General features: G+C 39.7%; 4 protein-coding genes across 8 annotated transcripts; 2 read left to right on the forward strand and 2 right to left on the reverse strand.

Moving 5' to 3' along the window:
• Window positions 1-336: 336 nt before the first annotated feature.
• On the reverse strand, window positions 337-37,151 carry UBE2W (ubiquitin conjugating enzyme E2 W). 3 transcript variants are annotated; one of them, XM_039571520.1, is made up of 6 exons: window positions 37,110-37,151; window positions 18,838-18,929; window positions 15,705-15,807; window positions 13,078-13,233; window positions 11,865-11,940; window positions 337-7,634 (listed from the first exon to the last, which is right to left on the reverse strand). In XM_039571520.1, exons 1-6 carry the CDS (start codon window positions 37,122-37,124, stop codon window positions 7,621-7,623), a joined length of 456 nt encoding a protein of 151 aa, XP_039427454.1. In that variant the 5' UTR covers window positions 37,125-37,151; the 3' UTR covers window positions 337-7,620. The 3 variants fall into 3 exon arrangements, with proteins under 3 accessions (XP_039427454.1, XP_039427456.1, XP_039427450.1); XM_039571522.1 differs by lacking the exon at window positions 37,110-37,151 and adding an exon at window positions 36,850-36,944; XM_039571516.1 differs by lacking the exon at window positions 37,110-37,151 and adding an exon at window positions 21,778-21,822.
• An 8,523-nt stretch (window positions 37,152-45,674) lies between these two features.
• ELOC (elongin C) lies at window positions 45,675-59,859 on the reverse strand. Its single transcript, XM_039549425.1, has 4 exons — window positions 59,759-59,859; window positions 52,439-52,499; window positions 50,859-51,002; window positions 45,675-48,291 (listed from the first exon to the last, which is right to left on the reverse strand). Exons 2-4 carry the CDS (start codon window positions 52,440-52,442, stop codon window positions 48,101-48,103), a joined length of 339 nt encoding a protein of 112 aa, XP_039405359.1. The 5' UTR covers window positions 52,443-52,499; window positions 59,759-59,859; the 3' UTR covers window positions 45,675-48,100.
• An 880-nt stretch (window positions 59,860-60,739) lies between these two features.
• Window positions 60,740-65,210, forward strand: TMEM70 (transmembrane protein 70). Its single transcript, XM_039549777.1, has 3 exons — window positions 60,740-60,974; window positions 62,035-62,146; window positions 63,252-65,210. The coding sequence occupies exons 1-3, from the start codon at window positions 60,828-60,830 to the stop codon at window positions 63,707-63,709; spliced, it is 717 nt and encodes a 238-aa protein (XP_039405711.1). The 5' UTR covers window positions 60,740-60,827; the 3' UTR covers window positions 63,710-65,210.
• Window positions 65,211-67,711: 2,501 nt separating this feature from the next.
• LY96 (lymphocyte antigen 96) lies at window positions 67,712-77,896 on the forward strand. 3 transcript variants are annotated; one of them, XM_010405080.4, is made up of 6 exons: window positions 67,712-68,714; window positions 70,198-73,317; window positions 74,277-74,366; window positions 75,282-75,410; window positions 76,266-76,318; window positions 77,296-77,896. In XM_010405080.4, the coding sequence occupies exons 2-6, from the start codon at window positions 73,146-73,148 to the stop codon at window positions 77,395-77,397; spliced, it is 546 nt and encodes a 181-aa protein (XP_010403382.2). In that variant the 5' UTR covers window positions 67,712-68,714; window positions 70,198-73,145; the 3' UTR covers window positions 77,398-77,896. The 3 variants fall into 3 exon arrangements, with proteins under 3 accessions (XP_010403382.2, XP_019144569.2, XP_020439699.1); XM_019289024.3 differs by having other exon boundaries at window positions 70,528-73,317; XM_020584110.2 differs by lacking the exon at window positions 67,712-68,714 and having other exon boundaries at window positions 68,724-73,317.
• Window positions 77,897-140,330: the final 62,434 nt, after the last annotated feature.

Genomic DNA, 140,330 nt, shown 5'->3' on the forward strand with positions numbered 1-140,330 from the left:
ACTCCAAAGAAAACCCTGAGACATTAAATTTGGTGTACAGGGATGCTCCAGACCAAGCTAGCTGGCACAAGACAATTCTTGTTATACTTACCCAGGTACATCCAATACTGAATAAAAAGTTCAGAAGGATTTACATTTCAGAAATCATTCAGGAAGACCTAAGCCATACTATATTGCATGCTACAGTTACTAATGTAAGGAAACTTGCCTTCTGAATGAAATAACAATTTATACCAATATCCAAATGGTAAGCCTTTATAATGTTCACTTTCAAAGAGAGTTGCACAGAAATGAGTTAAAAAACCCTCAACATTACAAAGTAGCCAATGGGCAACATATAGAAATAGGTGATTTATTTAACTGAGTGTAACAATAATCCAGAGAAGCTTTTAGGGAAAAGAATTACAGGCTTTCCTATACAGCATTTCCCAATAGTACCTAAGATACCAGGAAGACATAAGTAGTGCTTACGTATGATTTAGTCTATTCCTACTGATTAAAGAAAAGAAGCTAACAGAAGAAATTTTCAGAATTACAAAACACATAGCAAACTACTGCATTCAGTCTATTTTCCACCTGCAAGGCTTCAAAATCTCGTCAGGCAGAGTATGAAATCTACTTTGCTCAGTTTATTACTGTTTCTGGAAAAACTATTGCAAAGACAAAAAGAAACCTATTACCCCAGTTCATGGAGAGGGCTACCCTTTCTCTTTTCCTTAATAGAGCACATCTCAACAAACTGCTACTGGTTTTCATACAGGAAGGACCTTGATCCTTCAGTTGCATCATGACCATAGTTGCATTGCACTTGCCCTTTCCCAGTTTCGTAACATAAGAATTATAGATTGGTGCAATTACTGATGTCCTCTTAAAACCAAAACAACAAAAAAACAAAACACAAAAAAACACCACAAAAAAACAAACCCCCACCCAAAATCCCAAAAACACAGAATCCCAAAACATCATGCTACCAGCCACTGATTTTTAGAGACTCTTCTGGATGCTATCAAACATAAAACTTCAAGAACTGGTTGTTTTCCCTCCCACCCTACTTTGTGAGCATAGCCTATCTCCATGTGGTATTCTCATTGTATTGGTCAACACAATGTGAAGGACATTTTGAAAAAATCAGTCCCAGTACAGGACTGTCTGGATTATTATTATTTAAGGAACATGAAGCCACCTGTTACTCCAGCACAATGCTTAAGACAGTAGTTTCTGCTTGGGGCAGATGACAACACACAGATACCTAAGAGATTAAAAGAGTTATATTCCAAGACCAAGTGTGAGACAGAAGATACCGGTGCAAGATGATGCCCCCAATTTCTCCCATCACCTCAAACCCCACAAATTTAAAACCTTATGCAAATCAAGACTTTAGGCTTGATATACTCTAAGTCATCTGGAGATTCAATGACTTCTCTTCGTCATTTGTTTAGTTACATATATATCCTATACTGCATTTTCCAGAGTTCTGATCTTCAATAAATTGTCTACACCAAGTAGATAAAGATGTACTTTATTCTGTGCGTGTGAAACATAGCTAACAATGTTTTCTGCAGACATATGGACAGTTTAGAGAATGAGACTCAAGAGCTATTCATACTTTATCACCAGTCAGAGTAACAGCTGTCACACATTCTTCATTGACTGAGCACAAATAAATACAGATCAAAGGCACCAAGTTTCATCCATTCTTTGAACAAGGCCTTCAGAGGAAGGGATGAGATGATGACCAGTGTGGTTTTGTCTTGAAAACCTCCTACCAGAGTGCACGAGTCCTGTTCTTGAAGTATACAATAGACAAATGAGATCTCTCAGACTTGGGACACAAGTGTTTTCTGTGTTAGATGACTGTAAACACATCTGGCTTTTTATCTAATCTCAAGAACAATTGATTTTTAACATTATTGCCTTCCTTCTGGAAAATACCTGGCATTTTATGAACAGTTTCACTGCATCTGTAACTATATTTAAGGTTTGACAACACTGATCTGATAAAAAGTTAACTGAAAATATCCTCACAGAACGTTGACTACAGACTTGATACTTAAAAAAAAAAAAACAAAACAAAAAAACCCCAGAACAGAACACAAAAAGCCAACCTGTTCCTGAGCACTAAAATTCAAGGCATCTAAATGGACAGGTAACAGATCACTTGAAGGTTTTGAACAACTTCAGATTTCTTTTACCAGAAGAGTCAAAAAAGGTAGGAGAGTCCCCTGCCATAGACTGTTATAAGCAGTCCAGACCTCCAGCTCTCAGGCTTTTCATAGCACATAACTCAGCTTCTGCATAACACAAGGCTGCTAATACATTAAATTATGCAGAAAATTCTAAAGATACAAATCATATTTTAGCCCCCACCTTCCAAACTCCAGCTACACAATGCTTTCCATTTCCTGCACTAGGCTCTGAAACTATTGATTATGCATCAAGTTGATCTAATTTGCTAATTGAGAAGACAGATTTTCACTTTTTGTTAAGTCAGTTTCCTACTGGTTTACCACGATAAATCATCTCAGTGTAGACTCAAGAATAAAGTTAGATGCAAGGTAGGAATGTAAATCATTAGACTGGAAAGGAAGGAGTACAAATTCCTCCTTCTCTGGTAATAGCAGGAACCATGCTTGATTTTATCTTTAAGGGTTAAATGCCCTGGAGAACTGCATTAGCAGCATCCAGATAATATTGCAGTCCTGGGAAGAGAAAGGGCCCAGAATGTTCATCGGAACAGGTTTAACCTGGACCTACTTGGCACAAACCACTTCAAAGGGCTTGAAGAAAACAGGTTCCCAGTTGCTGAAGGCAAGACAGAAGTTTTAAGGTCTTATCATGGAGATTTTAAATAACAAAAAACAGGCCAGCATGAGGGAAGAACTGAGGTCAGTGTTACAGGATTTCAGATTGTAACATCTTTCTTTGAGGCCATCATTATGGTTTTCAATTCTTCACTGGATTCCTATTCAGAAGAGTCTCTTGCAAGCAACCCCTTCAACAGCAGAGGTCAAGAGAAAAATGTCACTTAAAAGACTAAGTTACACTGCACAAAGCATGTATGTAAAGTAGAGGGAGTTAAATACAATCTAACCTACTCCTACTGACTCACACATTAAAGCTCCTATGAAGTATTATATTAGAGACTATGGACACAGGCTTATAAATCCAATCTCTGCATTGATATACACTGCACAGTCAATTGATTCTGCATTTCATTTTTGGTTTTTAAATACAAAATAATTATCTGAATGAAACCTACAAGCTTTTCCTACATATTTCAGGATAGAAATTACTTTGGAACTACAATGGTACTGAAATGCTCTTACTGTGTAATTTTTAAAAATTCACTTTAAGTAGCTCCAGAGAGAATTTGCTACATTGCATCAGCTGATCAAAACTCCCATGACACTATTTAAAAAGTACATAAAATCTGCAGGAAAAAGAAATGGCAAGGAACAGATTTTCCCGCACTGCTATTATCAGTAAAATGAAACAAAAACAGAGTCTAAGTATCTTCAAATTTGTATTTCTGAACTATATTTTATAGTAAAAGGTGGCTCATGATATTTCTACTCTTTCAATTTTATAAAGGTATTTTAAGGCCTGGAGGTTTGGAAATTTATTATTAGTCCTAGAAACAACAGGCCAACAAGTACATGGCACACAAACCAAATCCAAAGTCTCTCTTCCCATGCTGCTGTGTGACTGCAGCTGAAGATAGAATATCACTGAGACAGCTTAATTCCTCTTATTCAGTTCAACACCCAACTATTCAGGTACCGCTGTGTATTAGAGTGGATTGGTTTATTAGATTGGATTGGGTGATATTGATTAAAAGCAACTGGTTTCAAAAGAAACTTCATTCAAACCTGTTCTTTAGAATGATCAGGATTTGTGAGCATGCAAACACAACATAATGCTCAATTGCTCTACCAGAGGAGGCAAAAACCATACTGGCTTCCTCCAAACCTTGGAATTCTATAGCTGCACTTTTCCAAATCTTTTAATTTAATTAGGGCTTAATTAGGACTTTCCCCCCTTTCTTTTTAAAACATCATTAATTACTGACCTGGAAACTTTATGGTCTCCTTAAATCATACCTTTAAATATAGTTCACATCTTAGGCTTTTGTCAGACTTTCAAAAAAAAGTAGCAAATAAAAAATAAACATTCAGAATAATCCTCACAACACAAAATATATGAATTTTAAAAACTTAATTTTTCATAAAAATACATGTTTCAGGTATGCAGTGCCTTGCCTTTCACAAAGCAGCAGACATCATCTCTTGAACCAAAAAAAATGTACAAAACTGAAAGCAATTATTGGTATGAGGCAGAGATTTAATTAAACAGTCCTGATACATGCTGGCAAAATAATAGAAAACTCTTTTCCCACCACTGCAGGCAAACAAGAATCCTGCATCTGAAACTTCTCATTAAGTATTTTAAGTGCTTGTCAAATGGCAAAAAAAACCATGATTAAGAAGTATTTGATCATCTGTGAGAAATGAAAGCATTACATCTTAGTGATTTTTATTTTTTAAATCAGCTATTTCCTTCAGCTGTTACAACAGATACCCTCTGGAGAAAGAGGAAACACCTTGCTGTTACGCAACTTCCTCTCCGATATGCATCACAACACTTTAGAATTACTGGCAGCTTTGTCTCAAGAGTGGCTGAATTTAAGGAACTGTGCTTCTGCACTCCACCATGAAAAGGTCCACACATATTTCCATTCAAGGGTAGTAATCTATTTTAAAACAAGAATTTATTGTGTTATAGTATAAAGACACTAAACACAAAACAAAGTGTTTAACAACATGAATATTGACACAAAATAAAAGCAAGATAGTTTCAAGCCAATTCTGTAACCATTTCATGTGATAAATTCCAAGTGAAAGAAAGTTACATACACAGGGTCACCCTAGGGAAAGGATGGCACCACCTTCATCTAATTCAAGCCCTTTTTCAGGACATCATAGCACTGTCAGAATAGTTGCATTATTTTGAGGGCTTGAGTGGTATATAAGCTTTGTCTTGGCCCTCTCTATATAAGTGAACTTACCCACAGATCTACAAGAGAACCAATGAGGCATTTCTACTGTAAACTAAAAGACCTGAGGTACATTCTCTTCTAATCTACCTTGCATTTTCTTGATCTAAGTATATTATAGGTCATGGGAGTTTATTAAACAGCAGCATAAATTTGGTTATTTAACTTCACTATAGTCCATGTGATAGCACAGGTCAATAAATGTATAATGCTTTGCACTACAACACCCAACTTCAACAAAATACATATGGTATGTCCTAAAGCTTCTCTGAAACCATGTATTGTAGTTTCAGAAGCCACTATATGAAAAGATAACTGAATCTGAGATGTACTTAAGCCATTTCTTCAGACATTACCTGGTCACATTAAGGTCTCTTTCCTGTGGACTATTTTGATAGGATCCATTATGTGAACCATTCATACATTAACTTCTCAATTGTTTCAACTAATATAGAGCAATTAACAAGACTATACAGATTAAGTATCAGATCACTGCTCTTTCATATGAACCATTTCGAAAAATAACCGGTTTGATGAACTCACAACAGTAAGATTTTGCTAAACGAAAAGTTTAGAGCATAAGTATCTCTTTTGTTTAAAATGACTTTTTTTTTGTCTCTTAAAAGAAAATGAATTCTATGTTTCAAAGGCTCATTGTGAAAATATATACACTCATCAAATTCATATCCAAAGCTAGATTTAACCACTGAGTTTTAAAGGCCAAGAGATATTTTCAGTACAGTAGAAAAAAACAAGCAGTTCCTGAAGTATATTGCAGCCTCACTTCACTGCCAGTATCTACAGTTCTGATGCTGTACAAAATACTTCTCTGAAGCAAATCCATCTAAACTCTATCCACCCTGAGTTAAGCATCTATACTTTTTTTTTAACGTTTTAAACAATAGGTAACAGAGAAGTATGTACAAGGCTATAAAATATCAGTTATCATACAGCAGATTAAAAAAAAAGAAATCAGTCTTTTCAGCCAATTTTCTGTTTGTTATTGTAGTTACTCATTCTCGATTGGGTTTAGGGATTTTTTTTTTTGCTTTTGTTTGTTTTTACATCAAGCTGTTACTTGATTTAGACATTCATGCATTAACTGCTTGAATTTTTTTTTGAGTGCAACAATAAGGCAACAGTAAAAAAAAATTATAGAAATTTTGCATATGTGTAAAGGTATTAAGTTTATAAAAGTGCTTCCTAAAAAGACAACCTAATTGCAGTATAAAATATTACAGAGTGCTGAGAACAACTATCATTTCAATAAATGTTGCTCCACAGAAAAATGTCTGATTTTAGGCTTTTCCCCTGTTTTTTTGGTGAAGAAAAGTCTGGAAAAATTGGCATGGCTACGTGGGACAAGCAAGTTAAGAAAATATACTTTAGTCTAAACTTAAATAAGAAGGTCCACACTTTTTTGTGAAAACTTTAAGCCTCTGTCAAAAATGTATTTTTTTTCTTTTTATAATACAGGATTAAAAGACAAGATGATGCTTACAAGATAAAGAAATAATTTACATGAAAATATCTTCTGACAAAGCTTTTCAATCAAAATATTGTTTTGTAACATTCAAACATGACATACAACACAAAAGAAACAGTGAATGCAAACAAAAAAATGTTATATGGATTGCTTTCGAACATATAAATAAATGAAATATTGGTGTAGGCAGTAGGGCTCATGCTGATGGCTAGCAGGAAATAACAGTGTGCAATCTATTTGGAAAAAGCTCTAAAGTACAAATTACAAGCCCAATTACGGACTGCAGCAAGTTCAGTTGTATCACTGCCATCCTCTATCTCCAAAATAAATTCTTGTTTAAATCACTCATATCCTAAATTACTCATACCTTTGCTTCAGAGATATGAATAACTATATACAAAAAGTAGTTTTATTTCACCATAGGGATAACATTGTACCTCTCTGCCAATGTCACTTGAAAAACTGCCCATGTCAAAACAATTTGACAGCAGATAAACAATTTAATAAATACGTAATGATCTTATTACAGTCCTTCAGCTAGGCATGTTAACTCATGCTGCTAGTTTTGTGGTCACAGTGCATAGAATCCAAATATAAAAGAATGGGCTGGATTTAAGGTAATTGTCAATCCCTTGCTTATAATCCAAATATAGCCAAAACTTTCATAAACTCTGTCATGCGTCAATCTTTTTTTGTGGCAGGAGCAAAACCTTTCCCTGGTACAACGTCCATTGCCGGCAATGGATGCACCAAAACCGCCAAGGAGCTCAGTGTTATTGCACAATATATGAAGACCTGGAATTCTTCCAAAGCTTAAAATAAAAATAATGGAATTATTCTGACATTTCTGGACACCTGCATTAATACTGTATGACTAATAAAAGCATGTCAGTTGCATGGACTGAACCAGCGATCAACATGCGCCCAGAATGCACACTAGTAAAAATGCAGTCAAAGGAAGTAGTCTTCATTGCCTATAGGTCACTTCCAGTCAAAGGTTAAAGTTCAAAGACTGAATGATCAAAGTGCTCATTTTCTCAGTAGGACTATCTTCTGCTACGAGGATCACCAAATGGTGGCATCAACATGTGTCATCTTTAAAATAAAAGAAGAGCATTTATGGAAAATATATTAACATTCTAATTCCAAATTAGCAAGGTGCTATAGGCAGAAATAATTCCTAGCATAGACAGTAACATGCAGAGGAAATATCCTGACTGAATAATTCTGGGTTTTTGTTCAATTATGACTCAGGGAGAAAAGAGAGTATCAAAAATTAAACTTCCAAAATACACATACACCCCCAAAGATACTAGTATTAGCAAGTACTCCATTAAAACAATAGTAATTTCCATGCTTGATATTTAGAAAGCCAGGAAAATGAAAAATCAAATATGCTTAGCATTTTGCACCCTTGAAGTACAGCAGGTCCACAACAGTTATCGAATTAAGACATCCTTTTTATAAGGAATATATAGGGGTAAGACCTGGCAGAGTGGGCTGCTTCTGATGCATTCTCAGCCCTTTATACATTTATATGTGTGTATATATATATATGTATATACATATATTTATATTCATCTATTTCTCAAGATTCAACACAAAACTATAGGTGACAGAATTATGCAAAAATAATAGGTTACTACTATAATTCTAAAATCTTAAACCTGAAAGCAAATTACATATACTAAATTTTAGATACTGTGATTGGACAGAGCATACTACAAAGATGCATGTTCTATGTCTATCTTTTGGGCACTATGCTCCATATTAATGCTTTTTCTTTTAAACGTTCTCCTTCACACATCAACCTGCAGTATATTTGCACCTGCTGGCAGTAAACATTGAGTTGTTAACAGAAAGCAAACTTACTGTCTGCTTATTTTTACAGGACTTGTAACCTCCACACCTAAAAAATGTTGTCTCATAAACATTCTACATCCTCATGGGAAAACACTGTATCAATGCTATTACTTGTAAAAAAACTCTTCAATTTTATAGTAGGCTACTGTACAGATAAAAATAATGGACAAGGACGCAAGAGAAGGAGAGAGAAGGGATATTTAAATGGTGTACTAAAATTCAGGCCAAATATCAGAGAAAACACTTTCTTACTTTAGAAATAAAAAACAAAAGCAAACCAACCTCCAAATCCAAAAGCAACAAGGAAGTGCTGGTTGAAAACAAATACCATTGCCTTTCCCCTTCTCCCCATGTGTCACCCCCTCTCCCCCCAAAAAAAGAAATCTACCTCCTGAGAACAACAAAGGAAGACAACAGCTTTAGGAAACCAATTTCAGTCTGGATGCCCAAGTAAACTGTATCTGGAGGATCCTCCTCTGTCTTTAACACAACATGAGCAACTCTCATCTTGAAATTCAGCAGGAAAGTAAATGCACAGTTGAAACAGACATTGGATAAGGCAGACAATCTAGAAATATTTTCAGTTATCAAAGATCAGGAGCTTTAAAACAGGGCTTGTGAGGACATCATTTTGTAGTAAAGAAACCTCCATAACTCTGCTTGTGGAATAAACTGCTGTGTTGGGGCAGGGATGCAGGGATTATATGAGAGATTAAAAACTCTGTATTAAGTTAAATGCAGACACATGTCAGAATATGTCTCAAAGTGCCACTTTATAAATCTGTGCTCATATGGGTTTGCTTTACATCAGCTCCCAGCCATGGACTATTTTGCTCCCAGGCAAATAAATTCCAGGCACATACCGGAAAAAAATATTTTCCTTCAAATGCATGTATTATTACATATGACAGACTTCTTCCTATGTCTTCAAAACACAGAGCTCCAATGTCACATTAAAGCTAAATCACTCCAATGGGCAGCTGGCAGCAGAAGTGGCAGAACCACTCTGCATCTCCCTCCACAGGTTGTCATATTAGCACTGGCATTTAATTTCACACAGTAGTTACCCTTGGACAGCTGGTTTTCTTTCCTGGGTGGGATTGTTTTTTCTTCCCTCATTTACCCAGCCAAAAGTGGTTCAACCACAAGATTAGATATTTGACACTTCAGTTGAGGCATGAGCAGAAAATAAACATAACAGAAGCATTTTTTCCACACTTCCTTTTACTGTAATGTACCATTTCTTTAAACCTGTTTAGAAAACACTGACAATTTAAAAATCTTGCCTTGGCAATCTTGTTCTGCGTCCACAGAGGAGAAACAAAATTAACTGAGAAGAGAAGGAAATGACACACACACAAAACTGGAAAGGGAAAACACTCCATCGTTTATGCAATTTTTGTCCAGTGCACATAAGGTATGTTTTATTTTTTAATGTAAGAATTTAAAGCAGTGGGGAGCCCAATGAACTTTAAATCAAGAAGCAAGACAGTATGAGTTATTTAAATGAACTTTCTTTCTCTTGCCTCAGGTTGGTTTTTTTGGTTGCTCTGAATTTGAGGAGGGGTAAGGTTTTCTGACTTCCAGAAAAAAACCCCTTGCACAGTTACTTCATAGTAACTAAAATACTCATTCAGCGAACCGTAAGCACCTTGATGGTTTTGAGTCATAATAATACAGCAACCTTCAAAATCAGTAACTCAGATTTCTTTTCATACTAAGTTGCTGTTTTGCCTGTTTAACACAAATTGTATATCATGATTAAGAAATAAAAGTAGTATCTGCAGACTGTTCTCCATTTAGATTTCTGTTTTAAATCAAAATGAGACTAGTGCAAATTAAAACTAGACAGAACATATTTTAATCACAAGATAAAGCCAATAAATGGAACTTTACCGTTTATCTTTAAAAACAATTAGCAAGTGAAAATAGAAAGTTAACAAAAACTCTCCCAAAACTGCCATTTAAGAGAAACCAAAACTAGAAATGGAGAACCACCAAACACATTACAAGAGCATGAAAACAGAGAGAGAAGAGAAGGTGACTGCTGAATAATCTGGTGAGGATGAAAAATCCATCCTTGTATGCAATGTGATTATTATTCTTGGAGTCAATTTTAAAAGCAACCATGTGATGGTCCCAAGTCTCTTAAATGCATCTTAATCTTGTGACATACAGCACTTTTCTTACTGTACCTGAAGGCACCTTGTTTTGGAGATACTATTACTGTATTATGAGAAACAGAGTTTCATTCTGTTACATTACCATATGTCAGAATCCCATGGGCCTCAGCAAGTACTATGAAACTATCAAGTTTTTCTTGTTAAGCCATCCATGGGCTTTTAAGAACCTTAAGAATTTTATGGGTGAAGACTTTGGCATTTGCCTCTCCAGTCATGAACTCTCACTGCCTCAAAATACTTGCTCTCATTTCACTTCAAGGACAGAACATATCCTGAGTGGGGAAGCCATGAAAAATAGAGGATGTCTTATGGTGGAACCTTCACTGAGAGGCAGTGATGGAATCAACTCTCCTGCACTACACTAGCATACAGTATTACCTGCTCTAACATATCCCTTCCCAAAGTACTTGCGCTTCCAATAACTACTGTTTGTACAGAATTTTCCTAGGGAAAGCAAGGAAAGCAGTGCTAACAAGAAGAGAGAAACAAAGCACGGCCCATCTCTACCCCCTACTTCTCTCTTTCCTCACCAATGGAGTGGATAAGACAAGCACATATAGCCAACTGCAGCTCTGGGTAGAGGATGACAAATGCTGAGGCAGAAGGAAGAAACCACACAGTGTAAAGCAAGACAGAGAACACAAAGAAAAGAAAAAAGCACAAAAAAAAAGCAAAGCAAGCCTCAAACCAAAAGCAAACAAAGAAACAAGTACCCCAACACAACACTAGCACTGCAGACACTAGCAATTTCAATATGTTTTTTTTCTTTGTTATTGTGTCCATGGAGAATCTTATTACTGTATTATTGAGTATTAATTCTTAGTAGCCTTTAAAGTCAGTCAACTGTCCCATACTGGAAATTCTGATTAAGAGTAAGGAAATTATCAAAACACATAGCTGTTTACAAATACCATGAAAGTTTTAAGTGTTAATAACCATAACAAAAAAAAAATGGTTTAAAGCAAAACCTAGTTTCATAACGGACTTTCCCCGATCCCAAAATTTAAATTTGTCATGGATTGATACAGTTTACAAGAACTTCATTCAAAGTCAATCCTACAATTTAAAACATGTTTACATTTCCACCAAGAATTACTCAAATGTGATGTAGAAAAAAATGTCCCAGCAGAGTATCTCAGAAACAGGATTTAAATAACTTTTTGAATTAAAAAAAAAAAATAGCTTAATGCTTTGAACACATTTATCCTACTTCCCTATATTTTAATTGTCTTCATCCTGAAAAGAAGTTAAAAATTTCTGGTCCTAGTTAGATACTTACCATGATACCACCACTTTGTTTTCTTTGGATTCTTGTTACATGTTCTTACATAAAATGAGTTATCTGGAGGTCGCCTCTGCAACAGAAGAAAAGACCTACAAATAATCAAACAATCCTCATATTGTAAAACATGAGCTATTTAATAAGCTTATGAAAGGTTACCATGTGAATGCAGTGAAAATGAGGTAACAGGCATTTTTGTCAAGAAAAGTCTCTTAAAGATCCAGGTAACAAATTCTTACTAGAGATACTCCAAGAAAAAAATTAGTAAAAAATATCAGTTTGGTGATAAATAAGGGGAGGAAAAAAAATGAAAAAAAGGGAAAAAAACCCAACAAACGAACAAAAGAAACCAACCCACAAGGAACAGCTGTTGTTCAAAAAACCCCCCAAAATTAAATTCTTTTGCAGTTTGGAATCTAATTCTGACGTATTACATCCAATTCCCATTCTAAGGCTCAGCTTAGAGTGGGTGAACAAACGAATTTAAATATCTATATCTGATCAATACTTCACATTTTAGAGTTTTCTTCCTAATTGTCATCATTATACAAAACTCATAGGATAGAATACAATACAAAGCCATTTTTGGGGTGGTTTTTTGACTACATATATGACTAGGACTGATCAGGATGCAAAATAAATAGGCATGTTTGGATAGCACATATGGACAAGCTCTGAACACATCTAACTTCCACAGACATTTCTTCTGCAAAAGAAATGGTCAAAAGTGAAAGGGCAATCTCTTTACAAAAAGGTCTAAGGTATGAGTGCCACAAAAGCAGCTCAGCACCATTTACTTCCCCGAAATTAAAATTATCAAATTCACTGAAACTGTACAGATGCAAAGTCTTAGAAACATCTGCACTAAAGACATTTCACAAGTCATTCTGCACTGCCTTTAGAGGAAGGATAATTTTACAAAGAATAGTCCTAAAGCATGATTGAACTTCACAGTTAGTGCAGCTGGAAGGGTTCCATCCCCTACTTTTTTCCAATAATGATATATAAGCAGGTTACCATGAAAACAGTGGCAAAGTACTTACTGCACTGTTTATTTTGCAGTTCTAGCTTAGTATTTTCTCAGTAATAGAAATGTAGGTAGAGTAGTTTTGCCTATTTTAGAATTTGAGAAATGAAAATTTCACTTTGTAAAGTAGAAAATTACTAACTTTTACTTATTCTACTTCAACAGTGCTTAAAAAGCCCATACCTTTTCTTTGCAGCTGGAAAGCATGCTAATAATGCTAAGACAAACAGATTGCACTGAGAGGGCTGGAGACCAGTCTTCTGTTAGAATGGATAAACAGATATGACCATTGCTATAAACATGAGGATGAACAGGGATATTGTCTCCAGTAAACATGACCTAAAAAAAAGAACAAAAATAACTAATTTATAGTCCACGTTTTAAATAAAACTGTAGTGGTTTGGGGAAAAAAAATACAATCTTATTTAAGAAGCAGGTCTGCCATTTTTGCTTACACTAAGTAACACTTTACCACGTTGGGTTAATTCACTTTTGGAAACTATTAAGTGAAATGTAAAATAAACAATGGAAGCCTAAATAACTAGTGAGGTTTGGAGTTAAATAAATGGTTAAATATAGGGGATTTTCTATTAATATTTATACAGCATAGAAAAATGCAAAGGTAACAATGTAAAGACAGTTCAGTATCTTGCAGCCTCAGTGTTCCATGTCCTAAGGAATACAGTTGTCTAGCCAAAACACGGGATTTTAATCATTTTATAAGCCACAATACACCAAGAAGCACAAGATTCACAAATGAGTATTTCTATAATCCTGGACATAACAGAAATTATATTCTGGACAACTCATACAGGTTCCAGCATGAAGAAAAAAATTAAAATGCATCAATCTTATTAACTATAAATAAAGGACTTGTGAAACCAAAGTAAGGTACCAAATAGGAAATATTTTTAAAACATTACTCAAATGGAAAAACTTTTGACATAGGTGAATATGGAAGAAAAGCATTTAGAACCTTAACTCCTCTCTATTGAAAGATACTATCACTGTCGAAAAAAGGCTAGAAAAGCAATTTTGACAACTACTGCTCTTACATCAAGTTTTTGTCAAACATATCATTGGTTCAGGACCAACAGAAAGAGAGTAAAAGTGAAATCTTCATATCAGTATTATACTCCTGAAGTCCTTTTCCAACTCCTTTTATGCAATAAAAACATAAATCTCTACCACTCATAACTATAATAGCCAGCAGTTTCTTAAGTGTTTCTTAAGCTACCTAGGTATGCATATAAATATGTAAACATGTACGCAACACACCCACCTCATCACTGATGACAAGAAGCAACACCTTCATCATATAGGAAGCTGAAATTAGAGAGCTTAATTCATCTGCAAAATGGCAGACAGGTTTCTAAGGCATAAGAGAAACTGGATGCAGAATGATCTTTCATAGGTCTTTAAACTGGTATTGCTGAAGCATTGAAGGGTTTACCTTCATAATCCTGTAATGTATTTCACTTGTAACTAATATCCTATTTTTACATGAAAACCTGAACTAGGCAGACTAGGTAAGTAAAAGCATGCACACTATGACAGACAACATACATCTCAAGGCAGGAAACAACCACATGATTAAAGCAGCAGAAGTGAAAACTGTCAATTTGCAGTAAATAGATTGGCAGGAGACGTAATTATGACCAAGAAGTTTGTAGTACAGGATGACCCTACTGCACAGCAATGTTTGAAAAACTGAAATTCTAGCCATCTAAAACAATCAAGTATCCAGTACATAAATTTTCAATTGTTTTCTGTGATAAAAATCAGTGTAGATGAGTGGATCCAATTTGTTTCTTAACAATAAATTGCACAGAGCCACACATAGGTTGGGTAATGAAGACAAACAACTTGGAACCCAATTAAACTGGCTACTCTCTTGTGGACCTAGAAGTAGTACCTTGTAAACATGATGAGGTGCAAAGTACAGGTGGCCAGTTTGTTCTTTAAAAGACTGAAAGTCAGCATCCTAGTGTTTATCATGGTACCTAAAAATATGTTAATTTTTATGGCTTAAGTGTCTCTCACAGCTCTGTGCTTCAGTTTTAACACCAATGACTGAAGTTGCAGAGATCACTTCTAGAAGTCTATGCCGAAACAGACAGGACAAGAATTAAGGCACTCTTGCTTTTCTCCTTCCTTTTTCAGAAAAGCGCGGGTGACAGCTGACCACTACTCTTATATTTTGAAACATTTCCCTCAGGTAATGGAGGAGTGGATGTATACAGCACATTCTGCAGTCCCTAAGTGCTGCTGTCCCTTCAGCTCTCTAGGTTGTCATGAAACCAACACAGTACCTCATAGCTCAGTTACAACACTATTTGCAGGCCTCTCAAACATGTCATGTATCTATGAGAATCCCTACCAGAAGCACAGTTTTGCTTCAGCTGTATTAACAATGGCAGCAGAGAAGATGCAAGAGTCTTAAAAATCAAACAGGAAAAAAAAAAAATGTTGAAAGTAAGAAGGAATGAAGCAACAGTTTGTTATTTACTTGGCTCCTACATCCCAGTAAAGAGGATCTTCCTACTTTACCCTGTGTTTCATAGGACATGAATATTAAATCAAAGAAGCCTCCAGTTTACACTACTGTCATCAGTACAAGCAGACATCAGAGCCCCATACTTCATTGGAGAATCATTTTTAAAGAAAAGGCATCTGCACAATGTGTTTAGTACAAATTAAAGTAAGTGAAGCTCACATGTGGATCACTATGTGGATGACAAAATACTCAGCACATGTCATACAGCTGTCACCTGAGGGCACCAATAAGAGAGAAAGAAGGTAGCAGTTACCTGAGGTGAATCAAAAGGATACCGACTACTAAACTTAAATAAAAGCTGAAATTTCTCCCCTTCATAGAGTGTTCCTGGAGCACCTTCCATGTCTACAATCCACCTAAGGAATAGGGGAAAAAGCTGTTAGCATTGTGGACTGACAAATTAATACTTCTACTCCTGGAGCACAGGATTTATCAAATCAAGTATCAATCACAGCCAGACCATCTAACTTCTCTTCTAACACTGTAACAATCACCAACGTGGGCAATACATCAAGCCTGTATTTGAAAAAAAAAAAAAAAAAAGCTTGGTGTTTTGCATACAGGCACTGACACAGCGATGCAAACTATAAATGTAATTATGACTTGAACCACACACAGACCTGTCAGTTCCCAAGAAATGGCTGTTAATGTGAGACAACGAAGCTGAAATAAAAAACCTGCTTGAAAACTTAACAAGTTTGGAAGGAAACAAACTAGCACACATTCTCTTTTGTGTTGTTTTACTTTTCTGTCAAGGAAAACATCAATACAGTTTATTAAAATGAAATCTGTATCCAAGGGGAAAGGGCAAAGCTCATCTTGTACTTACATCTGGAAAAAACTCAGAAATCAAATGGTATCTGGCAGATAATGGAATCAAAACTAGAAAAGTTAATAGTGTAAAACTTTAAAAGTCCCAGCAAATACAAACAAAACAAAAAAAAGGATAATTTGAATTTGTAATGAAGATAACACCTCAACATATCAGTATTCTTTTTCCTCTGCTTCTTTGTTTTCCATCATAATAACATTAAAATAACTGACAGGTGGAGTTGTTGAGGAAAAGGGTGGTGGTATTGTATGTGGGCATGTTACTGTTGTTTGGTTTGTGTTGTGGTTTTTTTAATACACCTAAAATCAGATGCTTTGCTATTGTTCAACATGTATAGTAACACTCTGCTATCTAACTTCTATAATTTTGGAGTTCAACTGCTGACCACTTAATACCATCCTTTGCAGCATCACTCCCATTTTTGGTTTTTCACCTTTGATTGAGTTTTACAAATCTAAACAACACGATAAGGTAAAGAGACTACAGAAATATTCAGATAAGGTTTACATCAACTCAAGAAAGGCCACTGAGATTCTGCAGAACAGCAGGGTACTCAGAAAAGTCGCTATCTCCAGCTGGCAACTCTGATGATCCTATTCCCCACCACTCCATCCTCCTGTCATATATACTCTCCCTCTCTATTTAAGCCACACACATTTTTTATTCTCCCCTCCATCACTCTTTGGGGGTTTTTTAGCTGGTTCTGTTGGTTTTGTTTGTTTTGGTTTTTGGCTTTTTTGAGAAAAACTGCATGTTTAATGACCTGCTAGCTCTCACACCCTTCAAGAGGAATGCATCTTCAACACCAGCACAGTGATGGCTGTACAGTGAAGGCTGATAAAGTATGTTTCATATTTTAACTTTGTGAAGATGCCTTCAACTTAATCTATCTGCACTCCAGACCACTTATCTCTTCTTATGCCTTCTGCCTTTACATTTATACACGCAGTGCACCAATATTCTTTAGATTTATTGGTTCTTGTGATCCAGAACTTCCACTTCCAAGTTTTTAAAATAGTTTACTTTACTAAGTAGAAAGTAACTTTGCCTGGACATTGCTCCTTTTATGGTCACGGAATCACTAGAACCCATATTTCCTGTGTGCTTTACAGTTTAGCCTTCTCAAATTTCTAATCCTTGTACATTTAAAATAAAAGATTGCTCAACATTTTAAATGACCCAGTTACATCATGGGATCCAACTATTTTATTCAACATCTTTAAAACCCAAGCAAGTATTGCTACACAAATTTTTAATGCAACCAGTTCAAACTGTGAATTTGATTAATGATCTCAAAACATGCTACGTGACACCAAAAACCCTCAAAGAGAAAAAAATATCTTTTTACTTGTGACAGGAAGCTTCTAAAACAATGACAATTTCAAAGTCTAGCATGACAGTAAATAGGAAGTTTTTCTATGCAAGGTATTGAGTGGTATAAAAATTGTACAGGGCAGAAATTATAATGGGCTAGTAATCTGGAAACAGAGGTATCCTTTTCCATCTGCTCTAAACTTTGATTTAACAGTTTTTGTTGAAATAAGCGAATACTACTTGCAATATTAAATTAACCCATTTTTGCAGAAAACTGGAAACTGCTATTTCAATTTTAGTCATATTCATCTGCATGAAGTATCACAAAGGCCAGCATCATTTAAAAAGCAGTGAGTGTTTAACTCTGTATATATGAGGCTCAGAAAATCCTCACGTAACATGGTCTGAGTGCCACCACTCAAAATGCAGATGTGAAAATATCAGAATTCAGCTCCATGTTTAAGCTGAGTAATGAGTATTTTGAACCAAACCACTACATCCATCAACCAATAACATAGCCCAGAACAGACAGCCTGAGGTCATACTCTCATCGATGTTTACATGTGCTAAATTTTTAACATTTCTCTAAAATTAAATTAAGAAAATTATGAGACAAAAATGTCAACACAGTCTGAATCTTTTGAATTTCAGTCAATTAAAAAAAGGATTAATACCAAGAACAGCCCCTGTCCATTTCAACACATAGAATATTTTATCATGTTTCACTTCCTGTTTTATGAATCACAGAAAAAGCCAAGGCAAGGAAAGAAATGCCAACATGTGTACCTGGACAACTTTGCTTTTTAAGAAGGTTTCTCCACTTGCTTTAGAGAAAGATAATGGAAATTAACAGCTATAGCATATATTCTATTCAAATATCACAGAACCCTAAAACAGCTACTCCATTATTTCAATAAATCTAGAAGGGTGTCAGAGGTTAGTAGGTATGAAAGTCTGTTAAATTATTTTATTCTAAAACATGCAGAAGCTTTTACCAATTGACAGTTTGTTAGATAGTAAAATGCCTAATAAAAATTTAATAAATTCACTATCCTGCTGCTGAAAGTGTCCAACACATTACTGCAATATGCTCATTAAGCAGAACAATGTTTCATTGCCTGGACTAAAAGCCAAAATTCGCAATGTTACTTGAAGTAAGTGGTGGAAGTGTGAAGGTGATGCCTTCTTGTTACTTAGTCTTTTCAGCATGATAGCAGAAATAAATAATATATGTACTTACTGTGTAATTGAATTTTGTACACTCTTTTCATCTAGAGTCATTCCTGGAGGTGGATCATTTTGAAATGCCAATAGTTCTTTTTGTAATCGTTTCTATAAAGAAATTGTATGGAATATTTGAAATACTAAATAAAGTTCAACAATAAACATGCACACTTAAGTACATTTCATCAATTTTTGAAAGCTAAAAGGAGTTTTATCTGACAATTTAAAAACAAAGTGAAATTGAAAGGTGAAAGAAAATGATGACTCCCCTCCTAAAAATTTAACTGAAAAGACACAGGCAAAATAAATTACAGGCTTTAAACTTACTTTTTGGGTAAAATGCAATGGCACTTACATTTGCAACACTGCAAAGGGAAGAGCTGTTGCATTACAAGCTACATGGAGGCATAAATGATTTTGTCACATTACAAAGATACCTATGAGAGCTCTAGCCCTAGCAGCAAACATTTCATATTTACACAACAGCATCAGATTTACAATTATATCTACAAGACTTTAACAGCACAACTTCCTCCTCTTAGTAATCTAAGACATTTCCATTTGGCATCTGTGCAAGTCTTTGCCTTGTTCTAAGTCATCCCAGAGGACAGAACAGAAAACTAAAACAAGACTACGTGGATTGCACAACACAAACTAAAAACTTTACACTAACTGCATCTTAGAACCTACAGAGTCACAGCACTTATTAAAGTGTTATCCCAGCAGCTCAGGTAATTCTTGCCTATTTTGACAGAGATCAACTGGTAACTGCAACCAGCTGTTTATATAAGACCTACCAGAACTGTTTCTTACAATCTATCGGGCAAGGGAAATGCAACCTCTGTGAAGTGCTGTCATTGGCACTGCTCTCAGAGTCTATTTCCTCCATATAAACAGTTACACAATACGTTTTGTCATTTCCAAGCCATCTAGATGACAAAAAGTTCAAGGCTTTCTCATTTCTACTGTCCTTCTTCCTGCCAACAATTTTAAGGTTTACCAGCTACAAGTTCACTTCAACCACACTACTGGTCAAAATGATCTTATACTCCAAAGGAATAAAAATATATGGTTTGGGGATTTAGTATTTCATTTCCATTCAATATCCAATTTTTTAAAATACTGGTTTACCACACACTCGTAACTGTTTTCCAATGCTTAGTAGAACTTTAAAAAAATCCCCAAGGAAAAATAAAGTGTTGATTTGTCAACACAGGAATGATTCAGTATCTCATCAAATATCTTTGAAATCAAACAACAATAAATTCAACCACTCAGCTCAAAGAAAAGGCCCTTATACATTCACAGTTTACATTCTGAAAATAGTGAAATAACTTTCTGTCTCTATCAAGTAGCCCTGAAAACTTCCTTGGGCTTCTATATTCAAAGTCCCTACCTTGCACCGAGATATAATATAAACAAACTGAAAACCCAATTTTAGCATTTTCATAAGCTATATACATTGCTCACGCATTGAAAAACAGGTTAGAATCCTAGTGTTCACCTTTTTCTTTCTGCCCAGATTAAGAAAACACCAACAGTATTTCTAACACCACTATTATGAATTAGAATGCAAAGGAGAAAAGTTACAAAACCATTTTATAAATCCTTAATTTGAATGACAGAGATGTTTTGAAGTCAATTCTCTTTCTGGCACTCTCCCAGACCACCACCAAATAAACATCAATGGCAATCAACCTGCGTATGCTTTGTCATGCAGAGTAATATTTTAAAAGTTCAGAGATGAGAACCTTATATGACAGTGGAAATTCAAATTCCCCTGAAGAAGAGATTTGGAAACATTGGTTAAAAAATAGCAAAGAACATATGTATAAAAGAACAGCAAATAATTGAGTAGATCCATTTACTTATACATGTAGACCAACTATACAACTTTGTCTTTATAAAAAGGAGCCTAAAACCCATTTTAGAAGTTAATTACAATCAGCAACATTAAGCTATCAGTGTCTGTAATTTGAAGAGAGAAAATTTTGTCTGTTCTGTGTCCTAAAAAAAAATTTCAAATAACCAACACTTAAAATATTATCTAATTTCAAGTTTGCACCTTTGGCCCTTTCTCCAGGAACCATCTTTTCAGTCTAACACAGACTCAGTCATTCTTTTATCCATCTCACTAGTGCAAAAATATCCTCTGTTTCACAAGTTTTTGGTTCTCACATACTATGTTTATGGTCCTTTCTAAAAAAAAAAAGCCAGTACCAAAAGGAAAAAAAAATAAAATGTATACTTGAACAACAGAGTACCACTCAACAGAGTACCACCACAACAGTGCTCTGTTCCTCTGATCCTAAAACATTTGCTGACACTGGCATGAGGGCCTGTCCATTCAGCATAAATAACACATACAGGCAACATACTACTTCTCATCATTTGCAATTCAAAACAAAATTCAAAAAATGTATCCCAGAGAAATAGCAGGAGGTAATATTTACACTTTGGGTCAAAAGTGTCACATCAAACAAATCATATTTTTAAAGACAAAAAAGAAGTTATTACTTCCCTGTTAGCCAATTCAAACAAGTACCAACATAAGCCAGGAAACGAAAGCCAAAAAAGGTATAACCCCTCCCACCAATAAAAAATCCTGGACAACTGAAAAAAACTGATGAGGAGAAGGCTACAGTACTCAACAGCTTTTTTTTTTGCCTCAGTCTTCAACAGCAACCTCTCTTCCCACACCACTTAAGTGGAGGGACAGCAGGAGGGAACGAAGTCCCTCCCACTGTAAATAAAGGTCAGGTTCACGACCACCTGAGGAACTTGAATATAAAGAAGTCTCTGGGACCCAATGAGCTGCATTCCAGAGTCCTGAGGGGAATTGGTGGATTTAGTTGCCAAGCCACTCTTCATGTTTGAAAAGTCATGGCAGTCAGGTGAAGTCCCAGCTGACTGGAAAAAGGGTAAAAAGGAGGACACTGAGACCTGTCAGCCTTACCTCTGTGCCTGGGAAGTTCATGGGACACATCCTCCAAGAAGCTGTACCAAGGCACATGCAGGACAGAGAAGTGATTCAGGACAGCCATCATAGCTTCACCAAGGACAAGTCCTGCCTGACCAACCTAGTGACCTTCTACAATGGAGTGACTACATCAGTGGACAAGGGAAGGGCTACAGATGTCATTTATCTGGACTTCTGGTAAGTCTTTGGCTTGGTCCCCCACAACATCCTTCACTCTAAGTTGGAGAGAGACGGATTCAATGGCTCGACTGCTCAGTGGATAAAGAATTGGTTGGACAGTCACATCCAGGGGGGTTGGAATGAGATGATCTTTTCAAATCCAAACCATTCTATAATCAGTTCCATCTGACCTCTATTTGCAGCTCTCAGTGGAAATATCAATAATAATAAAAAAAAAATCTATGCCATTCCCTTATAAAGCTGAAAAGAGCATGTTCAGTAGAAAATGAATGTGTTATCTATTAAGTTACAGAAACTCAATAACCCAGAAAAGTAAGACTGTAACACTGTCAGTGTTATAATGAAAACAATTTACAGCAAATAAATGTATCACATTGAAATAAGGGAATCCACAAAAAACCCTGACTGTGATTATCTAGTAAGCATAGGGAACTCCAGCGCAATTCTGATTAATGGTAAGTTCCTAGACACAGCTCCACACTGGAAGGGATGCAGAGGTGAAGAAACACACACTTCTTCTGGATTTGTTCTTGATTCAGAGCACTGTCCCAAACAAAACCAAGTTTCAGCAAAAGGCATTATTTCCTTCTGCCTTACTGTAACCACTCTAATCCTATGTCTGCCTAAAGAACCTGTATTACATCATCTCCGTTACACTACACCTTGACAGATTTTATGTATCTCAGCTCCCTCCCAAATAAAGAGCCTCTCACCCTAGAACTGCAGACAATCAGGACAGAACAACTGCTATTAGAAATGGCAGAGAACGTCTTCATTTTTCTTAGCTCCAGCTATACTGACTATCTGGATAATTTGCCTTGATATTTAAGAACAAAAGAAGAATCTTGTAATAAATTCCTGGATTTCGCCACGCCTCAATGACAGGAATTCTGAAAGTGTTGAACAGTTCAAGTGGAAAAAATGCTCCTAAAGATTTTTTAAGTATTAGTCTTGCCACTACAGATAGAAGTAAGGCAGTCTATACATGAAGATAGTTACTTCTATTGGATTAACTAACACACATTTAAGATATGGTTTAAGTCCATTATTTGTTGGGGTTTTTTTCTCCCAGCTGGAATAATAAAACATACTCTGTATTTCAAAACATTCTACTATTCCATTAACCACACCATACAAGTTAATCGATCCTAATCTGACGAACATAGCTGGGTATCTTTAACAGGCTTTCACCAGACATTTTCAGAATTTGGGGTTTTTGTATCAAACATCAACTCAATTATTTCTGTACAGAATAACAAAGAGCTGCCTACAGACCTTTTCCAGAACATGAGAGTACTCAACAGCAACTGGAACAAAACTGTAGATGGCACAAATAGCCTACTAACCAGAATTCATTCAAACAGCAAAAAAAAACATTTTAAGAGAGAGACTAAGTAATATTTAGAAAATAATCTTTAAATCAACTTCTCTGGTCAATGCATTCCAGTGTTTCATTACCCACGGTATAAAATGTTTCTTTTGTATCTTATTGACATACCTTATGTTCCAATTTGTACCTATTGCCCTTTGTCTTCCCACGGTGGCTCTGTTTTCCCTTGATATCGTTCTATTATGTTGTTGTAGGCATCAGCAAGACCTCTCATTTGCCTTCTCTTCTTATAGCTGCAGAAACCCAGTCTCCTTGGAGGTCATGCAGTTGAGCCCCAGCCATCCTGCCTGTCATCTGCTGGATGCACCCCAGTACCCCAATGTCTGTCCTGGACTGCGTCTCCCTAAACACAGCACTCCAGATGTGGTCAAGTACCAGAGGGAGGGGAAGAACCACTTTCCTCCAGCTGCTGGCTCCACACTTGCACAGACAATGCAATATGTAGCTAGAGAGATTCAGAAAACTTGAAGATACTTTCCACAGATATTATGAAGGACTATTTTTTTCTTCCTCTCTTTCATACAATAATTTGTCTCCAGTTGTGTCTCATTAATACAGAAACTGGATTATCAGAAGACTGATCTAGTTTAAAAAAAAAGTTCTTAAACAAAGCCCTTAAAGACTAGATTCATATAGTTTAATTAGGAAGCCGAGTTCCTCGTTACCACAGTAATACAGAAAATATCTAAAGTTTAAATTTAAAAACTTGAAATTAATTTCTCTTCAGTGTTGAATAGGATTTGCTGACCAAAAAGGATACAAAGGACATTAATTTTCTTACAGTAACATAGTCTAAACACACATTCTTAGCTTCAAGATTTGAATGTACTTTAAAAAAAATGTGACTCTGGTATATCAAGTCCATACACAATAGCTACAAAAGGCACACTGCAACTGCACATTCCTCAAATTGAACATTTGAAAAGGAACGGTTTCAGCAGTGGAAAAGCCTTTCTTATATTTGACAGAATTATTGTTTTTGTTTTCATAAACATTCTAGAAAATTAGCAACTATACACATAGCAGGACAAAATGTAACAGAGTAACACTTTTCAGACAATTTTAACTCTCATTTGTAGAATGTTACAAATTTAGGACTTAAAGATACCTCTCCATCTTCCAAACATAAGGAAGTTATGTTAAAAGCCTTTACCATTTTTTCACATCACTTTATCTCTTGCTTCTATAACTGGAAGAGTTTTCTTTACAGTAAGAGATCTAGGTGGATTGAATAAATTATCGTCAACTTACTTCTCTTAGGCTTCATGAACACAAAAGAGTTCTTTAATTTATTTCAACTTGCATCTCACCTTTCCCAATCTCAACCAAACACTTTCAAGGCAATGCAGACTGCCCTCAAAATACCCTTCGGCAGGTTCACTCTGGCAGAACCAAACACCCCTTCTCAGTCGGACACCCAGTCTAAACAGCCAACCACAACTTTGATAACTTGTGGTCTTTATAGTTTCAGAAAAAATAGAGTCCACATGATTGATACCACATTTTTCTTGTGTGCTTATTCAAATGTCATACTAAAATATGTGGAAAAATTTTGCACAGTCAAAATACAGCTACTGCTCCTCTTTCACAACAGCTACAGCCCAGTAAGAGCAGGAAATCATGTTAATTGAATGTGATTTCTTTTCCTAAATCATCTGGCTAATTGTCTCTGCTAATTGTCTAATGTGTGCTATAGGTATCAGACACTATTTGGTCCAGTGATTTCCAAAAGTCAACCTTTCACATGATAGTAGAAAAACAAAAATAATATTTATCATCTGGAAACTCACTCAAAAGAATTGTCAAAAATCTCAGATTCAGTTGCTTAAACACTTTAAAAAAGCAATCCAACCTACATAGCTAAATAAAGATATTGAACCTGCCCTTTTTGTTTGGCATGATTTGTCATCAATTCAAGTATTTGTGTCACCTATTCTTTGCTTTGCTTTCCTTTCCTGTTTACAGGCTCATCCTTTCTCTCATCTTTCTAATGATTTATAAAAACATCTTTTAACGCTTTTCAAATATACCGATTTAAAACAATGAATCGTGAGTAGATTTCACTCGTATATGCTTGTCCCTTTAACAGTAATTACTTAGTTTCATTTTTCTGTCCTGTACAAAGCCTCCTCAATCTTTATGTCACTGAACAGGTCCTCATGTTGCCATATTGACTTTTACTATTACTCTTGTTGTTTTCCATATTGAGACAACTTGATACCATATATTAGTATTTTTTTTTCTAAAAACCAGTAGCCCTTCAACACTCCAGCTATATTAAGACATGCATAACTTAAGTCAATACCACAACTGATTTTGGCTTTTTCCTTACCATGGATCAGGAATACCATTTTTTAATCACACAGTCAAGTTGCTTTCAGCCCCTCAACCAGCTCCTTCAAGTCAACATACAAGCTAGTGCAGCTATTCATGCCTAGAATAACCCCCAAATGGATGTTTTCCATACATGATACGCTCCTGGGAGCTGTGCTTGCTTTACTGTCCTTCTCATAAGACACTTTTTCAATGCTTCTGCTAATCCATCAAAAGATTTCATATAGAAGCACCTTTCCTGCTTGTCCACTTTCTATTGAAAGGGACTGAAAGAAAACATGCTGCAAACTTATAGGGGAATACATGAGGGATGCACAGGCAATCTAACTTTGATCTTTTCCTTATTTTTGAGAGAGAATCTTATGCTTAAACATTTTTTAATACAACTTTAAAGCAAACCAGAACTAAAATGTATCAAATTGATAAAAACATTCACTATCTAGAGGGAAATAGAACAGCAGAGTAAGACTATCAGAAACCCAAGACTGGTTAACAGCACAATCTTTCAACTAAAGGAATAATCACCTGCAAAAGGCAAAGAGAAGTGATGTCACCAGTAGCTTATAGAAGTATTTTCAAAAAGGTGGAAGTCTTTCCTGAAACCAAGATTACTTATTCACCTATCTCAACAGGAAAGGGTGAATCAGGGATGAAATCAAGGAACACAGCTTAACACTGATCCAAGCATCACTTTCAAAAGAAGTTTATTCAAGTACTTGAGACATGACTGACATAGCAATGGTTTGTATTCTGTTGTTATTTCTGTCAAACAGGATTTGTGCAACTCCTTCAATTATCCTCCACAGATTTTCTAGGGTATCAAACTTTTAAGACTTCTTAAAGCATATGGAAAAAAGAACAGAAAATTAACTGGTGCCAGTGGAGTAAAATTCCTGACAGCTCCCCAGACAGCTCACAACCACCTCAATCATTTCTATCCTGACAGACAGCACTCACTGTCTGTCATGGTTCCAGTTAAATATATGTCTGAAGTCAATGGCTTCTAGCAAAAATACACACTCTTCTTTCTCCAAACTGGCACACATCTTACTTGGTCACCTCTGGAACTGGGGAGGTAACATCTCAAATGCCACAGCTGAATTCTCACTTGTGTTGATTCCTGGTGAATCACATAAAGAAGCAGGCAGGGCAAAAGCATGTAAAAGGTGCAACATGTGAAAAGGGAGAGAAGGCAGCAATATGGTACAGGAGTTTAGAGGTTTTCAGTTAGAGTATTTCAGAATCAACCCAAGAAACAGGTAGTTTGGTCACTGTGTACCACTGAGCTGGATGTTATAGCACATAAATGCTTATTAACAGATACAAAATTATTTCACTGGTCATGTCCCTGTTAGTTACCTCAAATGCCAATAACCTATATTCCTAAAGCATATATGGCATCATCACCATCACATTGCCAGGGATCTTTTTTCTGATTCTACCACAAACAAGGGACACCCATGGACAGAGAGGACAACAGACTTTAACCACAATCCCTCACAATGAAGTAATGCAAAGGTATTTCCCTTACCCACCATGGAAACTTACCTAGCTCTTGTAGGCATGTGAAAATTACCTTTCTCAATACCTTTCAAAAGGAGTATCACCGTATCAGGAGTCTATTTTCAGTTCTAAGCCCATTGTCAGAACTCTTCCAACAGCTTTGCCCCTCCCTTGGTAAAGTGGAGCACAGAGAGTTAAAGTTTAACAGAGCTATGGGCAAACAAAAATCCATGTACAGTCAAGTTAGGGGGGTCACTACCTAGTACTAATTATGTACATAGAGCTGAGAGCACCTAGGCCAACCAGTGAGTGTTGCTTCAGGTAATGTCTTAATCTTCATAACTGGAGCAGGCAAAGCATAGATACAGTGGTGTACTGGCTCTGTTGATTAGCAGTAAAATATTAACACCTTAACCCAATCAAGTTTGAATGTGTGCCCATACTCCTGGCTTATTATCTCCTATGAGTTGAAATTACAAACTCTGAAAAGGTAAATGATAAAAAGCAAATTAAATTGCAATTCTTGAATACTTCACTTTTTGGTGTTTCAAGAAATGCAGCATGAAATGTGCAATGTCTTCAATCAGCAATATCTTAAAAGAGTAAACTAAATGATGAGCTGTCATAGTCAAATACTTTACCTACAAACAACAGTGATTTTCCTTTTTACAGAGAAATAAAGTAAGAAGGAGAAAAGCTGAGCTGATTAAACCCAAAGCAGATTCTGCAAAAGACATGATATATTAAGGGAAGTGATAAGAATTTGGTAGCAAACAGCTAGGGAAAAAAGCAAAAATATCAGAGAGGCAGAAACCTACAAGCAGAGCAAAAAGTGGAAAATGGGCCAACAGCTTCCTTTCACTTCTGTTGGAGGATATGTTCCATTGCCACACCTTATTTCACCATTAAAACAAGATGTGATGGGCAATATAACTGAAATGTGGTGGCCTTTTCACCTGGATTGGTAGAAACTCAACTAGCCATGTCCAATAAGGCAGTATCATTATGATATGAAGAAACAAAGACAGAACACAACTTCACAGACTAGGAAGCATGCAGGACCAAAACATCTGCACTTGAATTGTGCTACAAACCTTCTATTCCTATGCATTCACATTCCCTTCTCTTTGTTGCAAGAAACTACAAATGTAAGAAAGGAATAGTCTTCCAAGGCTAAGCCTTCCTGGACACTGTAAACTCAAATCTTAATCTGACTCAGAGATCAAAGAGGAAGAAAATTAACTCATAAATAGTTAGAAGTTAAACATTAATCCCACAGGGGCTCCACTCTTCTATTTTATATTGGTAAAGCTGCTGCACCCTAAGGAGAACTAACATTTCTTCCATAACTACCAAAACTCTCTTCTACATCCAAAAACACCAAAACACTGCCAGTAATACGATAAAGTCCTGGCAAAGAATTTACATTTTGCTTATGAACCACAGCCTGCCACCTCCTCCCCCATTCAAGTTATAAAACGTTTCACAAAAAACATCCTTTCTGTTTTGGAGAAGTTTCTACATGCAGGAGACAGTCACTGTACAGAGACAAATAGCAATCTTGTCCCAGAACAGGAGCTGATAACAGGCTGTAATGACAGTGTTGTATAACACCACCATGTTGATTCATAAGCAAAGCTGTTGCTTGACTGCTAGTACAAGCTACTAGCCTGAGAGCATAAGACCACTAACAACTCTGTTTTCAGTATTTCGGTTTCTTCCATTCACAGGTTTCTTACTGAAAAGTGCCTCAAATACAGAATATGAAGTTCTAAACACTGGATAGATAGTTATGCTTTTCAAACTAAACTACTCTACAGAAAGAAAACCCCACCCAACATATTTTAAGCAGTTTAAGTATTCCTGGAACTCACTGCACATTACTCTCTAATTAGAAACCTAACTGAAAATATCAAAAAGCTCTCAAACAGAAGAGAAACAACATCAAGATTAACAATGGTGACATTTAAGAAAAAATAACCCGCTACACTCCATCTCTCTACTTTAGAAATCTAGAGAATGACAGTTCCTACAAATAAAAACCCCTTTATATCCCAGTCAACCAGGTCATTCAAGGAAGTCCCTGAAGATTATATCCCATAATTCAGGTGAAATAATTTGCTCCAGACTCTCAAACACACAACCCAGATACTTGATTATCACAATTCTGCATGAATTTTTCCTCTCAAAGTTCTTCTAGTAAGCTTTAATCAAGGCCCAGAGGAGGAAAGATAGATAATTATCTGGATGTGGTCAATTAAAGCTTCAGCAAGACGCATAACAAAACAGCTCCACAAAATACTCTGTCCATTAAAAAGTAATACTGGGATTTTAGCTCAAAGAATTGTTTTTCAGTTTTATCTATTTTTGGCTGAATAGCATGTTTTCAATCTATTCTGAGAATGCAGAAGCAGATTAGTCTCCTCCTCATTTCTAATAAAACATGTTAACATCTGGCGACCCAGTTCTAATGTTATTTCCTCAGACCAATCCAGACTTCAAGATCTGAATGTCAGGCATTTAGCACACTTCTCTCGTTTTAAAGGAACCAAATGGCAGTGCATGAATCTTTTATTGAGCTACTTAAAATAAGTTTCCACCACTCATTTTTTGTTATTCAGAGCATTTAAAATTTTCAGAAATCCAGTTATGGATTGAGGGTGGCGGGAGGAAGGATTGTTGATTTCTCAGTTTGATAACAGAATATTATCTTCATATACTCCAAGATATTCTAAAATATTTGACTGAAAGATCAAAGCAACAGTCCTCTTTAAAAGGAAATAATATGCTTGACTTAAACTCACTAAGAGACAAGATCAACCTGAAATCATAACTACAGTATAATTAAAGATAAATCACAATAACTATACACACACAAAGGAAACATTCTGTACTTCACAGTCTGAAAAGCTTTTTGCCAGATAATCAAATTTTTTACAATGAACCTGTCATTTGAAAGCAAATTAAGTGGAATCCACTAATACAGAATAAGATGAAACTGACAGTGAGTCATCTGCTTTGTAAATGGAGTCTTGAAACGTACCAACGCCCAGCACAAGCCTCACACAGTAATAAAAGTCAACCACAGATAATTTTATCTTTTAAGGAAAAGAGTCTGGCACTACTTGAACCACATCAGTTAAAGAAATGAATTTAAGACAATAGTGAAGGCTGGCACAATGAGGGCAACCATATGTTTACCAGGAATTTCTCATCCTTATAAAAACATTCCACAGGTTGGTAACCAAGATAAAGTGTTGTATTCTGACAAAAAGCGTTGTGGAGAGAAAGAAGGTAAAATGTTTGAAGTAGCAAACAGTAACAAGATTTAAATACTCATCCAATCCATATTCCTAAATATGAAAAGGGGAGAGTTTATAACTTAAGAAGGGGCAAGGAAACTGAATGGATTTAGGTTTCTTATTACTGGCCATCAGTTCCTAGTGAAGAAGAAATAAATACATCAGCGTGAACAAGCAGCATCAAATTCTATGAAGCATTTTATTCCAGCAGGCTTTCAGGGACAGTATTTGCTATGCTCTAGTAAACTATTATCACAATTTATTGACATATATACAGATTTTCTTCTTGAGGCTGATTAAGCCGTATTTTTAATTAAGCTGAATTAAAAAAGATGACAAACAGCTTTCCATTTGTAATCATCCAAGGAGAAACAATTATTTTTTAGTACTGTGTATGAAAGGATGAATAGCTAGCATCCTCAATGAGATCATTAATTAGCAAAAATGAGGTGTCTCACAATTCCTGACTTACCACCACTAACTTCTATCCTTTCTTTACTAATACATTAATATTGTTCTTAGGAAGGCAAATTATAAGGTTCCCTGTTCCCTCCCTTCTTTCCCTGCCATCCCTGATTGATATCTATTTTTCATGGCAGTAATTGAGGTCACCTGAGGAAAAAAAAAGCAAACAAAAAAAAAAACCAAACTGCAAAGGCTTGCACAGATTCCAGAATACATTTTTGAACAAAGCAAACTAAAAAAAAACCCAAACAACTGCAAAGGCTCGAACAGATTCCAGAATACCTTTTGAAAGCCCTCTACTATCAAAAGCAGGCAGAAGACATGTTACCTGACCTTCATCAATCACAAAAGGTTGCTTACTGGCTCTTTTTATTTAAAACATTTAACTGACTTATTTTCATTTGCTTTTAATAAATGAAGTAGTAATACGCTCCAGCAAACAGATAATACCATCTCTTCCTCCCTTCAAAAGACAAACTATACATCCAGCTGACAGTCCTGTCACAGTCTTTCACTACTTCAAAGCCATGCAAGATGCACAAAATTTTTGGCTCCAAGTACTGAGCAAAAGACCTTCGTCATCCTCTTCCCCTCTGCCCTAGTGGAAATTTTAGCCTGTAATCTGCTTGAAAGCTCATCTCTCAGCTGTAAACCAAGGCTGTGTGAGAGACATGATCTAATGATCTGAAGGCATTTATATTTGTTGCACACAGTCATAACTACGTGTAAGTTCAATGGGAATAGTGCCTTCTCTCTTTCACATTAATAGGGATAATTTAATCTCAACCTCTGGGTGCAGCCGCCAGTGTGGCCTACACCTGTATAATACATAGTGAGGATCCTTTAGTCTAAAAGTCTTAGCTCAGTAGAATTGGAGCAAACAATTAAAGAAAGTACCTGATCACCGAGTTTCACACATTGTTTGAGCTAAGCTGCTTTAGCTTATTAATTACAAACTCAGAGAGCCTTCCAAGGGAGCAGCTTAACAAGACAACATTCCCTGGCTCTTGCAAATGCATTGTGTTCTATTTTTCTCCTCTCAGAACTTGAATAGCTAGGCCTAAACACAAGATACTATAAAACTGAGCAAAAAATAAGGGCAATGAACTAGAATAACTCTTCTTTACAACAAATACCTGCCTATTTTATTTTCCTGATTGAAATCATACACATATTGGTGAGATACCAATGTTCAATGTGACAGGTTGAAAGCGTCCATAGTTTTTTACATTTAAGCTGCATAGTTGGTCTGTTTGTAAGGACAAGCTGCTGATAATGCTCAGGGACACTGGTTTCAATAAGCTTTTCTACTGCTGCTTTCTTTCTCAGAAGTGAATTCTTCCATCCTAGCTATAAAATTCTGCAGCTGCTGCACAGCCAAGTATTTCCCAAAATTTTATTTACACAGGCAGATACACAAACAAGCAAATGAGACTCCTTAGGGCCTAAAGCAATAACTACTATTTTATTTATCTTTACTGAATAAAGACTATAAATTTTAAACTTCAGTTGATATTCAAGTAAAAACTTTATTTAAAAACTCTCAAGATTAAATTAACTCATCTTGATAAAATTACTAAAAATTTTGTATTTATCTTATTTTACTGTAGCATAGCTATATGCCAAAGCTAATATAGCAAACATCAGTACAGACTGATTACCAATGGTTAAGTAAAGGACTAACAATCTCTTAGCGGACAGAAGAAACGATTTTTACTCTCTACTCATCCTGGTTTCAATTATGGTACTTGCATTTCTCAGTTTAAATAATTATTAAAATTTTCATCTTCAATAGTATTTCACCAATGGAACTACTAAATACTTCATGTTGTTATTAACTACCAATAATTTCATTATGTTTATATCCCAGAATTGGTTATATGGCTACAGTACCCACTCATTTTCTTTTTTTTCCTCTTTGAAACAACACAAATAGCATCCTGTACTGTGACATTTAACACTACAGAACCAATGTGCATTACCATCCAAGTTCCAATTGACTGAAAGCTTTCCTCACTTAAGGTTGGAGTTTTGGCTTTTTTTGGAATGCACAATAAAAATAGTTTAATACTTTTTCCTGGGCAAAGCTTTTAAATAAGAAAAAATTATTGCCAAATCATTAAATAAAAACACTGCCAGTACTGAGCAAAGATTGAGCAATGAGTAATTGTTCTGAGAACAGCTGCAAACAGAACTTTCACTAACACTAGAAGCACAGGTAAAGAATAAAAGGAAGTGTAACCAAGAGCGCATGTATTTTTTCTGGAGATTTCAGCAGCCTGTAAATATTTTCTTCATCCCCTACCCCACTGGCTGAAAATACTGGGGTGAAACTTGTGGGAAGTTTTCTTATTGCTACTAGCTTGCATACTGTGATACAACTTTCCTTGGGATCTCAAACTGGACATGAATTCCGCATTGTCATCTCACACAGTTATTTTATTAAACAGCTGCTTAGATACACATTTTGAAAAAAAAAATCCTATTGATGGAACAAGATTTTTCAAGTAGCACTTTATGTTGGTGTGTGCATGTAATTTGATGGTGGCCCACCACAGCAGGTTTCAATGGGTAACACAGAAGCACAGTGAAAGCTAACATTCTACACTCTTTACTAAAGTTGTTTGTCATTAATTACATTAGCTCTGCATTCAGTCAGATTTAAATACCTACACGTACAAGTCTTATGTGCCTAACTTCACAGAATATGTGAGAAGTTAGCCTGATGATAAAAAAACCTAAAACCATTTCTCTAAATGTTTTCACAATCTCACAAATAAATCCAGAGTTTGTAGCAACCTGACATTAAAAGTAAAAGGAGGTGAAAGGTAAATCATAGTAATTAAGATGTCAATATTATCAATAAAGTCAATCTTTCAAGTTTATGATGCAAATAGTTCATATCTGCACATTGAGGGAAAAGCTTTAATTATTTAACACTTTGAACAGCAATGACATATTTTCTGTATATTTTCAACTGAACTTCCTTGGCTCTATTTTCTACCTGCTCTTCTATTCATAATGTAAGTCCTGTGTTTCCACCTGTTCTGAGAACAACTGTTTACTGTTTCTTTAGCATTTGCCTTTAAAAGCTTCAGATTACTAAAGATGCTATATCAAAATTTTCTAGAGCAAATCCATTCTACTCCCTTGTTTGACATTACTTACACCTTTTCAGAATATTTCTGTGTTATTTTTCCAGGAGAAAGTTGCACAAGCTTGTGCTTTTTCTGGGAAAATTCTTGAAAATAAGTGCTCTTTCTTTAAAGGCTTGTCTGGGGGTCTGTTAGCTTTTTTTTAAAAAAAATATTATTTGCCTAAAGTTATGCAAACTGGGTTTAAACCAGTCCAGCAGTGGCAAATTAGTAACAACATTGTTGTTAGAAAACAAAACACAAGATCACATCAACACTGGCTTCTATCATTGTAGAAAAAGAGGGTTACAGAAAACTACCATTAAAGACTCTCCACACATACAAAAATCACAGTAAGTTTAACGATATACACGAAGACTCAAAGTCACAAGTTTTACAAGTTACTGTGCACCCACTCAACTGCAGTAACTACTCAGGTCAATGCTCAGAGCCATTAGCAAAAAGAGGCAATTTGCTACACGTTCCTAAACTTCCATAGTAGACTGACTAAGAACAGGTTAATCAGAGAACTCTCATAACTTAATCAGAGACTTTTCAGTAGACCTGTAAAAATAAAAAGTAATTAACCTAGGGCATCATATACTGTTGTATAAAATTACAGCAGTTCAAGAAGTAACTAGAACTTACTTTGTGCACCAATGTATCTTTTTTATCAATAATATAAATAATATTGTCATAATAGTAGAGTGTCAGACCACTGGTATAGTCAGAAATGACAATGAGTTGCATAAACATTTCAGGTAAATACTGGGTATTTAAAAACACTAAACTTAATCAGAAAAAGGACATCTCTTTTTTGTGTCAGGCAACTTAGATACTAGAAGATAGCACTAATTATAATAAATTAAATCATTCTGAACCAAAAAACCCACTTAAAATTATATATACCAGTTTCCTTTGTAAAACTTTTTTTCACACTGAACACATAAATGTTAATTGATAGAAGAATTCAGAGCCTTGAAATCTTGCTCATCTGGGAGCATGTCTACGATGAACTTAATTTTACTGTTCACTTACTACATTTTCATTTAAGCTTCCTGTTTTCAACTCCTTTCCAATATGCTAAACTACATAATTAAATTAGTAGTTTACTAAACATAGAAAAGAGTAATTAGAGCATTTTGCAATTAGGAACATATAGACAAAAAAACCTTCATAAATGTCCTTGAATCTCTTATCAAAAGACAACAGAACATCATGGAAGAAAACAAAAAGCATCATCTTACAGCTGGTGTTTCTAAAATGAAAGCAATTACACCATTAGAGTTACCATGGCTGTAATTTCAGGAAGTGAGTACTACCCTCCACACATCTCACATTTAGGCAACATTTGTCATTCATGTATCCTAAACAACCTCACTTAATATGTAACCATTTTTTCCCCTTTACAGAGGGAGCAACAGGAATTAGGGTGAGGCATGCTGTAGAAGGTCATTTACTAGGCCAGAGAGAGCAACACAGCACAGCTTTACCAAGTCCCTTTACAGATTGCCTCCTTCCCGGTTCACAGCTGTCATTTCCCTGCTTTTCACACAGTTTTATGAAAGATACTTCTTAATAAATTATAGCCTCTATTTTGCAGTTGAGCTTGTAGAAGTCTGCACATTAGAAGAAAAGCACTGAAAAACCACATCTGCCAGATAGAGCGAATAAAACCAAGGCAGATCAGACTACCTGCCTAAGATACTGCTAAAGAAGAACATTCTGTACAGTATGTTCAACTTCTTGATCTCGTTTCATTCCAGTAACTCTGAAAGACATACCATGGGTGGGGGGGTATACTTCTAAACTTCAGGAGAATAATTTTTATCCCATAAAGTTCAATGCTTTGACATTTTAACTCTTTTTGGCTATACTAAATCCGGGTTATTAGGGCAATTAGACAAATTTCATTCATTTTGTACACTCTTTCTGTGCTGTTCTACTACTAGTGACAAAAAACGTAAGCTATACTGGACCAAAATGAGAGAAGAGAGGAGATCTAGATGATCCTAATATAAAAACAAAGTGGAAAACTACAAATATCCAAGGAAAAGAGGGGAACTTGCTGGTTAAATAAGAAAAGACAGGGGCCACTGCCACAAAAGCTAGAGATCTTTTCTCCTGCCCCAGTCATAATAAAGCACCACCCACTCAGCAGCACACAGTGAAAGCGATCCATTCTACCAGAGCAATTTCTGCAGCCCCTATTTAAGAACCGCTTCGGAGTCGGTACGAATGAATAATTCAGCTGGAAATACCTGTCAGGCAGCATGATGTTCCGCGCTACTGTACCTACAGCAACCCCATCCGGCCGAGAAAGCCAGACGTTACCTGTCCACAGGGCTGGTACCACACCGCAGCCTCATTTTACGGAGAGAAAGAGAACCCCACGGGCAACACGCAGCCTGCCCCAGCCCCCCGTGCGGGGGAATTACAGAACCGTAACCCCAGGAACTCGGAGCTGCTGGTCACGGTCCCCACGATGCCACCGGGAGGGTCTCCCTGATCGCTCACCCCGCACGGTGTGCCATACATTCCCTGCGGCCCCCTCAAGTCCCGGGGGGGCAGGGATCTCTTCGCCCTTCCCTCGCCTGCCCAGGGAGCAGCGGCATCGCTGCCAGACGCCTCCCTGAGGCGCCTCTTCCCCGCGCCCCGGGCCCGGTGCCTCCCCCCGCACCCGCCCCGCCCGCCGCCGTCAGAGTCCCGGCCTCGCCTCTCACACCCCTGCGGGTCTCACCTCCATCGCGGCGCCGGACCAGCCCTTCCCTGCCGCCACCTGCCCTCCCCGGCCCCGCTACCCGGAGCTCGACACCCTCAACCTCTGCCCGGGCGGTTCCTCCCTCTGCGCCGCTCTTCGCACCGCACCGCACGGCACCGCGCCGCGCGCACATGCACGCACGCACGCACGCACGCGCCCGGCGGAACGGCTCCTCCCGGCTCCCCCTGCCGCCGCCCGGCCCCAGCGCTGCCGCGGGGACTCCGCCGCAGACGCCTCACCTGCATCGACGCCATGATGGATCCGCCTCCTCCCCCCTCCCCTCTGCGCCGCCGCCGGGACGGCCCCGCCCCGCGCGCTCCCCTGTCACGTGCCCGCGCCCGCCCGTTGAGCGGCCGCGCGTGCGCGGGGCGGGTGGGCCGGAGGAGGTCACGTGCCCGCGCCGGCCTTGCCGGCCGCCAGGGAGGCTCCGGCTGCGCCGGCCGTGCCGGCTGTGCCCTGCTCGCCCTGCTCGCCCTGCTCGCCCTGCGGCCGGGGAGGGAGCGGCGCGATGTCCGTCACCGCCAGCCGCGGGGGCGGGAAGGGGTTGACCCCGGCCGGCTTCTGTGTGTGAAGGTTTTTAGAGTTGCACTGCGCGTTCCTCCGGGCTCCCCTCACGCCTGGTGTGCCCCGGCGGGAGGGTCATGGAATGACAGAACCATAGAATGTTAAGGAGTGGGCAGGGACCTTGAAGATCATCTAGATCCAACACCCCCGCCAGACGCAGGGGCACCTCCCACCAGACCAGGCTGCTCAGACCCCATTCCAACCTGGCTTTGATCACTGCCAGGGATGGGGCATCCGGAAACCTCGCTGGGCAGCCTCTTCAGTGCCTCACCAGCCTCACAGTAAAGAATTTCTTCCTGGTATCTAACCCAAATCTCTCCCCTTTCAGTTTGTCCCATTACTCCGTGCCTTGGCACTAGATCCCACCACAGGTCGGCCTGGGGTCGGCGGCAGGCGCTGCTGCGTGGGCTCGGGGCCGCGGGGCGCTGGCCACCGCGACTGGAGAAGCGCCGCTGCGAGCCGCGGGGCCCTCCTGGCGAGGGGCTCTCTTTCTGTGGACTTCCCTGTGTGCTACTCTGCCACGGATCATCTGATTCCCCTGCACTGCTGGTCTGGAGGTGTACGAGTCCAAATGAAGGTGGACGTATTTTAAGTCAGAGCATTTTTGGATTCTACGTTTTCCTTTCCTGGACTGGAATAACCCCTGTCCTTCGCACCAGATGATTTTGCCATATCTATGTAGGTGAATATAAACAGGCAGCACTCAGTAGAGTGACTGTGTGCAATCAATAAATTAAACAACTTGCGGAAACACACTTCATAAAGCTGTTATTCCTGCTGTAATATATCAGACTTAACGGATCCTCAAGATAAACCTACAAAATGTTTATCCGAAGACAACCTATAAAATTTATAATCCCAGTGGTTATGTAAAACTAAGGATTTAACAGAGAAACTGATTCATAGGTCATTATAATCTCCATCTCCCCACTGGTCATGCTGCACGTTCCAAAAACACTGAAGCCCCTTTGTCTGTCCCTTCACCCCTCTCCTTTCTGATGATGTTAAAAAATCCCTGGGTCACCTCTGCTCCAGTGGTAGCCTGGATTTTTTCTTCAGAGATGGCCTGATAAGCAAACAATTAAATTATTGAATAATTGTTTGCAGTTTGTATTACCTTAGAAATCTTCTTTAGTGCTAGACCTCTAGAAGAGTTCTGCATCCAAAAGCCTGCCTGTCTTGTTCTACCGTATTATTTAGTGTGATGCAAGTACTACCTCTATGTACAAGCTTTACCTTCTCATATGCTTTTAATACTTTGAAAACAGCTACTTGGAGAAAAACAACAAACCAGCACAACATGGCATCAGCTTCCAACTTCTATCCAGCATCAACAGTGTCGCCGATGTTAAAGCAAGCATACAAACTTTGGGGTTTGTTTAAAAGGCAGAACCCTTTAAGCAGAAGAAGGCAGCAGGAGTATCCTTACTCTGTGAGGCAGCTGCAGAAGCGAACAAGCCCCTTGGCTTTGTGGGAATTTGCTGAAGACGGAATGAATATATGTTGATTTTTGAGTAGGAAAGGAGATTAGCCTACCAAAAGTAAGGATAGGAAAAGTATTGTCATGTAAGCTGCGTCCTGTACTTTGTGTTCTAAATTCAATTCTCATTCACAAACCATGGGCTCCTGATGCCATGCCAGCTGACATTGCTCAACTGTTTTCCCTGGAAGTCAGTATTTATTACTATATTATTTTTGCAAGACCATTTAGGTTGCAGAGGATTTGTTGCATTAAGTAGACACATAGACCTGGTAGAGGTTTCTCTTTCCTGCAGTTCTTCAGAACTAACTTAGGCTGTTACAGCATTAAGTGGAACATTTCTGTTTTACTAGTTGTTGTTGTTTTGCATAATCCAAACATATGGTTATCCTAAAATACATCTCTTAATGCCATATGCCACAAAGATAGCAAGAACATCAAGGTTAAGCAATGGACATGTGTTCGTTTATAAACGTGGACATATTGACTATCTGTGTTGATGTAATCACAGCGAGATAAAACTGATTTCAAACCATTATATTCAGTTCCTTAAGCCTCTTCCAGAAAACCCTGTTGAAGGTCAGAAGATATAAAGCAGCATAAGCTTATGAATGCCAGAACACTTCATAGACTGCAAACTGGTTTTGCATGGAATGATCAGCTTTGTGGCCTTAAGCAAATTGTATTCAGTACAAATATGACTTCTACTCTGTAATAAAGAAAAATTATCTCTGAATGAAAAGCCAACTTTGCAAAAAAAATTCATATCTTTTAACTGCCCTTATGTTCAAGAAGTCTTTTTTACCTATCACACAGAGCTTTTCAATATTAAGCCACCTACTACATTTATTTACTGAAGTATTGTTTACTGAGATAACTTCATCTATGCTGCAAATCCTATTCCTGAGGATAGCAGGCATGAAAACCAAGGGGCAGTTTGCCCTGCATATAAATAGAGCATGAGTTAATTACTACCTACTCAATCTTGACTGGGTATGTAAGTAACTAAAGTGTTACACTGCAGCTGAAACTCGTGGGCAGGATCCCCCATCCCTGAATTCACTTTGAGTTTATTCTTACAGGACTACCAAAGGTGTCTTATCACTGTTGTCACATCTTTGTTTTTTAAAGTGTCATGCAATGCCTAATATATATGTGAAACATTTTTTAGCTCCTTATCATCACGGGAATAGGGGCATCTGGAGAATTATCCCTGTGTTCTGTTGGGTTTTTTCCCTTTCCTCATTTCTTGGTAACCTATCTTGCAGAGATGTTTTTGTACAGTGCATAATGCTACAGGGATTAGCGAATCAGTCCCATAAGCACAGTAAGAAAACAAACACAATTATCAGACTCCCAGAAAGAATATATGAATATCAGTATCTTCTTCTTAAGTTATCCAGTAATCCCAGTAAGGAAAGGCCCTAATTCCCAGAGAGGGTAAATTTCACTAGGAGTAGGTTATTGTAATTTGGTTTTCATTTCAGTGTTGACCTTTACCTATGCAAAACATAGAAGAACACACTTCTGCAATTAACCCTTCCTAATCTCTTGCAGGTATAGAGATGGACAACACAATAGCTGTTTAGTTTCTAAAAAAGAAAACTAGTATTTAGCTAATGCAGTCTGATCTTTCACCAGTCAACCCAAGTTTTGCCAGAGACTTCGAGGATCAGAGTCCTGGGTCCCAAATATTCAAAGATTAAGGGGAAGAGAAATTGAATCTGTTATCTTCATTATTTCAGAGGCTATCTTACACTGATCTGACATGATTATGACTCACATATCAAAAACATATGGAGCAAATAATGAAAATTGTACCTCCTACTAAAATTGTTTTGGTAAATATTCTTGAAGTCGACCTAAAAAATCCACTTTTTTTCAGACTTTGCATACCCTTATACTTACAGGGAAAATGCAACTAATGTTCAAACTACATTTATTAGATAAGTTTCTGATATACCAAGACAGTTTTACAAAGGTCAAATATAATTCTTGATTAGGGTTCCTGTAATTTCACATTCCATTCCCTGTGTTGTCCATAATGTTTTCAAATGTCACTGAACATTTTTTTCCTCTGCTCTCACTTTTTTTTTCTGTAAAAAAGGAGCTGTCACTACCTGCTCCTCTATGATTCCTGCTACTAAAATGACATGAGAGCTCAATTTCTTTTTCCTATGTCCACTGTACTTTTTAGCTTTTCATCTTGTCTCCTTAAAGAGAAGTCAACTGTATGTTCGTGTTAACTGCCCTTGTTACTCAAGTGGCATCACAATTGTAATCTGCAGAGCCAGGACATTGCATCTCCTGAGGATGGAGGACTTCCTGCCCCTCAGAGGAATTGTGCCAACTGCTTCTTCTGCTCCTACCTGCCAATTTAAGGAAGGGCACTGAGTTTAAAAACGCTGTGGAATGAAGATCTTCTTATAAACAAGCTTGGTGCACCTGCAGAAACCATCAACTAAAGATGGAGAATGAAACCAAGACAACATTATATCAAGAATGTAAAAGTACTTAATTGCACACATAGCTAAAATTTAAAATAGCCTAAATTTGCAAGATAACTTTGTGCTGTTGAGATTTTATTGTTGTTTTATTCCTTAGTGATTATATAGATTTTTCATCAACAGTGCATTCCATTTTCATCTTAGTTCTTAACAGGCAAAATGTCATTTCCATCCCAGGACTTTCAAAGGCATGAAAAGAGGTTAAGGAAAAGTCTCACCTTATTCCTAATCTGCTACAAGTGCAGTTCCTGCAGAAGAGGGTAATCTTGTTCTCAGATGACATATGCTTCCATTTCTTCTCTTGTATAGGGTTTGATGATTTTGCAGCCACTGGGTTGTCTGTGGCTTTCATGTTACCCACAGGAAGACTAAACTACCAAAGTAATTTCCATCAGATCAGAAGAGAATTTGTCTTACTTTGTGCAGATACAGTTGTAATTACTGCAGGGGAAGAAGGAGGACATGGGGCTGGGGAAAGGAGTGGAATTGGCTGCTTTACTAATATGCAGAATCACAGAATGGGTCAGGTTGGAAGAGACCACAGTGGGTCACCTGGTCCAACCTCCCTGCTCAAGCCGGGACATCCCAGAGCACGTTGCTCAGGGTTGCATCCAGGAGGTTCTTGAATATCTCCAGTGAGGGAGACTCCACAACCTCTCTGGGCAGCCTGTTCCAGTGCTTGGTCACCTGCACAGTAAAGAAGTTCTTCCTCATATTCAGGTGGAACTTTCTGTTTCTGTCATCAGTTTCTTGGCATCAGTTTCTGTCCATTGCCTCTTGTCCTATTGTTTGACACCATGTTCTGTAATTACTAATTTGTAGTAATTGTCAAACCATGGTTTTAGGCACCAGTAGTCCTCTAACACTTTTAAATGCTGTAAAGATAAATACTTATAAAGACAAAAGCTGTAAAAATGTACTGAGGACTGTGTAGGACCTATACTCACTTAAGTAGATGAACGCATTTAAAATGTAATGTTATGTAATTATTGAAAGTTCTTCCAAATCAAAAGCATCCACAACCCATGTGGGCAGGTTGATTACTGTGTCTGTCAAATCCAAATGTTCAGGAGCTGCTCAGTGATAATGCCCCCAACATTCAAATCTAATTATAATTTAGTAATTTATTTTACCTCTAAAATCTGTGAACTGGAGGCTTCTCAGGTGACTCCAAGAGTTACCTGAATAGCTAGTTCATGTTGTGGTTAGGAATGCACAGAAGTGACTCTGACTTCATAACCAACAAAAAAGATATTGATAAAGAATTTTCAAAATTAAGAAGCTGCTTGGTTTTGCCAGTCTAGAAGCAAGATAAAACTACTGGAGAAGAGGCATCTTGGGTAACCTCTACAGATGTGACAAACTACCACAGTTCCCAAGGGCTGAGAAGCAATTCCTCCAACTGTGCACATCAGACTGCACACTGCCCTCACTGGACCCTGCACACTACTTATGGAGCTTGCAGAATTTAATTTCACAGGACTGTACACCAAGATGACAGGGGTCCAGCCTCTTGGTTTATTTAATGTTCCTTGGGAAAAGCAAGACTTCATATGGCATATGTTTACCGTGAAACAGAGCCATGATATAAAAACAGAATTTTCAGCTACTTCAGCTGGGTATTTTCAGACAGTTCTCTCCTTAAGGCATAGTTGTTTATTACATGCCAAATATCTATGACAATTATGAAAGCAGCTTAAATGTTAAATATTGATATATCATTTTCATGTTTCATTTGTAGCAAACTACAAATAATTCTGACTCAAATGGAGTCTCACTTCTGGAAAACATTGTATGTCAGCTTAGCATGGTAATGCAGGAAGCTTTTCCCTGTGTACAAAGAGAAAATAAATCCTTTGTGCCAAATGCATTAAAATTCTAGGTATTTTTCAGGCTTGGTGATACCAACCAAAACTGAGAACTTTTTATTCTGCACAACAGGCATCCCATTGTTTTGCTAGACAGAGTAAGAAGAATTTATAGCAACACAAGATAGGAGTTATGTATTATTTATGGTTTTGTGTAGTAGTGATTTGGTAGATAGAAGTTTTCTATTAGTGTAAATAGGATACCAGTAGTATTTTTTCTCATGGGAAGAAAATCCTTTGCTATGAATTCTCACCTGAAAGGGCAGTTTTAAACGTGAATTAACATTAATGGAATTAACAGTATTTGTTTTATAACTTAAAAGTAACTTCTGGTTGAAGAAAGAAATTAACAACAAATAAATAAGGAATAGCATTAATCCATGCATGTTATCCCAAAAAACTAATCCCACAAAACTATCCTGATAACTAGTAACTGCAGCACTGAACTGTAGATTTTAATTTATCTAAAAGCTCTCATGTTGTTACTTTCACTGATCTAAAATGCAGTACATATTTTAGGGGCAATTTTAAGTTAATTTTCCAATTCCACCCTCAACAAGTTAGACTACAAAACATTACATGACTAACATCTTGAAAACTGTCTGATTACAAAAGCTCAAAAGGATAAAATGTTGAAGAACTCAATTTGTCAAAGAACAATCATGATCTTGCAATTCTGATCTCCTCCCATTTAGCGTGGGAGGAAAATCCTGTATTCTGTAAATATAAACCAGTAACGTAGTAATGACAGAGAGATAGATCTCTTTTTTTGGTTGTTTTTTTTTTTCTTAATCTCAGTGACCTTTCTCCCATAGAAGAGAAATTGCACAATCTACATTTCAGATGCAACATATGCAAGGCTTTATTTCATGACATATAACACTTGTTAAAACTCAGTAAAAACTCCCTGTTCTTTTCTCTGTGCTGCCCTAGTGATGACACTCAAGCTTCACAGGTGACTGATAATAAACACAGAATCTACTTTGTGCTCTTTCCTAGCTCATCCAAACATTCAGCCACCCATGCAGTTCACAGCACTGGCATCTTCCCATAAAATTACCACTTAATAAATTACATTTGAAAAGAAATCCAACTCCAATCCAGTTCATTATTTGTCAAAATCCTTCAAAAGTTGGAACTTTTTCTAGGGGGAAAAATCCCTAAAGCCTTTTTTTCTAAAGCCTTAGTCTGTCTTTAAAAACAAGAATCCTAGTTTAATTTCCAAATCCACTCAATTTTTAATGAGTTCCTGCTATTTTTCTCTTACTCCTGCTATTTTTGTCTTACTCAGTTGTTGAAATTAAGTTTATACCACAGCTTCGACCCTTAGTTTTTAGGTAGGAATAGTGCTACTTCTCACTGTGCTTTTGTTGACTCTGCAGTAACTGCAGTTACTCCCTTGAATTACACTGCAACATTTGAGACCTGACAAAATAAAACTAGGAATACAAAACATGGACTAAAAAGTTACCTTTCCTGCCCCACTATGTTCCTTGTCCACTTCATTACACAAACCAACAGATTTAGGCAAGTGTTGGGATCACCCTTTCAATGGGCAAAGTAAAAAGAAGAAAGGGAAAACAAACCAAACAGTCACTACTGCAATTTAGGCCTGTGAAATAAAATACACAGTGATAAAACACACACAGAAGCAACCCGTTTTCCAGACTTCCTACCGTTAATTGAGAAATGCCTTTTGGATATCTTGTTCAACATCTGTTGAATATAATGGCACAGTGAATCCTGATGGTGAATCCTCCTTTCTTCAAGTTCAAAACCAAAAAGGAATTTCATGTCTTGTGGAAGGGACTTCTGATCATTGTAGATGCACAGACTATTTCATGTTGGGGACCATCAGAGACTCCTTCAGCAGCTTATACATATGTAAATGATGACAAACCGTAATGCAGCGTGACTCTTCTCACTGCTTACAGTTAATAAAGAATCTGGTAGTTTTTATGGCTTAAATCAGCAGTTCAGCTTAAAATTTGAACCTCAATTACAGAACTACCTTTCTAAGTAAAAGGAGTACTATAGGACACTTGAAGTTTTCAAAATATCCCCAGCAGGATATCCTTGAAGTACCCTTGGAAGTATCCTCTTCAAGCCTGTTCAGGAAGACCATGCTTTTTTAGTACTCAGTGCTGAGTATTATGGATACTTGTAATTCAGAGCAGCACAGATATCTAAACACTTAACTCTATTAAACTCTTCAGAACTATGAAAAAACCCACCACCTTTAATTTTACACATTCAGCTTCACAACCTATTACCCAAATATTAATTACATTAGCATTTTGCTCACCATATAGTATAGCCATGAAAATGATGATTCTGCATATGAACACTTCCTCTAAGAAGTCATAAATCAACAGAAACACAGGGTTAAAAATTTTCAACTTTGAAGTTTATTTAGAACTCAGGGGTTAAGCGTGGTAAGTTTCCAATTGTCTAATAATAGCATACCCATTTAACTAGCATGGAAATTGCACTAATTCCCCCTGCCCCCCTCCCCCTTAGAAATCTGGTTCATTTTAACAGACGGTGGTTTTGCAAATAGTGCACTCTAGGACACTACTGCAATTCCTGAGTGTTCAAAGCTACTGTATAATACATTATGCTGAAAGAAAACCAACAAAATTATTATTCAGAGCTAAACCAGCTATTTTACCTTACTTCTGAAGTACAGAAACATAAAATGCAGTGTATTTTAACAAACTCAAGGAAATTGTTTTAGAATGCTTAAAAAGGGGAAGAAAGAGAAAAAAAAAGAAAAAAACCACCATTTTAAAAAATGACATCCTTTTTGCCTTAGTTTAAAACAAAATAATTTTTAGCCTCAAGTCATTAGCCTCAAGCCTATTAAAAATGGCCAGTGAACTTAAGACTCGCTCAGACTGATATGTAGTTGTGACTAAAATATCCATGTTGGTATTCCTTGTCCTTTTAGGGTATTCCTAGCGGCTCTAACAAAAGCAGCATAACAGGGTATCTCTGGTTTATCATTCTAGTGCTCTTGAAAATGAGTTACTAACAGCACTGGCCAGAGTGCTTACACATGGAATTTCAGACAATCACCCTACAATGCACTTCAGCTTTACCGTGCAAAGCCAATCTAGTCATAAACATCCCCACATCAAACACATTAAATTGTGCCAAAGTATGTGATGTGAATAAATGTCAGCTAATCTATCAATACACTGACAAATGTCAGCATTGTTTAAGCCCAAAATAAAATTTCATTTGTCAGAACTGACCTCCTGCATGGGCAGACTGCATAGTCTATCTAAGTAACTAGTTTTCATCCAGGAAAATCTCTTCCAAGTCGTATTTATGTTGACAAACAGGTTTAGAGAGTTTCAGCCCTCTAAATTAGCTGTGAGTTAAAACATCAAGGAAAAGGTTCCACCATCAGTTGGTGGGATTTTCCCATGATAGACCCAATCACTTCTTGATCAAAACAAAGCTGAAGCAGTGGCGGCTGGTGGAAATGCTAATTACATTGTTCTTGCATCATTTCTCATGATGCATTATTCTCATTTACAGATGATTTTAGCAGAAGGGTTCTTCAGGCAGCAGCTGAAAAAAAAGCAACTTCTTGTTTCAAGTTGTGTGTTTTCTTTATGGAAACTTGTTTTGAACAAAGAACTAATAGTACAGGCAATTGCCAGCAAGAACTACCAAGAGATAATGTGTTCCACTCTAGCATTATGTCAGTGGCTTGCCAATCCTTTTTCCCCTAAAATATTTGTAAAAACATTGGAAATATCTATGAAATTTAAAAAACAGCTCCTAAAACATCTGCTTAATGTCCTTTCCTTCAAATATAAAAGACCTCCACATTTCAGGGTCTTTTGCTATGGGTGCAAGGGAGAGGTTGAGAAAGAGGTAAAAGGTAGGACAACTTCTATCTTTTCTGTTGTCATGTTACAAAATTTAAATGACTACTACTCTAGAGATTAAATACAGACTTTACATAAACAATCAGAACAACGGAAATAAACCATAACTGAAGCCATATAAAATCCTTATCAGGTCAAGTGACGGTATATTAAGAACAACCATATATGTTATATAGAAGATAATATACACAGATTTTAACAGTTATTTTTCCCCTTAAAAGTCACTGTCAGTAGAATCACAGTCTTACTGTACAGACAAGTGACTGGAATATTTGAAATCACTAACGGGGTAAATTGAGGTTATAAAAGCAAAATGTTATCAAGTACACCTTTGCACATGTCTATACTAGACTTAAATTAAAAGCTTTAAGCATTCTCCTACACACTCCACTTTCAACCTAAATGGAATATCACTGACAGTATATAAAGAGGGCACTTCTAATCTAGTTAGTGTAACTATGCTACAGGACAGCTATCTTACAAAGGAGATTAAGTTCAGATGTTTAGAAACTTTAAAAATAAGAGAAAGCTAGAAACGCTAAACAGCTACTCGAATGTAACTATAATTATCTTTTAGAGACTATTAGACTAAACTGCAGTATTTGCTATGGTCATTGTATTAAAAGAAAGTTCTACCACACCTAAAGGATAAGGCATAGCCATCTACTAATTGGCATATTTGTTTATTTGTCTCAGTTTGTGAAAAGGTCCTTATTTGTGTAAGCAGCAAAACAAACTCCAACTGAATGATTGCTATATGCAAAAGAATTGAAGGCAATTGCCTCTGCAGTGAACTTTACAGTTCTCAACAGCACACACGCAACATGCTATCTGAAAAAAGTTACTAACTGAACTACATGTATTAAATACTGAAAAAAGTTTTACATTTTTTATTATAATTTATTTTATTTAACAATCTAAGAAGTTTGCAGCCATCAGAAGTTCCAGTGCAATTTCGGGTGCAATTGGGAATTCAGGAATCTCCGTAGAGCTGTTAGTATAGCGGACCTTGTAGGTGAAATACATGCATACTTTGGATAGGACATGGGATGGGATCTCTCTAAAATTGACCTCATTTGTTTCATTTTCTGCAAACTGACCTGTAGAAAGAAAAAGACAACATAAAAGAACACCAAACCACAAGTCAAAATCTCAATTCACTGCCAAATGAAGTAACTTACCATATTAATATAATGCATTCTCAATAGACCTGCTTAAGTCCCATATTCCAGGGTACTAGATTCTTCATTGTAAAGCAGGATGTGCCACATTCAGAGCCCTCAAGAATACTAAAACACCCACCATTGTGAAATGTTTATTTAGGCTGCAGCCTATCAACATTACTCTGAACAATTACACCAGAAATTCAGGTTTACTTCCAATACAGCTGATAGGTGCTCTAAAACTGTAGTGTGCTTAGCTCTAAGAGGCATCAATCCAAATTTCTAGCTGTCTTATCCAAGGAAAAAGAAGGTTTCTAGATGTTTCATATCTGCATATGCACACTTATCAGTAGTCCCTTCTATGACTCAGTAGCTTTGAATTCCTCAGTTTCAGGCAGATTTGACAAGAGGGTTGAAACCTCAAAGATGCATTCTTGATAAGCTGTGAAAACAGACAGCAGGGACAGGAAAATTCTAGCTGTACTGGAGAGAAGTTTACATGCAGTACAAGTTTATCCCTATTAGATATTAAAGAATTTATTAAGAATTCAAATCTCAAAACACAAGTACATTTGAAATTAGTTTTCTATAGTGCCTATAACCATGAAACCTGGATGATGCAAAGGTTAGGATCCTACGGTTAGTCCCACATGATTTCTTTTATTTTTGTCTTTCATTCCCTCACATCTCTGGACTTTCAACTCATTAAACTGAAAGACAATAAAAAATACTAATATTAACTCCACATTTACGGGAGACTAGCAATGTTTCGTTCCCACTATTTCTGAGGGCATCTCCTAGCTACAAAGCAGAATTTACTAATGTCTACACAGATTTGTGTAGAAATATCTGCATGCACTAAAGCCAATCTGGCTTGAATTTTAGTACAGGAACAGTTGGAAGCAAAAGAAGAAATGTTAGCATATTGGCCATGTCACAGCACTGAAACTGAAGACTTACACATCAGTGAAATCATGACCTACTGAACTACACAGCAACAGTACTTTTCCTTGTGACCCATTTATCTTGTTAGTATTTATACAAAATATTCTTTACTGCTGAGTCCCTTACAGAGGCAGTTTCTAGCCCTCTAAGCAGGCTACTTTGCCTTTTATTCCTTCACACTGAATAAATTCAGAGCAGGTCTTGTAATTATTCTTCTTCTTAGATGTCTGGGAGGCTGACACAGAACACTTACTACGTATTTTCAAATGCAACCATTAAAATGACAGCAGAACATTGCACTGAGAATTTTAATTGCTCAGTTTGCCCAAGTATTACGAAGTAATTAAAAAATATATTAAGCCAATAGATCTCTCCAGTAATTCCCCTCATCAGAATCTAGAAGAGAACATAAGAATGACCACATTCAGTTCCAAGCTCCATGTTGCTTCTGTCCATCACTCAAGTGGACAAAGGTAAGTGCACAGAATAAAGGTATAGAAGAGAGAAAGCACTTGTGCTAACTTCTCCCTGTTCTCTCCCCACCCTTTTGGTCTTCAAAAATTAGTCCAGATGCTTCTTAAACCAGATATAGTCTCATATATTCAGTAACATGTGAGGTCCTTCCCTCCTGTAAGTGTATCTACCCTGGTCTCAATCTTAAACTTTCATCATTAAGCTCAGGAACTCCTTGCCATAGGATGTTGTGAACACATGAATTAACCCCAGTAGGCAGCAAAGCACCACACAGCCACTTGCTCATTTACCCCTGCTGCTGACAAGGGAAGAGGAAAGGAAGAGTAAAAGCAAGAAAACCTGTGGGTTGAGAGAAGAGAAAGGAAACAAAACAAGTGATGCAAAGGTAATCACCACCTCCCATGGGCTGACTGATGACCAGACAGTTCCCAAGCAGAAGATGGCTTACCTCCCTTTCTTACACCTCTCCCTTTTTCACTTTGGAGCAAGACATTATATGGCATGTAATATCTCCTTCAGTAGTTCAGGTCATGTGTCTGGTCATGTTTCCTCCCAGCCTCTTGCACACCCTCCCATCTGGTCATTGGGTGGGGAAAGAGTGGGAAACAGAGGAGGCCTGAACAGTGTGCAAACACCTTTCAGCACCAGCTAAAACAGAAGTGTGTTACTGACTCTGTTTTAGTCACAAATCTAAAGCACAGGACCATGTGACCGGCTATGAAGAAAATTAACTCCATATGGAATACCAGAAGTCCTGCCATGGCCATGGCAATAAAGAACTACTGGCTCTTGTTCGTTCTGAACTTGCCAGCTCCATGTTTCATATAATACCCTCAAGTTCTCATACCATGGGGAACTAGTAGCAATGACACTGTAAGATCACTAACTCCCCAAAAGCAGAGCCCCATTTTAAGTCTGGTACCACAATACCCCAACAGAGATGGGCTGTTCTGCTGGAAACAGGAATTAGGCAGGACTTGGAAAAGTTATCAGTTACTCAAACTTTCACTTACTGCATGATAAAAATTCAAACTGTCCAAAAGTGAAAGCAAAGAATGTAAAAGTGCTAAGTCTTCTGTACCTACCCGGTCCACTCAACATTGCTTTTATTGTTCCTGATGTTAATGCATGCTCTCTTTTTACAATGAACTCATGGCCATCAGAGGATATTAACTTCACATACATAGCATCTGGGCCCTCACACCCACCGTATGTTTTCTCTTCTCCATCTATAATGGAAAAAAAGATAACAGTTTCAGAACACAATATACTGATTCACATCACTAAAAATGCAAGTTGCAGTCTTTCCTATGACTAAGTTTGCAGACTGAAAATACAATGAGAAATGAGACAGAAGCATTTTACATATTTGAAGATGACTTTTCTGAAGTAACCAGCAATCTGGTTTAAAGTATTTTTGCAAAACTTGGAATTTTTTAAATTAACATCCCTCCATCATCACATTGTGACATGATTTCTAAAATCTACACAGGAATGAAATTTTCCTTTAGACATTCTCAAGTGAATTGAACATGCTACTGCTTCCTTCATTTAAATCTACAGTCATATTAATCATATTAACACTTGCTAAAAGTTAACTAAACACATATCTGATACTGAAAAATATAGATGGCGAGGAAAAAAGTGCTTTCCGAAGCACTGGTAAGAATAAAAGCAGTCAATACTTCTGCTTTGAAGAAATGACATGAAATAAGATTCATCCTCCCTTACTGCCCAACCAGACCCAGAACCATACAGCATCACTGCACACCCAGGTTGTGGCCTTTGGTAGAAAGCATGGAAAGTGCCAAAGCACTAAACCCACAGAGATTTGAAAATTCTCCCCACAGCAGTTTGACTGTACTTTTTCTGTTTCAGTAAATACCTGCTCTCTACTTTGTTTCTCCTGAAGCCTTTATCCCCCTTCCCTTTTTGTTCCTTCCTTTTTGTATCCCAACAGTGCTACTTTTAAAAGCTGAATTACTGTTGCCAGTGTAGCAAATAAAACACTCCCCCAAGCAAGTCGCTTTGTGAATTCAAGTTAAAATTGAATAATGTAGTTATTGCCAATTTTAATAAAGTATTGCAGTGCCAAACATGCTATTAATACATTCAGAAAAAGTATAGATAAAATCAGAATCTGTCCAATCCCGTTTCATTAACCAGTCATTTGTTGAGGCAGAAACAACAGTTTCAGACATGTAGTCATACCACACAGTGTAATTTATCAGAAATCAGTTCCTATTATGATCTCTGAGCCAGAATTCAATAGGCTGACCTTAGTTAACAAACAAGCAAAGAATTATTTTAAAAAGTATGTAGTGCACTATATAAAAGTTTAGTGTTATAAAAGCCTAAAGGTAGGCTTTTCCTATTTTATTTATTCCTATTTTAGCATGTATATTTTCAGGACTATGCACATTAAGCAAGTGAAATTTTTTGTTAGAATAAATACACTCTGAACAAGTCTTCCAATAAATTAACAGTCACTTGAGAAAATTCTCCTACAAAACATTTGCAGGAAGTTCCACTAACATTTGAGACTACAAGAAAAAGTGACAAGATCAACATTTAAAGTCTTAGAATCCACCTCCTCTACCAATATGAGAGAGAAAATGCTTCAAATCATAGGAAAACAAGAAACACTCTAAGACTGTGAACTTACCCATTCTCTTCTTATTAAAAAAATCGTTTCTTTTCAACTGCAGATTTTGCAATAGGAGAGTCTGAAAAAACACAAGTGGCAATATGTCAAGTCAGCAGTAGAATTCTCAAAGCCCCCTTTACTTATTAATCTTTATGTTACCATAAACACTCTTCCAAAAAGAATATGATGATACACAACATGCAATGTTGATGAGCAGTATGTTTTGAAAACAGGAAGCCTATGAAGTTATCAATGGGAAATGCAAACCCTCGACCTTGGCACCTCCAGTACTGTCTGGAGGCCGACCTGCTGGAAAGCAGCTTTGTATGAACAGACCTGGGGGTGCTGGTGGACAAGTTGAACATGACCCAGCAGCGTGCCCTTGCAGCAAGGATGGCCAACAGCACCCTGGGCTTTATTTAAAAGCATTGCCAGAATGTTGAGGCAGGTGATCCTGCCCCTCCACTCAGCACTACTGGGACACACACCTGGAGTGCTGGGTTCAGTATGACACACTGAACAGAATCCCGCAAAGGGTCACAAAGATGACCGAGGGATTGAAGCTCTTGTCAAACAAGGTCAGGCTGAGAAAACTGGGGTTGTTTAGGCCAGAGAAGAGAAGGCTCAGGGATCAGTCTAATCAGTACGCACTAAATACCTGGCCTTCAACCTGCCCTTCACAGAAGATTGACAGTTCCCAATTACCACCATCAATATCACCTAGATAATCTACTTCAGACATATAATGCAGGTATTCACATGGTAAGTTAACTAGGAGCTTTCATATCTTATATACTGATATGCAGCTTGATGCATGTGTATTTCTCCATGGAAAGGAAATTAAAGAGTTAGAAAAATGGAAGCACTTACTTACAAAACAAATCTGGCATGTTCAGATACAACTTTTATTTCTTTACCCCAAACTGCATCTCTGCTGTGGAAAGGAAAACTTTGGAAGAGAAATTCTACCCACCCACCTGCTATCCTAAAATTCCTTTCATATCAACAGCCACTCTGCAAACATTACCCAGTACAAATCAATGATACTGCTGTGTGCCCACAGATTCAGGAAAATAGCACCAGTGATTCTGGGTGATCTCCCAGCTCAGGGTTGAGGGCAGTCAAGAGATCAGACCACAGCCCACATTTGCTCCCTCCTATGTTTCCGGTAAAAGTTTAGCAAAAAAATGTTAGCAAGCTGAGGAAGCTGCAAGATTTGGAAGAAGTACTACAGATACCTCTTGCTACTGCTGATTGCTTCACTTCTGCACAGCACTTTGATGCTAGTTTATTCCATCTCTCTTTTTTCATAGCTACAAATATCAAATAGTCCAAATGTTTCCTGAAGCTTTCAGAAGAAGGCCCTTTGTTATATACACCTAATGAAACTACACACACATAACCAATAGCTTTTAGTTGTCTGAAGAGAAATGAGCAAAAATAATCCTCCACTTACATTGCTACTTTCTTTGAAAATTATCCTGACTTTATGGAATTATCTTTAAAAAATATTTTCCTTACCACTGGTATAAGGAACATCTTAACCTGTACTCTTGCAGGTGGAAAGTTCCTGAATATAAGGCACATTGAAGAATGCTCTCTGAGAGTTAATTTGTGTACGCTGTAATACAGATTCCCTAGCATGGAGTGTTAAATGCCTTCATTATTTTCATTAATTCCAGGAACTCATCTAAGAAAATTACATTTAGGTGCTGGAACAGTTAGGGCCCAAAACTGATGGGATCTTTCACCCTGTTTCAGCAGTTTTTGTAAATGGAAATCAGGCATCTTATTGGAGAGTATCTGTTGCTCAGGAACTGAAGAAATATCTCACATTATTATTTCTACTTTGCAGAAGAGGATCACTTGTACTACCTCTTTTTCTAGCCACAAAACCATTTGCTACATTCCAAAAGAGTAGTGAAACTGCTTATGATTTACAAATAATAATACTTGAAAAAAAAAAAAAGCAACACAGAAGTGATACCACTCTTTGAAAGTGTTGGTGATGATAAAATACGCCTTTACAATACAAATAATGCCACTAAACACAGGAATAAAGGCTAGTTAGTGGGAGTGAAGATATACTAAGACCTTGCAAGGTAAACGCATAACTTCAGGAGGCTCATACACTGAAAGATTGAAAATTGAGACTGAAAAAAAGTCTACACAAAAAAAAATTAGCTGTCACAAAAATATACAATAAGCATTTTAATAAATCAAATGTGCTGTCATATGATTAGAGAGGGAAAAAATATAGTAATTAACAAAGAAGAAAAAAATTATCAGGCTCAGAGGTCTGAATTCAATTGTACTAAACAGTAAAATAGGATAAAAATGCAGCAAGCCTTAGTAGTTTTAGGGCACGCTGAACTAATCTAATATCTAAAAAATTCATCAGTCATTTTCCTTGGGAAAAAGGAAACTCAAATAAGATGCAATCTGGGCTCAGTGTACCATCTGGGGTTAAAAATATGTGAAGAGAGGTAATCTTAAAATAAGAAAGAACGTTTCTACAAGACTACAAGAATACAGTAAGGTGTTGCAAACATAGAGCAACTGGACTAGAAAAGAACTACTAGTTCCTCAAAAAAAAAAAGTCGAACTTTTTTTTAAACAATGCTGCCAGAAAAGCATAGGCAGATTTGGATGAGACAGAAGTGGAAAGCATTGCAACAGAAGCGGAACAAAGCGTAACACAGACAAGTGACCAGTCTTGAAAAACTGCATACTACAAGCCACATGAAATTAAGGCATATGAAATCCAAGATTCCTTGAAGGGACCATTACAATCTTCTTTCATGTAGTCAGGGCTTGTTATTTGGGGGTATAGTCATTCTGTGGTCAACTATAAACTGATGCAGCTCTGTGGGGGCAAAAGAAAAAAGAAGGGTGAGGGACAAAGAGGCAAATGCACATTAAGGATTCCTTTGCAAGAGAGACAGGGAATATTCGCAATGTTACACATGAGCAACAGTTTGTCTGGAATACCACACACAATTCTGAAGCCCTGTTTTCAAGAAAAAGAAGTTTGAAATACAAGAACTACAGGGAGGACCTACTGATATGACCAAAGAGCCTGTTTATAAAAGAAAAATTAATCTTCCTTATTCAGCTTAGCAAAACTGGAATGAAGATAAATATAAAAATTCATTGAAAGGATTAAACACTGTCGGGAAAACTATGCCAACATAATACCACAGTTTAAGTTCAACAAATGAACGCAAACACAAAAAGGGATAAAATTTATAGTGCTATTCCAGAATCCAAGTTTGGCTCTGAATATAGAAAACCGCAAACATTCTATTGCCAAAAGTAAAAGTTGCAGAAAAGCCACCCTGCTCTTAAGAAAATGATATAATATGTTTCCATATATGATGCATTTGACAGGTTAGCAAGGGACACACTGAGTTTCACTCAGTTTCCATTCTGATGCAATAAGATGTCATTAAAAAAAAAATTCTGAATACTATTAGCAGTACAGATTTATTCCTGACATAATAGCTAACAGCAGAAAGCCCAGAAAAATCAGAGAGCCAATGCAACAAATGAGGAGAAAGGAAAACAATGACACTCAGGAACCCTGAAAAACCTAAAAAACCAGTAATGGTTCCTCTTCTGGATCAGGAAGCGTTCAGTCTGTCATGACATTGTATGAAGATCAGAACATTGTCAAAGCCAGAAAAAAATGCACACAGAAAAGAAATCAAAAGGACATAGAAATACCTCCCACAAAATCTCACTTGTGCACACAGGGAGTAAAAAAGGAATACGGAGGGAAATTTTCTGCACAGTTTTTTTAACTGACAGTGGCATGGCCTTAGGTTTTAAATAATAGGTCAAGGAGAGTCAAGCAACCTTGTATGTTGTCTTCCAAGAAATTATTTTCTCGCAGTGTATTTCCAGTGTAATGTTTATTACAAAACGTATCACTATATTTTACTTCTACGTATAATGAAAGCAGCATAAATGACAAGACAATAGGAAGAAAGAGACTGAGATTTCTGAACATGCCTGATAACTACCTATATTTTAATTACTTTTCCACATTTTATAATTGCCTGTTTGACTTCACCAAGACTACACCAATGCACCAGTCAGGAAGAGAACAATCCAAGTTTTGTTAATGTGTACTTTTTATATATTTTTGACTTGACTATTTCAGACTCCTGCAAAGAACCACTAATTTATGCTGAAGTACATTCACAATTCCATCTGCCCTTCAAGAAGCTTATGTGGCATTACCATAAGGTAGCTCAACTCCCTGACTTTAATCTCAAAAAAGCACATATATTAGGTATTACTGTTTTCCTGTTTTGCCTCCTTAAAAAAAAGGCAAAAACTGCATTTATTAAGAGAAAGTTTACATAAAAGGGATATGCCACATTTTAATCAGAGGAAGATACAATACAACTAAACTAAATTTTCCAACCACTCTAAAAAGGATTTCCTACTGCACAAAACATAAAATTGTCATTAGATATTAGGAACTAAAAATTGCCACAAGTTGCCAGAATATTTACACATACCAGGTACAATATAGCGAAATATCACAAACCTTTAAACCATGGCAATTAAGCCACTTAAGGTAAATGTTCTTGTTTCCCTACTTTAACTTCTTTTTCTTACACCTCTAAGAAGAAATAGGATGGTGTAGTGAGTTTAGTCTGATCTCTTTCCTGCTTCTCTGGACCATCAAATGCAAGAACAAAACTGAAGCATGTCCACAACCATCCCAGCTCACTCCCAAAGCTGCATGCTCATCTCTCAAATCTGCCAGAATTTACAGAATATCATTTCTTTGTATGCCTTGTATGCCAGTGAGAGGAATAGGCACTAATGTAGCTGAACACACTTGACCACTGCATGGCTTCCAGAACCCCACTGCTCTGTTCTCATTAGCACAAGAAAACTGAATCTATGCAAACATTTCAAGCATTCAGATTCTTTGAACCCACAGGAAAACCCTTTAAAAACTCAGATGCTGGTTTAAGGAAATTCAAATGGCTTCCAACTAATTAGCTGCACAACTTTTGTATGCTTCAGCTGCTGAGACTTGTATCCATTTCTAGAAAACATGTGGCAAATAATACAAAGGCCTTCACAACTCCTAGGTTTGTTTAAAAGCCAAACGTGACATTTTTTGGTGTCATTTATATATCAGTAAGAGTTCATCAATTACCAAAGGCTGCTGTGTGTTACGACTACAGCCTCCTACTGTTCAATCCTAAATTCTACCCTATCCTGTATAATAACTTGTTTAAAAACACCGCTCTTAAGTTCAGCATCCATTGCTCAGCATGCATCAAAAAATAATTAATGAAAGGACCAAAGCATATTTAGAAAAAACATGAGGAGAAACTGGTACAGCATGATTTCCAAATCAGCTGATTCACTACTCCAGTACTCTCAGGCTCTAAAATTCAAGTTTTCTGGGACACAGTGGAATGTGCCAGGAAGGTATACTACACATAAATGCTAGTTGAGATAAACAGGAGATGGGGTAGATAGCATGCGTGGAGCACCAAAGACCTTAGTTAAGATTTCTTTTCCTATCTAAGGAAACTTTCCTTTTCAGTAATCCCCCAGAAAGTTTTAACAAAAAAACCCCAAAAACACGGGCAGGGGAGTGTTACTGTTTTCTTCCAAACATACTAAAAGCCCTGTACTGTACAGCTCTTGCCATCAGGTGGAAAAGGCTGCTGGCATAATGCAAAATTTTACAGGGCATGTATTTCTGCCCTCTTATTATAGACATTCACCAAAAACTACTGTTATGCAAACTACCCCACAATGAAGATAACTAAATCCTGAACCTTTCTAGGTGGTAAGAGACTTGTAAAAATACACCAAAATTCCTTAAATTAATCTGACAAACTCCATACTTTTATGACATAACTTAAGGATTTCTTGTAACACACACGAGAATTGTAAAAATACAGTAAAACATCTGAAGCTGAGTATCCTTGAGTGTGATGATAATTTATCTCACTACAATAATATTAAAACAATTAACAATATTAAAAGTCTTCACATTAAGACTATGTGGAACTATCTAAATCTGTTTATCACCTGCTCTGGTACAGAAAAAAAAAAAGAAGAAAAAAATCTCAAATGGCTTTTCTCTGACACAAGGAAAAATTGAGTGCTGAAGTGCTAGAAGTTTCTAAAAATTATCTTAAAGCTCCCAATGGAAATATTAGCAAAAATTTTACTGACATAAACATTTTATTGATATAACTTAAACTCATTAAAACACTGATCTCAAGGCATAAGCTGTGTGCCACATATGCAAAGATGTGGCCAATGTACAACAAGAAAACTAATAAACACTTATTGCCCTTCAAAGTAACTCTTCAGTTCATAAAACATTATTTCTCCCCCAACAATTATTTTGGTCCTTATTATAAAAGCAGAAAATTTGGAGCATGTAAGGGATTATTCAGAAATAAGTGCACAAAGTGGTTCTTATCGTAAAGGTCTCTTGCCTGCCTGTTTATCTGTTTTTCTGGTTTGCTTCCAAAAGCCATCAAAGCCAAGTAAACAAATGGCCTGCGACTATTTAGGTCTCTTCAGAACTCAAAGCTTAACTTACAATCTACAGTACCAAACATACTTAGAAATATTTAACAGAAGTTAACCAAATTGGCTGTCAAAGCAAACTGCTAGCTGCACCCTCACCTTTTCACTCATAAACGTGAAGCCCTCAATAACTTACTAATGCTCAGGTTCTCTTGTATTAAAGCAGAACCTCCCTCTGAGGAACACACGGCACTCAGAAGCTCATTTCTGTTGCTACAAGTAGGTGTATCACCCTTTGCTTTGCTTACATTCGCCGACCATTACAGCCAAATCCCTTGAACCAGCACTTCTCACCTTGGCAAAACAACCCCTGGGGGCGCATCATAAATTTTCTCGGCCTTAACTTTTCCCCTCTCTCTACGGCTTAGCGTAGGAAAAGGGCAAACGTCACTTATGGCAGGAGTTTGGGGGTGATGCTCAAATCCAGCACTGTTCCAGAAAGCCCCTTTTCCTGCGGCGCCGGGATTCCAAGGAGAACGTTTTGGTGGAGGAACGCGTCTTTCGCCACCACCTCGGCAGGAGAACCCCGGCCTGGCACGCGCCCCGCGCACCCCGCCGGCCCCCGGCGCCGCTCCGGCCCCTCCGCCCGGCCCCCGTTCAGCCACCCCCCCCACCCCCCGCCAGGAGCGGGGCGAGACCCGCTGCCCTCCGCGGGGCCGGCTGCGGGGGCTCCTCGCTCCCGCTCGACGGGGCGCCCCGCCCCCGGGGTGTCTCTCACAGCCCCGGCGGGGTCTCTCTCCCGCGGCCGCCCCTCACCCGTGGCCGCCGCTCCCTCCGCCCCGTTCGCAGGGCCGCGGTGTCGGCCCAGCTGCCTCCGAGCGCTTCCGCCCGGGTCAGGGGCCGCTTCCGGCCCCCCCCGCCCCGACCGTCCGACGCCCGTGCTCCCGGCATGCCGTGCGCCCGGAGCGGTGCATGCTGGGGCGCGTAGTCCCGGGGCATCTGCAGGCCCGCCATGTCAGGGCTCGGGGGTGTCGGTCAACAGCAGCTTAACATGAGCGAGCATGTGCCCGGTGGCCCGGCAGGCTAATGGCATCCTGGCTTGTATCCAGAATAGTGTGGCCAGCAGGCCCAGGGCAGTGATCGTCCTCTGTGGTCACCACCGGTGAGGTCGCTGTTCAGTTCAGACACCTCAAGTCTTGTGTTCAGTTCTGGGCCTCTCAATTAATGCACGACATCGAGGTGATGGGGGGTGTCCAGAGGAGGGTAACGGAGCTGGTGAAGGTTCTGGAGCACGAGTTTTATGAGGAGCAGCTGAGGGAGCTGGGGTAGTTTAGCCTGGAGAAGGCTCAGTGAAGGCCTTATGGCTCTCTACAACTACATGTAGGAAGGTTCAATAGATGGGGTTGGCCTCTTCTCTCAGGAAGGTGGCGAGAGGACACGAGGCAATGGCCTCAAGCTGTGCCAGGGGAGGGTCAGGTTGGACATCAGGAGGAATTTCTTCACAGAAGGGGTGATTAGATATTGGAATGGACTGCCCAGAGAGGTGGTGGAGTCACCATCTCTGGGGGTGTTTAAGGAAAGATTGGATGAGGCAGTTAGTGCCATGGTCTGGTTGACGTGGTGGTGTTGGGCCACAGGTTGGATTCGATGGCCTCAGAGGTGTTTTCCAGCTCAGTTGATTCTAGGATTCTGTGGCTGGGCGGCTGTCATAGGTACGGGAGACGCTGACACGGGGCCGCAGCGCTGCCGGCAGCCTGGCGGGGGCGCCGCGGAGCCGGCCGGACCCTTCCCGCGGGCGGAACCGAAGTGCGGCGTGGCGGCGGCGCGGCGGCGCTGCCGCTGTGGCACCGCTCGTGGTGTTCCCGGTGCGGCCCGCGGCCCCGCCATGCTGCTGCCGCTGCTGCTGCTCCGGGGCGCCGCCGCCCCCGCCGCCTGCCGCCGCACCTCCGCCTCCGCATGGCTGCGGGGCGCCGCGCACCCCGCCTGCCGCCACCGGGCCGTTCTGCTCGCTGCTGCCGCGAGGCCCCAACAGGTTGTGCGTGGGGCTGTGGGGACCGTGTGTGGGAGCGGGAGGAGCGTTCTCGCTGCTCGGGGAAAGGGCGGCGGCCCTGAGATTCGCGGTTTTGCCCTTAGAGGATTTTGAGGAGGAAAGCGAGGTGCTCCCCGGGGCGTACCTCCTCTGTTACGCCCAGGTGAGACCCCACCTGGAGTGTTGCGTCCAGCCCTGGGGCCCCCATCGACCTGTTGGAGCGAGTGCAGAGGAGGCCACCAAGATGATTGCGAGGATGTAGCATCTCTCCTACAATGAAAGATTGAGGGAATTGGGTTTGTTTAGCCTGGAGAAGAGGCGGCTTCGGGGTGACCTAACTGTGCTCTTCCAGTACCTGAAGGGAGTCTACCAGAAAGTCGTGTAGGGAAAAGGGACTTTTTACAAGGACATGAAGTGCCAGGACGATGGGGAATGGATTAAAACTGAGAGTAGATTTAGCTACTCTGAAGGAAGCTATTTAGCTAATCCAAGATATTAGGATAAAAATTCTTTGCTGTGAGGGTAGTCAGGCAGTGGAACAGGTTGCCCAGAGAAACAGAGGATTCCCCAACCGTCAAGGTGTTCAAGGCTGGCCTGGATCGAACTTGGAGCAAACTGGTATAGTGGCAGGTGTCCCTACCCACAGCAGGGATGCTGGAACTGAATGATCTTTAAGGCCCAGTTCAACCCAGGCCATTCTATGATTCTGTGATCAAACAGAGACGTGATGAGCACGGGTGCCGTAAATGTCTCCCTGCAAAGCTGTGTGTAAGTCGATTGCTGCCTCAATTCTCAGTAAGGGGGTTGCAGACATTTAATGCTAACATGCTATATTTACATGGAAAGTTATTAAAACAGGCAGTATATTAGTTGGAGTTTGTGGCATGCTTTGGAGTGTAACCTAACTTTAATCCCTAGTTTAAAACGCTGGGGGTGGGTTCAGGGCAAGGAGAAACTTTCTGTGGGTGTGTATACGTACATATATGTGTGTATGTGTATATGGATGGTAGATACAAGCTGTAGTACTCGTGTTCCTTAGCCATGTACTGGTTTTATCTTTCAGGTTACATCTTTTCAAGGAGTGGCTGGTCACAGCCTCAGCACATCCTCCCCTCATGATCACCCAGAACATGGAAGATTAGTTTATAAAGGAAATTTGGCAAAGACAGTGTTAGGTATGTGACTTGAAGTGGTTTATATTGCCTTTTTTTGTTGTTGCTGTTTCAACAGTGTTTAGGAACTTTAAAATGGAACATTAAAAGTGAGCATTCTCCTTTCCAAGTTTGCCAAAATCTGGATTGTCTGTACAGCAAAACAAATAAAAAAGGTGGTAGTGGTGGTGCTTGGTTTCTGCTTCTCTGCTTGAGTTTGCAGGGAGTTCTTTTCATTCCTCTAACCCTTCAGCCTTCTTTGGCTTCTCTTGCAGCCCTTGGGGTGACTTAGCCAATCCAGTAAGCAGTGAAGATGAGCTATAACTGCTGTTTACATTCTGTGTGCTTGGAAGTGTTCCTGAAATGCTTCCCAGGCAGACAGGTATTATGATGAAATGCTTCATCCGTAATAAGACTTCTCTAATCTTTCTTTGGCCAGTTAATGTTACAAAGACCCAGTGAAAAATAAAGCCACTGGATGTTTTCTGATACACGTCTTTGAAATGTGTCCTAACACACTTATTTGTCACAGCATCTTGGGCTCCTGGTTCTCACGGTGGCTTAAGGACTGTGGATTGTCCACGGCACTGGCTACTGTCTTTCAAACCACATGCAAGATGGGTGTGGAGTACTTGTTAATATTGAGTAACTCAGGGTTTATGCATGGTGAGGGACCAAGCTGACTTCTTTGTAATGCACGCTGAATGTCAGCATTAGTTGTTGATGAAGAGAGAAATTCCCTATCTGCCATATCTTCAATGAGTACCATTACATGTGTCAATGAATGGAGTCAAGTCTCATTAGAAATCAGTTTTCCTGCCTGTGAAGTAAAAACTTCATATGTGTGCATAACCACTAATAACTGACTGCATCACAGAAATAGAGCCAGCTACAAGCTTTGATAAACCCAACATGAACATATAAACAAATCAGAACAGCAGCAATGAGACAGGGTCAAGCTTTCAACAGTTCTCTGTGAGCTTAAAGAAAAAGAGAAAAGGGTTTTCAGTAACTTCATCAGTTCAAGTAATGGCATTGTTATGTGGAAGAAGAATAGATGTAATTGGAGAGAAAATTTTGCTCATAAGAAAATTTTGCTTCATTTTCTCTGTTTTTTTCTTTTATGTAGGTGTGAAGTTTTTCTCTTACTCCACCAGCATATTCAACCTGTTCATGATGCCCTACATCATGCTCAAGAGTGGTATTGGAGTGGAAAGTCTGCTTGTCCAAGCTGCCTTTTATGGGTTGATTGGGGTTTTTACGTTTGTAACACCGGTTACTTTGCATATCCTTACAAAAGGTTACGTGATCCGACTCTATTATAAAGATGAAGTGGACACTTATACAGCCATTACCTACAATGCCATCTTGGCAGAAAAAGCAACTGTTTTCCATCAGAAAGATGTAAAGATTCCAGACATCACAAAGATGTTTACAACATTTTATGCTAAGACAAAATCAATGCTTGTTAATCCTACACTTTTCCCAAATCCTCAGGATTATAACCATCTCATGGGCTATGACAAATCCTCATTTTTTAAATTTGAGGAATTAGAGGAGGTAAAGGAAGCTGATGAAAGGAAATAATTTGAAGATAATGTCAGTATCATTGTCCATAGTGCAGTACTATATATGTGAAAGAATGTAAAAATCTATTACACTTGCTTAAGTATCAGGTAGCTGGAGTTTTCCTTATGCATTTTGGAATGTATAAAAGGAGACGCTTCTTAAAAAATATTACAAACAATGTGAGGATTTCTTTAATGACATAAAATACAGTAAAGAAAGGAGATGCTTAGACCTGTCTTGTGCTTGTTTATTCTTGGTTTGATTTTTATTGTTAGCTCTCCAGACACCTGTAAAACACCTGAGCTGTGTGGCAGTCTCACCATCTCCATGTCAAAAGAAGCCATTCGTAATAGACAAATCATCAACACTCATTACCTATCAAGTATGTAGTTAGGCTGTTAAGCCTTAAATATCAATTGTACTTAATCCAAAAATACCGGGCTTTTTGTCACTGCTGGTGGTGCTATAAAGGGAGTGAACGTGGCTTTCCCTTCCCTTCCCTTTGTGAGACCATCAGTAGCCAGAAGGAGTCTCTAGAAAGCAGACAGGTATTCTTGTGAATTCCTGCTACAACCTCCTCCTGAAGGAGGGGAAAACATGAGAAGAATGGCTGTGTTGCTGTGACCTCTAGCTACTCAAAGCTACTCTGAGGTTTCTTAAAGTCCCACTCTGAGCAACCCTGTCCCCAGAGGTGGAGAGCAAGAGGCTCTTCTTGGGCACAGGAAAGCACCGTGGCATAAATTTGCTCTGTGAGCATCCCACTGACAACAGGTGCTGTATTTGAATCAACTTAAAGAACATTCTAGCAGCTAGTGGTTAAAATGCATTCCGTCAGAATTTGTGTAAGGTGGGGAAGCAACTGTGCCTTTAAAAAACATACCTCTTGATTTTCAGCACTGCAAAGAAAGCCACCTTTCACTGAACTTAAAAGGGGATCAGGTCTTTTTGTGGTACTAGACTGGTTCTTCTCCCTTGAGTGTGTAGAGTTTGGATTTATATTTTTTAGCCCAAAGCACATAAACTGACAGATACTTGTTTTCAAAGACTGAAGGACCTAAATATTTTGAGTCATAAAAACTACTGAATTGAAAAAAACCCCCAAAAGTGAAATTAATCCTTCTATGTTAGCAGTATTAAGAAAATATAATGCTTGCTACTAGTCATCCTGATCCTCCAAATAAAGAAAAAATTATTATAGCTAGCTTTCAAGATGTTTCCTAAGTTATAGCTGAAAAACTATATATTTATAAGTCTAAATGTCTTCCAGTACTATTATTTCAATTTCTTTTTGTAGGATGACACTACAGATGATATTAAACCAGTGGTTTTGAATGTTGCTTTTCTGATTGCCCTCAATGAACTTGCTGAGTAATCAAAAAGCAAATCGTCCCATCCCAATATTTTTGAGGCAGTTCTTTTGTGTTGGCACAGCTATAATTTAAAAACCCTTATTGTATTTCATTAAGCCAGTATCATTTCATGGGTAGCAATAATATCTGAATAAAATTTTCATCAATTATATTGAACGTGTGAGGTTCAAATTATATTGAGCAAGCAATTCTGATCACCTGGTTGTACTACTTGTCCTCATTGAAATGATGTTTTACACATAGTTAAAAGTAATCTTTCCATGTCTGATGCATTCACTCACTTCTTTTGGTGCTTGCATTGAAAGATGAGGTTGACTTGATCTTCCAATGCCAAATACAGGGAGAATCAGAAATAGAGTTTGCAGGAGAAGGTGAAGGAAAGACTCCAAAATTATATTTATTTACTCCATAGGCAATGTCAAAATCCTCACCTTTTTCTTCTGACTGCAAAACCTTTTCATTTCTAAATTTGAGATTTGGCCAATTCAGAATTAAGCAGCGTGAGTAAGATATCTCAACGCCAGTGGCTAAGTTTCTGTCTATGGAAGATAAATATTATTTCTTCTGCTCGTGTTCTGGTAGTGAAAAGAAAGTTAAGCTAGTAGGTGGCTTTCTGACACACAGATGATTAAAAATAATATTAAAGAGTCCAGAATTCTGCCAGAAGATAGGTGATGATTCTGGCTGTGATGTAGTCTCAGAAAAAATATTTTAAAATTCCAATCTGCAACTTAATAGGATAGTACTTTCGTGTTAGGAAAAGAGAAGACCAGACTTACTGAAGATACTCAATATTCTACCTGCTTCTGCTTTGTTTGCTGCTACACTTAGATTGTGTACTTGGAACTGTAGGACCATTTAGGTTGGAAAACACTTCCAAGATCATCAACTCCAACCATTAACCCAGCACTGCTAAGTCCACCACTAAATCATGTCCTTAAGTGCCTTTATACATATTTTAAATATCTCCTGGCATGGTGACTCAACCACTTCCCCAGGGAGCCTGTGCCAATGCTTGACAACCCTTTCACTGATGAAATCTTCCCTAATACCCAGCTATACATCCCCTGGTGCAACTTGAGGCTGTTTCCTCTTGTCCCATTGCTTATTGCTTGGGAGAAGAGACTGATCCGCACTTTGCTACAACCTGCTTTCAGGTTGTAGAGAGTGGTAAGGTCAACCCTCAACCTCCTTTCCTCCAGGCTAAACAACCCCAGTTGCCTGAGCTGTTCCTCCTAAGACCTGTGTTCCAGACCCTTCACCAGCTTCACTGCCCTTTTCTGGACACACTCAACACCTCAATGTCCTTTGTGTAGTGAAGGGCCCAAAAATGAACACAGAATTTGAGTATACTTGCACATACGTGACTGGTGTAGATCCCTGGAATTGTTGAGAGCAGTTATTCACATTAGAATTAAAATGACAAGATGTGCTTCTGCTTTGCTCTGGGTTCTGAGCAGTGTGTCTTAATAAAGGTATTTTGTAGTGCATTGTGTGCATTTCCAGGTGGGAAGCTCTGAAATGCTTGGTGTCCTAAGGTAGAAAATGTGTGTAAACCAGAACAGGCCCTCCTGCGGCTAACAAATCCTGCAAGAGAATCAACTGTGGTGTGTTTCAATAAACAAATTACTACCAGGTAATTCTCCAAGGCTGTTAGCTCCATGTCTGTTTAACAATCCTATTAATTATGTGAACTGCTATTTTCTTCTAGTGTATTTTTCTTCAGTTTTATACACTTGGTGAAAACCAGTACTAATTGCAGAAATATTACTACTTGCTAACATTTTTGTCCCTGGAAGTTGTTGATATTTCTTTGGGTGTAGGTAGCTTGTATACGATGTGGAAGAAACAATTTAGGAGATCTAGAGAATGTGCTTGTACACATGGAGGTTCTGAAGGAAATACTGATGTAGAAGCCCAGTTTTCTGAAATAAGTGATGTACAAACTGTCTTATTTGCAAGGCAATGCCTACCATGAAGGCTGACAGCTCCTGCAGCTTTTTCAGGACCAACCTATCACTTATCCATAGCAGCTGGGTCGCATATCTTACCCTGGTACCAGTTTCCCTTGGTCTGGTGTGAAGAGCAGGAACATATCAGTGTGTATCAGGAATAGTGTGGTCAGCAGGACCAGGGTAGTGATTGCCCCCCTTTACTTGGCACTGGTGAGCCCACACCTCGTGTTCAGTTCTGGGCCCCTTAATTCAGGGACAACATTGAGGTGCTGGAGTGCGTCCAGAGAAGAGCAGTGGAGATGGTGAAGGGTCTAGAGGGTAAGTCCTGGGAGGAGCAGCTGAGGGAGCTGGGGTTGTTTAGCCTTGAGAAAAGGAGGCTCAGGGGGTACCTTATCACTCTCTACAGCTACCTGAGAGGAGGTTGTAACCAGATGGGGGTTGCTGATCTCCCAGGCAACCAGTGACAGGATGAGAGGAAATGGCCTCAAGCTGTGCCAGAGGAGGTTCATGTTGGACATCAGGTGAAATTCCTTCACAGAAGGGGTGTTTAGACATTGGAACAGGCTGCCCAGGGAAGTGGTGGAGTCACTGTCCCTGGATGTGTTCAAAGAAAGACTGGACGTGGCACTCAGTGCCCTGGTCTAGTTGATGTAGTGGTGTTTGGTCATAGGTTGGACTCAGTGATTTCAGAGGTCTTTTCCAACCTAGTTAATTCTAGTGATTCCATATGAAACGACTGTAGCCTCCTTCCTAGACACATTCTTCCTATCCCCTTCCAGCCCTAAAAGCTTCCACAAAACATCATAGAAGACTGGGTTTTTTTCTTCTTTTTTTTTTCCCTTTGAAGAATAGTCAGGATATGTGCAATTTTTTGCTTTAGTCTTTTACTACATGCTGTTTTCTTGCTGGTGACCCTCTCTGTTTTCTCAAGTTTTTGGCTTTGTCCACATTATTATTCATTAGTCCCTATCTGTTCTTAATTATAAAGTACAAAGCTCCTTGTCATTCTTTAAAGTTATTTTTTAAATTAAATTATCCCACAACCGTTATCCTTTTCTTGCAAATGTAAAATTTTTTGATGAGAAAATTATCCCCTTTTGATACTTCAAAGAGAAATCTTTAAAGCTCTGAGGTACTTCACACTCCTAACCACACTGTAGAATTAAGAGGTAACTAATTTGACTGGAGCTTGCTTTATTACAAACCAAAGTCATCACATTGGCAAAGATGAATAAAATCTGTAAATTTTTGCATGGTACCATGAGGGCCTAATTTAGGTGATGGAAACTTCATGAAAATCTTTGTGTTGTAAAAATTAAGAGCAGACATGAATTATTACAGTTGCTCAGTATAACTTAATAGGATGGAAACTCAGTAAGCTTCTGTAATTTGGTTGCTCTAGAGTCCTGTGGCCATACCACAAATTTCTTCATGCCTCATACCATGGATTTCTTCATGCCCCATGTACAGCATAGCCTGCTGCAGCCTGCCTGAGAAATGGGACAAGTGTGCTTAGCTAGGAGTTGGATCCACTATAGTAAGATTATCCCAAAGCTATACAGACCTCAGCAAGCAGCTATTTTAAGCAGGGAATAACACAGAGCAAGAGCAAACAGCCACAAAACATGTCCAGCTGTCTCCAGTTCTAGAATTCCGGGGTGGACAGTGTTGCTGTGGTGTGCTTACCATGAGCCTCAGGTAGGACAAATCCCTTTCTTCTCCCTTCACCCACTGCTTTCTCTTTTTTTGGACAATTTTAATAGTTTAATGAATACTTTAGAGTATAACTGTATGTTTTAGTCCTAAACTTGGCTTGCAAAGAATAAATCATAAGGCTACTGGAAAGAGGCAGGGAGTTATTTCCAACATAATTGTTTCCACAGGAAAACCATACCACCTGGTATGTATTTGCTCCATTCTAATAGTCTCCAGTGGTTTAATGTGATATATTCAAATCAAACCACTAAGCCAAAGTTCGTACAGCATTTGACAAAATATATTCAGAATAATGCACAGCACTTTTTCTATATTCCATCAGCTCTTTGGTTTCTTACTCAAATGCTACCAGTTCACTGCTGGATATGTGCCAGTGCGCTGCTCTTGGGTTGGACTGCCATGGCACACTCAAGCACTTTATCAGTTGCATGTAGAGGAAATGAATCCTCTACCTCTTTCTTGTATCCCTGGGCATGACTTTCTACTTGAACTATAAACATTGTCAAAGATAGGGTGAGGGGATTTGAGAAGAGTCTGCAGTTTCCTATTCTTCATGCTGAGAGTTGAGTGCGTTTTTATTTTGTGAATGCAGTCTTATGCCTTATATAGAACCCCCTTTTGTTGAAGTGCCTTCAGCATCAACCCTACACCCAGAATCAGAAGGGATAAACATGTCTGTGTCCAGATGCAAAACTATCTACTTCAAAAACTCACAAATGGTCCTGCAATGAAAATTATTATTGCCTCTTTCTTTATTGACTAAATGTGGTTAACATCTTAGAAGAGTTTTCCATTAAAGTGAAATTATGTTACATGCTGAGAACTAGGACATAATCTTTAATTCTGTCTGACTAACACTTTGAAATGGAGTACTTTCCCCTGCTATACTGGTGTACTGTTATTTATTTTTCTGTGATGGAATATTATGATCACATATATTATAAATCTTTCCTGAGGGAGATTTTAGTGACTTAAAAGTGCTTATCTGATCAACGTACTCATCTGCAGCCAAAAATCCAAATACAAAGTGATTATTTTGGAAAGCAATCACAAGTAAGTTAAGCACTTTTTGGATGCACTGAGAAAGAAGATAAAAATATGAATTATTTTAAGGATTTTAACCACAAATCAGTAAGGAAGCTTGGAATAAACTTCTATTCTCAGCATCTCAGATGTAAATAAATTAAAAATCTTAGGTATGAAGTTCTAAATTTTTTAGACTTAAATTTATGTGCTGTTAATTGGATATGAGAGTTGGTTCCTACTGAATGTACTTGCAAAGAATTTTGAAATAAATGAAGTAAATAGTGACAAAACCTCAGTGAAGTAACATTAATGTGTAGCTCTTTCCACTTCTCCTTCCTTTTCACCTTCCTTCTGGATCAGAATATATGAGAAAAAGATTATAGTGAAGAAGGAGGATTTAGTAAAATTAAAGTATAAAAAACTTTATAATCTTCTGCAGTGATCTTCATGCTGACTTGAAAGGAACAGAACAGACTCTTCACACCACTAGTGCACTAGTCTGGGATTTGACTGATCATCACAAGAGGTCACTTCTATGAAATGCATCAATATTGGCATCAAAAGCCACAAGCATCTAAAACTGAATTTGCTGAAAATATTTTAAAATAATTTAGGTTATTTTGATTTAATGGCAATTTGACCAAACACAGCAGTCAAGGTTGTAGGCTTTATTATCACGGTCATAAAGGATATTTTAGCTGTGATGCCTGTTTTCCCATTTAGCCAGCCAGATCCTTTTAAACTGAGTTTTCTTATTCTGAGTTTTTAGAGCACTGGAATAGTCTTGACTTGTACCATAGAAGGCCGCTCAGGAAGCAGCAGGAGGTTTCTGCATGTGTCTGTCGGTCCGAACCACCAGGGGGGACTCATTCCTCATCTATAACTTTACTGCAGCAAGTATCTGAAAACAACACCAATGCTTGGACCAGGTCTAGAAAGTCAGTTCAGCAGAGAGCTGGTCTTCGTTTATATTAAGAGAACTTTTATGTAAAATCTTGTCAATCTGCAGTGCTCTTTCCACTCTGCCCGTGAGTGCATCAGCCACCCAAAGCACTGGGCAGCAACGCCAGACAAAGTCTGGCCACAGAGGGATGCGTGTTCAGCTGGGAAGTCCTGTATATCAGTGGGGTACGGTCAGTGCCGCCTCCTGCCCGCTGCAGACTGACCTGGGACGTGTGCTAAACCTCTTGGACTGACAGAAGACTCAGCAGAGAGCCTGGCTTGTCTTCTCACTGATTAAACTCCTTCACACCACTGGTCATGGCTTTGTAGTTGAAAGGAATTTTTTTTTTGGCTGTACATGCAAAAGGTAGCTCTTCTTTAGTAGCTGCTTCATTGCTCCTTTGCGGCTTTCTCACTACTCCATTTCTTTTTTCCAGCTATTACTGCCTTCCTGATTTATTTCAATTCCACTGCATGTCTTACTATTTTTAAGAAAAAATTGTCCATCTTGAAACAGAACTGTGTTATTGCTATGATCACAAAGGGCTTATATGTTTTATAGCATCCTGTTAACAGCAAAAATCTCTGTGTGATATATGTACTCTGGAGATCTGTCAGGAAAGTTAAACAATTTTGTATTCCCACTTAAAAGCCAAATGCTAGAAATTTCTTAAAAATCTTAACTCTATCAGACCAGGGGGACTCTTCTTGTGGTCTATAGAAGGGTTTGGAAATACAGAAGAGAATTCTCTAGCGGCATTAAATTTTCAAATTTTTATCTCATTTTGTGAATTATTACATGTAGTAGCTCATTAGTTGGTACTTTCAGGCACTTTTAATTGAATTTTCACCTTCCTTAACTAATCTGGGAACTACCCCATCCCTGGGCACAATCAGTCATGGTTTTGTGCACATCGTTATTCCTAAATTATCTTTTGTGTTACATGTTTAGACTTCTATAAAACAATTTTTTAATCTTCTGCTACTTTACCTTTATAATATGTAAAATATAACCCTGGTATGCACAGAAGTTGTGAGAATAAAATCTTTTAGGCGCTGTGATGGGGAATGGGGAGAGTTACAACAATTAAGTTGTTTTTGTTGTAATTTTTATTGAGTTTCCAGCTTAGCACAAACTCAAATACCTGTCTATTTTACATACTGCTTCTTTTTCTTAAAAAAAACCCAAACAGTTTCTGATCTAAGAGAAGTCAGCGGACATATATGTGAACCAATAAGGTAACTTGTGAGAAAATAATGTGCTTAATCTCTGTAAGTCATTCTTCCATTAAATTTGGTAGATTTCTGTATTTCATTATCGTGAGAAAAAAAATTTAGTTGTGTTTCCTGTCAGTTAGCTGCGGGTTCTGCTCTCTGGAATGAGGCATTAGGCTTAATTTGATCTGTTCCCGTAACTGGGACCAGCAGTACAGGCAAATATGTAATTCTTAGTGTAATTCACTAACAGACAGAAATAATGGCATGTATCTAATACCAAAAGTGCTTTAAGAGGGTTTTGTTTTGTTGTTTCAAACTTGAGTATCAAAGTCTGTGACCTGGGGTGTTGTCAGCGTCGCAGAATAAAATCAGGTTGTAAGTTACCTTCAGCTGTGACAGATTCTGTGTTCTTACAGAAACATGCCAGTCAAAACTGGACAGCCTGTGTTAGTAATTGACTCATGTTTGGTGTCCCCCTGGCCCCAGGCCTGGGCATGGCTCTGTGCTCTGGGCAAACCATGCAGTGCTGCTTCTCCAGCAGAGACTGTGGGGAAGAGTGCGGGAGAAGGTGGCAGAGAGACTCTGGGAGGCAGATGTGGGAATTATCAGCTGTAATTTTATTGATTTTTGAATTTGTTCCCACTAAGAAGTATAACTGTGATAGATACAACTTTGAAGGTGGTATCTGACATCATGCAGGACATCAGTGGTTCTACTCAATAACGTCAGATGGTTGCATTCAGCTCCATTTGAAACACATCCTCTAATTACATTCCTCCAGATTTCAGGTGTATTCGTAAAGCACAGTGAGCTTTGTAAGAAATTTATTATGGAAACTTGTGAGAGGTATTGACTACCATAAAAATAAAAGAATGGACTTTGTTTTCATCAATTATGGCTTTTTCTCTTCTTTAATATGTACAGGAAACTGTGTTTGAAATTGTGCCTTTAAAAATGTTAAACCTGATGAGTCAACTAAACTTGCTCTTTACGTGCTGCTGGTACTCATAATGTCATTTCACTTCCCCATTTCACACAGTTTTCCCTTTTGTTTTTCACTTGTGGTTTGAGCTGCATTGTCTGGGGAAAATGTAACAACAAAAGCAGGAATTCTTTTTCTTAACAAAATTTAGTGTGATGACAACTGACGGTGCTGCAGTTGGATTAACTAAGATTGCAGAGAATTTGATAAATAACAGAACTTTCCCTGAAGACATGTGACTGACGATGACTGTGCTGAATTTGGTTCCTCTTTCTCCTAAACTAAGTTTTATACCACTGAGTACTGAGCAAAAAGAAGTAACTATGTTTGGACTCCTTTTTTTAATTTTATTTGCCCCTGGAGTCAGTGAATTCCTCTGTACATCATCCGATCTTGAAATGTCATATACTTTTTGTGGTAAGTAAAAAATAGGTAAGACTTTTGTTAAATCTGCATGATAATTACTTTACTCTGAGAGATTGTGAATTTTCTTTCAAATTTGTTTCTTTGATGAATACAGAAAAGTGAGAAGAAATATACTTCTGTTATTAATTACCCTGTTATAAGAATTTTACTTCATAGACATAAATATTACCACAATGCTGGTTCCAGCAGCTAGGAGAGAGAGAATTTTATTCTCAAGTGAAGTAGACATGTTTTGGTTCAGGAAATATTAGAAGACAATGGATTTAAACTTGGATTTAAACTCTGCTGTATAAATTATGCCTATTGAATTAACCAGTATGTTACAATGAAAAGCTTCAAGTATGTGGAAAAAAAAGAGGGAATGTGAGATTTTGTCAGGCTGGGAAACCAGTCAGGCTCTGGGACAGCACAGTGTGTCCTTTCTTGCCATAACTGTGTCATGGGCTGATATTTTGTGTGTTTTAAAAATTCTAGGTGGGTCACTCACAGAGCAAATCTACTCAAAGGTTCATTTACATTATCCTGGAAAATATGCTGATATCTTAAAAACATTTTTAGCTGTTGTCAGCATGATTAGTGTAAGTAGGGATATTTTCGGCAGAAGACCATGCTGACTTAATGCTAGTAAAAAGTTTTTATGTCTTCAAAAGAGAAATAAAGGTACTTTTGTCTGGTTTTTGTGTGCAAAAGATCATCAACCAAACATTGACTTCTCTTGTTACTTAAAGAAATATGATATTGGTTTTGCCCTTTGAATGTAAAAATAATAATATAATTTAAAATACATATTTAATATTTAATACATATATTGGTTCATTTTATAGCATATACCTTATATTAAATACATTTAAAAATATGCATGTGTTTTTTGTGTGTATAACTGTATATTCTTATTATTTTTATGGAGAAGCCTTTTCACACTATCAATGTGAAATGCTTTTTTTCTGTAGATTCTACACCTCATGCTTTCACATTTCATCTGGCACCTTGCAGCATGATGAACAAACCTGTCTGGAAGGCTGCTCTTACCTGGATTCCAAGTGAGTCTCTCTTAACTAGACAATTATATTCTGAAAATGCTGAAAATGAAATACAACTGAAAAACGGACACTTTATCCTAAATGCCAAATGATTTAGGAAATCAGTTTCTCGAATTAAAAATGGAATGGATAAACTGTAGCGATGGACAGAAATGATGATTTGCGAAAATGTGTTTGAGTTTCACTTGGAGCAGTTACCAGAGCCCTGCACACAGACTGTCACTGTACGAGCAAATCTGAGACAGTTTAGGTGTATGTGCATTTTGCTCTTCTGGCCTGGAGAAGATCCAGGAAGATCCAGGTCTTTCAGAGGAGAGAGAGTATCATCAGGCCATCCAACTATGGCAGGACTTCTATGAAGAATATGCATGTTCCAGAAGCTGGAAATGGTACTGGATTTTGTGTGCAAACCTGGCTGTAATCTTTAGACCCAGTGTTAATTAAGCTGGCAAGCTCAGCTAATGAAATGTCCAGGAAATGGCTGTATCATAAACTTCACCTTCTGGACTAGGTTTCCTTCCCTGGAAAGATCTTTAGGATGGCTACTGGCATTCACGATCAATTGTTTGCAACACCTGCTTAAAACTAAGGTCTTCATTTGAGCACGTTTAGGTTAGCTGTGAAGCTGAGTAAACTCTGTTTTCTTTACTGAAGAAGTGAAAACAGATTTTGAAATTGTTCTCCCAAATACTTTTTAAGAATAATTTTTTTTGTTGTTGTTGAAAACAACAATTGCTTTTTGATTTTTTTCTGGAAGTAGCAGTTTTCAAGATTTATACTCTTTTAGTTTTGGGGGGAGTCTTACAAAAATACTGCATTTCAGCAAAATCTAGTTTTTATCTAAGTAGCAGGTCTCCATATACATTTTTTTCTCCCCATCTTTTACCATTTTCTCACTTGCAATGTTTTAATTAGGAAGTGACATCCAGTTTTTGAAGATGGTCTTCCATGTCTGGTATGATGATGCCAAAGCACTCATCTGGAAAGAACTCCTTTGCAGCGGAGCTGACGATGAATACTCAGTGTGCGGAACGCTGAAAGGAGGTTGGTGTAAAAATACGTGGTGCAATCAACCCATGCAAACAGATTTTTGTCTCCACAATCTAGACCTTGCTTGGCAGGCAGCAGACCTCAGAACAGGCAGCTCTCCAGTGCCAGCACCCCATTAAAGTAGAAAAAGTCCAAATTCTATGTTTTAACATCCTTGTACTGCAGTTTTCATCTCCATAAATGAGGATTACTAATATCCTTCATCTCATTATGACACTAATTTTTAACATCTCTAAAATGACATGGGAAGACTGCATTTGACTGGACTGAACAGGAAACTTGAGAGGTGATGTAGGCACTACAAATATCCAGAACAAAGTTTATTTAGATAAGTATCTGGATGGGTTTTTTAAGAGATTCTGTACACCCAGGTATGATGCTTTGTTTTTGTTTTTAATAGAGAAGAGTCGATCCTTTGGTAGGGGCTAACACACATTAATATGACACAGGCTCAGATGCAGAGAATTCAGGCAGGATGTCAGACTAAAGGCCAAAAAGACCTGTAAGTCTGTGTTTTCCTTTCTTTAAAAATCAGTATCAGCTCTCTTTGGTTACCATTTGAGGGAACTACTATTTCAAGTTAAATTACTGGAGTTATCACAGTAGGATGTGTCTGGAGGAGATGTTGCAGGAGCACTGTGCTTAAATTTCTATTTTCTAATGTGGTTTCAACAAATAGTCAGAGCTCTGAGAGAAGAACCAGGTGAGGGCTTTATCAGTGAAAGTGTAAATGGCATTGGCAACTGCTGCTGAGAGATATGCCATATTGCTTTGAAGTTATTTAGGCAGTCTGATTGATGGCTTTATGGTTAAGTAACCTTTTGTATTATAATTATCTCTGTTTTACAGAAACACTTGTAGCAGCATTTGACATTAAAGGTTCAAGAATAACGTTTCCAAAGGTACTTTTCAACATTTTATATAAAGAAATAATAATAGTAAAATCACATACTTACTGGTATATTTTTTTCTGAAGGGAGATGTTCACCTAAACTGTAGAAAACAGAAGAGGAAATGTCAGAAAACTTTTTTGTAAAAGAAGTGATGACACTAAAATGGTAGCATCTCTGAAATGGTAGATGTTCTAAAGTTATTATTCCTCTGTCATTTCTCCTTTATTTTATGAAAGGAAAGACCAAAGAAATTAGTTAGTCATTTTACTAATTCAATTTTGTTTGGTAAATTACTGTCTTTCCTTTTACCTGTTTGAGTAAATCCATTAATATTCCTTCTGCCCATTTCATTCTTTATTTTACATTCTCTTCACTTGCTGCTCTCTTATTCCATGAAACCATTTGAAGAGGGGTAACAATATCCAAAAAGTAAAAGCAGTGCTCCACTGTTAAACCAGGAGCAGCATCAGTCCTCAGATTAAGCCATTCTCATCCAACAACTGCCTCATCAGCTGCCTGAGCTTTTTGAAGGCCCTTATCACCCCTATTAATCCCTAAAAATGTCACTAAGGAGCTCCTACTGGTCCAAAATCTCCAGCACTCCCTTCAGCTCATGGGCCTCCAACAGTGGACTCCATCCAGTCCAACACCTCTTGTAGGCCCAGAGCTGGTAGTGGACAGGAGCATCCTCTGCCATGAGCAGTCCTCCTATAGATGAGGAACTTACAGCAGACCTGACACTTCCTGATGGGACTCTGCTAGACCGCGAAATGCTCTTCCTGAGTACTCTGGTCATGAGAAGAAAGTTGAGCACTATTTTTTTTTATGCACTCATGTATCTGACTATACCCATGATAACAATCCCTGATGGGAATCTGTCTTTTTCAGTTCTAATGGAAATCACCAAAACCGTTCCAATCAGCTACTTAGACAAGAGCAGGCAGCATTGTGCACTAATTATCTTTTTTTTCTCTTGCTCGTTTTAGGGCAATTATAGTGTTGTTGTGCAAGGATTCTCTGATGATTCTGAGAATAATATGGTCATATGCTTGAATTTCACCATGATAGTAAAACAAGATGCTTTCTGAGTGCAACAAACTCCAAATAATTCCAGAACACGGAGGTCACTTCTGTGAGCAACTGGAAGCCAAGCTGTGAAGTAATAAGCACACTAAATTTCCTGAGGTAGAATACATCATGTGCTGTCTGGAAAGCTATATGATATATAGTCTTACTCATTTGTAGCACAGCCGTAATCAGTTGCTCAGCCAATGAACGCAAAATCTCTGGGAATCAGGCATCCTGATTAATCCACAGAATGACCCTGACTGGATGTCAGGCTGGTACTGCATTTTGGTGCTGTGACTTGAGTTACAATAAAGTTGAGTCCTTCAGGCTGAGCTAAAGTAATCAAGAAGTTTTGTTTTGAAGTGCAAGAATCAGAAGTTCATCAGTACTCAAAATAACACAGCAATTGAATTTGGGAACCCTGTTGTGAGGTGGAGGTGGGGATTTTTTTTTTGTTTGCTTGGTTTTTTTTTTTTTCTTCTCTTGTAACAATAAAACTTGTTTGTACAGTCAATTGAAGAGATGTTTTTTATTCTCCTGGTATTTTCTGATATTTCTTCAGATGTATCATATTCTTCTGCTCTGTTTACACCAAGCTGAAACAGAGGAGTAACAATTCGTTATGTGGTAGTCGCTGGTGTGGATAAAACTCAAAGTGGAACACGTTTCCAGTTACACTGATATGGTACAGCTGAATTTAGCCATCCAGAGATGCAACTGCAGCCTCTTAGAATGTTTTTAGCTCTTGCTCAGAGTCCGAGGAGCAGAGGCTACACAAGCCATGTCCTTCAGAAGCAGGAGGATGGTTGTCACCCAACAATTTGATCTATTCTCAGTTATTCCTCTGAAGCATGTCTAAAGATTTCCTGTCGCTTTTGCCCCCTGGACAGCTGACACTGAGTACCCACCTGCCCTCTCTGCTGCTCCTCCGCACCCAGGATCTTCAATAAGACTTTGGTGGAGTATGAGATTTGGTCCTTAGGAAAAGTGCTGTCCTTGCTGTCCTGTTTTCATCCTCAGCCCCCAGACAGCGGGGCTGGTGAACTTAACAAGTTCAGAGACTTTTCCCCAAATAACAGGACACTGTTGATGCTGCACTTTGTGCTGGCTACTAGTTTGTGCTGTGTCTAGCAGATTGCTTACAAATGCCTGGAAAAAATTAGAAGCCAGAACAAACCAACCCTCTTTCAGACTGCTAAATACCAAGCATGAAAATTAGGAGACATGAAGATTTTAATCTCACTTTACACGTAACGAAAGATGTTTTTCAAACTTGGTATCAGAAAACTCAACAAAAACACCCATACCCGAGTTTGTAGATACTCCATTTAAAACTTGGGTTTAATATGGGTAGTTTGGCTACATAAAGCAAAACCATTGAGAGTCAATAAAAACAGAAGTAGAACTGCATAATGATTGGAAACAAGAAGCCATGATTACATCTAAGTGATGGTGGCAAAACATCTGTGCTTGCATTCAGACTGCAGATCATTCCAGGAGTAGTCCAGGATGGAGTATTGCAGCACTTTCTGTTTATGTTTGAGATTATTTACTACAGTTGTGATCAATTTATTCCTGATCTGAAATATCAGTCAAAAAGCAGTCAGAGGGCATGATAAGAAATATCTACCTTTCTTCCTCTGTTTAGCTTATTTCAAGTAGTGTCTGTTTCAAATTACTGGCCTAAGGAACAATGTTACCTTATGATGTCCCTGTGCGTACATTTGCCGGCATCTAGCAACCACAAGTCTCAAAACCATCTTTAGTGACAAGGTGTCCTGAGATTTTTGCTGGCCTGGATTATTTGGGGTGTTAGAAGAAATGTTTTGTTTATTAAGCAGCAAGTAACACAAGTAGGAGAGATTAACAGCTCCTGGAGATCAAAGACATTCATGTGCTCTATTTCAGATAAGCATGTTTTAATGCTTTATGGATGTTGCAGAAAATTTACAGTACTTGTAAAGGCCTAAATAGAATTTCTGTCTCTGAATAGAGACATTTACAGATGAACATATACACTCAGTATCTTGCCTTGCAGACTTTTATAATATAGATCTTCAATTGAGGGGTTATAATTTTACATACCAGCTGATAGGATTGCAAGGCAGGGCGCAGGAGCCACACTTTATAAAGCAAAGACTTCAAAGGCCTCAAGCTTTCTCCTTCTATGACTGGAAGTTTCCACTTATTCCAGTGCTGGTGACTGCCACACCATGCTCTCCCCTGGTCTAGAGGAGACAGATTTTGTAAAGTGTCAGATCATGCTAACAACTTACCCTGAAATTGCTGTGATGCTGTAGGGTGAAGGGCTGAGCTGAAGGCAGAGCTTTGCTCTGCATGTCTGGTTGCTGGGACAGAGCTCTTAAAAGGCTTTCCTTCCTTCCTTCTGCTGTTGTCCAGAGCTGACATTTATTTCCTTTCCAAATTTCCCTGAGCCCATATTTGGGGCTCCACAGCAAGTAGGAGTCTACTTAGGATGAAGTGAGCTACCTGGGCTCTGTAAAGACTGATCTGAATGTTTCCCTTTTCTTCACTTTATTGGTTCAGTAAACTTCGATCCATTTTTTTACTTCTTCATTTTCTCCCTCTGTCTAGAGTTGGAATGATGTGAATACTGTGAAAAAAAACATCAACTAAGAATTTCTTTCTTTAAATATTCTATGAGAGCTACATGCCCTGAGATCCTTGTATTTTGCCAGGAGTTCCAGTGAACTGTGCAAAACCTCCTCCCGTAATTCACAAAAGTAATTCAAGGAAGGTTTGTGTTTGGCATATTTATGTGAAATTAATATCTAAAGCCTTCACAAATATCTCTTTTTCTCTCCCTCATTACTGTTGTTTTTAAGAGGCTGTCAGGATTTTCTGCAGATGGGAAAATAGCTTTTCTTCACCCCCTCACCCTCTGTCACCAAATATGTAATTATAAGAAGCAGCAGTTCCTGTACAATGTGGTTTCCAATAAGAGTGCACACTTTTTGAGCTGTGTTATTACAGTTCTATTTGATAAAAGCAATAAAGCATACATAATTTCAAGTGAGAGAAGTCCTACTGACCACAATAACATGTACATTTGCTGGCTAAATTGTTACATCATTTGAGATAGACGCGCAAAGATACTTCCATGCAATTCAGATATTACAATAGCATCTCTTGTGTCCAGGGAAACAATCCCTCGGTCACTACTTAGCTTGGATGGCAAAAAGCACACACACTCATATGGAACAAATAAACTACATGGTGCCTGCAGCAAGAAGGAGTTGGATTTAATGATGCAGGAGATGTGTCCTGATCTGTGTTACAGGCATCAAAAGAGAACCATAGCAGCATTAATCCCTTCTGCACAATTTTTTTCTTGGTGGAAAATGCTAGCAATTGCCTTGGGAGGGTCTGTGTAGCACATTATGCTGAATGACTTCAGCGCCTTCGTTCTGCCTGTGAGTCCCTGCCAGCACGAGTGAGTTTGGGGGCAGCAGATGGGGTAGTGACATTTCTAATGGGAAGGGATAGGAGGGAGGGAGGGAAGAGAGGGGGTTCCTGCCTGCAGAGCTTAGGGGAGAGAGGACAGGAGAAAAGAAATTTGGAAAGTCTTCTAGCTGGTGATAGGAATGCCTGGACTTTGGAAATCCTGGATAATAGTCACTGTGCACAAGTATTGTTTTGTGGATCCCAGGCATCCTTGTAGATCCCTTGGCTGCTGTAGATGGGTATGTCCATAACCTCTTTTCTTCAAGATACGTTTTGCTACTGGCAAAAAGAGAACTTAAATATATGTATATAAAATACATATATTTAATATATATGCATATATATATATATGTGCATACTTGTGTTTGGCCAATTATGACAGCTTCCCAAAGATTCTGGATGGAAAGAAAAAACCCACAATATTTATATTTTTTTCCCCTTGAGCTTTAGCTTAAACAGCTGCCTTAGCTACAAGTATTGTGTTTTTAAATTCAAAGTTCTTGCTAAAATAATTTCTTACTGACATAACTAAGAAAGCAAAACTTTTAATAGCAAGCCTGGCTGTTTGCTCACAGGAGGGAACAGTCACTCATTCTAAGTATTAAGATTCCTGTCTGCCCATTTCCCTGTGCCGCACAAAACCTTCGAGAACTACAGAGTAGATGGTAGTTTTTTCTTGTAACTTCTGCCTACTGCACACATCCACTGAGTGTTTTGTTCTCTGAGAGGTTTGGCATCTCTACTGAAGAAGTACCTCCATACTGATTATGAAGTTGGTTTAATTCTTGAATACATTCTGTTCAGCCACATTCCATTCAGACTTTTCACTATATTACCCATAATTTTTGTGTTTTAGCATAGCAGTGCAGTTTAACAATTTCAGTAATACAACTTTAAAAAAAAAACAACAACAAAACCAAATGCCATGCAATAAATAAACACAGAAAACAAAATTTTAGAAATATTTTTCTGAAAGCAATAGAACTGCAGTATCTGTCCTTCATTTACAAGATGTCTAAAGGAGGCAATAATAAAAACATAGTGCATATGAGAGTGAACTGTTTTTCATTTTGACCCTGAAGTAATTTGACCCTGTTTTAGAATGACATGACTTTATTTCACATCTGAATATCAGCTGAACAGACTGGTAGTTATCTTTTCTAATCCTATATCACACTGAAGTGATGTGCTCCATGTCAGTGGATATTGCATGTAGTGGAATTTTCCTTATATCTATAAAGCATTAAAGATACTTTCATGACACTGATGTAATGTAGACAGAACAATGAACATCGTTAATGAAAGTTTCACAGATGACTGTCAGCAGGAGTATTCCTTTCTGATTCCCCAAGCTACCTTCCAGTGATTCTGACTGCTACTTATACAGTTTCTCTAACCTGTAAAAGTTTTGGTAATTTTAATATTCTAATTAAGGAGGAAAAGGGATCATTAGAAAAAAAAAATCTAAAGTAATATCTTATCTAGAACAATCCAAAATATTAAAACAAAGAAACAGTACTGTCGGATGAGTAAAAAGGAAAAAAGTGGTTGTGGGAAATAAATAATGTTGATAACTTCAGAATGTTGCGTATTTATTTTCACAAAATAACTTTTAAAAAAGGAGGCTTCAATTCATTTAAATTTGAGATGCTTCAGCAAATAAATATTTTTCTACTTTTGTTTATGACAAATAGGTATTATTCAAGCAAAGATCATTATGCCACAAAATCACTGTAATTTTGCTGACAAACCAGGACTCAAGCTGTGATGGTTGTACTCATACTAGCATCTACTTGACAACTGAGCTGTCCTTTTGGGTACAGGTGCACAGCCCAGTTCTAAATGACTTTATATGCCTTCTTTTGGAATTGATGAGCAAAGGGCAACATTACAACTGTGTGAAGAGTACAACAGGAAGCAAATTGTCAGGGAGAGCAGATCAAACCATGTATTTCAACTTTGTAAATTATAATTTTTTTTAAGTACTTCTGGTTTTATCAAAAGTACATGCTCTAACAAATAGAACAAATAGACAGACTCATATGCCTCCTCCTTATGCACCTTTAAGAGTATATGGATAGGTACCGAAAATTTAGAATAAAATAATACAGTGATAATCTCATCCAACTGTCTGACCATTCAGTGTTGATCAAAAGCTAAAGCATATTTTTATGGCACCCTGGACCGTATGTGCCAACTTCCGATAAACACTGCTAGAAGTGTTGAGTGTCTCCAAATCTCGTTGAAGCTGCAAGCTGGACATACTCAGCTGTGACGGCCGATTGGCCTGTGGCACAAGGGATAGAGAGAGCTCTTGGTAAGACAGTCTCTGGTGCCAGAGACTTAGCAGTCATGGTGAGAGAAAGAGGCTTCTCCCAGGATGCTTGTTCAGCTATGTCAATACGCTCCCGTTTGTCTCCCCCGGCCGGCTGTCAGCCTCTACCCCTTGTCACTCCCCCAGAGCTTCCCCATTGCTCCCGTTCCCTAGTCCCGCCTTTTTCCCGCCCCTGGATAAAACCTCTGAATTCCGTATTGTTTTCACCTTTGCCTGTGTGACCTTCGACAGTGTGGAAGCAATAAATGGTCCTGTTGGAACACACGCAAAGACCCTTCCCATCTCTTTGTCACTGACTTCCTACTGAAGCCAGCCGTGTTTGTGCATGCATGCATGTGAGCTACAGAGCTGGACAGAGACAGTAATATTCAGCAACATGTAATTTTGTATATCCCAATCTGAGCACAGTCATTATGCAAACTGTAGTATTTAAGTGTAGATGAGAAGTCTGTGATAAGATAAAGAAGTGGTATTTCCTTCCAGACTGGTATTGGTTCTACAGCAAATATTTTATACAAAAGTTACTTTGTTCAAGATGCCAAGCCTGAGTGTGAGCAGAATGGGGAGTAACACAGGAGGAAGTGTCTTCTTCTGGCCTTGCTGGAGGGACAACACTCTGCAGAGCCCACAGTCACTGTCACTGCTGTGATGGGAGTGGAAACACGGCTGCTCACTGTTTTACTGTTGCTTCTTTGACAGGTACCACCAATTGCTGTGATAGTCCACTTCTTCACCCAAAAATCACAGTGTTCTGGGAGAAAATACAGAATCGAATGATAAATATAATTTCAGTTTTGAAAACATGGAAGTAAATAAGGAAGAAAATATACATGGTGTAAACAGTTACCTAAAATATACATTCAAAGGCAAGGTATTTGAAATATTGATCGACAAACACTGCAATATCCATGAGTCAAATATTAATATTAGTTTTATTTGAAAGAGGTGATTTTCCAAACATTCTGTCAATACAACAAGGATGACTAAGACACCATAATTCTGTGACAAGTGCTAAAACTTGTCACATAAGCTCGAGGTATTCAGTAATTACGATTATAACAATCTGGTTTTTTAGCACTTGGATTGCAGTGGTGCCTCCTGTGAGTAGCTTGTAATCAGGACTGTTGCTTCCCTACTGCATACCATATAAATATTTATGAAATTAGTAAAATAATATTTTAAGGGTTCTTTGAAATGTGAATCATAGCCAGCCGCAGAGTACCTACTAAGGATCTAACACCAAGAGAGGGACCTGGAATCCCTTAATTCTGCAGTGAAGATTGATTGACATCTCCAAAGAGCAGCCCATAAATCCTACACAATGGGGGACTCGTTCTGTGCTATGCAAGATAATTTTCTGCAGAGCATGGCAGACTGGAGTAATTCTTACTTTCCAGTGCAATTTCCACTGTAATTTGTATTTTAAAGAATTAACAATCTGAAAAGCATATAGCATGACACAGTAGAGCAGATATCATAACCCAAGGATTTTGCTGGACTACTAAACTAGAAACAGCCAGGTTCCTAACTCCGATGGGTCTTGACCATATGCCTTGTTTGGATGTTTAAATTGATGTCATGTGTGTTTGCCATAAAATTCAGCCTTTTTTTGCAATGGTCTAGCATGTTTCCAAGGGATATCACAATGATCACAGTTCTGGGAAATACGAGATGGTAAGCAAACTAAACCATCTCATTTTTCACCACAATAAAGAATGTGGCTGTGTTATCAAAAAGGTCCTAACACAAGAAGTACGTTGGTGCAATCTTTAGACCAAATCACTGAGTCTTTCAGTGATATTCTCTATTTTTAGGTTCTATCTGGAGGCTGAGAAACTAAGAAAAAAGCAATATATTTTGAGGTGCATTGCCCTAGTGTGCACTGTAGTCAGATGGAAATCTTTCTGTCTGTTGTCTCTTGCTGGGACTGGATGGTTTTCCTTGATGCACATAAAAGCAAGCTGCACAATGTTGCCTGCATGCTTTATATTAGTTTTGCTCTGTTCATTTCTGTTGGGGGGGAAAAAGAGGCAGTCTTTGACTTCAAACAGGTAAGATAAATACCTAAACGTTCAGGAAAGAAATGGAATACACTCTGTTTAGGCTTTACGTTCTTAATAACATTTCCATAGTTGTATCAAGCCCAGAATAAAAGGAGGAGGTTCGCTGCAAGTTAGTGCCTTTCTTTGTAAAATCAACAACTGCTTTGAGAATTACAGTGCTGGAGAGCTTATCCTTGCTGACGACTGACAGGCTATTTTCTTGCTGAATAAAAATGAGCAATCAAACCTGAAAGGAAGCCCTGTGCATGGAATCAGATTCTACACATCCTTAAGCATGACACAAACTTGCTTAAGTCAATGAAGCCACTTTTAAGGAGGATTTTTGCAGCTTGGCCCCGATAAGGTAAGTGCGTACACATAATCTGTCCTTGTCACTATGGTCCCAAATGACTCAAACAAGTTGTAACGTGGCAGAAAGCTTTTCACCTGTAGACTGTCAGTCTGAATCTGTCAAAAAACCAAAGGTTCCTGCTGCAAGAAATTTTATGCAAAAACTCCAAGCAATGCTAGAAGAATATTAAGGCTGCATGTATAGTTACATACTCATTTCAGGCAGCACTGTCATTCATTTTTAACGTCCCCCTTTCGGCTCCGGCCTGATGATTCCATCTTTAATAACCCAATCACATAGGACATTTCAAGCAGTGTGGTACAGGCATTTTCCCCAAATCTGCAGAAATATTTGCTTTGATGAACAAAAATCTTTATTCAGCTTCTGAGCACCCCGTAAGCTTATCCCAGTCTAAGTGAAGGAACACAAGCCCATGTTTGAGTGACACTGTACCTCACAGTCACTGTCATGATCAAAGTTTAGGTGTAATGAAAATGTCTTTCCTGAAAATCGATTAAGTTAAAACGCCAAAGCAGAAAGGAGAAATACTTGTTTTAAGTATGTGAAAATGAGTCTCTTACATAATCAGGAATATTGGTGATTGCTAGTTATAGATTAAATAGCTTTTGCCTCCTGGGGTGTTTGCTTTCATCAAATGAAATGCAAGAGACCAAAATGCTTGTTTAGCCTTTCCAGAGGAAAATCTGACTCCTTTCAGCTTTAAAACTGAATAAGAATCTCTCGTAAATGCAGGTTCTGTTACCTTGATTTCTTGAAGAAAATACACTTTTGAAGGTCTTCTGTTTCCTGCAGATCTCTCCACACAGTAGCAAACTTCCCCACCCCCCCTTACTTTAACACCTGCTGCACAAAAATCTCCCACAAAACAGAGGGGTTTTGGTTAGTCAAGTGACTCAGGTTCACCCTTCTCCATGTACAAGTTAAGTTTTGAATAGGGTTTTGTTGAAGGATTGATCACTGGCTGAATCAGCACCTTTCTATGCTCCTTATGAAAATAAAAAATAACTAAATGAAGATGGTATCTCATGTGGCCATCACTTGCATTGCTACTGTTGCAGCCAGCAGAGTTTTTCTCTGTGTGGTTGTTTAAGGAATCTTCTGCAATGTCCTGGGTATTCTTTGAGGAACATATGTGTTGAAAGTCCTGAAAAATCCCGCAAATCTTGGAATAGACAGAGCTGGAAAGTCTTTGTAGTACTGTAATTTTTTTGGGCTAATGCTCCCAATCAGCACTATCAGGTCAAGGCTTTTGGGAGCTGTTGGGCTGGAGGCAAACTCAGATTTAGTCATAGAGTACTGAAATTAAGAGAACTATTTTCTGCTTTAAATGAGGTGTTAATTATCCTAGTAATTGAAACCAGACTAATTAATCGGAGAGTGATTGACATCACTCAAGTACAGTTGTAAGAAATGCTGAGCCACTGAGGAAGCACATAGCAGAGTGCAGTCAAGGATTCCTGGTCCACTGAGGGGTCCTTGGTTTGTATGGTAATTCTGGCTAAAACTGCCCCTGAGTGTTCGAGCATCTGGGAAGAGGAGTAGGCTGCAGTGGTGTGTCCTGGCCCGAGGTCAGAGACCTCCTGTGCTGGTGTCCCCCTGGCACACCTGGGCTGCTCCTGCAGCCACCAGCTCCAGCCTGGGTTCCACCTCCCCCCTTCTCCCCGTGTCCCTGTGTGCACTGAAGGAGAAAGAAGAGAAACTGAGAGTGATCTGGATCTAGCAAGCAGCTAGATCTAGCTCTGTAATTCGGCATCAGCCTGAAAGTAAGGCTGGGAAATATTATCCAGAGAAGTGAACAGCTTCTGTTGCCTTGGAGCTATTGTTTTTCTCTCTAGCAGGGCTGCTTTGAATATTAAAGAAACTAATAGTGATCCAAGTTAAAAACTGTGATTAGTGTTATGTACCAGCCTAGTTTTCTTATGCTGTGAGAAAGCAAGAGATAATAGAAAACAATCCTGTCTCGCAAAAGTGAGCAGTTTTATTAAGTTGTATGGTGGCTGCTGCAACAAAGGTATTTCATAGTGCAAAGTGCCTCCTGTGTTGGCATTTGGCAGAAAGCTACTGTTCCGGTGAAAACAGAAAACATGTCTTCTGCACATTTTCTTTAATTTTTTTTTAAATTGTGTTGTGGGTTTTTTATTTCTGGTAGTGTTGTTAATGTCTGGAATACTACTCTGACCAAATCCTGCAATGACATGTTCATGAATATTATTTTTAGATGCAGCTTTGCCATTCTTTTTTACAGGCATAGTATTTATTTAAAACATTTTTTCTTATTTCTGTTGTTATCTTCAGTTACCACCCCCATATCAGCCCCATGCTCTTCTGCATTCTTTCAGTTTTTCTTTTCAAGACAAGTTCCAGCTATTCTATATAAATATATCTTTTAAAATTTATTTGACTACTAAACTAAATTTATTCTTCATACAGCTTTTCTATATTATACATATGGCCACAAAATGATAATTTTTTTTATCAACAGATGCTAAAAATGTTTATTCATAATGAAATACAGAAATAAAGACAATAGCTGATTAAAGAAATAATGTATGTGTGTGTGTGTATGACTATATCCATGTGTATATAAAAGCTTTAGCAGCAGATATAGAAAAGGGTCTGGAGCTTCTTTTAACACTGGCTGATGCAGTCCAAGCTCCTACTCAGCCTGATGCAGGTGCTCCCTTCACTCTCCCCATTCGGGTCAGGGCTGCAAATACCCTTACAGCATGGATATGTTGAATTTATTGGGGTGGAAGCCATTTCTGTACTAATGACCTTCATTAGGTCTTTCCATGTCCTTTCTGTACAGATACAGATCTCATCCATAAAGATAAAAGGTCATCTGAGTATTTTCTGAACTTCATAAAAAGCAGATACAAAACCCTCCCACAAATTAACAAAAAATAAAAAAACCCCAAACCAACTGACCAACAAAACACTACTGACCTGTGGAAAATATATGCAAGCTGTTTCTCCTTGCAAGATGTACCTTGTGTTAAGAGGTGTTAAGCAGCCACAGCTTAGAGTATTACAACATTCAGAGAGCTGAAAAATCCAGTGGTAATGTGAGACATTTCATTTAAACCTACATGCTAGATGTTCTAAGAATTGGCTCCTGTTTCTGGTTTTATCAGTCATGGCCTGTTCAAAATTGAAGAAAGCATACCTTTTTGTATTGTTTTACAACTGTTGGACAAATTGCACATGATGAAAGTTGATACAAACACATTAATTTTATTCAGAGCCAGAAAGTCTTTGCAATGGTTATGGTGAGACCATGTGACACAATACAGTTTGGACAGGTCTTTACAAGTATTGAAAATTAGTCTAAAGTTAGGTTTCTGCAGAAATTATTCCAATAGCAGTTCCATGGCATTAAGACCTTTCGTTGCCTAGCTTTGAAATGTGACACTCACCTGCTTGCTAATAGGCTATGTAATTGCTAATGAGTGGATATGGGACCTCAAGAATACTCCTATTAGAGCTGTAGAGTGTCTGTTATGCTCCATGCAATGAGGAGAAAACACTCCCATATTTTCACAAAAATTCAAAGAATAGCTAGATTTTCATTAAAAGAATGTGAAAAAGAAGATCCACAAAACTCAAACAGCAGTTTTCTAAAGGTGATGACTTTCTGCTGCTGCTGTCAGTTATGGATGTGAGTGGTCCTTCAGATTTGCACCCTGCATTGCTGGGAGAATGGGGCAACCAAGTGTGAGCCTGCTTTAGGAGGTGGCACGAGAACAGAAAGGTGATGCTCTTGCTGGAGCTGAAGTGTCCATTAATGCAGAATTATGCTGCTGAGTCTCCAATCATGTTGTCCTGAAAGGGTTTTCACTGGAATCCTGGCCATGTTGTAGAGAGAGTGAGACAGAGCCTGGAGATCCTAATTTCATTGCCCAGCTGGCTGAACTGGGGAAACACCAGTCTCAAGCATGTTTGGCAGACCAGAAAGCTGGGAGAGTGTCCTGACCACACTGGACCAGGCACAGAAACTAAATTCTGCCCCCAAATAGTTAGATAAAAGGATGCATGGTTGAGGCTCCTCATAACAGCAGACTATGAGGTAACCCAACAGGACTGGATGTTTATTTAAACATAGAGGCTTCAGTAGCTTGTAGTCCTCTCAGACTTTTGTATGTGTGTCTTCTCTAAAGGAATCCCTGAACAGGTTTCTTTTAACTGAGTTTTTACTTCTCCATGGGTCAGTGTTAATACTGAACACAATATTTAGTCTAACTTATGTGCCAAGAAATAAAGAATTCTGTGTTTATGGGTTGTATGTGTCTTCAAATTTGTAGACTGTTCAGCAAATAGGAAATCCATAGTCCACAAAATGTAAGGCTGATTTTACACTGCATTCAAAAAATACTGTACAGCAGTCTTATTGACAAAAATTTAAGTGTTTGATGATGGAAGTGTTGATGCCAGCAAAATAAAATGAAGAGATGGTTTATTAGACTTACCAGGTTAGCACTTCATTTACAGAACATTGTCCTATTTAATAGCAGACAGTAATTAGAATCCTGATTTTATAACTTACTGAAATGTTTTACCTTTTTCTGGCCACTCCATGAAATGTGAATTTAAGTCTAACCTGAAGAATGAGGTTCCACACAATAATATTCTATCATCACTTATGGATAAAAAGATTTATTTAGGTTTATACACAGATCAGAGAAGGGTTTTCACTTGAATAGAGTATTTGATGACTGAGGAAAGCTTAAGGAAGATAGGAGAATGTAGTAAAATCTACAGCCTGGGGGTGAACTCAAATCCAGATTTCCCTGCCCAGCTGTTACCCACTGGAGTAGTTTTGCAGATCACTCAGAAGACACCAAGCTACTTCTGTAAGAAATATCATTGGTGCTTTAAGGACTTTATTTGTCATGCAGGAGTACAGAGAGTGGTCACCTGTAGATTTTGTAATGAAATAAAGGACTGCATTGTCCATATTCAAACAGGTCTTAGGGAAGGAAAAGTTTTTTTGGGCTACTCAGCAAGTGTACTCTGTCAAACCCATGGCATGTGCCTCTGAAGGGTGGAAATTCCCTGTGATCGGGGTTGAAATAGTGAACAATTTGGGTAATACTTACCCTACACACACCGTGTCCAGGGCTGGTTTAATCCTGTGGCAGAATTAAACTAATTCCTTGCTATACAGCTGCGAAGGGTTGACCCTGGCTGGACTCCAGGTGCTCACCAAAGCCACTCTATCACCACCCTCCTCAGTTAGAGAAAAGAAAATGAAAAGCTCATGAGCTAAGGGCAGGAAGAAATCACTCAGCAATTACAGTAATAGGCAAAACAGACAACTTGGGCTAAATTAATTTAATTTACTGGCAATCAAATTGGAATTGGGTAGTGAGAAGCAAAAACAATCTTAAAACACCTAATGTCATTAGAGACCCATGGACAGCTTGACAGAGACCATAATGCAAACTTCACACCCGTTCTGGTGTCAGACTGGCCTACAGCATGGACCCCATTGGTCCCTTAGGGCCAACACAGGACACAGTGTGCTCTCAAACTGAGCAGCTGACAACTTTTATCACCAAATACGAAATGGCCATTATTTGCCCAGAACAGGTGACCACTGCTATCAAATGTGATACTGGCTGCATTGTCAGAATTGCAACAGAAGTAGAACAAACTGCTGAACATCATTGGTATGGTGTTTTTGCAAGATATGCACCATCTGCAAGTGGCATATTGCATGTTATATTACATCCTATGATTACTGTACTATCGTGCTGTATTTTATTAGTTTTGCTAGTGATATATTTTTATATCTATGTTGATCACATATCTCCCTGTGTTGAAAAAATGAATCACCAGTTGTCACCTGATTCAGGCTTGAGTGAGTGCCCAAATCTTCCCCTGAGCGAGGCAAGAGGACTAACAGTTCCACCCCTTGCCTAGGCACTGGTTTTTCTCAGTTTGGCCTGTGGCAAGGGGCAAGGAAGACTGTCCACTCAGCTCTGGTTTTGGCCCAACATACAGCTGATGCCACTCCCCAACATGTTCTGGAACAGCCATTGAGGCACAGCAAGAGCAACATACGAGCTAGAGGGCTTGGAAGCTGGAGAACTTGTGAATTAAGAAAGTGGTGAATTAGAGAATTTATGTTGTATGAATAAAGAGCATTGAGCCCCATTTCATTTTGCTTTAAATTTAATGATGTCCTGATATAAAGTTGAATTTGTTGAGTATGTCATCCTATAAACTGAGATATCCAAATAGTACATGACATTTTGGTGTGTGGTAGGAGTAAAAAACTGTAAGAGGAAGAGAAAACTGTCCTTTTCTTTCCTTCAACTTATGAGTCTCTCTGATTACTAAGAATTATTCACTTTAGATGTGAGATTAATACACCATAAGTTACCTGTAAATCACTGGGGATTTAGACAATTCTTAGTAAACAATTCTATTTATTTTTAAAGGAAGCCAGCTCTGTTCTGGCCTTCAAGGATAAGAAAAATCTTTGCCAAGGCACCTAAGCTAGATAAGAGTTAAAGTTTCTCCCTTTTCTTCATCTGTCACTGTTTCTGTAGGTGTTAGGAGATCTGCTCTGAGACATGTCTTGATCCAGGAAGACTGGGGTGAAGTAAGGTTGTTTGCATTTGTGCTTTGCGAGGGTTTACTTTAAACAAATTATTCAAGTTCAGATGTTTAAATGTTTGTTCTTTTTCTTGTTTTAGCTTATGGTAATTATTTCTATCCATAAAAGAGAAGATCTTAGCTTTTTCTGAGGACTTCTGCTGCTGTAAGATTTGTCAGTCTGTTTCTCCTTTGCTTCCCTACCGTTGTCCTTATCTAGGGAATTTTCCTCTGCAAAGGAGACTACAAAGCTTACAGCATGCCATGCATATCTTACATGCTGTCCTGGGAGTCAGCTGCAGAGTCACCACTTCTGTCTGTTGTCCAGTCAATGAAAATAGATTCTCAGTCCTACGATTACGAATCACAACATGAGTCCTGGCTGCCTTGCCTGACTTTGCTTGCTTTATATGAGCAAAAGGGAAGATGAAGGAGCTGGGTTTTCAAAGGAAAAGGCTACACCACTAGCTAGTTACTGAGCCAATACACTAACTCTAAAGCCACTAAGCGAATTTCAGTGGAAAACTTCCTTTCCTTTCTTAAAAGGAAGCTCTACAATTATTTGGTGTTTGATAAAAAAGCAGACTGTCTAAAAATGTTCTGGAAAAGCTGCTTCCCAGCAATCTTACCGTCATTGTTTGCTCATTAGTAGGAGTCACTGGCGAGCAGTGACTCCGCTGCAGTCCCTTGAGCGCTGTCAGTCAGCGGCTTTGATTGCTGGGGATTTCTCAAAGAAGAGGCAAATGTTTCCCTTCACCTGAAGTGGCTGAGAAAACCAGCAATTACCCAAACATTACACCTTGCTGTGACAGCCTCTTGTCTTCTGTGTGTGAGGCCAAGTGCCACTCCTGGAGAAGAAGAGCAGTTCGCTTCGGTGTGTCGGGACGTGCGGGCAGTCGTCCTCCCTCCCCTGGGTTTGTGTGACAACTACCCCAGCAAAGGGTTAAAGTGTGGTGTGAGGGGGAGCTCAGGGAACCTAAGTTGCAAAAGGGATTGATGCCATGAAGATTTTTTGCCTTTTCTTTTATACCCCTGTTATACCTTTTACAACTTCTGTACTCCTAGAGCTTTTTGCCTACATTCTTGGACTTGTTTGTCAAGCTGAGAGACTAAACATTTTAGAAGCTTCGTAGCCAGGGGTCAGTGTGCCCCAGACCCCAAGGTCCTCTCCAGAACACATTCTGTAAACCAAGATAGAACCATCCAGGGGAAGGTTCCTTGGGGAGGGGGGGCTCACTTGAGCCTCTCATTGGGGAATCTTTGATAGATATGCTAATTAGTAAAACCTATAATGCTATACCCGATGGGGGGGGGGACACACACTCGGCGGGGTGCATCTCTATGCATATGACCTGGACGTGTACACCTAAGGATCCTTAAAATAAATACCAAGGTAAAATCCCTTTTCCCCTTCTAACCGTGTATGACTCTTGATTTTAAGACCAGGAAAAGGCATCAGATTAGTAGCCTTGTTACACGAGACTGCAGATTTAATTCAAAGGCCTGTTGAGCCCACACCTCTTTCATGTCTGACAGCTTTGTCTTGCTCTTAATAATTTCACTGTTGAAGGGAAGTGATTGCAGAAGTCACCTGCATTTTCCTGTCATGTTTTATTGCCTGCTCCTTTAGAAATTCAGTAATTATTTGGCAGAGAGCCTGGTAGCAAAACCAGACAATATACTGAAAGTTGGCCATTACGTTTGGTTTCCTTGCACATGAGTAAACAGCATACAAAGAAGCAGCAATACACAGTCCAGTGAGAAAATGGCAATTTTAAGAGCAAACAAGTAGATAAAGAAGTAAAAGCAATTCTGCAGGGAGGTGGCAAAGGAATAGCAGCAAAACTTGCTGTGTGGAGGTCTTAAAGGTCTGTCTGTTTGAGGCTTGACAGCCCTGCAGAAGCTGAGCCACATCTCTTTTCCTGACTCTGCCATGGGATGGTTATCTCTGACAGAGCAAGCTGCTGAGGTCAGAAATTCTGGAGGATTTCTCAGGGAGACTTGTCAGGTTTCATTAGTCAATGACCTTGCCTTTCTATGGCATGAATCCCCCATGCAGGTCCACAGGAAGTGGCTAATGAAGGTCTTTAAGTTTCAATTAGCAGCCTGAAAAGGGAAAAGTGATATGTGGGTACAACAGCTCTCAGCTGCTTGCAAAGAAGGAATGGGGAAGTACTCCTTGTGGTCTCAGCAAGGAATAACAGAAGGTCTGGGGGAGATCTGTTCTGACATCTGGTTTGTGTTGCTGCAAGCCATCTCTGCAAAACCTTCCCTGTGGGCTGGGGTGACCTGAGGCTGTTCAGAACTGTGGCTGTGGTTTGTCACAGGTTTAAGTGACAATACTTTTAGGTTTTGTCCCGTTGCTAGTGTCACAAATAGTTTGCATAATGATCATCAGGGATCAAGTGGGAAGTACAAAAGTGCAATTCATTATCCTCAGGAGAGATAGACTCATTTTGAGGCATCTTCCCAGGGCTCAGGAGGAGCAGATTTCCTTTGGTGTGTACAGAGCTCCTGTAAGAGTAGCTACACCTGAGCTCTTTTACACACAGAAATCCTAGACAAGTTATTGAGTATCACTTCCCATTTCATGTTTGTACCACTGCAGACATGTCTGACTGTGAGCAAGCCTGAGGCAGCGGGTCCCCTTCATCCCACAGGTGATGGACTTGCTATGCACATGTGTATGGTGCTTCAGGGGGTGGCACACCCTGGGCAGAAGCAGACAGAAGTCAGGACACACAGGCTGATGTGATGGTCTTGGTAAGGAGAGAAAGCATTTGGGTCTGAACTTTAGTATCTCCTCCACAAAGCACTCACTGAGGCCAATTGGCTGACCAAAGTCTGCAGAGGAGTTCCCAAACACGAATCAATCATATCCTAACTGAGTATACAGGCTTGATTTTTCAGCAAGTAACTGTTTGGGGAGAACATGTAATGGCCATTAGAATTCTTCTGATGACCATCACATAGAGCAACCAAGCTGAATGAGTAATTCATGCAGGTTGAGATTTGCTGTGAACCTAGCTGCTTCTTCAGGTCATGAGCTTCTTACAAGTAATATGCAGCTTTATCTACATTATTTGTTATTGAATCTGAATCAAGTAGGGCCTTAACTTAGGAACAAACTAGGGGCATGACAGAAGATTTCTGTCAGAATCTGACCCTGCATTAATTTATATGTTGTCTTCTCTCCCCAAGAGATGGAATTATACACAGTTTGAGAGAAGCATTGACTACTGAGTGTATGACTTCAAGCAGTCCATGTGTGTTGTGTTCTGGTACATGGTGTAACTGACAGATGCTTTGAACTCTGGTAGTCAGAGAGACACTCAAATCTTCACTCATGGTTTTGTGTCTTCTCAAGAGGCAGGGACCATGTTAAGGCAAGATGGCAGATGGTGAAATTTATGATGGTTCAGGAAATGTTAAATATGCTTTTTTGGGGCTAAGGACATCCTGCCAATTAGTTATTCTTGAGTAAAATTCTAATATGAGGTTTTAACTGGCCACAGATTCTGTCACGTCCATATAGTTTCAGCTGTGAAGTATTTCAAAATGCTGTGGTCTGACAAATTACATTTCTTCTGTGCTGAGATGCTGCTGATACCTTTTGGGAGTTTTGTCTCTCCGCTTTGTGGAAAAAAAATAAAAGCCTTAAGTTGCTAAGGAGCACAAGTTTCATTGATTTTTCTAAAAGCATTAAGGGGAGGCATATGTCACAGGCTCAGGCAGAGTTCACTGGTTATCATGCCATACAAGATATTTCTCTGGGGCTTTAATATTGTTCCTACCAAAACACCTAATGCACTTCAAAGGGTTTATTTTTTTTGACTAGCTGGGTGTGGTTTTGCTTTGTTTTGTTTTTCCCCCAAATAGGCAAATTTGAATGGTACTGCAGGGATATGACAGCCTGGGGCTAGAAAAAATATGAAAGTACTGATGCAGAACTGTGCAGATAGGATATCTATTTGTGGACTTCAGCAGGGCAGACGCTTTGCTTCTCCATTGATTTTCCTTCCTGGCCTTGAGAGGCCCCAGAGAACGTGGAAAGGGTTGGTGTGTTTCTAGCCTCTTAATACAGACATACCCAAAGCGATTTGTCTAAAATTTCCATGGCACCACAGAGAAGTGACCCCAATGCACCCTGCTTGCACCCTCAACATATTCTGCCTAGGCAAGAAGAGAGAAAGACATCACTGGTGACAGTGAATTCAGTTTCAAGTCCTGCCTTGGTGTGCTGGGGTCAGATACAGGATATATGCTCTGGTTGTGATAAGACAGCATCTAGTAGAAAGCTGAGATAGTTTTTTTTTTCTTCAGCCTTCCCAGGTAGGAATTTGGGCTTGGATCTTGCACTGGATCCCTTCTTCTCCATCCAGGCAGCTTCACAGTGGTATTTGTCATGCCTCAGGATAACAGAGTGACTTGTTTATCTGCTGCAATGAGCTCTGCTGAGTCTTCAGAGGAGTGGAATTACATTCTGGATGGTGACTTGGGCTGCAGCCATGTTACTAAATATTGGCTAAAATTTCCCCTGGTTGTTGCCCTCACTTTATCCCCCATCAGTGGGAGCAATGTTAGGGGCAGTAACACAGAAAAGTCTGCAGAAGATGTTGGCATTTTATCCACTCTGTTATTTTGCTGTCTTCAGATGGATGACATGGTGCTGTAAATATTGTAAATATTATCCTGAGCTTGTGTTGCTCTCCCTGTTGGTTCTTCTGGCAAAGCTTAGGTTCATTTTTCTAGTAGTGGTGGGTAGGACAACAAACCCTTCTGCTCCCGTCCAGCAGCTGACAACTTCCATTTATTCAAAATTTATCTTAAAAAAGAGATCAAACATAACGTCTGGGTTCCTTAGGGTTTTCAGTGCTCAGTTTTGAGAGCCAGTGAGGAAGACTGTGATGCTTCTGGTTTAATAAAAGATGCAGCTTTTGCTGGTGCAGCTCTGAGCAGGGTAGCTCAGGTTGGGTGCATGTGGGGTGGGGAACAGCTGCAGAGACAGAGAAGAGCTGCCAACCTGTGGAAAAGGATGTGGCGGATTTTAAGTCTTGTTTTCATAATGCAAGTTTGAAATATTTTGTTTAACCAGTTTCAAGGACAGGGAGCTGGGTGCCTGGTCTGTCAGTGTAGTAACAACCTCCTCTGTGCTGCTCCCATGGTCTTCAGGAGGTTACACTGTCTGATCTCCTGCCATTCATAACCTGTAATTTGTGTCATCAGGGGAATTGTTTGGACAGAGGAAAGAGTTTAATTAGGAGAATAGAATTCCTTCAGGATAAAAATGGCTATATATTGTCCCTTCTCAATTCTGCAAAAGAGAGGATATAAACTAAATATTTAATGTGAAATAAGAGATTTTATTTAGGTAAACAAAAATAGGTGCATTTCTGTTGGTACATTGAAGTCAGTTCCTTTCCTAGAATGTGCAAACCCACACTTCTCCAACTCACACATGCACAAAATCCACCCCCTTGCCTTCGGCGAGTCCTCACAAGACCTGGGAGTTGCAAGAATGGTTCCTGGAAGTGGTAAAGCTGGGTGAGGACAGTTCCTTTCAGTCACTAGCCTACTGTATAACAACTGCAGTGGGCTCTAACTAAACTTTGTCCATTGCACTGTGGGCCTGGATTTTTAAAGCAGGTGCTAAAAGAAGGCACCAGGGTGGAATACGGAGCATGATCCCATATGCCATCCATTCCCTTGGAGATGGCAAGAGGGACTGGGGAGGAACTAAAGGGTAAAAAGAGCTTCTTTGCAGTGGTCAGAGTCATTGTGTGTGTACAATAACAGGAGGGTGAAAAGAAGGAAGGAGGTATGCAAAGCTGCTACTGATGGAAACCCTGTTACTTGGGCAGTGTTGTTCAAGAACAATTTATCTGTGAGAAAATATGACACTTGTAATGTAGCCAAGTCCTTTGCAAGCTGTAGAGGCAGCTGCACAGGCTTGCCTGAGGCATTGAGTATGCCATCTGAGCAAGTTACAAGGAAATCTCTATTTAAATAAAAAGAAAAAAAAAAGCAGTTCATGAATATTAGGCACTCTGTGTCCTGCCAGGATGTTCTCTTTTCATATCAAGGGTCTGATTCTTTGGAAGTACTTTCTTGTCCTCTTTCAGATTGCTGAACAATTCAGTGGAGAGAAAGTGTAAGGAAGCCAAAATCATACTCATCCATGAAATATCTTTGAAACAGAGCTTTCTGGATTGTCCTGTATTTGAAAGACTCTTTCATGGGTACATGGTGTGTGATTCAGCCACAAGCAGAATGAGATTCCTCTTGTCAAACTGCAGGTATTTGCAACGTCTTCATCTGGACTATCTCTTAGCCCACCCTACAATAATCAATGGAGAGAAATAAACAACTGCTTGAGACTGCTACTTCTAAAATGTTTTGGATATCCATGTAATCAAAGGTGATTTGTGCCTGAGGAGTGCTTTCTTCTTTCCCTTGACAGTAGAGATGTCTTTGGACATCTACTGTAAAGTTAGGGGAAATGAATCCCAGCATGGAAGTATGCATCATTTTAAAAAGGTTAGCTCAGGTAGTCTGGATAGCCACAAGGCATCCAAATCCTGCCTTCTCAGCTTTTCTTTTTACATTGCCTGTGACAGATTCTCAGTTTTGTACTCAAATTCCTCCTTTTCCCCAAAGCACCATTATGTTTTCTCAATTTTCTCTCTCATCCTACCTGCAGGTGCAGACAGCAGAATACCTCTTGAATAGTACCCAGCAGTACAGCAGCCTCCTAAACTGCAGGTGTCCAACAAACAACAAGGTGAGTTCTGTTGTTAAATCTCAGCATATTGGGTGTTGATAAATGGGATGACAGTGCAGCTGGTTGGGATTTTTGAATTAATGTCTGTTAGTAGAAAAAGACAGTTCACAGAAGTAAAAAGGACTGGTGGGAGCATAGTGGTACCAAACAAATTTTCCCAGTGGAGCTTTTTGCTTTGTGATGCTGAGAGATAAAGTGAGCTTGGTCAGCTACTAGGAGTAGCCCTGGTTCATGTCCTGGAAGACCTCTAGTTAGATCTGGAGGCTGAACTTAGCTCTCCCACGCAAGAAGAATCCACTCTATTGAGAGTGAAAAAGGGAAATGTCTTGCGTTTTGCAGAAAACTTCAGGAGGAGTCAGCATAATTTTTATCTGAAATGAGTACAACTGTTTCCTGTAAAAATATGAAAGAGAAAACTGTTCCTGTCCAGGAGACCTCAGGAGAGAGACTAACAAATTTAAACGCACTTCATTATTATTAATGCAAGAGAGATAAATGGTATGGTTTTAACTTTGACTTATATAAACCAATTGCTTTTTAAAAATCCAGATTTAAAATAAAATTTTATAGGGTCCACATAGGTTCAGTTATAGGTGAAACACAGTTTCTACTGTTACTTTCCTTACTGCAGAAAACCCATGTTGCTCAATTGTTTCTCAGAAAGTCTTACTGAATGCAAGAGAAATGGCCCTGGAAAAGTAAAGGGGACACTCTGAAAGTATTTCAAAGCTTTTCTATTTTCCAAGGTGGGAACATGTTCTGTATCTAACACACACAGAGTTTTGCAGTGAGTTCCTGCCTAGCTGGAGATGCACACAAATGCTGGAAATACTTTCTGTTGCTAGAGAGCACAGGGACAACAGTTTGTATTTCATAAAATCTTAGATTGGTTTGAGTTGGAAGAGATCTTCAAGATCATCTTGTTCCAACGCCCTTGCCTTGGGCAGGGACACTTTACACTAGATCAGTTTGCTCAGAGTTCCACACAGCCTGGCCTTGAACACTTCCAGGGATGGGGCATCCACAGCTTTTCTGGACAGCCTGTTTCAGTGGCTCACCACCTCACAGGAAAGAATTTCTTCCTATTATCTAATTTAAACCTACTCTCTTTTAGTTTGGTTTGGATCTATTCCCCGTTCTCCTGTCATTACATGCCCTTGTCCAAAGCCCCTCTCTGGCTTTCTTGAAGGCCCCCATTAGGTACTGGAAGGCTTCTGTAGGGTCTCCCTGAAGTCTTCTCCTCTGCAGGCTGAACAGGCTCAAGTCTCTCAGTCTGTCTTCATAGGAGAGGTGCCCCAGCCCTTTGATCATTTATGTGGCCTCCTCTGGACTCCCTCCAGCAGGCCCACATCCTTATTACATTGAAGACCCCAGAGCTGGATGCAACATTCCAGGCGGGGTCTCATAAAGGCAGAGTAGAGAGGCAGAATCACCTCCCTTGACCTGCTGGTTGCTCTGCTTTTGGTTGGCTTCCTGGGCTGCAGCACACATCATTGAGTCATGTTGAGCTTCTCATCAACCAACACCCCCAAATCCTTCTCAGAGCTGCTCTCAATCCATTCTCCACCCAGCTTGTACTTGTGCTTGGGATCCTCCCCACCCAGGTGCAGGACCTTGTACTTAGGCATTGTCTTGTCCCAAGAAATTCAGGTGGCATGAATTGTCTTTGGAATAAATGAGGTGGAATACTGTAACAGTTCTAGATTTAAAGTTGTTTGGGAGTTTTTTGTAAACGTACTAGTGACCTTATTTTGACTGGTAGGTAACCAGTAGCCACTTCAGTTAGCATTCAGTGCTATCATTAGCTATAAAGAGTTTTGACAGGATCAAGAACTCACCCATTGATCTTTTACATTCATTATTTTGCATCTAAAGGGTTCCTAAGCATTAACCAGAAAATTAGTTAGTGAGATGATGTCTTGTGAAACCACTGTCTGCCTCCTAAAACGTGAGGGAAGGAAATGCTACACAGATTTCAGGTGAGTTACTGGTGACCCCTTGTCTGGGGCTGGCAGGACCCAGTGGCAGTGAGGTGCCTGCTATCCTTACCACCATTGATTTCAGCCAGTGCCGTGCTCTCTTTAGGCACCTGCTGATCTGTGTAAATCTTCAGGGCTGGCCCACACAGTTCTCTGCTTAAAGGCTTTTGGCAAGATCCCACATGTCTTTCTGAGAGCTTTGTTTGTGGGACAATGTGGGAGAGCTGGGAGTGCAGGGTAACAGCATCTGCTGCCCCAAGTGCATAAATAGTCCAGATGAAGGACAAAAGGCAGGCGGCAAATTAGGACATGAACTTTTGTCTGTGGGACCAGCAGCCAGTTCCCAGTGTGTCCAAATGACACAGCTAATCATCGGGAATTTGTACCCTCCCCATTCTCACTCCTTGGCTAGCACCCACCCACAGTCTGCTGCAGATTTGCAAGGCATTCACACTGTTTGTCCTGGTCCAATATCACACAGAGTCAGTGCCATTAAGTATAAAAATGTCTCAATATGCAGACAAGAGACCTGCAAAGGAGAGAGACAGACAGCAAAGCAGCCATGGTTGCAGCAGGGGCTGTGACCTCCTGCCACTGGCAGTATGCAGGCTGATCCCAGCCTGGAGGGAGCAGCTGACACTGGCAACCCCAAAGCCAGCCTGTCTGAGGGCACCTACCCCAATTTAAATTTGATCTACTTTGCTACATGCTTAATTAAGGAAAGCAGCTTCCATGCTAGTACCTCTGTGCCAGTTCACACAGTACAGTTATTTTCATCATCTAGGGAAAATGGTTGTGTTATTTGCACAAACCTTCAGCCAGGAAAACCTTTGTTTCCCCAGGCCCCCTCCTTCTCCAAGCTCAAACAAGTAGGAAGCTAGTTCTTGAGAAAAAAATGAATACGAAGCTAGGAAATATGTTATGGAAAAGGACAAATAGGGGAACAGCAGCTAAACTCCAACTGTAGCATGTCTGTCGTTCTTCCAAAGACCTTTGGAAACATGCCTGCTTCATGCAAGCTGGATTTGTATTTCAGGGAATGCATGTGCGCTACTACTGTGTTATAAATAAGTGTCTGCTGTTCTAGGTCCACTGGCTTAGTACACCCAACTTCTCTGACCCCTCCCACCTGTGCTTTATGCCTTTGGATTTGCACTGCCTGACCCGAGCAAAGAGCCCACCCAGAGCTAAGCTTACCTGTCCTGTCTCTCAGAGATAGCGGGATTGAGGTCTTGAAATATTTTGGTGTTTAAATAATGCTGTAATCTTCCGTCAATTAAGCTAGGAAGAGCTTTCTGTGGGTTTTAAGACTGACTTATATAACTTTGGGTTGAGCCAGTGAAACGCGATTGCACACATGCGAGTTGTTGGCTTAAGTATCTCAGTCTCAGTAAAGCTGATGTGACTTCTGCATGTAGACATGGCCTACAGCTCTGAGGAAATGAAAGAGGAAAGGGATTGCAGAAACAAGAGCTGACAATGCTGTGTCACGGCTCCTCTGTCTTCCTCCTCCTCTTTCTAGTTTCACACTGCCGATTAACTGAGTAAACATCTGATGTGTGGCATCCTGCACCTATGCCTTGCAAAGCTGCTCTGATTATACTTCCCCAGCTTTTCATAGGAGTCAAATGTCCATTCTGGGGTTGATGGTGAAAATCTCTTTTTAGGGTAGATCACAGCTAACTTTGGAAAAAACCTTCTGGTTTTATTGCAAGGATGAAGTTGGTTTTATTACTGCAACAATTTTATTGCCATTTTTAAAATTGAAATGTAAATGAAGTTTAAAGGGAGTAGCACAACTAATCTTAATGGAGATTTGTCATCATTTTAAAAATTGTAAATTTTTCTGTTGTCCAGTTTGGGTTCCCTTTTGTGCTTTCTCATCTTGAATACTGCTGTAGTATTATGGCACACTTTGTGTTTGAAAGTAGAAATATTCACTTAGACAGGTGTTCTTGAATTGTCAGAAAAAAAGAGTTCAAACTACAGTACAAACTGACTACCCTACATTATGGAGACTGGATTTAATAATCACAGGAACTTGGATCTGCAACTTAATTCTTGAGCCATACAAAGCATGCTGCTCCAGATATCTTCTCTCCAAAGCTGCAGCTTTGGGAAGACGTACTGAAACTTGACTGAAGGTGAGGACACATTCAGAGATAAATGTGCTCTGTTGCCATTTGTACGGTCTGATTATATAGCATGGCAAAAAGAAGACTTGCATTAAACTTAAGGTACATATATTTTGATCTGACACCCATACATTTTTTAACTTCCTTGCTGACATTAGGCAGCAATTATTTCTGTAATCCTATGGAGATGGGAAATTCAGATTTATTAATTTAAACTTCTTCAAACTGTGAGAGACTTAAATTTTGACTCTGAATCCTATGTTTTGGACCCATTTCTGCTCTATATAATTAATACCATGATGAATTCCCAGGGAGCACAATGCTGACATAACAAGCATTTGTATTACCATTTCCACAATCTCAGTCACAAAGGTCACCAAGAGGCAACAGTTCTGAGTGCCCTTCCCTCGCAGTCAGGTTTTTTGGTAATGGTTCTTGTTGAGATATCCTGAATCAGCTCCACTGCAGCTGTAGACATTTCTTGAGCAAAGAGTACAGAAGCTCTGACTACTTCCTTATGTTTACATCTTCTATTTTTTTTTAAGGGAAATAATGAGATATTTAGCTGAGGCAAAAGCTCTCATACAGTTCTTCTATTGCACTAGAAGAAAGAGTTTGAGTGGTTTTTGGGGGGACCACAGTATTTCCCCCCTTTCTAAAACAATCTGCCAGCTCTGCTCTTGCAAAGGACAAGGAGCAGAATGGTGTGTTAGCCTTCTCCTTTCCTTTTTGTCCTTTTAAGAGCAGAAATTCTGGATTATTATACCTAAAATTCTGAGTCCTGATCTGTTCCAAGAAGTCCTTAGTTCAAAGGTCCAGAGATATTTAATCTCCATGTTGTGTTTTTGATCATTAATAAGATGACTTGCAATTTGATGACAATGCTTATTCTCTTCAAAGGTGGTTTTGGGGATGTTAATGCTTGGAGTGGCAGAAAATGCAGATCATTGAAGTTCACTTGTGATATCACTGAATTTTGGGAAGCAACATGGCTTATTTCCTGGCTGTTGTTTTTACTGTGGAGCTGCAGCACAGCAAAAAAATCAGGGGTTAACAGCTTGTGTTACTTTCTGTGCATTGTCTTCCAGTTTTGAGAAGAAAATAAAATCTAGCTGTTCTCCAGACAAATAACCTTTCACAGTTTTTACTTTTAGAATTGGCTGTTGTGTGTAGGGTAGAATACAAATAAAAATTAAGAGTTAATTTAGTTACATGCTTGTATTTTATGCAAAGGCAGAAAGGCATCCAAGCATTATAGATCTGTTAAATATCCAAGAGAAGTTATATTGTGTCAGTTTTTGAGGAAAAGTTTAGATACTTAGTCTGTAAAATCCTCAAGATAAGGGGTTTTCAAGATTTTCTTTCAATTTTTGTTTAAATAGTTTATTTCAAATAGTTCCCTCTAAGTATTTCCATCACAAGAACTGCAACATAGGTTTGCTGCCTGACAACAGAATGGATTGAAGTACAAATGGAGCTGTCACTGTTCAAGTTGAGTGAAACATAAAAAGGAAACAAATGACCTGAATGATGAAAACTAGCTTAGCTTTTAAAGCAGTTCCATTATTGTTACTGTAACATGCTGTAAATGCAGGCAGTTTGCAGTGCCTTTACATATTTGTTTCTTTTCTTTAAAGACCTCAAACCTGCATTTATGTAGCTCCCTAAGCACAGTTCCTCTTAGACTTACTTTGGGTTTCTGCTGTTGGGAGTAGTGATGGTGACAATAGCAGCAGCTCCAATGTTTTCCTTTATGATGTACCAGAAGAGGCATTCAGCTCTTCAGGCAGTGCTTGCAGCTTGGTGTACTGTACACATACTTGAACCACAATTTGATAAATGTTGGCTCTTTAACTTTGGGAATACTGCACCAGTCTAAATGACAGAAGATGAAGGACTATAGAAGGGATGTGAGAAGTAGTTGCTGTAGTCCTGGGGGCAGTTGAGGAACACAGAAAAAATCTGGGTAACTACAGAGCGGTTACTCTAACCTTGGTGTTTATGAGGAGCTGTCTAATATGATAGCAGATACAGATTTTTTGGGAATCATGATTGAAAGCTTTAACTTCTGTGCTATGGACCAGAGGACACATCACTAGCAATGACAAGGTTTAGTTTTTATGGAATGTCAGTGTTATTCACCAATATGACTTTGATCTAAAAAAATGAATGCTGTTTTTGTATTTGTTTTCAGTGAGTAATGACAGAGCCAACAAGCCTTGATATCAGCTGGGGAAAGGAACTCAGAGACTTTAGCATGGAGGAGACTTGGAATTTCATTACAGCAACAGTGGACTTGAGAAGAAGCTTTGGGAGGACCTGTGCCAGGTTAGCCCTTCTGAAGTGTAGGGAGAAAGGGCACAAGGAGCACCACTGAGCTCCCTGCCCCAGGGCAGGAAGTGACTTTTCTAGTCACAAGATGCTTGAGATGGTAGTTGCAGCCATGAGGCAGGTTTGATAAATCTGTCCAGGCAGTTTTTCCAGCAAGTCACTGGAAAACAGCTGAAGCCTTTACTCTAGGTAAAAGGTCTCTTTGAAATGGGGCTGCAAAGGGACTGCAGCCCCAGTCCAGCAGAAACCCCACACTTTTTCTTTCATAAATCTCTCCTAGATTGCTCTGGGCATGCTACTCTGACTTCAGAATATGCAAGGATTTAAAAGACATTTTGAAGGGAGCCTTTAAATAAAGAGAGGAAAGCAAATTCTAAAGGTTTGAAATTCAGTATGAGAGGCATGGAGAAATTTAGCCAGATATCTACCTTTGATAACCTTGGCTAAATAGGGTTCTACTGCCTGCACTGATGCCTTTGGCACAGGACCACAGGAGAAGTTGTTTGAGCTGGAGAAAAGGGCTGAAGGACCAGCTACAGGGAGACAACTCTGGATGGCGTTGGAAGGGTCCCTGTCAGACTAGGAAGAGGTCGTGATTGTAGCTCTGGTGCCAGTCCTCTTTTATGTGTTTGTTAATGACCTTGTCACAGAGAGTACTTGTTTGCTAATGGAATTTGCTGATAACATGTTTTTTAGGACAGAGAGGGTTCCTACGAGAAGAAAAAGGGATGACTGTGATAAATAAATAATAGAAATAGGATTAGATTTAACACTATGAAGTGCTAACTTGTGTTTAGGGAAGAATAACACCACTTTCTTGCAATATGACAGGAGTTCATCTGTTGAAAATTACAGATTAAAAAAAATAGTCAGAAGGATCTATAGTCATAATGGAGAAAAGAAGTCACTTAGGACACCAAAATACATCAAATAGTTCACTTCCAGCAGAGATTTACATACAGGGATTAGCTCCACAGGGGTACATTCCACTCTACACACCCCTCCGCAAGGCACTGGTGAGACCTCTCCAGAAGAGTTGTTGTCATGGCCACACATAATCAAGTATTATGAACTCACACTATAATACTTGCAGAAAAGACAATTGCCATGACATCAATGATGTTTTAGAACATATTAAAAATACATTACTTTGCCCAGCAAAATGAATTGCTTTCTAGTAATGTCTCAAGGGTACAGAGGCCAGGGAGGGAAGGAAATACTTAAACTAAAGAACAATGCCGTCATTGCACTAAATGCATAGTAAAACAGAAAGAAGTTCCTAACAGAGAAATGAAGATTTGGATCTTCTAGTCAGAGTAGTAGGGCCTAAATTCCTACCCCTTCCTCCTCAATACCAGTGTTTGATAAAGATGGGCAGAGCTGCAATTGTTTAGAAGCTGTCCAAGATGCACAGAATAAAGATTTAGTCATGAAATACCAAACATTATTTCATTACAGTTCTACTGCAACAGCTGCCCTGACAGTTCATGACTGCTTTTATCAGTGAAATACCACCCAGATGGGAAGTGTCAGAGAGGTCTAAGAAGGGTGCCCTTCCCAATACTGCAATCTACAGGATTTTCAATTTTTGTGGTGAGAATGGGGACAGGAGTAATATTAATATGCCAATAACTTCATTGCAGCACCCAATTACATCCCCAAATGATGTAAATGGTCTCATTTCCAATGAGTTGATCAACCTACACTCACTCAAATGAGCTAGTAACACCTATTAGTGGTGTAATGCCCAGGACATGGAGCATAATGAGTGTGATTCTGCTCAGCAAAGGGCCTTGGTGGAAAGACACAGCACACCATGCCCCACAGAAGTGTTATCAGTAGTGCCTCGCTGGAAACTGAGGCATGAGCTATGAACCATCTTCAAGCTTGCAACAGGACATAGTTTTTTTAATCTAGCCAATTTGTCTCCTCTTCACTAAGAAAAGAAGCAGAAAGGATCTCTTTGTCATGTCCAAGGCCTGACCCCTCTAAACATCCTGTCTTTCTTAAAATAACTCTTGTTGTACCCCGATTTAAGGAAGTTTATCTTCTCCAGATCCTGTTACATGTGGTGTTGGTGTAACCCAAAGTACAAAAATGTATTATCCTTTATTTTTGTGTATGCATCTGAGTGTGTGTGTGTGTGTGTGTGCATACTGGCCTTTTTAACAATTTTGTTTTATTTACTGGTAACTAGTTATATGAACATATATCAGTAGCTGAATTCAGCCAGATAAGCAGTCTTAAAAAAACAATGGAAAAGTAAAAATGCCATACACTCAGATGTCTTTTGCCTCGGTGGATTCACTGAATGCCTCATTTCTGGCCAACAAGTGTATTAATCTACCTACTAAAAACAACTTCCATTCCAATCAGGAGCTGTTAGGGAGCAGCAGAAACCAGTTCCAATATTGCTCAGTTTTCCTGAGGTCAAATGAAGTGTTACCAGTGTGACTGAAGGAGTACATACTTGCTATGTGGATGTGTGTTGGAAGGACCAGGGAAGTTATTATGGTGTAGAAATTGCACTATTTTGGGTCGTTTTGAGGTTTGACTGGCATGACTTCAAGTAGTTCTTGCAAGTACTCTCCTCAATATATTCTTCGTACCTTTTTATTTTGATAGAAAAAGTTTAAGCAACTTCACCTTCATTAAGAATGTCACCTGGAAGAAGTAATCAAAATACCTTTAATATTGAATATTATAATGAGCTAATAGGCTAAAATAGCTGATTTTACAGGTTAGGATGAATAATTATTATTCAGATTAATATAGATCACATGTACAAGATAAGGCCAGGTTGGAAGGGGCTCTGAACAACCTGGTGTTGTGGAAAGTGTCCCTGCCATGGCAGAGGGATTGGAACTACATGACATTTAAGGTCCCTTCCAACCCAAAACATTCTAGGATTCTAAGATAGATGGCATCAAGGACTTTGGGAAACATTGATTTATGTAGCCCATTGGCACAGATTTACTGGATGATTCTTGAAGTCTTAAAAACTCAGTGTTGCAGCTTATAAAACTGTTATATGTAGGGACGTGTCTTATGGGAATACTGCAAGACAGTTTACAAGATATTGGGTACTTGTTTTTTAACAGAGAAGTTGTTCTGGAATTAGAAAACAAAATACAATTATAAGATCTTTGAAATTACGGGATTTCTTTTAAGCCTTTTCCACTGTTTTTTGTTTTCTCTTTCTTGTTCCTTCTTTTATATTTTATAGTTGATAAAAAAGAAGTTTAAAAACTTGAATAGGGTGAAAGAGAAGATATAAAGCAATTTCATTGCAAATATATTTTTTTGCAGACCCAAAGGGTAAAATTTTATACTGGGAAATGTCATATTTACTAAAATTATTCACTCTAAAGTATTTATTTTCCTCAATTGTTGACGGTGATTACTGTTGGGGTGACAGTGTAAATACAGTTTACTCCATCTACCATTGTGTAAAAACACTGAATCTGTTTCATGGTTCCTGGCTAAGAAGTCAGTTAATAAAAACTTGCCGCTGCCTCAAATTTCACTATTTCCAAACAGCAAATTTAGCCCTCGGAGTTTTCCCAAGCAAACAGAAGGCATATCTATTCCAATGGAATCAGCAGCCTAATTCTAATGGGTTTGAAAATGCTTTACATGTGGATGGCTGTGTCTGCTGTGTGCAGTGATTCCAGGGGGATCAAACCTCCCTCCCAGAGCAGCGATGCTGCTGCGTGCTGGTAACTCGCTCTCTGCTACCACTCACAGCTGAGCTACCGGAGAACAGGAGAAGAATTCTCCTCGGTTTATACCCTATACATCACTTGCTTATTTAGCCTAAAGCACCCTTCCTTCCCATCTGTGAGGCTGCATATGTCTAAGGTCAGCTAAGGGAATCCTGTTCCTTATTATTGAAAGCTGTTTTAAAATAAACCCACCATGTGTAAAAAAAAGGCGAGTTAAGAAAGGCTATAAACCAGCAAAATGGATATTCATCCTATTTTCCACCCTAAATTAAAAAAAAAATTTTGTAAAGAGAGTATTTCCCTCCTGGGACTTCGTTGCTCCCATCATAAAGCCCAAATTAAGGTTGCACTTTGCAGTATAGGTGAAAAGCTGTATCTTCAAATGACACAGATTATGGAGCAACTCAGCACTCTCCAGATTTAATTCTGACAGGCAGGAGCAGGTGGATGCCATGCAGTGTAACCTTGGAAAGATGACCCCACATGACTATAATTTACATTTGATAGTTGTAAGATAAAGTAAGGGTCGATTAAGGAACTTTCAGAAGGGGCACAGGATGTTCAGGTAAAAGGTGGAGCAAGGAATATGTGCTGACCCAGAAACAGGCCAGCTGGTTTATGTTATTATTTTATTTTTTCCTAAGATCTTCAAGTGATTGCAAAGCTCTACAGGGAGATGTGCTCTGTGATGACCTGAGTATTATTTCAAGTGCCTGAGTGGCTGAGGCACTGGTTTACCCTATCCTGCTGTGAGAGCATTGGAGGCTAGGATGGTGCCTTGTAGACAGAGTGCAAAGCAGGCACACTTTGCAGTATTGTGTTACGAAGCTTTGAAAAATATGCTTTTCACCACAGGCAAGCTTGAAAAAATGGACAGGACCCAAAAAAGTCTTTATTAAAACTTTTCTTCCATTTCTTTCCTACCATTTTTTTTTCTGCTAGACATAATCTCATTCTACTTCTCAGTACCAGGGTAAAGTAGAATGAACATTCCTGCTTTTGCTGGTTTAACTTGTCTCTCGTACATCATATCTGCTCATTAATTTTGCTGTTAGCAGTAATAAAGTGCAGATGAGCTACTGCATCACCAGACAGAGCTCCTATTTTGGGAAAGGAAGAGTTTGCTTTGCTTTGATTCCATTTTTTTTTCCCTTGGGAATTATTAAGTTAGTAGGAATGTAAAAAATCAGTAAACCGTGATGCAGAAAAGACATTTCTGTTTGCAATATTTTGTGGCTGTGTGGTTTTATTTTGCTCTGTTAAGAATCCAAAATAACTGCACCTTCCCAGGAAGTGGGAAAGACCGTTCTCATTAGCCAGGGAGTTGGATGGCTCTTTTACCAAGAACAAGCCTTGGATCTTCTAGGCTGTGGTTTCCTCCTTCCTGATAAATACCTCCTTCCCTTTCTCATTTGTTCTCAGGCATTGCAGCCCTCCATATTGAACCATCTGGGCTGCACATGCTGATTCATGTTGTTGGAAGTAAGAAAGATTCTTGATGTTATGGGGAGAACAACGTTTTATTTTGGTCATCTTATGCTCTTTTGGTCACCTCTCAGATGACATCTCTGCTCCTCTGTTGCACCTCTGGAAGTTCATAATCTGTCCAGTAAGAGAGATTCACTGGTTGGTTCTGTAGTGATTTTCTAGCTGTGGTATTGAACAGGCACAACACAGCTGCACACCTGGAGATTTCTGAAGGTGCTGGAAGCGGCTCAGACCCACCTGAGTCAGCATCAAAGGGAAGCTTATTATTGCACTTCCTCTCATTTAAATCTGCATTTTTTTGACACAGGCCGTATTAAGAAAGGCAGACCTTTTACCCCTGCCTCTGGGCCAGAAGGAGCACTGTTCTGCTGCTTTTCTTCCTTCCTTCCCTTTTATTCTCCCATAGGATCACTGGTTGCCGCTGTATTTATTCCCAGTCTGGCCACAGGTTCACCTGGCTTGGTCATTCAAATGTGCCTTTAAAGATATTGAAAAAAGACAGTGATGCTTCTGAGGTAGGAAATGTATTTTATCTTTTCCTGTCCCCTTGCTCTCCCTTTGTCAGACTGTTGATTTCACATTGCCAAAGTTTTGTGCCAAAAACTAAGTTCAAGTATTTATGTGGATGTTTTCAGTATTTCCACGTCTCTCAGATTCAGGTGGTGAGGTAGGTTGATGGGTACCCTGAGTAACCAGGCACTCAGAAGAGATACTCCAAGGAATTTGGGGGAGCTGGAACATCTCAGCACATCTTCAGTTCCCATGTTATCTAGAATTTTTTCCTCTCTGGGACTCAGTGGGCAATAGCACACACCTCTCTTATGTTGAGTACTAAAGGAAAAACATTGCTCTGGCATTAGACTGACCAGCTTTTCCCTGTGTCAATGTCCTCCACAGCAAACAGTGCTTCGTACTGAGACACTGTGGATCTCCAGCAGCTCATGTATGAAACATTTGATGTTTACTGGATTTTTTCAGTCCTTTGGTACCTCTGCATCTGCTGTTATAAAGGAACTAACTGGAAAATTTCACAGCCATAAAAATTTGTCATGTGTCTGACTTCCCTATCAGCTTTATATAGGACCAAAATTTTCTAGCATTCTTTTGTCATCCTTAACTCTTGAATGAAAACCACCTTTGTTACAAAGTGACACAGTTCAGTAAAGTTCTTTAATGACAGGTCTTTTTTCCTATGTATAAGCAGTTTCCACAGTACCAGACTTAAATATTCAGGCTTGTTAATTCAGGGCCTGGGCCTAGTGGATGCCTTTGCATCAGCTACTGGTACAAGGGTTACACTCTTATGTTGCATTTGGTTGTTTTGGCATTATTCAAGGATTTAATGATAGGTCCATAATTTTTTAAAAAATAAATAATAAATTTAAAGAAATCATTGTGCCAAGACTAGGCTTGAAACTCTATGGCTACTTGTCATGTTTAAGAGTAAGGCAAATTTTTCTGTTGTATTAAGAGAAAGATTTGGCAGAAAATAACCCCCCCTTGCATTCCAGCTGGTCCTCAGATATCAGAGGGGCTGGGGGTGGCTGGGCTTAGATTCTGAGCACTAAGCAACAGAAATGCAGAGCCAGCTGGCTCTATAAGTCCAGTCACATCCTCTGAGAACCACCATGATTACGGATTCACAGATAGTGCCATACACTCTAGGTCTGGTCATGGCAAATGAACTCTCCCAGCCAGATTAGAAGTCTGGTCATGTTAAATACCTCTCATGGGCAGGTGCAAAATAACTTCCTGGGCAACAGAAATGCAGGTTCTTATTGAATTGTCAGTGATGAAGACACTGTCTGCAGAAACATGTGTGAATATACAAAATATGAATAATACAGACAGCAAAAATGCATTAAATTGAGAGATGACTCCATAGTGCTAAAGGCATGATCACAACCACAAGCTTTCCTTCTGAATTTCCCAAAGAAGCAGTCAGTATATGTGACTGCTTCAGTCTTACCCAATGGGTGTCCTTATGAGGGAGGAGATGGGTGCAGCCATAGTTAACCATTCCAGGATACCGAGATGAAATCTCCAACCTCCCTTTCCACTAAAACTACATTGATATTGGGTTTTTTTTAAGGGAGGGGAAAATGTAAAATTACAGTTGATGTGATTTCATGTTTAGGTGGAGTTTGAATGACTTTAATCATTTAGCATGTACAGGTTTTACTTAATTAGCACATGCCAGAGTATGAAAAGTAGTATTTTCGAGTCAATGGAGTAAAGTTCAGCTCTCAGTCACCGTTTGGGTTATTTCTTTGGCTCAGTTCCTGTTAGCTGCATTGTTTTAAACAGAGCATGACCACAACACCTCTGTGTCACTCCATCCTTTGTTCCACATCTCTCTCAGGGCAGTACATCAAGTTCCCTCAGTGTTCCTGCTCCTAAGGCATGCAGTTTGTTTCTGGTGAACTATAACTAATGCTTGCACTCCTTCTTGATGAACTTTGTTTTTCAGTATTTTCTCCACACTCCTACATGTTGGAGAAACCAGGTTCTGTAGTAGTCTTCCAAACAGTTTAGGAATTGAAATATGAATGCTAGTTCCCTCAGCTGATGTGGTTGTCTGTGACATCCTGGGACTGAACAGATCCCTTCTACTATTATGTTTAGCAAACAGGAAAAAGAACAATGCCTTTAGTTGTGATTAACTGTCATATATTGACACCTTCATCAGGAGTTTATTTTATGCAGGAATATGCAGTGATTTGTTTTGAAACATCAGTCCAAAATATCAAAGTTTCATATAACACAACCGAAGCCTGAGAGCTCAATCAGGTTAGAAAGAATCACCCCTGTAGAAGTGAAAGAAATATGAGGGGCCCTGGTTGGCTTGAGGAACCTCTTGACATCCAAGTGTGCAAAGCTCAGAGGGTGGCTGTGCCCAGGCTTGAAGGAAAAAATACAAAGTTCTGCAATCCCAGACTTTCCCCCTGTGGCCTAGCTGTGGACACTTCCTGGGGGCAGAAGGAGAGGTTCTGTGGGTGGGCAGCGAGGGCTGGGATGTGCTGATGTCAGATGCTCAGGTGTCAGCCCTCACCCTGCCTGGTGAGAGCCTTGAGAGGTCTCTGTGGCCTCTACCAGGCTTGGGGGGATGTTCCTGACACGGGCACTCTGGAACAGAACTCTCTTCCTCATCTGCAGACCATGCCATACCCTTTGGCATGAAATCCAAGCAAGCCTCAGAAGTGAAATGTAAGCTTTTCCTAGACCCTGTGGAGAGAAGGGTAGCACTGGGACTGCAATTTCCATCTGTCCTTGCATCAGTGTTGTACAAATGAGCATTTGCATGGTGTATTTTTAGCCAGTATTGAAAATCTCAGAAATGTTGATGCCATATGGAGTCAGTGATTGCCTTCAACTCTAGAGAAATAAATTAGCTTTTCTGGTCTTTGAAATTATTTTATTTTTCTTATTTCTAAGGAATTTTTTTATTTGTTTGTGTTGGTTTTATTTTGAACACACCTAGTGTCTTTAATCCTTAGTTCCTTAACCCTTTATTAATAGGATTATTAAACCTGAAAAACAGCTCAACCAGAGAAGTAAATCCAATGGTAAAGCAGAATTTGACCTAAGTCTCTGAGAACCTAAGCCCACAGAGTAATTGGCCTGCAGATAATTCAAAATACAACTGTCATGGTATATGTTCATTTTGCAGTGTATGAACTGCAATAAATCCCACAGGAAAGACAGAGGCAATATTAAAATTCTTCCAGAAATATGTTTATAGGTGAATTCTAGCTGTATAAAGAAAGTGATGTATTTGCAGATCAAGAAAATATTATACCACCACATCTTTAATTTTAGAAAGAGTTTTTTAATTTACAGATGTTAAATTTGATTCTGTATCTTGGAAGCAATTTAAAGTGGAAGTTAAATTATCAATGTCCTTCACTATTTCAGAGTTGGTCTTATAATTCCTAAAATTCCAATAATAGTTAAGAATCTTTTAAAAAACACAAAAAAAATTATGATCGGGTAACAAATCTTTGATCTATCTCAAAATTCCTGCAAAGATGTGGAAAAAATATATTTAGAAAGAGGTTTTTCTTAGTCTTCATAACCCAGACAAGGCATATAAAGCTCCTCCTTTTTGATCTCAAGTTAACAAAGAATGTAAGTATATATGGAAAGGATTAAGCTGAGTATAAAATGAGCACATGAATAATAACATAAATATATTTGTATAAATACAAATTTGTAAATATATGAATAAGACTTTATGCACTGGAAAAAATCTAAAAGTGGAAATGTTACTTCTATAAGGATAAAAACCATAGTGATCTGAACATGCAGGGAAACATAAAAAAAAAATCCAAAACCAACTTAAAAAGTCTAAAAATAGTCTCATAAATTATTGTCTTGATCCTGGGGGAAGAATAAGTATATTTAAGGTTTATATTTATCAAACTGTTGCGTCATAGAATCAAGGTACTTAGTGCTAGATTTTTGCTTGAAAATTATCTCCAGTATATAGAAGAACAAGGGCTTAAATCCTGTTCCAAGTGAATTAGGAAAGCCCTGGCATGCTATTTGTTTGAGGAATATCAGTAGTATAAGCTAGAAGTGGGCAATCAGTGCAATTGCAAAAGGCGACTCAAAGGAGATGGGATGTTTATCTCTGATGGGAAAAGAAAAAGGAAAAAGGGATTTTGGCACACAACAGAGGAAGGAGAGTTTTTAAAAGCCTTCCTGAAAAGCAAACTCACTCTTTCATTTTCTCTGTGACTTCATCAGATACATGAGAGCCTGATACCTTGAGAGGGTGAATATCCTGCTTTCTCTGGTGCTCCTGAGCCCAGGGAACTTGGTGGCCTCTTATGAATCCCTTAATATCAGGTCACAGATGAAGGTAATTAAGGCAATGCAGATTTATGTGGTGGGAGAAAGTAATGAAGGCAGCAATATGTGCTACTTCATCAGGGATGGATTCCTGCAAAGCAGCTTTGGAGAAGCCAGAGCAAGCTGGTGCCAGCGGTTATTGATTTGGGGATAGGATATCTCAAGGGCAGGGCTTGCTGTGTGGGAAGCGCAATGGGATGGGAAATGCACTGTCCAGCCCTGACAAAATGGGCTTAGCAAGAGAGGTCAGCATACTTTAACAAGTTTTTTGCTACTTGATATGACTCTCTGTGGTGCCACCTCCTGTAGTCCTTTAATTGTGTGTAATACTAATTTCCCTTTCTAAAATAAATGATGGTCTTACTGAGATGCCCTCTCTAGCTGAGCAGGCCATCTGTTACCCCAGGACTGACATCTCAGCCTGTCCACACCTTCCACACTTACACATCCACAGACTCACCCGGACCACAGGGAGTCACACAAGATTTATGTGAGAACTTACACATAAGTGGTCATTGTGTAGGAGACCTTGACTACTTGGGTCTCCTTCTCCTTAAGTTTAAATTTAATCTGCCCAGTTGAAGACAGAATCAGTGGAAAACAACCTTCACAGTTGCTCAGTATTTTGCATGTACCTGTTTTTCAAAGCCAGTTATTACCAATGACTAGGAGAAGCCACACTGCAGTGAGTGGTGCTTTGTGAATGAAAGAGAAGCAGTGCAGGACTGACTGCTAGCAAGCTGGCAGAGCCCCTTTTCAGGGATCTGTGGAGAAGCTGGAATAGAGGATCCCCTGTACCCCGGGGTGTTCCATGGGCTCTGATGTACCCTGAAGACTGGCTTTGCTGTGGGGAGATGGGTGCTGGGTGCATGGGTGTCATGGGTTAGCTAGCATAGTCTCAGAAGTGATGTTCTCGCAAAGGAGTGCTTACAGCTTTCCCCATGACCTGACAGAACCTATCAGCTGGCCAGTTTGAATATGGACAATTCTTTGAGCCACTTAAAGTTGTGACCGCCTCTGTGATCCACACTTAAGAATAGACAAACTCTCCATAGCTGTCTCTCTCTTGTTTCCGGTGCTGGGACAGGTGGCTGCGGGCCCCGCATGGGGGCCAGCGGGCCCGGCCAGGCCCTGCTCGGGCCGGGCTGTGCCGGGCCATGGCCATCCTGGAGCCGATGGGCCCTGTTCCACCCATGGAACCTCACCCCCCCCCCCCCCCCCCAGCACTGCTGTGGGCAGCCAAAGCGGCTCGGCTCCCCCCCCTCCACTGTGATAAGCCGCATTCCAGCTGCAAGGCCGAGGTGAGATTAACCCTTTTATTGCTGTGAAGAGCTGAAAACCTCTGAGGGAAGAGAAAGAGGAGATGCTTAAAGCTGAAAGTCTGTTGTGAAGCTATGATATATCAGAGTATCCCGTTGTAATTCCATGAAGATATGGGGGGTGGAGTGTTCAGCTCGTAAGCAAAAGCACCTGCACTGAGATAGGCAGATGCTGACGCAGAATTAATTTCATGAGAAGTTTGGACAGGGAGAGATGGAAGTCATGAGGACTTTTGCTCCAAATGGGAAAGGAGAAAACCTCAGTTCCCAGAGATGCTCCCAGAGATAGTCCTAAAGATGAAGATGAGGAAGACCCTTTGCTCCCAGGAAAGGAGAAGGGCCTCTGTTCTTAGAGATGAAATGCTCCCAGAGATGGGTGAAGAGAACTTTTTTTTCTGAATGGCTCAACCTTAAAATTGTACCCCAAAATCTTCAAGAGTGGACCTCGAAAGCAGTTGTGGGAAAAGCTGCAAGTTGGGGGAAGGGACTCACATGCGAGCAGAGAGACTCCTCTTCCTAAATGGACTGAACAAAGTTATTTGGAAGTGAGTAGCTGTCTCGTTGTGATAATGTTTTCATAACACGAGCAAGAAAAGACTTCTCTTTCTAAATGGACTGAACAAGGTTATTATGGCAGTGGTAAACAGACTGAACATCTTAAGGGTTGTCTTTTTACATTGTCAGTGGGAGAAGGGAGGAAGGTGGGGGGAGGAGGAGAGTTCTGAAGGTGGTAAAATTTTTTTTTTCCTTCTTTTAGGTCTGTTAATAAACTTCTTTATATTCTTTCAAGTTTGGTGCCTGCTTTGCATTTCTCCTAATTCTTATCTCACAGAAGATAAACAGTAATGAGTATCTTGGACCAAACCACTACAATGGGCTCTGTCACAGGGGGGCTCAGAACCAGGAACTTCACTGAGGGAAAAGTTGATGAAAGTGCTCAAGAGACTCAGACACCTCTTTGCTATGGTTTGTCCTGCTTAGCTGAGTGAAAACTTTCACTCTTAGAAAATAAGCTGTTTGGGTACCTGGCGTCTTAATGCAAAGCCATTTCTCTAAGGTCCAGGTGGCTGACAGGAGTTAAAAATTGACCTGATAAACACATGAAAGGCCTGGATTTTAGAGAAATGGCTTTGCAAGGAAGACAGGCAATTGATTTTATATTAACTTGTAAGACCGACAGCAGATCATTTCCAGCATTGCTACTGAGCTACAGGTAGAGAAAGTTTCATGCTGAAGAACTGAGCAATATGATTTAGTGAGGTCTTAGACTTCCACAATCATAGACTTGGGCAAGGCATGGAAAAAAACCTAGTTTTGGCCAGTTTGTCCAGTTTTCTTGGAACAGAAAGAATGTAATGGTAATGGAACAGAAAAGAACAGCTGGTAATAACTCTGCAGCTGGAGGAGATGGTGGAAGAGCGTTCATGAAGAGTGCAGCAAATTCATCCCCCTTGGCTTTACAGAAAGGATAAAGTGTCAGTAAGATGAGCTTCCAAACTGCAAGCTCACAGTTTTTCCCACTATCAGTATTGTGATACCAGAGCTCTCAGAGCGTGTGGCGGTTTGGGTGAGGGATTTCAAAAGCAAGGCTGGATATTGCCGTGTCCCCAGGGCATAGGAGGCACAAAGCTCCTGCTGTGGGTGCTGGATGAGTGTGTCAAGGTCTTCTGGCTATCCCTCTGCAGGCAGCTGCTTTGTTTGCTTACAGATATTCAAAAGAAGGTATTTTTATACAAAGTAAATAGGACTGTGTTTCTTGATGGGCTGTGAGGGCAAGTGTATTGTTTTTCTTATTGACTAGGAAGTGCAGCTCTGGGGGAGAACTGGGCTGTGCTGGGCTCCACACCTGTTGGGAGCGGAGTTTCCACTCAGCCTGGACAATGAGAAAATGAGTGGCTTCAGGTGGAGGAGGACAATAAAGCGGGGAACAACTTCACAGGCTGTGGTCTGACTGTATCAGTGATTTTCCTTACACCATATTCTTACACTCCCTATCCAGTGAATAAAAAAAGGAGGATTTGGATGACATTTAAGCCAGCAGTTAAACCATCCACTCACATAAAAACAGCCTGTATTTCCTCATGAGCTGTCACTGCAGTGCCCTGATTAATTTAATTTATCATCCTTAAAGTGTAAATAAAGGTAATACAGCAAGCATAACATAACATGACAGAAGTGGGAAATAGGGCAAAATAGATCATATTAATCCCAGCTTGTGATCCTTCTGCACCATGAGTCATATGGAAAGTAATGGTTCATTAATTGTGTGGAGAGAGATGGCCAACAGACACATTCTTGTCCTGGCAGTCCCTTTGTTTGGACAAGGAGTTTTGGGAATAGATATGATTGCTGGGTAAAATAACAGTTAGCTAGAAATGTTAGTGCTATAGGAATTGAGGCCTTCTTCCACTAAAATCAATGCAGGAAATATGCCTACTTGCATGGCAGTAATGAGTAATTTAGCAACATTGTGTGTGAATTAATGTACTTTTGCTACTCCTTAACAGATGCCCATCCTCCATGTCTGGAGACTTACCCAGGCCTCAGCCTGTGGTCCATGGCTGGTCTCCCTCCAAGAGGTCAGCCAAAGGCAACTGTCAGAAGTGAGACTGCTGTGGGAAGGGTAAGTCTGTGAGACTGGAAACCACAACCAAACCACTGGGCACATAGAAGCATCTTGCAAATCAAAACAGCTTGATCACTACTGCTGCAAATCGAAATAACCACTCAGGTAGGCACAGGAAGGAGTGTTAACCACAGCTGTCAGTGGTGATTTGATGCTGCCAAGGCTCTGTTGATCAGATTTTGTCCCCCTGTGCTATCTGTACATTGGCTTCACTTGCTTGAAGCTGCAGATACTGTGAAATGGAGCCTAACCTGGTTTATAATGTGCTTCCTCCTCCTTTTTCTCTGCCTTTTCCTCAGTGCCTTTTCCTAACTTGGCTAGCTATGTGAAGATAATTACTTTATAGAACAGTTATTTTATGAAGTATGTTCTAAAGTAAATAAATACTTTATAAATTATGTATATATAAAAATATTTACTTTATAAATATATATTCCAGGGCAGTCCTGTAGCAACTTTCCATTACTTATAAAGGATCTACAGGAAATATGTGGAGGTACTTTTTATGAGGCAGTGTAGTAACAGGACAAAGGAGAATAGCATTAAACTGAAAGAGGGCAGGTTTGGCTTAGATAGTAGGAGGAAATTCTTTACTTGAGGTTGGTAAAGCACTGGAACAGACTGCCCAGAGAAGCTGTGGATACTCCATCCCTGGGAGTGCTCAGGGCCACACTGGATGGGGCTCTGAGCAGCCCGGTCTAGTGGAAGGGTGTCCCTGCCCACAGCAGGAGGGTTGGAACTGGATGAACTTTAAGGTCCATTCCCATTCTGTGGTTCTACTCAACAGAAATGACTATGAACTTGGCATGTTTAACCCCTTCTTCCCCACTCCCTCCCCCTCTTCATTGCCCAGTGCTGTTTGTGGGGTCTCTATTGTGTTTTTTACGGCTGTTTGTGTTTTCCTAGCTATCATTAACTTAGTTGTCCAGGCTTCCTCTATCTATGGCAAGATGTAAACCTGTCAAAATGTAAATGCTTTGAATTAATATGAGAATACAGTATGTATGGATTTTAAGGGATTTCCTTTGACACATATACACAAATATATGCACTTTGGAGTTGATAAGGTGATCATCTCACGTAATAGACTGAAACACCACTGCTGTCTTGGAGAAGGAGATATCATCTTCCTAGAGGTCATTTTTTGGTTAAAAAAACTAAAAAAATCACACCTCAAACAAACCTCACATTTTGTCTTTCTTGTCACTCTGTACTTTTTCTGGAACCACTGTTAGAAATATGTTTTGGTTTTACTGGTAAAGTTAAGTGATATAATAAATCCTGATTATTATTTATGCTACAACATAGCACAGTTTTCTTTATCTTAAATTTAAATACAATTAACAACAAATGTTAGTATCTGGTCTAAGTTAGAATGTACAGGAATGGGTGTTAACTAACATGGACTGACATATGACCAGCCCTCTCAGTCTGACCGCATCCACCCCAGCAAAAGGATTTTGCTCTTGGAAATAACAGGCTTTGAAACAAACTAAATAAGAAGCACAGGCTGGAGAAGGTAGGCAAAGATGATGTGCTCAGGAACCAGCTCTAGAAGCTCTGTGGTCTGGGAAGATCTCAAAATGGCTCAAATGAGTGCTTTTAAACATATAAGCAGCAAAATTTACTTTTGGAAGAGGCACCTCTTAGAAAATATGTATGGATATTTTCCTTACTACTCTTTCCCCTTCTCTTTTTTTTATGCCAAAAAAACCCAAACCAACCCAACACCCACAGTTTTTTAAAATGTCAGTTTTAAAGTATCAGACATGAAGTTTTAAGCTGTATCCCTGCAGATTCTTAAGAAATAGCTTTCAAGGTCAAGAAATTAGAAAACAACTCCACTCCTCATAATGAAGCTTTTATGCCTGCCTTTTAGATTTAGAAATTGCCCTCCATGTGTCTGGGATTTGTGGGCTAAAGCTTGATGGCTGCTGTTCCAGAGGAAAAACAAACTCTTAAAAGAACCCCCCAAGCTCTACAGAGTGTGGTACTGCCTGTCAGTCACCTGTAATTTCCTTTGTTGGCAACCTAAAAAGATAAGAGCAGAGCAGCCTCAGCCCAGCAACTGTTCCCAAGCAAAGGACCCTGAGAAAGCTGGGTGATGGGAGGAGGTTTGTTGTGACTAATGCAAACTGATAGTCCTTGCAAGGGGATGGCAGCGCCTGGGGGCCCTTCGCCTCCTGTTGTTTCACGGGAGCCTGTGGAAAGCTGCCTGGGTCAGGAGGAGCTCTTAGTACTCCCTCTCTGGAAGAGCAAATGTGTGCTGGCATTAATGAGTGTGGAAAAATTCTATGATATAGTTCCTGCATATTTCAAAGGCATAAATCAAGGTTGAAAATAATGTTTTCTGTTTTTTTTTTTTCTGTTTTCTTTTTTAATTTGAGGCACTTAAATAACAGATGTGCAGACAGCAGAGACTTGTATTAGGACATACAGGGAGCTTTAAGTGACACTGCTTGCTAGAAGGGGCTGAAATAGGGGAAATGTCCCTCTCGTTGCATATGTTGTATTTTTTAAGGTGGTTATTTGTTTATCATCAGCTGCCGTATTTCCCTAGCTTTTCCTCTGACTGGCCCTTGATATCCCTTCTTACACATTTTTTTCTTCTCTCTCTATGCGGTTTCTGAAAAAGAACCTATAATGCCATAAACAGACCATTACCAATTGTATTACCTTCTTCTGAATTAACAACCTCTTCATCAGATGCTGCCCACAGTTTCCAGGCTCTTTGTCGTGCTTTGTTTTGAATGCCTGAGATTGCCAGCTGGGAAGAGAAGACAGAGCTTTCCCTTTGCTTTCTCCCCTGCCCACTCCTTCTTCTCCGGCTGTCAGATATGATTATGCTGTCCCAAGGAGGGGGATCCTTGCTCTGGCACCACAAGAACCCCTATAACTGGCGGTGGTGTGGAGGTGGTGGGAAGCAGGATCAGCTGGACTTGAGCACGAGCAGTAATGTAGCCAGGTTTTACACATCCAGAGCCCTGGCCAGGCTCAGGGTTTAATCTGCAAAGGATGGTGGTAAGAGGATGATAATAACAGTACTATGTCACTGTGGGTGATGCCATTCCTGCTGCGAGCAGTCAGGAAGCTGGCGGCGCTTCTTGAAGGTGGGAGTGACCTCAGGTTCCCTTCTGCATCAGGGTGGCAGTGCAAACCTGACCTTTCATCAGCCTGCCAGCATAACTTAGAGGAAAAAAGGATGTGTGAGCCTAAGGAAGAAGAGGAGGAAGTGGTGGAGAAGTTTTAATCCTCCTTTTAATAAAGCCTTGCAGGAATTATTATGAATAAGAACAATTAATAAAAACATGGTGCACAGCCTGGGCTTTTTCATCAGAGTGGGACAATAGGGTCCTGAAAGGTCTCTGTTTTGTTTCTATAACAAATCGGTAATAAACATGCAGGTATCTAGAGAAAACTTTTATGAAGCTCTTATAGGAAACCCACCACCAATTAAAGTCCCAGCATGATGGACATCGAGTCCTTGGGCAAAAAGGGGAACTGTGGTTCAAACACTTTCCCATTTTGCAGAAAGCAGCTGGATGGGGAAAGGTAAGTGGGTATGGAAGATCATTGCCAGGTCAGATTTAGTGGCTAGATGGAAAATGTGATGTCCTGGCTCTCGCTGGGGTGTTTGACATTCCCTAGGGCTTGGCAGCAATTGGGAGCAGCCTGTGAAAAGGAGCATTGGAGAAGAGGGAGATATGAAACCCCGTGTTCCTGTGCCGCTGTCCTGCCAGGGAACTTGGGTTGGTGCTGCTTTTGCATTTGCCACTGCTTCTGCTCAAGAATATACCTACGAGTGAAGGGGTCTGGGAGTTTAGGCCATGCTGAAATGGCTGAAATGGCTCTTAAATCGAGGAGTTTGAATTCAGTCATCTAAACTCATTTATTTGAATGCAAATAAGAAGCCAATATAAATTAATCTGCAGCCAAAATGGTGGCTGTTTGGAAAATGTTGCAGAAAACTAACATCAACTCTCCAATAAATCAAACCAGCATCTCTTCATATCCACAATTCATTCAAAAAATAGTCTAGCTTTAAAAAATGCTTTTTTCCCAAGTGTTGGGGTCTCCCCCCCTGCCATGGAGCCCTGGGAGAGGGGCCCTGGGGGGGAGGTACGGGGTTTCCCTGCCCCTGGCCAGCCTCATTCCCCATTGGTTGGTTTGTGTTCCCCTGTGTGGCCAAGGACCCTCGGGTCCCGTGATTGCAGAGTTCCTGAGCAGAGCCCCGGCCATGCAGCTGGAGAAATAAACATCTCTGAAACATCTACCACGAATCTGTCCATATATACTTCCTTTCCACGGGACTCCTGGTTTGATATAGGCGTGTTACAGTAATCCCCGCTGTAACAAACTGGTGGAGGAATGCGGGCAAGACACCGATCCCTGAGGAAGATTCATGAGTAAAATAACCACTCTAGACCTCTCTCTTCTCATCTTGGTTTGGATATTCTCTCTGGACTATGGAAGAATCGTGGGAAATGGGGCTCTCTGAGCCACAGAAAAAAATGTATCTAGAAGTAAAAGGAATCCTTGAACAACAAAACAAAAAAGTAATGCAACCGGGAGATCTAGAACATTTTTTCATCTGGCTTTTCAAAAGGTTCTCCTATATTTCTTGAGACTTACTTTTTGATATCGAACCTCCTGAATCTTGTGAGGGGTTTTTCTGGGACAAGATCTGGGATAAAGTATGGGATCAAAGAGAAGCTTTCCGTGCATACCTTATAATCAGGGAAGCTCTTGAGGAGCATTTGTATGGTCCCATTACCCCTAAAACAGAGGATCATACTAATCCCGTGGCCGAGGCCGTGCGGCCGCCATCCCGGGAGCACATGTCTGCAGCCATGCTGGCAGAGGTGCCTGTGCTGGATGCGCCCGGCCCCCTCGGGAGCGCGCGCCTTACCGCGGACCCCATCCCTGTCTCGGGGTCCCCGGCCACGTGACCGCGAGTGAGGGAGCGATGCCGCAGGCGCCGCAGGTGCCGTGGGCCACGAGCAGCCAGGAACCGGGCATCGGCGTGGCAGGCCGCTCTGAGCACACGGCTCGGAGAGCCCTGCGGAGGGAGAAGCGGCGGTTCCCACAGCGACACGAGAAGCCGCGCAGCGCCGAGCCGGAACGGGGCCGCTCTCAAAGCAGCGTGGAGTTGGCGGAGCGGAACCGCTCACAGGGCACGGAGCCAGCGGCGATGGCAACGCGGGGCCGCACAGAGCCCAGACACGCACTGGAGCAGCGCCGCTCGGAGGGCGAGGAGCAGCCGCAACGCGGGGACCCGGCCGAGACGTCGGAGTCGGTGAGGCAGCGGCCACACGGGACCAGCAGCCACGACGAACACACAAGCACGTGATAGGAAGAGTTACAGCAACGAAAATCACAGGAACTGTGAAATGGTACAATGTAAAAAACAACTATGGATTTATAACACGAGATGATACAGGGGAAGATCTATTCATCCATAGAACTGCCATTAAAAGGAATAACCCTAAAAATTACCTGCAAAGTGTAGGAGATGGGGAAGTTGTACAATTTGATATAGTGCAAGGAAAGAAGGGTTTACAAGCAGCAAATGTTACTGGGCCTGGAGGTATTCCCGTCAAAGGCAGCCGTTATGCACAAAATTATGAACAATATCCATCCCAGCAATTTCCCTACCCACAGCCTACTTCCACCTTTTACCCTATACCCAGTATGAACTGCTTCCTAAGTTTACCCTATCCCCAGTTTATTCCTAATCCGTTTTTCACCCCATGGCTTCCCTATACAATTCCATTTCCCTACAATTCCTCTCCGATGCTGAGGGGGGGATGAAAAGAGGGAGGGAAGAAATTAAACCCTCTCCTGCCTCAGTTTCCCCACAAAGCATGCCCGGAGAGTTCTGTCTCCCTTCTGTCAGCCCTAAGATGTTCCACAGAATCTGTTTGGACATTTAAAGACTCAGGAGGGTGGCTTGTTTTGTCTTGAAACTGTTCTTGTTACGTTTATCCAGTTGTTTTCATTCTCCTTTTATTAAAATAAAACGGGTGGGATGTTGGGGTCTCCTCCCCTGCCATGGAGCCCTGGGAGAGGGGCCCTGGGGGGGAGGCACGGGGTTTCCCTGCCCCTGGCCAGCCTCATTCCCCATTGGTTGGTTTGTGTTTCCCTGTGTGGCCAAGGACCCTTGGGTCCCATGACTGCGGAGTTCCTCAGCAGAGCCCCGGCCATGTGGCTGGAGAAATAAACATCTCTAAACATCTACCACGAATCTGTCCATATATACTTCCTTTCCACGGGACTCCTGGTTTGATATATGCTTGTTACAGTAATCCCCACTGTAACACCCAAGTACTGGTAAAATTAGTGAGAGAGGTACTCAGTGCTTTTGGAAACAGATCTGCATGGATATAGCAAAATGTAAGTTCACAGCATAATGATGATTTACATCTTTGTCATATTCTGACTACCTTTGCTGTTCAGAAGCCTCTCTCATTTTGCCTGAAGTGAGCAACCGCAAACCCCACAGGCCTTCATCTCTGCAAGAGGAGCTGAGTTGATGATTTGGAAAGCTTGAGTGACAGAATAGTGGAATAATAATATGTGATTGGAGGATGGCTAGTCTAGGAGACAAATGTATAGGTGAAATAGCCTAACTTAGAATGATTTATATATGTAAAAAGATGACTTCTTTAGACATCTTAGAAAAGTCATTCATCAATTATAATTACTGAACAGGTCTAGCTAATCTTTGGTTTTGTTTTAAAATAACCTACCATATTAGTGACCACATTGAAAGCAGGACTTTATAAGTAATTGAAAAAAAAGACTATAGATTAAAGGGTTTGGACTAGAGAAAGGTATATATATATACCTTTATACCTAATATGTATATATACCTATATACCTAATATAGCTGTTTAGTTCAGTGTTTAAAACACAAGAATAGCAATACCTATTTCATATAAATGTTTTTAAAATCTTTCTTTGGTAAATGACTGCAGAGACAAGCAGTGCTATTCAGAAATGTGTATCTGAAATTGTTGGTGAAAAAGTTGGTGTCTTAGAAGAAAAAAAAGAGAGAGAGACCAAAATTTAGAGCTTCAGATAAAGAGATCTGGCAACACTGCCGTGGTACTGCTGTTATAGCAGACTCATCATCTCTGTGATGAATCACTGGCTTCCTATATTTTCTTTCTAGAAAAGTTTCACTGTGTGATTCTGAATGACATATACTAGGATTTTTTGGTGTTTTTGTAAAATAACTGGTTTTTTTTAATTTGGTATTTGTTAAAAAGTATTTAGCAGGTATGTATCAAAACTGTTTTGGTAAGATTGTATACATTACAAATGCTAAAATTAAAAGTACTTCAAGTTGATCAAATTATAGAATTATTGTTACCGTACTGTAAATGTCACTGTGTCAGAGCAACAAATTTCAAAATACTGAGCCATAGACACTGTTAGTTTCTCAACTGCTATCATTATTTTGCTGCAGTGAATATGATTCTCATTTTTCTGTACCTTTTTAGGTGTTTTTTGTGCCATATGGTCATATTTGATATTTGGGAAAAACTTAAAATAGAGTTACTTTGATGCACAAAACTTGATATTGAATGTATTCTTTGTTCTCCCTTTATTTCTAATTTGCATGGAGTGTGATGCATGCATGCAGAAGGAGGACAGAAAATGGGCAGTGCTTTCTGTATTCTGGCTTCTGTTGTACCTTGTACCCTTATGAAATTGTTTAGGATCTCCCTCCAATTGTTTGCAAACAGCAATTCCAAAAAATAGTTAAGAATCTCTGCCACTCTGGCAGTAGGGTGAGCAGGACTTTATCCAAACTGTACCGCCCTAAGGAGTATTCCTCCTTCTCTTGGCATCTCCAGTGCCCAGCAGCACACCAGCACTGGTTTAAATAATATTAATTCTCCTCATGCTGGGAAGTGATGAGTACAAAAAGCTCCTCTTCCCTGATGGATAGAAAAATATTAGGATAAGATGCTCCAAGCCAGATCCTGGGCTTGTATTGGTAGGCACATTTACATCAGCTGAGCTCTTCCTTCTTGTCCTCACCAATTAGCTCTTGTGGAAATATCCTACCATAAAGACAAATGGCTAGTTGAGAGAATGGGGTGAAGGAGAGAAGGGTCTTCACCCCCAAGATGTTCTCTGTGCCCCTACTCAATTCGGTGTCAGCCCATGTGAACGAGGGGGGATCAAATTTTGGGGACCCACTGGTCACCCAGCTCTTTTGAGGAGGTCAGAGCAGTGGCCTGGTGGACACAGGTGCTGGGCACTCGTCCTGCCAGAGCCAGAGGGGAGGGGTGGGACTCCTGCCCACAGCGGTGCCTGGAACCTGCTCTGGCCTCGCATTCCCTGGTCGCAGCTTTCCTGCCTGCTCTGTGCCCGTCCCATGTCACACAGGTCAGGCTCATGGCTGGGTTGTTGTGATTAGTGGGCCATGAGCCAAACCTTCTCATAATTGTTAAATTAGTGTTTACTTTGTAAAATATTGGTAACATTCAGAAGTGACTGAAAGGTCAATTTTTCTTCTCTTCTATAGAGTCTTTGTTTAAATCTAGGTTTTTTTCTCAAATCTATAATGTTAAATTCTCAGAAACACATTTTCTCCTATATTCTAAGCCTAACTAGAGAGCACTGGCTTATTTTTTTCACAAGGAAATGTGCTTATTAGAATGCTTATCTAATATACGCAGTTCATCAATGATTTCCAGTTATCTGATTCATACGATGGAATCAGATTCCACTGAAGTAAGTGAACTGCAAAGCATAGCCTTCTTCCTACAACATGTATCTCCAGGCATTAGAAATGTCCTGACACTGAAACAAAAATATGTGTAAGCCCCTACTGTGAACAGGGGAGAAGCCAAGCATGTTTTTGCTCAACTGACAAGCTTGGGAAGTCAAGAGAAAACTTAACTGAACAACTGATTCATTGACTGGATGAAGTCTTAAGTTACATGAATGACAAAACTATCAATTATTTTTGTCAAAACACATGGTATTTCTTGTGGCAGAGGCAGCATGTAGTAATTAGGGGTTGGGTTTTCTTGCTTTCACAGCTCAAGAGAAGGGCTAGACTCCAATTCAACTGACACAGCATAAATGAAGTGTACTTTCTCATAATGTAACTTTAGAAATCCTTTGCATCTTACATGTGACTTTATATTTTTCATGGGTTGTAAAGAACAGTTGGAAAAGAATAGCTGTCCTACTCCAGACAAAAAACAAAAAAAAATTCTTAGTCCTCCTCTCCATCTCCCCTTTCTTCCTTAGAGTTATTTTTCTTCTTTGTTTGGGTTTCTCTGTGGTTGACAGGCAGGACGCTGGTGAACGGATCAGGTAAGTTCCCAGCAGAGGTATCAGGCAGCAGCTGAATCTCAGCAATGGGTTATTCCAAGTGATGCCTCCTGAGTTCTTGTGTGCTGGGTTCCTATGTGCTGCCTTGAAAAACAAGACTCCCAGACTGCAGGAAAACCCAGGAAATGAAGGACTAGGAAAGTAGTGAGAGGGAGATTGGAAGAGTAGTGTCTCCTCTCAGTTCTGCCACTGACCCTCTTGAGCTTCTGCCAGTTACTGCAAAGCTCTATCCCTCACGTGGGTTTACTTGTCTCTAGTGCTGCTTCTGACAGCTCAAGCAGTGCAACTCCAGAGCTGAGTCTTCAGCAAAATGAGAACTTGTCTTCGAGTCCACAGGTTTCTCCTTATCTACATAAATGTACCTGCTCAGTGTTACCTCTAATTATTTCTAAGGGTGAATAGAAGCCCTAGGCCTCTATTCTACCTGTCTTCTGATTTATTCTATACAAGGGCCTGCCCACAGGTCTCTAGTATCTAGGTTTATATCCCCTTGATGTATCCCAGTGTTGACTTCAGGCTCCACAGAGTAAACACTACTGAAAATAAACCTTTCAGACCCCTTGGCAACAGCCTTTGAGCTCTCTGTGGACAGCAAGTTAAAAAACCCACATATACTTAGTGAGATCTTGGGCTTGTTAATGTTATGATCCATGTGGTAAAGGAAATTCCAACATATTTCTCTTTAAATCTTGCCATAAATACAGGGAGAGCTGTCTCACATCTCTCTGAGAACTCTGGATACTGGCGATAATATCTAAACAGAAGCACTTGCTAGTTCATGCACATAAATGAGACAGATTAGAACAGTATTTTTTTGTGAACAGGAAAAATCCTGAAATTTTGAGCAACACCCCCAGTCTGCTTCCTGGCCTTATGCTCTTCTCAGTTTCAAAATTTCACCATTTGTAGTGGGTTGACCATGGCTGGACAGCATGTGCCCACCACAGCCACATTTCATTCCCCTCCTCAGCTGGGCAGGGGAGAGAAAATGAAAATGTCAAGGTAAGGACAGGGAGAGATCAGAGTAGGAAACTGAGAAATAAAACCAAATCTTAAAACACCTTGACTGCAGGCAATCTCAGCTCTGGTGCCTGGAGCACCCCTGCCCCTCCTTCTGCACTGACCTTGGTGTCTGCAGAGTTGCTGCTCCTCTCACATGTTCTCACTCCTCTCTTCTCTTGCTGCAACTGCTTCTGTGCAACAGCATTTCCTCACTTTCAATCTGTTCTGCAGTTGCTGGGGGGCTCAAGCTTGGCTGGCAGCAGATCTGTCCTGGAGCCAGCTGCTGTTGGCTCCGTTTGACATCAGGAAAGCTTCTGGCAGCTTTTCACAGAAGCCATCCCTGTGGCTCCCCCCCTACCAAAACCTTGCCATGGAAACCCAGTATACCAGTTACCATGGATTTGGGAAACTGACAGGCAGAATGAAGAGCACCACAACTTTAGCAGTTTATTTTTAAGGAAGTGGTGAGAACTGGGATGCAGAGATTATGTACACTACCAGTTTAAGCAGTGAAGGCTACTAACTGATGGAACATCACTAGGATCTCAGTATACTCTTATATTTACAAGAAAATGGAGAGAATAACAGTGAAAATGTTCACAAAAATTAGAAAACTATCCAGAATATTCTAAAAGAATTGATCGTGAAGAGCCACAGTGAGATCTCCAGGCCTCACAGTAACATGTCAAGAAAGGCAGATGATACCCAGTGCTGATAAGGGCAAAACATGCACATGGGGAAAAGGAATTTCAACTATATCCATGCATACTCTACTAGAAAGAGATTTTGGGAAGCTGCTGTGATCTTGCAGAGTGTCAGCTCAGGACTCAGTGGTGATGCAAAAGATATGCAGATTATCAAGGGTCTTGGAGGCACTATTGAGAGATAGGCTTGTTTTCATTACTGTTATTGCTAAGCTGCAGAACTCTGTTTTATAGTGCTGGGGATGCAAATAAACGGCAGGAAATTCATCCATTCTGAAGCTCACAAGCTCTGAAGAGAGAAAGCCAAAGTAAAGTCCTTTGAAATGTTACTAGAAATCTGATTTTGTAAGCATATTGACTCTGAAATCTGAAATTAAATACCAATTTATTTCAATATCTGGGGAAATTTTATTACAGAAAAAAAATATCTCTTTTGGGACAAAGAGGCAGGGGCTTTTAGTGTCTGAAGTGGATCACAGTCTTTCTCAAGATAGATTGCAGCCCTCTTTAAAAGAAAAAAGAAAGGAAAAGGGGGAATTTAAACACTTGAGCCCAGTTGTAAAACCATTTTGGTTTTTGCTTGTCTTACTGACATCTGTGGGAGTTCTGCTTCAGCTGCAAAATCAATAAGCCAGTGGGATTAAGAAATAAATACATTATATGGCATTTTAATTATAGGTAAGAAGACATGAGAATAATGCATAAAGAAATGAAAACTGAATACAGGGTATCCTCCTTGTTGTTTATGTCAGAGTTGGTCTGACAGCAAAATATGAACTGAGACACTGTTTCCACATTTTTTTAAAAAAACATATTAAGTGTTCCTTGAGCTGATTAAACGGTTTCCTTTTAGATGTACAGCTTGTGAGCTAGAAGTCTGTATTTACATTATAGAGTTGCCAGCCCTAGATATTAAAAATGCATGAATCAGAACATTTAAATGATGATATTTTGAAATAGACTAAAGTCCTGTATTTCTTTTTTCTTTCTGGATTTTGAGTTTGAAAATACCATATTTTCCTTTTTTTTTTTTTTTTTTTTTTTTAATAAAATGCAATTGAGAGGCTTCAGGAGTTAAGTCTCACTGTCTGGTCCTAGCAGATATGAATGAAATAGCTGTGAATATGAAATACCCCAAGACTTGCAATAGGAAAATGAGAGCTGACAGCTGGATGGTTGACACACAGGCAGTGTAAAAAGAAGGCAGGAGTCCAAAGCCTGAGAGGCTGATGTGGGATTTGACATCTGGACTTCTTCAGCCATCTCCAGGCAAGGCTCAGGTAGATCCCAAAGACAAGGTGTGAATTGCTCCATTAGTGGCCATGACCCCAACATGCTCCTTAGCTGTTCTCCTACAGACTTCTCCTAAAAGTTCATATTTAACTCCACAAAAATATGCCTACAATAGTAATTAAAGCTGAGGATTTGTATCCTCAAGTATCAATCTCTTCACTCTCGTGAGCAGTGACAGAGCTTGAGGAAAGGGCATGAAGCTTGGGGAGGACTGGATTAGATATCAGGAAAGGTTCTTCACCAGAGGGGGTTGGGCACTGGAACAGGCTCCCCAGGAAAGTGGTCACAGCACCAAGCCTGTATGAGTTCAAGAATTGTTTGGACAATGCTCTCAGGCACAGGGTGTGACTCTTGAGGTGTCCTGTGTGGGACCAGGAGTTGGACTCGATGATCCCGATGGGTCCCTTCGAACTCAGCATATCTTGTGATTCTGTGATTCTATGATTTTAAATGCTGTTGTTTTTTTCAACCCCTGCAGTCAGGAGAAAGCCATGGTTTATATTTCACTGTGGATGGACATTTTTTGAGAGATTAAGTGCATTTAAGTGCAAACTAGTGGTAGAAATGCATCCAGAGAATGTTTCACTTCATCCAGAAAAAGGTGTTTTCAATTCTTAGAATGAGATGCCTGATGGAGAATCTTCTCTCTTCTCCTTTGTGTCTTTGGAAGGACAACTGACACCTCACTCGGCCTCAACTGCTTGGGCTATGGTGTTGCAGGCAGCTGACCAGACCTTCAGAAGTTGGGTACTGCTTTTCTCCCTAATTCCTCATACTTTCCCCCAAAGCTAAAATAAAGCTGGTCCCACTCTTCTTCCATTTTTGGGATTCAAAGATAAGCACATTGTGCCTCTTGGAATTAGTTTGAGGTGGAGCTCCCATTCCTGTTGAATTGTTCCTGTTAGCTTCCAGAAAGCCAGCAATGTAGACTTCTGTAGGAAGCTGGCAGTGTGCACTGGGAAATCAATCTGACATTGATTTACCTTCCCAAAAAGCACTCATTTTCTATTCCTTTTTGTTTGGTGGGTATTACCTTCGGGTTATTTCAAGAGAGCTATGAAAATCCCATTATATGATCCTGCCAGCCCCCACACGAGCCAACGTCCCCGAGCACTGAAGTGACTTGCAGCTCTGATCCCAGCCCTCTAAAGCAGGAGCATGTTTATGTGCTGCCCAACTCAGACTGTTAATCTGGCTCAGCAACACAACTTTCAAAGCCTGGCAATACCAAGATTTCGATTCCTTGTGGATGTTTGGTGATTAACTGCTTGTGTCCCCAAGTGTGTTGTTGAACAAGGACTACACATTTGATTCCAGGACAGTTATAAAGAGACTGAGCTGGGTTTGGCTGAGGTAGAGTTAACTTTCTTCACAGTAGCTGTTATGGAGCTGTGTTTTAGATTTATGCTGGAAACATAACACAGGGATGTTTTTGTTATTGCTGAGCAGGGCTTACACAGAGCCAAGGCCTTTTCTGCTCCTCACCCCATCCCACCAGCAAGGAGACTGAGGGTGCACAAGGAGCTGGGAGAGGGCACAGCCAGGACAGCTGACCCCTGACCAAAAGGATGTCCACACCATAGGGCATCATGCTCAGCATATAGAGATGGAGAAAGAAAGAAGGGAAGAGAGATATTGGGAATGATGGTGTTTGTCTTCCCAAGTCACCATTATGTGTGATGGAGCTCTGCTTTCCTGGAGGTGGTTGAACACCTGCCTGCCTGTGGGAAGATGTAAATTAATTCCTTGTTTTGCTTTGCTTGTGTGTGAGGCTTTTGCTTTACCTACTAAACTGTCTTTATCTCAACCCACAAGATTTTTGCTACTTTTACCCTTCTGATCCTCTCCCTCATCCTGCTGGTAGGGGTGTGAACAAGTGGCAGTGTGAGGCTTAGTTGCTGGCTGGAGTTAAACAACAATGGTAGCAACGTGCTCCATTTTGTGGGAAGAGCATGATTTGGGGGCACAAAAAGACTCCCCACTGGGCATGCAGCACTGCCCAATTATGAGATGGATTTATTCAGATTTCTGCCTTTGTTTGTCTATCCCTTACACTTACCACTTAAATACACCCACTTCCAGAAAGTAATGCATCAACAGATTGAAAGCTCACAGCATCCTACGTAACAATTCTTGTCAGAAAGTACCAAATATCACATTAAGTCAAACCTGCTGCAAGAATAACACTACTGTTACGTGCAGAAAAATTTTGGCTAACATGTGTATTCTCCATTTTTGGGAGCAGCGTCATGAGATCTATATTGATGACAACTGCCAGACTTCAGCGTGGAGTGATTGAGATTTCTTATCTTCAGCATCTGTTCCCCTTTCTTCCTAAGCAATACTTTCATTCAAAGTAAGACATGGAGATCTGAGATATTTTATTAAGTAGCTTGATTTTTGCATTATATAGGAGGAATATAGAAAGAAAATGTTCAGAAGTTGAACACCTTAGAGGAAAGTAAAATTCTCAAATCACAAGCCCAGAATAAAACTTGATCAACAGTTTGCAAGATTTCTTTATCAGATGCTCTGTCACAAGGTACAGAAGAGATAGTACAAGTGACCTTTCAGCAAGAACCTCCTGCTTACTGGACCTGCTGAAAAACATCATCATAAGACAAGACTTTTTAACCCATCCTTAGCACAGGCCTGCTTATGAGGATGTATTTAAACCATCTTTCATCTTGGACTGGTCATTTACTCTGCTTGAGTGCTCATTCCAGTGAATTTAAAGCAATCTCATCTAAAATGTGTGAACATTAATGAGTTTAGACATTACAAACACTGGGGAGGTTTGGGACCAGGCTGAGCAGATGCCCTGGAAGTAGCGTAGGTGCTGCTAGAGCAGTGGGGTTGCAGCTGCAAGAAATGGGCATGAGCCTCCTGAGCTTACCAGAGAGATCCTTTGCAAACTGGTTTTCTGTGAGGCACCCTGATGGCATCACTTTGATGAGCTTAGAGATAGTAGCTTTCAGCTGAACCTGTCCTGGGTTCCCAGCACTAATCTCCGTGTTTGTAAGTGGGAGCTGAGGGTAAAGGCACCTGTGCTGGCTGGAAGTCTAATTATGTTCCATCCTAGAGTGATTTGCAGGAGAGTTCAAACTACAAAACTCATAATTCTTTGTGACAATACCATCTGCCATGGGTGAACCATATAATCAGGGAGCGTTCACTTAGGACCCAGTCATTTCTATAGCTAAAATTAAAATATTCTGTTTTATTCATATAGCAGTTCTTTTATTTACTTCACGGCAATACATATGGCTTCTAAAAGAATTAAATGTGTAGAGAGATTGTAGTTTTTGAGATGATACTGAGGAACTTTCTAAATTATGTTCAGATTGATTAGCTGACACTCATTTAGGAGGAGATCAAATAGATGGTAACTTAAATGTAAATATATGCTTGATGAAATGGTCAAAATTATAAAGGTTTTTAGATTCCTCTGGTCTTAGTATGTCAATGACTGTCCATACAAGAGGAATGATTTTTTTAAGTCTTGAAGGGACTGAAAATGTATGTAGCTGTTGCAAAGAGGTTCCTTGCAATTATTGTTTTCATGGGAAACAATTTGCTAAATATTATATTTAAAATGGCCTGATATTCTTTCTCTCTTCTGCTAGCAGCATGAGCTATTCAGCTTCCTGCTGAATACATATGTGACATGGATTTTGCCTATCTCATTTTAAATCGTGTCAGAACCATGTAACTCAGAGACACCAGAAAAGAGCCTGCACTTTAACACTTGTGTAGTCATTGGCAGGACTACTCAAACCTATTCAGGTATATTTAAAAATCCAGAATGTAGAATATATAATTTGGTCTTAGAATGATAAACTTGGGCCTTTTTTTTTTGCATGATAAACCTAGTCCAAGTACTTACAGTGTTGTTATAGACTCTAAAGCTTTTATGGTTAATTTGCAGATCTCTTAGGATTTGCTTTTCATAGCTAAATGCAGACTTCCTATGAGGAGAAGAGACCGTGTCCAATCACATCATCCAGATCAGCTGATGATCCAATTTCTCATCTCAGTAATGGGAATGCCACTTCTCTGAAGTCCTTAATAGCCCTGAGATGAAAAACTGGCTTAACAGAGCTGCCTGTGGTTTGTTCATTTGCCTGAACAGTGCTACATTGTGCCTGACCCTCAGGATGCCTTGAAGTTAACAGAGAGTATCAATGAAGTAATGATAATTGAAATAGTGGTTTAAATTCACTAATTATTCCCAGTACTAGATAGCTATTTTGCTGAATATATGCAAACCAGAATGCAAACAGACAGTGCCAATTATTTTTTTCCTTCCTACTATAGCTGTCTTGATGCTGGTGTAACTCTGTACAATGATGATTCTGAACAAGCAGAATGAACAGTCTGAACTTACAAGCAGTGAACTTAGAGCTCTGGTATGGATATTGTGTCATCCTGTAGGGTCTCAGCCGGAAGATACTCTTCATGTTCCTTCTATGCCTGCAGAAATATTGAATTCAAATCAAACAAGTCCTCAAATGGGACCAGAGCCTGTTTCTGCATGTTCACTGTACAGCACCCTCACGGGGAACTGGGGAGCTGCAGGCAGGGGATCCACCAGGGACACATGTCTGGCCCCAGCTGGGAGCTCCTGTAGGGTGTTTGGTATATGCTAAGTATACTTTTTTCAGACAGATAAATCTAAAGGCAAAAATACCCTCCTGACTCCATTATTTCTAAGAAGGGAAGCTGCGCTTCCAGATCCCTCAATGGGACCCCAGAGTGCAGTGATTTCAGGACACCAAAGAGCTTGGACACTAATTTCAATCTGCAATCTTTCCGGTAGAAGAGCTTCTTGGGTTTGGGAACAATGGTGCCCGTTTGCTTAGATCACCAGATTTACACCCTCCCCTCTCCCTGTCTCAGGGCTCCATCTGTTTCCCTGATTTCCTGCTTGCGTGCTCTTCTAGGCTGGGCCTTAGCCCTGCCCCAGCCATCCCACTGGGGAGAGCTCCTTCAGATGTGTTTCCTCCAGCTCAGCCTCGCTTTGCAGTAGAAGAGGTTTTGGGCTGTTTCCTGACAGCTTCCCATCCTTCTGGATCTTGAGGCATTTTTACAAGTAGGGTGGACTGGCAGTCTGGTAACAAAAATATGAATCCGTTGTTTCTCAGCTGGAAAGGGATAAAGCAAAATTCTACTGGAAAGAAAAAAATCTGCATCTCCAAATAGATGCTAAGTGATGACAACAAAGAAACACACATTATTTATTTGTGAGCTCTACAAGTGAAGTATATGCTGTACAAAATACAAGTATTGAGTCAGCCCCATCTTGTCCCATCCCAGAGAACTTGCCTCTACTACTGCTCTGCACATATGGCTGCTTAGCAGGGCCTCCAGTAGCAACAAAATCATCAGTGAGGTCTCCCCTTTGTCAAATATAAAACACCAGCACTCTGTACTCAAAAATCCAGTGTGCGTGCCAGCTTAGCAAGCACCCAGGTTTTTGTTACTAGTTCTTAATATTTTTTTTTAATTGTGGTGCTGGCTGTGAGAATGTAGCCTGTCATATGTCAAGGGAACTGCACCCTTTTATAAGTTATGCATGTTCTAGCAATCACTAGTTGGCATATGCATTTGTCCCATTCAAATAAATAAAAGTAACTACACTCCAAAAACATCAAAGGGAGTTAAAGTACAAACCAATGTGGATTTCTCTCTTTCAGTATTCATCCTTCTCTTTTAAAATTTTATTTTAGGGCACAAAGTGAAAAAATTTACTGTTGGTTAGCTGGTTGGTAACAGCTGGTGATACTTTATTTCAGTTGTCCTATCATTATTAACCTAGCAGATAGTCACCATAATAGCATTCATCAATAAATTCATTAAATGTTTTCATCTTATATGCTTCAACTGGAATTTCATTGTAATTTAGCACAAATGAAATGTTCATTTGAGACAAAGTACTGTTAATACCCGAGTTAAACAAAACAATTCTCTTTATGCCTAAGCTCTGGGATATTATTTGCACTGTTGCTTTAAAGTTGCATGTCCTGAACTAAATATTCCAAAATGCTGAAGAACTTCAAAGGGTTCATAATACTCAAGTAATCCAACAAGTATTAACAGTCTCTCCTCCCTAAAAAGAGAATAATTACATAACTAATTAATTTGCCATAGTAAGTAATCCGCTGACATTTACAGTTAGCACCCCTATTGGAGATTGAAGTAAATATTAAGTTGCACGTAAAACTATTAATAGTATGAATTCTGATTCCAGGCAGTTTCAAAATACTATGGAAAATACACGAGCACTGGCTACATGAAATAAACTTGAAGGTCTCAGCAACATGACCACAGAAGAGCACAGCTATCTGCAAGTGTAACCACAGAGCAGACCTGCCCAGAGCCCTCTAGCCATGCTGGCAGGGAGCACTGGTCAGGATATCCTATGAGTGACTAAAGTGGAGGGTCTAAAGTTTGGTTTTGAAAGCTTTAGCTTGTCTTAGCTGGAGGGAGTCTCAGCATGAAGTCTCCATTTAAAGGCTGAACCACACTTGTGTGTGTGATGGGGTCTCCCCCTTGACTGCCATGGATGGCACGGACAGCCCCTTGCAGGATGGAGGCAGAGTAGCTGTGGTGTGAGACCTTCTGGGCAGGGGTTTCATGCAGTTTTGGTTGCTGTCACAGCTGCTGCTCTCAGCTGGCCTGAGGCTGCTGGCCAAAGCTGCCCATTGTGCCCCCTTCCCTCCATAGAGGTTACGGAACCCTTTGGTTCCATGGCTTGGATGGGCTTGTTCTGTTACTGTGCAGTGAGTGCTGGAAGCAGGAGCCTCTTGGCTCAGCTTCAGGGCAGGTGGCAGGGCACACAAAGTGATTTAAAGTGCCAAGGATGGAAGCTGCAAGCAGAGAGTGGGATATGCTGTGCCAACTCCAGCGCTTTGAGGTGCTGGAGCAGTATTGCACCTTGACTACCAATTACTGCAGGTCTGGCACACGCCACGTAAAAGTTCGCAGCTCTCTCCTTGCAGTGAAGTGCAGGTCCCTTTGCAAATGCTGTCTCAAATTTGTTAGCAGAAGGGCTTCAGTTTCTATGTCAAGGATGAGCACCCCAAAGTTTACCACAGCATATGGGCTCCTCAGTGCAAGAAAGATAAGGAGCAATTGGAGAGGATCCAGCAGAGACCAAAGGGGGCTGGAGCATCTCTTTTATGAGGAGAGGCTGCAGGAGCTGGGTCTGCTTAGTCTGCAGAAGAGAAGACTGAGAGGGGATCTCATCAATATAAATACCTCAAAGGCAAGTGTCAACAGGATGGTGCCAGAGTGTTGTCAGTGGTGCCCAGTGACAGGACGAGTGTAGTAAACTAAAACACAAGAAGTTCCATCTCAACGTGAGGATGAACTTCTTTACATTGGGGGAGGCAGAGCACTGGAACAGGCTGCCCAGGGATGTTGTGGAGCCTCCCTCTCTGGAGACATTCAAAACCCACCTGGATGAGTTCCTGTGTCACCTGCTCCAGGTGACCCTGCCTTGGCAGGGGGCTTGGACTAGATGATCCCCAGAGGTCCCTTCCAACCCTAAAATTCTGTGATATGCCCAGAGCCTTGGATTCTGCAAAGCTTTACTTGAATTTCACCAAATGTTAAGAAGCAGATATATTGAGGATTTATCTTACAAAGGTGCTAAAAAAACATTTAATAGAAGATAGATTAATTTTGTTTCATTGTTTCATCTTAATTGAGAAGTTGAAGATTGTCCTGCATATGCCCCTTCCTCCTGAAAAGACAGTGTTCCTGATTCTGGATGAATGTTTATTTACTCACTTGTTGCAATAACTCTATAACTAAGCAGATGTTAATTACATCATTAATGCAATTAAATTATTGTAATAAATGATCACCTATCTTTTTATTAGATTCCAAGTAATTATTTATGTGCTTGTGATATTCTGTTCACATGGTGTAAAAGCTTAAATTTCCTATTCTTCCTGGTAAAAACAGTAAATTCGTCAGTGGGAGAAGGTAAATCACCTAATGTGCTGGTCTGCCTGAACTTTTCCAGTGGGTAGTATTGATTTTGAAGTCATACAATACTGACAAGAATCATGTTTGTGAAGCCAAAGAGAAAAAACACGCAGCATCTCTCTGTCCTTAAGCAAACAGTACATTACAGTAAATATCAGAGATTTACTGGTGAGCCAGAGGGAGAAGAAGGAAAGGCTAAGGTTAAGACTACCATTTGCAAATTTTAAATCATTAATTTGAAATCAGGATGACAATTTGGACCTCACATCGAACCCTTCTGCTGCCTCTGTTTGGAGCTGTGACAGTGCAGCACATTTTGCACCCATGTCCTGACTGAAATTTCCTTATCAGTGTTAAAAAGGAAAATCCATGTGGAGTGGAAACTATTACATATTCATTAATAAAATGTTACAATTCGGATTGCTGATTCACCTTTGTCTTAAAGACCAAAGGGCCAAATTGTGTGAATCTCTGAAGAATATGGAGATTCTTAGAAGAATAAAGAAAGCTCAGGTGAGACAGACAGACCTTAGCACATCAGGAGGAAAC

The sequence above is a fragment of the Corvus cornix genome, chromosome 2 (assembly GCF_000738735.6).
Source record: "Corvus cornix cornix isolate S_Up_H32 chromosome 2, ASM73873v5, whole genome shotgun sequence".
Taxonomy (NCBI): domain Eukaryota; kingdom Metazoa; phylum Chordata; class Aves; order Passeriformes; family Corvidae; genus Corvus; species Corvus cornix.

Bases quoted from the DNA above. Each gene is read 5' to 3' on its own strand.
- UBE2W (XM_039571516.1), bottom strand. From the start codon at position 21,807: ATGTGTCCCATGAACTTCCCAGGCACAGAG. The intron at 18,930-21,777 runs GTAAGGCTGACA...ATTTCTTTATAG, and splicing joins TGAACTTCCCAGGCACAGAG to AAACGATTACAAAAAGAACT. The intron at 13,234-15,704 runs GTAACTGCTACC...TCTTTTTTTTAG, and splicing joins ATCCTTTTGATTCACCTCAG to GTCATGTTTACTGGAGACAA.
- ELOC (XM_039549425.1), bottom strand. The intron at 48,292-50,858 runs GTAGGTACAGAA...TTCTTTCTACAG, and splicing joins AGCAATGTTGAGTGGACCGG to GTCAGTTTGCAGAAAATGAA.
- TMEM70 (XM_039549777.1), top strand. From the start codon at position 60,828: ATGCTGCTGCCGCTGCTGCTGCTCCGGGGCGCCGCCGCCCCCGCCGCC. The intron at 60,975-62,034 runs GTTGTGCGTGGG...TTTATCTTTCAG, and splicing joins CTGCCGCGAGGCCCCAACAG to GTTACATCTTTTCAAGGAGT. The intron at 62,147-63,251 runs GTATGTGACTTG...TCTTTTATGTAG, and splicing joins TTTGGCAAAGACAGTGTTAG to GTGTGAAGTTTTTCTCTTAC.
- LY96 (XM_010405080.4), top strand. From the start codon at position 73,146: ATGACTGTGCTGAATTTGGTTCCTCTTTCTCCTAAACTAAGTTTTATA. The intron at 75,411-76,265 runs GTTGGTGTAAAA...TCTGTTTTACAG, and splicing joins GTGCGGAACGCTGAAAGGAG to AAACACTTGTAGCAGCATTT. The intron at 76,319-77,295 runs GTACTTTTCAAC...TGCTCGTTTTAG, and splicing joins CAAGAATAACGTTTCCAAAG to GGCAATTATAGTGTTGTTGT.